Here is a 144,179-nt window from a genome sequence, read left to right as displayed (position 1 = left end):
AGGGCTTCCCATACATCTACATCTGACATGAGCAAATCTGATTGGCCAGACTCCAAATCACAAGGAGGTACTGGTACTCCCATTACAAGGGAGTCTGGGAAAGGCCATTTTTCCCTTTCAAGATTCTACAGTACAGCAAAGCACACTAGAAGGAGAATATATGGATGTGGAATTCTAATTCATTTTGTCCCTCATGCCACTCCTTCCAAAGTGGACAGATAACCTGCTAGGAAGACACGGCCTCTGTGACTCGCTAAGCCGGAAAGCCTCTTTTGTTCCTTAAGTTTAAGAGCCAAACAAGAAAGTGGGCAAATAAACCTCTCCCTGGGGCCACTGCCATTAGTATATTCCATTCTCAGACCTCTGGATCTTATGTCCACAGCAGGAAGAAACTTGCCAAGTCCAACCCCAAAGATAGAGCACCTCTCCCTGTGGCATTGAACTGAACATCTAAGCAGAAAACGTCAGCTCCTTCTTTTGTGATCCTCTTTGTACTCCAAGCGAGAGGAAGTGGAAGGAGAGAAGCTCCCATGGAGACAGACCTGCCTTTGTCCTGTGGCCTCAGCTCTGAGTGGGTTCTTCTCCAATAGCCAATTACACCCACCAAGATCCACTAGCTGCCTTACTAAGACAAGGCACTTCCCTCCCAAGAAATTCTCCATTCCCTCCTAACAGGGTTCTGCCATGTTCTTGGGCCATATCAGAGTCTTATCTCTTCATCTCTGTGTAGGGTGGCTTCTCTCTTTATCTCAGGGGTAGGGTGGCTTAGTTTCCCTTGAGAGGTGGAGCCTGCAGGCAGCAGAGGGTTGGGAGAACAAAGCAAGATGCCTGACACATGTGTGCTGAGACACAGTAAGTACCCACTGGGTGACAGCTCCATGCTTCCTTTGGTTCCCCTCATGTCCCCCAGTGCAGAAACCAGACAATGAGAGGCAAAATGACACAGACTCTGTAAATAAATCATCCCAGCCCCAAATCAAGCTTTAGTTTCTGATAATGGACAACTAATTAAGTACTTCACTTCATCTGAAAATAATGGTGGTAAATAATTACATCAACCTCCTAAGATTGGTATATTATTAATAAGCACATGTGTTCAAAATATTAGGATAGTGCTTGAACAAACTACTTAATAGGAACACAGAAAAAGACCATTTGAAGCCACTTTCTGTGGAAGAAAGAGGTGCTTATCATGTTTTGTCTCTTTAGGTACAATCTTGCCTTTAACAGACAGAGAAGGGGTGGACATTTGGCGCATCAGTGAAGATGCCAGTTGGGATGCCTGTGTCCCATATAGAGTTCCTGGGTTCAAGTCTCAGCTTGGCTTCCCATTCTAGCCTCCTTCTAATGCACACCCTGGGAGGCAGCCGGGGATAGCACAAGTACTTGAGTTCCTGCCACTCATGTGAGAGACCCAGATTCAGTTCCAGGCTCCTGTCCTCTTCCTGGCCCATACTTGGCTATTATAAGCATTCGGGAAGTGAACCAGAGCATGAAAGATTTCTATCTCTGTCTCACTGTATCTCTTTATCTCTTTCCCTTCCAAATAAAAAACATTTAAATTTTTAAAATGTTAAAAATAAATGGGACCCACTCAGTCTAGAAATTGATTGTCGAGCAATTCCTAGAAGAGTTATTTAATCCAAAACTTTCAAGATAGAAGGATGAGTTGAGAAAAAAAAAAACTAAACTCCTGCCCTGGAATGAGAACTGTATATATCTGTATGCGCAGGTTCATACAGCCGGCACCAACATTGGTCTCTACACACTTCTGTACAAGGAGTGGTCAAGGACAACAAAGTTTAAACTTCACACTACCACTGTAGAGTCACTGACCTGAGCCAACCCACACAACTACCTGGAACCTGAGTTTTCTCTTTTAAAAAGAAGTGGGTCCTAAGATACCTTCCTCACAGGTTTATATAAAGACCAAGCGAGAGAACCACTGTAAAGCACATGAAGACTGCCGAACCCATTGCTCCTTGTTTACTCCTTTTGTCCCTCCTTTGCTATGAGACTTTGCTTATGGACTTCCTCTAAATACAGATATAAGATGTTACACATTGAGCTCTTAGGAGCTTGACTACCGTCAACAGGCTGTTCTTTGTCTCTGTGGCTTTAGGCCCTGAGCCATTATTCCTTTCTGATGCTTCTTTCTCCTCACATCATCAAAGCTGCCAGTTTCAATGGGAGAGTCCTGTAAATCTCCCTTTTGGGAGAAATAGATTTTGCTTGCTTGACACCATGTAGAATCTATGGATAGTAGTCAGTGACAAACTCCTTGTGCATCATTATTGAACAAACCCTGGAAGCATTAATGAGCATTGCTACTAAATCATCGAAGACAACACCATGTGGGCTTCAGCAGCCCCACAGAAGGAAGTTACAAGGTGGCTGATCAGTTCGAAGTAGAATAACCACCTGTATTATTCAGAAATCTCGAGAAAAACACAACAGATGTTAGAGGTCGATTATAAGGGACCTGCCCACAGAATTACAGAGGTTGGAAAATCCCATAATCTTCAGGGTGAATCAGCAAGCTGGAGACCAATAGTTTCAGACGGAAGGAAATTAGGTTTAAGAACCGTGAGGAGGTGCTGTGGTGTGGAGTAGCTAGTTAAGCCACTGGTTGCTACTCTGGCATTCCATATCCGAGTGCCAGTTCAAGTCCAGCTGCTCTGATCCAGCTCCCTGGTGATCTGCCTGCAAAAGCAGCAGAGGATGGCTCTAGTATTTAGGCCCCCATGTGGGAGACCTGGATGGAGTTCTGGGCTCCTGGCTTCAGCCTGGCCCAGCCCTGACCATTGTGGCCATTTGGACAGAGGATCAAAGCAGTCAGGCCACTTGCATGGGAGATTAACACAGTCGGCAGGAAGAGTTCCCTCTTACTGGAGAGAACATTGGTCATTTTGTTCCATTCAGGCCTTCAAGTGATGGGATGAGGCCTAGCTACATTCAAGAGAGCCATCTGGTCTACTTTACCAATTCAAATATTAATCTTATCCAGGGGCAGGCGTTGTGGCGTAGTGGAGAAAGCCACCGCCTGCAGCGCCGACATCCCATATGGGTGCCGGTTCAAGTCCTGGCTGCTCTACTTCTGATCCAGCTCTCTGCTGTAGCCTGGAAAAGCAGTGGAAGATGGCCAAGTCCTAGGGCCCCTGCACCTGCATGGGAGACCTGGAAGAAGCTCCTGGGTCCATGTCCTTCCCTAGGCTGTTTTTTTCTTTAAAGATTTATTTATTTATTTGAAAGTGAGTTACACAGAGAGAGAAGGAGAGGCAGAGAGAGAGGTCTTCCATCCACTGGTTTACTCCCCAGTTGGCAGCAATGGCCAGAGCTGTGCCAATCCGAAGCCAGGAGCCAGGAGCTTTACCGACTACGCCACAGCACCAGCCCCCTTAGGCTGGTTTTATAAGCCAGTGCTTCTCTTAGTGTTTTCCCAAGCTAGTCAAAGGGGTCTGAAACTGGGAATACATAAAATCTAGATCTATATCTGATGGACTTTAGCAGAATAACATTAGCTGGAGCCTTTGAGGAAAGAAGATTGACAAAGACAATGAACGGAATGAAAAGAAAAGAGCCAAAGTCAGAATTGGAGGGATGTCCTATACTTTAAGAATATTAATTGACAGAGGATAAATTCAAATCCTGACTGCTCCACTTCCAATCCAGATCCCTGCCAATGGCCTGGAAAAGCAGTGGAAGAGAGCCCAAGTGCTTGGGCCCCTGCACCCACATGGGAGAGCCAAAAGAAGTTTCTGGCTTGTTGCTTGAGATTGGCCCAGCTCTGGCCATTGCAGCCAATTGGGTAGTGAACTGGTGGATGGAACACCTCTCTGTCTCTCCCTCTCTCTGTAACTCTGCCACTCAAGTAAATAAGTAAATCTTGAAAAAAAAAAAAATGAGCTGCAATGAACTGACACATGGAATACATTTCAAAAATCTATGCACTTCTAATGATACTTTTAAAATATCAATGGTCCCTTTGAGAATGCTAAAGAACAAGCTCATTATTCAAAAACTGGTAAATAAGAGAAAATAATTAAGCATTTAAACTGCCTCTCCTTTATGAATTGTACTTCCATGTAATCAAATGGTTGAGGAAAGAAAAAGTCTATTTGTAGAAATATTCCAATAAATTAAGAAGGGATAAAAGAGTTAGATGATCATTATTTTGTTAACCTCTGATAGAAAATTGATCCCAGACAGCAGTCATCAACAAACTCACAAAGACATTAGCTAGACACCATGCGCCTCTTGTCAGCTACTAGCTCTTACATGTTCTTGCCAAAAACTGGAAACTGGCTCCAACCACACCTCCAGATGTACACACCAACTTACAAGAAATACAGAAACAGAAGGACAGGTTTACAGGTTCTAAGTGGGAGGGGAACCAGCAAAATTCAAGATGTGAAAAACCAACAACACAAACAACCCAGTTTCTTGAACAAATGATCAGCAATAAAACAAATGAAGGAGACAGCAGTATCTGTAAATCAGGACACCAAGAGCTATGTATTAATTAAATGCTGTGTGAATGTACTTCAAAAATGTGTAGGAAAATGGGATGAAAAGCTAAGTTTATTTTGGTACAAAATAATTTTTTCATGATATATATTTTGCATTATCTTTTTGAAGACCCCTGTATAAATATCATTGGGATTCTAATCCAAACCCAGCTACTACATATTTGACAACATTAGTGAGCCATTGCCATATCTGAAGATGTGATTATGCTATATGATTATATGTCAGATAAAGAATTAGTCTTTTCAAATGATATATAAAATTATTTACAGTTGCAAACTATGCAACAGATAAAGGGTTGATAACCAGAATCTGCAGAGGGTCTGCTTCGTGGCTCATAGGTATCACGGCAGAAGAGAGCAAAGATCTCTCCTTGGCCTTTTAGCTGTGACTTCACACAGCAGAGTGCAGAGTGAGAGAAGAAGCAAGCTCTCCCAGGTGTCTTTTAGGGTCCCTCCTCTCATTCATAAAGGCCCTGGGCTCATGAGCTGATCACCTCCCCAAGGCTCCACCTGCTCATCTGATCACCTTGGGGGTCAGGGAGGACACAGATCCTGTGCCCACCCAGCTGCAGACCAGACCGATGTCCATCTTGTAGGTGGTCACAAGGGCTAAGCGAGGTGACTGCTGAGCCCCACCAAGGGTTGTTCAGGAAGCTACCTTGACGGAGAGATCAAACTAGGGCTGGATGCTTTCACCCAGCCAGGATTGGGTTTGGAGGATGCGACACGTTCAGAACTAGGAGACAGACTCAGGTTGAAAAAAAGAAGACAAAACAGTAGGAGGCTGATTATCGGGACTCTCTGGCTCTGCCAGGGCGTTGGCATGGTGGTGGACATCAGGAGGGCAGGGTCGCCTGGAGAGACTGCTCCCCGGGCGGCTGCCCTGTGCTCCCAGGCCTCAGCTGCGACCTTGCTGGGCCCAGAGAGTGACAGCAATAGAGCCCATAATTATTAACCTTGCCACTTGTTTCTGTAGTTTATTGTGACAAGACAATGCAATAAGAAGGGAGGTAATCAAAAAGCAATTTTGTAGCAGTAAGCTTAAAGTGACAAACCTTGCTTTTCCTAAATAAATCACCATTATTCCCATATGGCTCAGGACTGACAAGTTGGGTTTCCTTAGTAACCGACTACTTAGCTAAACCCGTGGCCCAGTGTGTGCGTGAGCGGAGCGCATCTGGAGAGAGGTGCTGGTTGCCAAGTGTTTCCGAGAGGCCGTGGTACCTTCCAGGTGAGTGTGGCACCATTAGCATTCCTTTACGCTCTCCCCTTGCACTGCTCTCTGGGGACCCCTGAGGTCTATGACACATAGTAATTTGTCATTTGCAGCATCATTCATTTGGTTTCTGAGAGTCATTAGCGATGCTAGTGAGTGGGCTTGGGAGCCGCAGCATCTCGATCTCAGCATGGCGCTTGAGCTTTATGAGGTAATGCTCATCAAGTAATTCCTAAAAATGTACCTAAAAGGGTTTCTCTGAGACTCATGGGCCTAAAAATGAAAGCCCAGAGCTAATGCCGGTGAGAGAAGGGAAGAAAAATCAATGGCTAGAAAAGCAATGGTTTTTACAAAGGAAAGTTTTGTGGCAACAGTAAATTATATTTAGATGCACATTTACAAATATCTGGATTGATCAGTATTTCTGAATATATTCCTTGCAAATGTTAAATATCCATGCACACTGTTTTTAAATATCAGCTCCTTCTTGGGATCACCGTTGTCCCATGGCAGGTTAAGCCACCGCCTGAGACGCTGACATCCCATATGAGCAGCAGCTCCAGCCCTGATTGTTCCACTTCTGATCCAGCTCCCTGATAATGCCCACGGAAAAGCAGCAGAAGGTGGCCCAAGTGTTGGCTTCCTGCTACCCAGGGGGGAGACCAGGGTGGAGTTCTTGGCTTCTGGCTTTGGCAGGGCCCCGCCCTGGCCATTATGGCCATTTGGGGAGTAAACCAATGGATGGAAGATTCTCTCTCTCTCTCTCTCTCTCTCTGTAGTTCCACCTTTTAAATAAGTAAATACTCTTTAAAAAAACATGAACTCCTTCCTCTCCCTTCTTCCTTCCTCCCTGCCTTCATCAGACGCATTTGCTGAGCACCGGCCGGGACTAAGCCATAGGCTGTGGCACAGAGGCTGACAGGCCGTGTCGCACATTGCAGAGACACGTGAGGACTCCGGGCTGGGAACTCAGAAGCTTTCCGAAAGCTGGCAGAGGGGGTGATGCTTAGGTAAGGTCACAGGGCTCAGCACAGCCCTGAAGGACGGGGGGATCTGACATCTGAGCATCAGGTGCGGGTGATCAGGGCTGGAGTGTAGACTCCCCGGAGGGCGGGATTTGGATCCGATGTGGAAGGGCCTGCACTCCACACTCAGAACCATGTCCTGCCAACAGCTCCTCTCCAGGCCCCCTTCCCCCTCCCTTCCTGCCCCAGGGCCTTTACCCAGAATGCTCTCTTCCACCCCATTTGTGTGGTGGCTGTTTCACTGGTATCCGACAGCCCTGGCTTTAAACCCCTGTAGTTTGGGGGAGATGGTGAAGAGCTTACCCCGACACTCCAACTAAACTTCCTGCTGCTTTGTTTAATGGCCCATAACAACATAAACACCTGAAATTTTTCCTTGACTTGTTGATTCCATTTTCTTGCAAAATCTCTGTTTCTTGAAATCAGAAAAAAGTTTGGACTACAACTATCTCCCCAGCATCTGACACAAAGCCCCTCTCACATGGCTGATCCTCCACAAATACTGGTAGAACAAATGAATGAATGAATGAATGAATTAGAATTAGAATTAGTAAAGACAGGTTAGAGGTCATCTCTTCTAGGCTGTCCCTCCAACTGCACTCTTTCCATAGATCCTGTGCTTACCTGATTGCAGCCCTTGTTTAAAACACTAAAAGGAAAATGGTGATTCTCCTGCTCTCATACCTCCCCCTTTCCCAGCCAGGAGCACCCTAAAGGTAGGGGTCATCTTAGTGTCCCCTGTCCAGTGTGTGGCAACCCCGTTTGTTGTACTGACCCTTTGCTCCAGTAATAGGAGTGCTGTGCCAGGAGGCGGAGGAGCCCAGGCACTCTCACCTGTGAGAGAGGGGCCCTGGCTGAACTGGGCTCCCTGCTCTGTGACGTGCTCACCACCCCCCTCCCCAAGCTCAATTTGTGTTGAGAGCATCAGGGAAGAGGACAGCCCCTCCCGCTGGCTGCCAGCTCGCTCCCCCAGGTCCCCTCTCTGCAAGCTGACTCATACCCGGAGGCGAATGCCTGTGCTCCCACGTGTGGATAATGAGCTTGTGGGCTGCTGAGGGGGAAAGCAGAGCTTGAGCCGCGCCCAGGGGGGCCTCCTACACCTGCCTCTTTCATTCTCACCCCAGGGGGGGCCGGGGGACTCCTGCCACCAAGGTGACGGGATTGCACATTTGGCAGGGGTTCAGGGTGGACTCCAGTCCTCCTAACAAACAGCCCTAAGAAGAAACAGGAGGGCTGGTAGGGCAGGGCAGAGGTCTGGACAGGGGAAGCCTGACAGGCTGTGACTCTTAACAGAATGGTCACGGGGAGTGTCACTGGAAACGTGACACTGGAGAAGAGATGTGAAAAAGAGAGAGTGTAGGCCACACAGGCACCTGTCGGCAGAAGGGAGTGCCAGGGCAGAAGCCCCCAGGCGAGAGCTTCCGGGGAATTTGGAGAACAGCAAGGACGCCAATGAGGTCAGAGTGGAGCAAGCATGGGCAAGAGTAGCAGGGCTGCTGCCGGAGAGGAGAACAGAGAGGAGAATGTGTGCGCAGAGGACGTGAGCCCCTGAAGGGCTTTGACTTTAATTGAGTGCACGGCCCATGCTCAGGTTTTGAGCAGACAGGTGACACAACCTGATCTGCATTTCTTTCCTTTTTTAAAAAAATGCTTATTTAATTGAAAGACTGAGTGTGGGGGGGGGAGAGAGGGAGAGAGAGAGAGATTTTCCATCTCCTGGGTCACTCTCCCAAATAGCTGCAAAAGCCAGGTTTGCACCAGACCAAAACCAGGAATCAAGAACTCCAACCTGGTCTCCTGCACGGAGACCAGCTGCATCAGCAGGGGCTGGATTGGAAGAGGAGCAGCAGGGACTCAAACCGGGCTCCTGTATGGAATGCCAGCGCTGCAATCCTCCGTGCCCCAGTGCAGGCCCCCTGACTTGCATTGCTAAAGGAGTGCTTTGCTGCTGTGTTGAATACAAGCTGTAAGAAGGCAGGGAAAGGGGCGGCGCTGTGGCGCAGTGGGTTAACGCCTTGGCCTGAGGCGCCGGCATCCCATGTGGGCGCCGGTTCTAGTCCCAGCTGCTCCTCTTCAGATCCAGCTCTCTGCTATGGCCCAGGAAGGTAGTAGACGATGGCCCAGGTCCTTTGGACCCTGAACCCACCTGGGAGACCCAGAGGAAGCTCCTGGCTCCTGATCAGCACAGTTCCCGCTGTTGCTGCCAGTTGGGGAGTGAACCACTGGATGGAAGACTCTCTCTCTCTCTCTCTCTCTCTCTCTCTGCCTCTCTTCTGTGTAACTCTGACTTTCAAATAAATAAATAAATCTTTAAAAAAAAAAAAAAAGAAGGCAGGGAAAGGCAGAGCTGGTGTGGGAGGCTATTGAACCAGTTCAAGCAAGGAGAACAAAGAGGATAGCTTTGGACTAGGGGACAGGAGTGGACATGGGGATGATTCTGGGTATAGAAAGTTGAGCCAACAGAAGTCCCTGAGGGGCTTGGACCTGGGATGGGAGAGAAAGGGGAAAACTAAGGATGGCTCCATGTGAGAACAGCAAGGTAGCATAGAGGATGAAGTTGCTGCCCACTGAGATGGAGCAGATTCAGGAGGACTGAAATCAAGGCTTCCCTTTTGACTTACTGGATTTGGGATGTCTATCAGTCTGGGACTTAGAATAGAGATCTGAGTGGGAGACACAAATGTGGGATTTATCGCTATATAGATGGCATTTAATGCCATTAGAATGCATGAGGTCATCAACATAGCGAGTGTAGGAGGAACAAAGAACCAGTGCTGAGCCTGGTGCATGCTAACATTAGGCAGTTGCTTTAGCACCAAAAGGAATTCGATGTACTTGGAAAATTAAACTTCATTCTCTGCCTGCCCCTTGCCGCCACCTCCTCCCTTCCTGAAACAGACTCTAATTTCACAGTCTCACCTTCTCCCCACTCAGCAGTCTGACTTCAGGTCCAACCACTCCCCCTGAAACTTCGTCTTGCAAAAGTCATCAGACTTTCAGGGAAGGATCCTCAGCATCATTTAATGCTGTCTCATACACACTCGCACGTTCCTGAAATTCTCATCCCGAAAACCGCAGATGACCACAAGGACCTGCATCTTTGACAGTCATACCCTGTGGATTGCATCCCATGGACCTGGCTGGTTGACTTCAGATTCAGTCCATCCAAAGGGAGATTGGTAGACTGGAGGACAGAGAAGTCGGTGTATTTTTTTTCCTCTTCTTTTCTCCTGTTTTCTTTCCCCACATCCGGCAACAGCTACATCCTCCAGGACTCCCATCCTCACTGAGCTCTGCTAGAGGTTCTTCCTCTCCTGCCTTAACCTTTCTGTCTCAGTCCCTATTCACTTGCTAACACCTCCGTTGGATGTCCCAAGATTTCCCCAAGGCATTGTGTCCACCAGTGAATCAAGCTTCTGCCTCTGTGAGGTCCCTCTTCTTCCCCAGGGTCTGTTTCCTTTGCTCTTTCTCCACTTCCTTCCGTAATTCCCTCCCGCCCAGCCCCTTTCCCATGGACTTCCCTCCTGGCTTTCCTCCCTGCTAGTCGTCTCTTAAAAAACGAAGCTGGCCCCCTTTCTATCACTGTTCTTGTGTTTTTGCTCCCTCCAGCCTTGTGTCCTGTCACTGCAGGCATAGTTTCCATTATTTATGCCTCAGGCCTAAGTCAGTTAATCTGTCCCATAATTTATAAGACAGCTAACCTTAGCATGTCTGAGTTATTGAACAAATAGCAGAGAGAATCTAGACTTGGTTACTGATGAGCACAGAACATGCAGTCCATGGTCTGGGCAGGACCACCCCAGGGAGAGCAACAGACTGCTGTGTGCTTCCCCTGGTCATTCTCCCCAGGGGAGAAGCTGGCCCAGCTCCAGCCTGGCTAGCTGAGGTCCTGACACCCTGCCCAGGGGTGAGAAGCACGCAAACTTGAGAATCTAGCTGGCCAAGATTTGAAGCCAGATCTTCATCTTGGCTGTGTGATCTCACCCAAGTCACTTCGCTTCTCTGAGCATGTAGAACACAGCTATTAGTACTCGCCCAGCCTCTGTCGTTGAGAAATGCATGGGTTACACTGAGTACCAAGAATGTGACAAGCATCATCTCTTATAATCATCGTGGGCAGCTGTACCTGGAACACAGCCACTGGAGTTTAGAGGAAGGGAGATAAGGAACCATTTTCCCTTATTCTATGGCATTCTGTACAAGTGTGAGGCAGTGGGAACCACTCCCTAAAAGCACCATCTGCATGAAGACTCCCAGCTGGAACAGATTCTGGGCACTGTGCTGTGCATCCACTGCGTCCCTTACCCCTTGCTGCCACTCACCATCTCTCACTGCACACCACAGAGAGGACTCTGGCCCCCCTCAATAATCTCCCCTTGGCAGATGAATTACACCAGAGGCAGAAATGGGAAAGACAGGCAGCTAGTAGCAGCCCTTTTCCAGTAAAGGCCATGAAGTTCAAAACAGAAGAGACACTAGGAAGAGGAAGACAGAAAGAAACAGCTAAGGATTTTGTATTCATCTGCTGAATGAGATCAAATGACACAATTGCAGTACATGGCTCTAAAAGCGCTGCTGAACGTAGACTGCTCAGACACAAAACCTCGGTGACGTGCAGCGCTCCTGCTTGGGAGACGGTGTCTCCACCCACAGCCACTCTGTCACTTCATTCCCACAGCAGCCAGTCCCCACTTCCTGTCCATCTGCCTCCTACGCATGTTCTCCCCCACCCCCACCACCTCCAGCTACATACTCCCTTGCAACCCCGTCTCCGGGCCTCCGTGTAGACTTCAGAGCTATCGTTCTAAAACACTAATGAGTTAACTTTCTTCCCTGCTCAAACCTCCCTTCTTTTCTCTATTGGCTCCAACTTCAATGTGCTAAGAGTCACCTGGAGCACTTGTTAAGGATACAGAATCTTAGGCCTCACCCCAGGGAGTCTGAATGTATAAGGCCTTTGAAGAGGCCTTAGGACCTACATTTTCAATAACTACCTGCCCTCCTGGAAACTTTGATGCATACAGTCTCAAGACTGAATTTGGGGATGGGCATTTAGCACAGCGATCAAGAGGTCAGTGTGGACATCTGCACCCTATATTAGAGTGCCTGGGTTCAAGTCCTGGTTCAGCTTCCAATTCCAGCTTCCTGCTGATGTGGACCCTGGGATGCAGCAGGTAATGACTAGTAGTTGGGTTCCTGACACCCATGTAGGAGACCTAAATTAAATTCGGGCCTCCTGGATTCAGTCTGGCCCATACCTAGCTATTGCAGACTTTTGGGGAGTGAACCAGCAGATGTAAGATCTCTCTCTGCCTTTCTCTCTCTCTATCTTTCTCCCTCTCTCTCTCTCTCTCCTTTTCAAATAAATTAAAAAAAAAAAAAATAAGCAGGGACCAGCATTGTGGTGCAGTAAGTTAAGCTGCTGCTTGCAATGCCAGCACCCTATATTGGAGTTCTAGTTCAGGTCCAGACTGCTTTACTTGCAATCCTGCTAATGTGCCTGGGAAAGCATAAGATGGCCCACGTACTTGGGCCCCTGTCACCCACTTGGGAGACCTAGAAGGAGTTCCTGGCTCCTGGCTTTGTCCAGCCCCAGCCATTCCAACCATTTAGTAAGTGAACCAGCAGATGGTTCTCTCTCTCTCTCTCTCTCTTTCTAACTCTGCCTTTCAAATACATAAATAATTCTTTTGTAAAGACTATATATTTTACGGAAAACTGTGAAAGGATGGAAAAAAAGGAAGGAAGAGGCGGGACAGGAAGACTCTGTTCAAATTCCTCATTGTGGCCTAGGCAACCCCTCACCATCAGGCACTTGCCTGTGCCATCTTCCAAGGTGTGCTTTCTGTAGAACACAGGGTCCCCTCAGCAGCCCCTGTACCCTGTACAGGGTCCTCTGTACCGTTTGCCTCCAGAGCCCATATCACCACCTGATCCTTTGTGATGATTAAGGTGATGGTTTCCTGTCTTTCCCCCATTGCAGGACAAGCTCTACTGTACCCTGGGACTGTACTTTGTATCTCTTATTACCTAGAACAGTAGCTGCTAATACTGGGACATGTCTGTATCTGTGGGGGTACAGCGTCAAAAGGACAGAAATACTGTGTCCAGCCCCTCAAACACACATCTTTGAGGTCATGTGAGTCTGGGGGCCCTACTAATGGCAGTACTCTGCCTTCTCTGCATGACCACATGACCAAGCCCAGCCAATCACAATTGCCTATCTCCTACCCTAGACAGAGACAGTTCTAGGGTGGACACATGACTGTCATAGGGCAATGGGGTCTGTTCCAAAAGTTATGGAGATGCAGATCTGGTGATGTCAGTGGACATATGCCTTCACAGGGCAGCAGCAGAGTTCAGAGATGAGGAGAAAGTTCTGGTGTGTGGAGGCCTCTGGTCTCCATCCTGAAGCCCAGGAGGCTGCAGTCAGTCTGTCCTTCCTGTCTTGATGCACACCTCCACCCTTTCTAGCTCTAGAACCACTCCATTTTTTTTTTATTTGACAGGCAGAGTTAGACAGTGAGAGAGAGAGAGACAGAGAGAGACAGAGAAAGGTCTTCCTTCCATTGACCCTCCAATGGCTGCTACGGCCAGCGCTGCACCGATCCGAAGCCAGGAGCCGGGTGCTTCCTCCTGGTCTCCCATGCGGGTGCAGGGACCCAAGCACTTGGGCCATCCTCCGCTGCCCTTCCCGGGCCACAGCAGAGAGCTGGACTGGAAGAGGGGCAACCGGGACTAGTACCCGGTGCTCCAACTGGAACTAGAACCTGGGGTGCCGGCGCCGCGGGTGGAGGATTAGCCAAGTGAGCCACGGCGCCAGCCCCACTACATTATTTTGTCTCAGCTGGTTTGAGCAGCTTTTCCTTCATTTGCAAGTGACAGAGTTGTGCCTAATTCACAGGGGTGAATTATAAACATAATTAATTAATTACAATTTGTTATGAAGTGCCAGGAAGGAAAATGCAAGCTGTATTGAAACTAGGCAATTGATGGGCTGCTGTCCTGAGGGTGCCGCTGCTTCTCTGAGGATAGTGCACCTGGCCATGGGCTGGTCTAAAGGAAGAGAGGAGTTAGCTGAGTGCCAGAGGGCAGACAGGGCTCTAAGCACTGCAGCAGGGGCGAAGGCCAGCAGATAGGAGCCTTCAGTGCACCCCACAAAGGCCAGTATCAGGCAGAGTTACCCCCAACTCCATCCCACCCCACCCCACCCCACCTCACCTCATGCCCTGGAATCCCTTCTGTTTCTGTGTGATTTGCTGCTAGCACCTGGCCCCACCCCTGCCACCTCCAGAGGCTGGGTCCTGGGCACTGGAGTGGGAGTGTCACCATGTTGGGTGTTCCCATCCTCCTCAGGTGCCTGGCAGCAGTAGCTGGCTAGAGCTACTACTTTGTGAGAGTTTGTGAGAGCAAGACTCACTCTGGGGCATTATTTTCACACCAGAGCTCCCTGTGGTTGAGCTGAGTCAGGAACTCCACCTGCTCTGCACTCTGACTTGGCTTCCTCCTCTTCCCTCTCCCTCCCTCTTCTCCACTTTCTTCTTGGAGAAGGAACCACCTGCACCCTTTTTGCTCTGAGGCAGCTTTGGGAGAAGCCAACATAGGACAGCCAGTGTGGCCATAGTAGAGTGAGGTAGAGAGGGCTATGGCATAAGGATATTAAGAGGGGATGGGGGCGAGGCCGGTGCTGTGGCATAGCGTGTTAAGCCACCGCCTGCAGTGCCAGCATCCCATGTGGGTGCTGGTTCGAATCCCGGCTGCTCCACTTCTGATCCAGCTCTCTGCCATGGCCTGGAAAAGCAGTAGAAGATGGCCCAAGTCCTTGGGCCCCTGCACCCACATGGGAGACCCAGAAGGAAGTCCTGGCTCCTGGCTTCGTACTGGCCCAGCTCCAGCCGTTGCAGCCATTTGAGGAGTGAACCAGTGAATGGAAGATCTCTCTCTCTCTCTCTCTCTCTCTCTGCCTCTGCCTCTCCCTCTCTGTAACTCCACCTTTCAAGTAAAATAAATAAATTAAAAAAAAAAAAAGAAAGAAAACATAGAGGGGATCGGTGCGCGTGGACATTGGATGCAACAGTTAAGATGCTACTCGCAATGCCCGCATCCCTTGCAGAACGCCTGGGCTGAGTCCCAGCTCCATTTCAATTCCAGTTTCCTACTAATGCAGATCCTAGGAGGCAGCAGGTGATGACTCGAGTAACTGGGTCCCTTCCACTCACCCAGGAGACCTCAGCTTTACCCTGGCCCAGCCCAGGCTGTTGCAGGCATCTGGGGAGTGAAACAGACTATGAAAGATCTCTTTCTGTCTGTCTCTCTGCCTTTCAAATAAATAGATAAATAAATACTTTCTAAAAAGAAAGGATAGGCGCCAAGGATGAGACTTTAATGGGCTATGTATTGGATTATGATATACAACAGTACCTCAGTAAGGTCTTCAGCAATTTGAAAGAAGCTTTATTTTGACATTAAAAAAATTTTAAATCCATGCATAGTTTTTTCATTAAGAAGTTCATGGAAAATGCCTATTGTGAGAAAGATGTGCATGGATTTCCAATTGTTTTGCACCAAAATGAATTTATCATTAAATTCCAGTTTTCCTTGAACTTTTTGATGTAACTTCATATATCCCAAAATGATTGGGCTAATGCTGAGGGTCTTCTAAACAGCAGAGTAACCACAGCCCACTCACCCACCTAATGCCATAGCCTCCTTAAACGTTATACCCCATATCAAATGGCCCATTCAGGACTCATGCATGTATCCACTTTGGTCCAGCGTGTGCCCTCTGCCTGGAAAGTGTTCTTCCCTTCTCTCCCTGGTTAACTCTGATATATCCCAAGAGACTCACCTCAAATACTGCTTCCTCCAGGAAGCCTTTCCTGACTTCCCACGGTCACCATTCCCACCAGGGTCGCCCTAAATGCTGCTTCTCTGTGCTCTCCAGCATCTTCTTAGTTTCATCATTCACCTCCCTTCCACAAATGAATATTTACGGGGGTAACATGCTCAAGCTCTTTATTATTATAATAATGATTTTGCTTCTTGAGAGCAAAATTGCCTTCATCCACTTTTTATTCCTTTGGGTCTGTCTTGTTCAGCGCCGAGTTAAAATCCTCATTGCCTGCTTGCTTACTTTTGTGGTAGGCTGCTGTCCCACGCCCTTAACATACTAAGTATTTGGGACAATCCTGTGAGGAGGCCAGGTGTTGGCCTCATTTTGCAAATAAGGTGACAAAGGTACAGAGAAATTAAAATATGAGCCCAAGATCACACAGCTTGTAAGTGTCGGGCAATACAGGCTCCAGAACCTGGATTCTTAGGCAACTGATTGGTGCACTTCTCGTGGCCTTTGGCCAACATTGAGTGAAGCCCCTCCAGGGACCCGAGTGTGATCAGCATCATCACTTAGCGAGAGAACCCATGCCCTCCTAGCCTCACCAGCCCACTCCTTGTCTCCTGCCTCCTTTATCTCATCCTTCTTATCAGTCCTAGAGAGCATCCCTTCTCCTGCACGCCCCCATAATGGAAGAGTGACTGTGATTAGAGTCCTGCTTATCTCTATGTGGTAACCTGGGAGATCCTTGTCTCTCTGCAGGATTGTAGAGGGGGCTAGATGCCCTGATGACATCTGGGAACCCTCAAGAGGCACACTATTCACATTTACCAACCCTTGCTGCAGCAGGAGCAGGACAGGGAAGATTTCCATGCACTTCAGCTGAAATCTGAGTGCCATGAGACCCAGCCACAGATCTACCCACTGGGCTTCACTGTCAGACATGCCCCCAGCTTGTTGGCTGCTGCCTGGGTTGTATTCTCCACGATAGGCAATGCCTAGCACTCCCCCTCCTCCACAGGGAACACCTTGTGGATGCCTTAAACCATTATAACCTTATAACTTCCTACTGTGCATGGTTTTTTTCCTACAATATTGTCAGAGTTCAACTGTCCTTCCAGGTTTTATAGCCCAGGGCCTCCTTTTCACCACTCCTCTTGTGCTTTGGGGGTCATTATTAAGTAAAGTAAGGGTAACTCAAGCACAAACATTGTGATCCCAGGATACCTGGTCTGATTGCTGAGATGGCTGTGAGCTGACCAATGGGCAGGCAGAGTCTGCAGCCTCGGATCCTTTTGCACAAAGGAACAGATGGGGCCAACTGACATGAGACCTCATCATACTTCTCAGAACAAGATGCCACTTACAATCTAAATGATTTCTGGAATTTCCCATTTCACAGTTTCAGCCCACCACTGACCATGGGTAACTGAAACCATGGACAATGACACCATGGATAAGAGGGTAACTCACTGGAAGCCTACTGTGTGCTGGGCACCTGGCTGGCAGAGCTTACAGAGATGGCTCAGGCAAGGCTGCAGGCTTCACGGAGCTGCTGCGCTAGGGAGACCACTCTAGTACACTGGGACAAGTGCTGTGACAGAGGTCATGGGACCATGACAGGAAGGACCCTCAACCCAGATGAAGAGTGTCAAGGGGACCTACCGGCTGAGGTAGAAAGAGAAGGCTTCAAAGATGGATTTGTGATTGGAGTTTGATGCCATTTCTTATTAAACCGCATGACTTGGGGGGAAATTATTGAGCCTCTCTGAGCTCAGATTATCTTATTTGTCTAATGGGAGGAATGGCATGTACAGCATGAACTTAATGAGATAATTATGAGATGAGTATTTATCAGACACATAACTAACATTGCTTGAATTCTCACTAAGAGTTAGGCATCATTTTTTGTACTTTTACCCCATTGAAGCCTAACAACTGCTCTTGGATATAGAAATTATCATTATTACCATTTTATACATGAGAGAGCTGAGGCACTGTGTTAACCAAGTAAAGGCAGATCTCGAGACAAGGACTCAGGGCAAATAGCTTAAGGAGGAGTACAAAGAGCACTGGCAGCATCGGGCAAGGGAAGGCAGCCAGTAAGTGCATTAGCAAGCCAGATCTGTGGTAGATAGCCAGTACGTAATCTTTCAGGGAACCCTAGAAAACAGTGCGAAACATGTGCCTTGTATTGTTCCTTCCAAGAGGCAAGGGGGCTGGGGCATTGGCACCCCTGTGTCTGTCAGCTGTTGGTTAAAGACTGGCCCTAGGAGATTCTGGGGCAGCTGTGCACGTGGACAAGGTGGGTTCTGGAGTCTCACGGGCAGTCCTCCAGCAAAGAGGCGCTGGCTATGAGAATCTGGGCTGGAGTAGATGCAAATACTGAGGGGATTTGAAAAGACAGGCACCAGCAATTGTGACTTTGTCTGCCACAGGCCTCAGAGATGTAGGAACTTGCCTAAGGTCACACAGCCTTAAGTAGCAGAACTGGGACTTGAACCCAGGCAGCCTAGCTCTGAGGCCATTTCAGGAACTGCGCATCTCCTACAGTGCTGGTCACATAGAACATAGCTCTCATGGCTATCATTGTCATCATGGTCACTGTTCCTGGTTCCACCTCTAGAGATGCAACCCAGGGATGAGCAGTCAGGTCATTCATTCTAGCCTGTGTCATGCTGGAAAGAATGAGCTTGGGAATTGAGACTCCTCGGGGCAGTCCTGACCTCCCTGCCTAGCCAGACTCCCCTCTCTGGCCCCAGTTCCCTCACTTGTGCAAGAAGGTGTTGGAGAGAGGATCTCGAAGGAAGTTGCTTCGCCTGTCACCCTCTGACACTCTTAGCTTGCATGGTTTCCCGCCAGCGTGCAGGGTGCCCTCCTGGTAGGTCTTGTCCGTGGGCGTTGCCGTCTTGGCCGTCGTCTCCACTCTCTCAGACAGCTGGCTCCTGATTAACCAGGACTGACGGTAATTTATGTACTTACGGAATCCTCCTTGTTGGGAACAAGAGGAAATTAAATTGCTCACCAGAGTCGGTAACAGATGGTTGGCTCCATCTTCTTTCTGACTGGGACCCCCCCAGAGAGAGTAATTGAGGGCATCCTGTCACACGGAAGGGACCGAAGGGGCGAGGGAGGCTGAAGGATGACTGGGAGGTCCCTCCTTGGCACATAAGTCATTCTGATGTCTCCCCACTTCTCAGCGAAGGAGAAAATCGAATGAAACCCAGAAGGAACTGAAGCAGTTTGTAAATAGGGCACGCTGGGGTGCCTCCAGCTTTTCTAGCCTACTTTCTTTATTTTGTTTTGATGCATGTGGGTGTGTGTACCCCCAAAGCCAAGTGGGAGGTTCCCCTAGCAGCTGGCCCAGGAAACTCAACTTGGCCAGTCTCAGGGGACCCCTGGACAGATCTGGATGCAAATGCTGGTGCCCCTCCCAAACCTCCAAAACACATTTTAACTGAGAGCTGATGTCAGATGCCTTATTATTGCTCAATGGAGGGAAGACGAGGGAGAGACTGAAACCTCTACTGCAAGCAAATGGTTTAGCACTGACAGCCTTGTTGACACACAGCCGCACACACGATATCCTCTGTGCCTCCAGAAATCATCACATCCCTGCCCAAGGTACCCCTCGGGCTCTTTAGCCAAATACTCAGCAGAACACTGGCGCTTCTCTTTGATGCCAAATTTCAAAGGGTCTTACTTTTTAAGGGAATGTCAAAGGAATCTAATTTGGGGCATAAAAGAACAATAGGGTCAGAAAATCCTCTTTTAATCCTTGCTGTGCCTTTGACAAGCTGTGTGTCCTTGGGCAAGTCACTTAGACTCTCCGAGATAACTCTTTTGATCTTCAAAGTGGGAATACAGACACCGTATTTGGAGGATTCTAGAAAGTTGCATATATAAGGCAGCCAACAGAGGACACGGCACACTATAGATGCTTAATAGATGTTTGTTCTAGGAATCACAGAAGCTCAAATTTGGGAAATGCCTTTGAAGTCCCTTCTGTACCAACCACTGTTAGATGGACCCAGAAGGCAGAATTTAAGTGCATCCAGCACCTGCCTCTTCCTGTTCCCTCCTCCATGACAACAGTGGTGACTCAGCTTCTCCATCACCTGCCTCCTCTCAACACCCACACATGCATGCTTCTTCCTCACTCCATGGGCTCAGTCAATAATTCAAGGACTTTTCTAACGCACAAGCTCATTTGAATTGGACAATGTCAGCCTCCCAGAGTCCAGGAGCCTTCCTGTCGTAACATTTCAACTGGTTAATGTCACAAGAGGGTTAAAGTTCTGAACATAGGAAAACTACCAGCTATAATTATGCTGCCCTACTATCAGCTCTCCATTCCTCTAGCAAACCAACTTCTACACCACCACCCAGGCTTCTTTCCCCTAAAATGCAGGAGCCTGCAGATTGGATCCTGGAGTAGAAAAAGGACATTAGTGGGAAACCTGGTGAAATCTGAATAAAGTCTGGAATTTAGTTAATTGTAACTTGCCTATGTTAATTTCTAGATTTTGAGGCAGACACCATGGAAACAAAGGCACAAACACGAGAGAAATATGGGGAAGGCTGTGCAGGAACTCACTGTACTCTCTGTGCAACCTGACAGTGAGTCTAGTGGTTCCAACACTGAAAGTTCATTCATGAAAAGCAATATGTAACATAGCAAGTACTGTGTGAAACACTTGTGTAAATAAATGAAAAACTGCTTACTGTCCTAAAAGAAATGAATAACCATCATTTCTCAATACTGAAGCATCGAAACTACAGTTACCATTTTCATTGATAAATGATAGTTCATTCTTAAACGTTTAATTTCTGGCTTTTCTAACTCTCCCATGACTTATTAGCTGAATAATGATTTCATTTCTGTTGCCATACAATCAGGATTAAGTGAGTTCCTGCTCAGATGTTGTTGAAGATTAAATGAGATAATTCACTAAGCGTTGACTCAGTGTTATTGTCGCTATTCCTCTGTCTTGATGCTTACTCTAATTCCAGCATCGGTCCCATGTGCCACTGAAAAAAAAAGCTGTCCAGTGTCTCTGGGTTTTTATCCCTTGTATGTTACTCAAAACCATCCTTTGTGACAGCTTTAGGACCCTTGGAATGCATAATCATACTCCACTAGAGACAACGGAAAGCAAGCGAGAGAAGCATATACTCACGTAATCTTCACAACGGCAGTATGAAGGAGGGATTCTCCCTTTTCCACAGAAAGTGTCTGAGGCTCAGAGAAGTTAAGTAACCAGCCCCGGAGTACACAGCTCCTCCTGGCAGTGCTGGACTTGAACCAGGTGATGCAGCTCTAGATTTTGTGCTGCTAATCCTGTTGCATAGAGCCATCTAGGAGCCATCAGCATCTCCAGTCTTGTGACGGATGGGGAGTGAGTGCACCATTCGCATTCAGTTCACTGCAGGTGGGGCTCACAGGTGTCTGCCCTGGAATGGTGCACATCCCCCCCCCCCCCCGCCCCCCGACACTTTACTGCTCCAAACATGGCACTGCTCACACCTGACATCCAAGGTTCTGGGCCCAGGAGCAAGAAAACTACAAATACTGGTGAGTAGCATGAACACCAAATGAGCATTGTTCATGAAAAAGGTTTTCTTAGAAGGCTAGAAGTACTAGGTTTACATAGAAAAGGAAGTGGATCTAATAATGAATATTTTTATATGTATATATATATAACATAGTATCTTATGTACATATATTTTATAATGACATATATCTATAATAATTGTTGGGCTTTTTAAAGATTTACTTATTTATCTGAAAGTCAGAGTTACAGAGAGAGAGGGAGAGACAGAGACCTTCCATCCACTGATTCACTCCTCAGATGGCCACAATGGCCAGGGTTGAGCTAGGCCAAAGCCAGGAGCCAGGAGTTTTCTCCAGATCTCCCATGTGGGTGCAGGGGCCCAAACACTTGGGTCATCTGCTGTTGCTTCTCTCAGGCCATTAGCAGGGGACTGGATTGGAAATGGAGCTGCCAGGACATGAACTGGTGCCCACATGGGATGCTAGCATCTCAGGCAGCAGCTTTACCTGCAATGTCACAATGCCAGCACCTATTTTTTAAGAGATATACTTATTTATTTGAAAGGCAGAATTACGGAGAGAGACCGAGAGAGATCTTTCACCCATTGGTTCACTCCCCAAATGGCCACAACAGCTAGGACTGGGCCAGGCCAAAGCCAGGAGCCAAGAGCTTCCTCCAGGTCTCCCACAGGGTGGCAGAGGCCCAAGCACTTGTGCCTTCCCCCACTGCCTTACTAGATGCATCAACAGGGAGCTGGATCACAAGTGGAGCTGCCAGAACAAGAACTGGTGTCCATATGGGATGCCAGCATCAAAGACAGTGGTCAACCTGCTACTCTTGGTTCTATTTTCAGTAACAATTTAGCAAATAGTTTTCTACCTCAAACATATGCCATCTCTACCACTTGCTAACTGTATGAGCTTCCAGCTTGACCCAAAATCCCAGGTTTCCAGGGACCAAGGGATTACCCAGTCTGTGGGACTTTGAGTCCTGGGAAAAAGCAGGATTCTTGGTCACCCTAGCTTGGCAAGTTTCTTAACCTCTCCAGGATCTACTTTTTACATTAGCAGGATGGAAGCTGATCATCAAATACACTTTTGTAGTGAGGATTAAATGTGCATGTAAACATGGCACAATTTCTTTTGAGTGGTAAGTTCATTAAATTCTGGCTTTATGATTACTAGTTTTAAATTCCTAATAACTAGATGGAATCAGTATCAATGCTCCCACTTTGCAGGTGAAAATATTAAAATCTCAGCTATTCATAAGACTTACACCAAGAGTACAGCCTGCTCGTTGGGGCTGCAGAGACCAGGCGCTGCCCAGGGCCCCAGCATCAGGAAGGCACCGTTGGCTGAGGCCCTTTTTCCACCTGGAGGAATTGCAGTCCCACGGCCTTGGGATGGTTGCCAGCCATGATTGACACCGCCCAAGGTGAGCTTGCACATGCGCTCCTGTGCCTGGTCTGTGGAAAAACGCCTCTTGCTGCAGGACTCAGAACCCCGGAAGGACGGCTAGAGATGCTCCCAGAAAATCGTCTGCCAGAGGAACCGGGGGCAGGCTGTCCTTCAGTGAGTGATGAGTGACAGTTCCCCAGGGGAAACAGTGAGTCCTTTGCGCTTAGGAAGCCTGGTACACCAGGCAGAGGTCTGCAGGGTGACCATCCTGCTTGTCATCCCCAACAATCTGTGAGACGGCAGAGCAGCCGCCATCTCCCCTGTCCCCCCAGATAGGGATAGTCAGGCCAAGGAGGCGACAGGGCTCCTCTCTACCATAACAAACCCTCAGATGGCACGCCAGAAGTGACTTTGTGAGAGGGTGACCAACTCGCCTGCAACTGTCCCAGTTTGAGAACTGAAAGCTGCCCACCACAGGACACCGCCGTCCTGGATAAGCCTGGATGGCTGCTCCTGAGCTTTCCTGGCTGCCCTCAAAACCCACCTCCCTATTCTGCTATTTAAATTCGTGAGTATCTTGTACTTCTCTAGTGGGTCATCATCACAGGTGTAATTAAGAGATCAACTGGGAAATTTGTTGCTTGATTTGGTCTCGTCCACTAAACTATAAATTTCACATAGGCATTGATGAGCTGTGTATCCCTGCCACTAGCTCATTACATTATACAGAGTAGCCTCTCAACAGATCTTGAATGAATGATGAGTGAATGACTTGCTCGGTAAATGTTTGTTGTACATATACGAATACCTAAGAACCATGCTTGCTCAGATCAACATTTCCAAAAATGTCTTTCTTCCGGGAGTCAACACCAGAATTTCCCTTGGTTAAATAGGCACGGGAGCACTAGGTTAAACAGTCAACCAGGTTCCTTTATTTTTCAGGGACTTTTGTATTTACTGAGCAAAGTGCAGTCAAAAGAACCGGATATGGGGTCAGGGGCAGGTAAGTGTGCTATGTTTTCCAAACAGTAGCCATAGACTTTTTTTAGCAAAGAGCATTTGGGGGATTTAGGATCTGCAAACCATGGTCTGAGAGGCACTGGGCCAGATAACTACATATGTGCTTACACTGTCAGCCTCCCTGCCTGTCTCCTTTGAGCCTTTTTTTTTTTTTTTAAGATTTTTTATTTATTTATTTGAAAGGCAGAGTTACAGAGAGGCAGAGGCAAAGAGAGAGAGAGAGATCTTCCATCCGCTGTTTCATTCCCCAGGTGGCTGCAATGGCCGGAGCTGGGCCGATCTGAAGTCAGGAGCCATGAGCTTCTTCCGGGTCTCCCATGTGAGTGCAGGGGCCCAAGGACTTGGGCCATCTTCTACTGCTTTCCCAGGCCACAGCAGAGAGCTGGATTGGAAGTGGAGCAACTGGGACTCGAACCGGTGCCCATATGGGATGCCGGCACTGCAGGCAGTGGCTTTACCTGCTATGCCCCAGTGCCGGCCCCTGAGCCTGTTCTTACCAGTGCCATTGGTGGTGCTCGCTGTTGATGGATAAGGGGACCGTGAGGATAAGCTCTGCCTCTCCCACTGTAGCTCTGACTTGGCAAACTTCCGTGCCTTCACCCACCAGGGCAAGCTCATGCCTCATAAAAATAAATAACCATTCTGTGCTGGCTAATGTCCAATACTCCTACGGGATGACAAGCTGCTCTGGATTGTTCTTCCCAAAGCCCCCATGTCACCCTCCATTCTCTAGCTGTGCAGTCTCTCCTGCATAGAGGCACGCCACCATCTGGATATCCCATTAGGATGGTGTTGGTGGCAAAACGCCCTCATGGCATTAGCTAGGAGCTGAGTGCTCAGTGGTGTGGGGACCAGATGCCTACATGGTCATTATTCACAAGGAATGACTGATGAGTCACCCAGAGCCTGCAGAGGGAGAAAAATCAAAGACGGGGCTCACTTGGCTGTTATGAATGCTAGAAGAATAGCAGCAAGGGATGCGGGCACCAGCACCTGATCCTTAGGCGAGGAACTAATCGCACGTTTCAAAGTAAATTTAAAATTGTTTTGAAATTCATCAACTCATGATTGGGTACAAAGTCATTTGACAAAATGAAAAAAAAAAAGGAGAGAGTGGATCAGCTTTTCAGTCTCAGAAAGGACACAGAGGTAAAACTCCCTGCTGTGTGCCATTTTTTTTTTCATATGCCACCTGGAGACATTTAGGTCGGGAAAAGGGACCACATATATGATAGGGAAACAACAGACTGTGCCATCCAGTCTGCATATGCAGTAGACAGGGCTTTCCAGGTTCTCTGATGTCCTCACAGCAGCCCAATTTCCTAACTCTTTCCTTAGAAGGTGCCCCCATCCTTAAAGTAACCCATGGCTGAGATTCACCTGCCAACTCATTCTTTCAACAGAATATATGGAGGATCAGCTCTGTGTTGAGCACTGTGCTAGCCACAAGGGACACAATGATCAGCAAAGCATTGGAATGTTTGCCTTTACAGAGCCTGCAGATGAGTGAGGAAGCGGAGTGTGCCTAACCAGGTAACAAGGCCGGGCAAGTGCTAGTAACGAGAAGAAGGCAAGATGGATGGAGCCAGGACAAATGAGTGACCTTGCGTGAGCAACCAGAGAATGCTTCCTTGGGGAAGTGATGTTTGGGCTGAGAAAAAGAATGTGTAGAATGCATCTCTTGCGAATCTGAGGCTGTGCATTATCATATCACACAGCAGAATGGTTTTGACTGTCATTAGTAGCAAACTCAACTCAAAAGAACTTGAACAAAAAACCTGATATCAGGGCCAGCCTTGTGGTGTAGCAGATTAAGCTGCCACCTGCAGCACCAGCATCCCATATGTGCGCCAGGTTCGAGACCCGGCTGCTCCACTTCCCATTCATCTCCCTGTTAATGACCCTGGGAAAACAGTGGAAGATGGCCCAAGTGCTTGGAACCCTGCACCCATGTGGAAGACCTGGAAAAAGCTCCTGGCTCTGGCCTCAGCCTGACCCAGCACTGGCCATTGTGGCCATTTGGGGAGTGAAGCAGCAAGTGGAAGATCTGTGTGTGTGTATGTGTGTGTGTGTGTGTGTGTGTTAGCTCCTTCCCTCTCTCTATAACTCAGCCTTTCAAATAAATAAAATTTTTTTAAAAAGAAAACTGATCTTGCAACAACAATAAGAAGACTAGAGGAGGCACACTAACAGGGTTAGCAATGTCATCCAGAACTAGGTCCGCCCTTCTTCCTGTGCTGCCCCCCTCCTGCGTGAGGAGGGCCTGCTCTTTGGGCTACACCACACAGTCTCTTGTGATGGCTCCCATGAATCTGGGCATCGCCTGCAGGGACAGCACTCTGGGGAGGGGCTTGTGTGTTTCCTTCCCTGAGGTGCCTTGGGACTTGGCTCCTCTTGCACCTGGGCATCAGTGGAGCCAGCGCACTCTCTGGCCCCTTTTCCAGAAGTGGCCACAGGGGCCGACTCTGCCACCTTCCTGCCCCTGACAGACGATGTGCAAACCTTTTCACCCTTTGAGAAAAGCCTATGTTCTTGCAAATGATGGAACAGGCAAAGGGCCCACCCCTAGGATGGATGAGAACAGGAACACTGAATATGACTTTTCTAAATTCAGGGATAGTCTTGGGGGAGCCCCTGGGCTCCACTCCAGGATCGTTTTCTTTCCCACCCCTGCCCTGAAATCCTAGGAGTGCATAGGTCAAAGAAAAGAGGCCCCACTTATCCAAACAGGCTCCCCTCCAAACACTTCCCAATCCAGTGCCTCAGTTCATTGTGCTCTGTCAAGGTGAAATGCCTGCTTACCCCACACTGACATCTCCCAGGAAGAGACAACTTTTTTTTTTTTATTTGACAGACAGTGAGAGAGAGAGAGACAGAGAGAAAGCTCTTCCTTCCGTTGGTTTACTCCCCAGATGGCCGCCGTGGCCGGAGCTACGCTGTTTCAAAGCCAGGAGCCAGGTGCTTCTTCCTGGTCTCCCATGTGGGTGCAGGAGCCCAAGTACTTGGGCCATCCTCCACTGCATTCCTGGGCCACAGCAGAGAGCTAGACTGGAAGAGAAGCAACTGGGACTAGAACGGGTGACCAAATGGGATGCTGGCACCGCGGGCAGAGGATTAACCAAGTGAGCCATGGCGCTGGCCCCGAGACAAATTCTAAGGCTGCTCTTTCAGGTCCCCTCATTAAGCTGGTGGGCCGCTTGCACAACATCCTAGCACTCATGCCACTGTATTTATATTTATCTGCTAATCCATCTGCCTTCCCTCCAGCCCAAGGATTCTTTGAGATAGCAATTATGTCTATTTCGAGTCTGTATTGTCAGTGACTAGTGTAATTGCTGATTAATAGCAATTTCTCAAATCAAGTTATGATTGACATATATATGATTTATGAGCAGAATAATGAATAAAAGAATGAGGGCTAAGTGAATGAGTGAATAGGAGTGAGTGAAGTAATTAGTGAATAGCAAACTAATAAGGGGTTTCTGGTTCTGGTCAAGACAAGATGCACCCTCCACTCTGTCATACTCCTCCTCCAAGAACGAAACACCCTGAAAAGAAGTCACAGGGTGGCTCTGTGAGTCTCTGGAAAGCAAATGGCTGCAGGCAAACTTGCCAAGGAATCAACTCTGAGTCACAGCAAAGTGATGGTGAGCTCTTATTGTTGCTCCCATGCATCCCAGCCTAGACTCAGAGGAGGCCTGAAATCAAAGACCAGGCCCTGCGTGAAAGTAGAAGATGCTGTAAGGGAAGTCTCCTAATTCTGGCCCAGGGAGTGCCTTCCCACTTTGGGAGGTGAGTTTTATTCCTCTCTTCCCTAGTGTGAAAGGACTTAGTAACTCCCTTATGAGTAACAGAATGGGAAGGAGAATAAAACAGTGACATGACAGTGGAGAAATATGGCAAGCAATACTGTAAGCAAGTGATCAAGGTCAGTGTGGGCTGTGATAAATCAGCATGCTACCTTGTACCCGTGAAGTGATCTGATGAGAAGGAAGGACATGCCACCTGTGCAGTCCCAGTCTATCACCAGAAAACATCACACAGGCCCCAACTGTGGAAGGTTTTTACAAAACATCTGACCAGTACTCATCAAAATTATCAAGGTCAGAAAAAAACAAGGAAAGCCTAAGAAAGTGTCACAAATCAGAGACACAATGACAGATGTGATGTGAAATTCTGAATTGGATCCCAGAACAGGAAGGAAAAAAAAATTACTGGAGAATCTGGTGATTCTAAATCAAGTGCGTAATTTTGTTAATAGTATTGTGCTGGTGTTCATTTCTTAGTTTCCACAAAGGTACCATCATAATGTAAGATGTTAACATCAGGGGAATCTGGGTGGGAGTATTTGGGAGTCCTCTATCTAAAATTATTCAAAAGTTAAAAGCATATTTTTTAAAACACAGTGAATTTTAAAATACCATACAAATACTGATCAGGAGAGAATTAGAGGAGCTAAATTAATATAAAAGTAGACATCAGGATAAGAAAAATTACCAGAGATAAAGAAAGAGAAGTAGTTAATGATAAACAAAAGGCAAATTAAGACCAGAATAAAATATTCGCAACTCATATGTCCAACAAAAGACTCATATTCAGAACATATAAAGACGTCTCAAATCTCAACAGTAAGAAACAAGCACCCAATTTAAAGAAATGGGCAAAAGATTTGATTAGACTCTTCACCAAAATCATTCATGTGGCAAATGTGCACATGAGAAGATGTTCAACATTATCAGCCTTTGGGAAAATGCAAATTGAAACCACAAGGAAAGCATGGGCATTTGGCACAGAGATTAAGATGTCCCTTGGGACGCCCACATCTCACATCAGAGTGCCTGTCAATTTCCACTGTTTCAAGTTCTAGCTCTTCTGCTTATTTATTTATTTACATACCGGGAACAGAGTCTACATATTTCATATATACAGTTTTAAGAACATAATAAGGGGCCAGTGCTGTGGCATAGTGGATAAAGCTGCCGCCTGCAGTGCCAGCATCCCATATGAGAACCACTTTGAGTCCTGACTGTTCCACTTCCAATCCAGCTCTTTGCTGTGGCCTGGGAAAGCAGTAGAAGATGGCCCAAGTCCTTGGCCCCCTGTATCCACATGGGAGACCTGGAAGAAGCTCCTCACTCCTGGCTTCAGATCGGCGTAGCTCAGGCCGTTGCAGCCACCTGGGGAGTGAACCAGCAGATGAAAGACCTCTCTCTCTCTGTGTCTCCTTCTCTCTCTGTGTAACTCTGCCTTTCAAGTAAATAAATAAATAAGTCTTAAAAAAAAAAAGAACATAATGACACTTTCCTCCCTCCCACCTCCTCCTTTTTTATTTTTCTTTTAATTTGTGTGATGACATGCTTTCAACTTACTTTATAATCACAGCTTAATCCTCCTCTAAATAAAGAATTCAAAAAATAGAAAGTAGAAACACTACTGTTCCTCAGGAGTACAGACAAGGGCTATAAATAATAATCAAATCTCAAGATGTTAATTTCACTCATATACATTATAATTTTTTGTACTCTATTAGTTACCACAAATCACAGAAAACCTATGATATTTGTCTTTTGGGGGACTGACTTAATTCACTAAGCATAATGGTCTCCAATTGCACGCATTTTGTTGTGAGGGACAGAATTTCATTCTTTTTATGGCTAAGTAGTCTTCCATCATCTATATGGGATATAAGTATGTATATATATGTATATATGTATATATATGTGTATATATATCACATTTCCTATACCTAATCTTCAGTTGGTGGACATGTAGTTGATTCCACATCTTAACTATTATGAGTCGAGCTGCTATAAACACGGGAGTACAGATAACTTCTTCCATGAGCTGATTTCTTTTCCTTTGAGTAAATTTCCAGGAATGGGGTGGCTGGATCATGTGGTAAATCAATTTTTGGATTTCTGAAGAATCTCCGTAATGGCTGTACTAGTTTACATTCCCACCGGCAGTGTATAAGGGTACCTTTTTCCACATTCTTGCCAGCATTTGCTATCTTTTAATTTTTGGATGAGAGCCATTCTAGCTGGGGTGAGGTGAAACCTCACTGTGGTTTTTATTTGCATTTCCCTGATGGCTAGTGATCCTGAGCATGTTCCATGTGTCTACTGGCTATTTGTATTTCATCCTTCAAAAAATCCTTGCTTATACCTTAGCCCATTTCTTAACTGGATTGTTCATTTTGTTGTTGAGTTTCTTGAGCTCCTCTGCTTCTGTCTGAGCTTTCTGCTAATGCGCACCCTAGGAGGCAGCAGGTGGGGACTCAAGTAGTTTGATCCCTGCCGCCCACGTGGGAACCCTGGATTGAGTTCTGAGCTCCTGGCTTTGGTCTGCCCCAGGCCTTGCCGTTGCAGGCATTTGGGGAGTGAACCAACAGAAGGAAGATTGCTCTCTGACTGTCTCTCTGTCTCTCTTCCTCTCTCTCTACCTTTCAAATAAAATAAAATTTATTTTAAACTTTGAAAACACAATGAAACACCACTATATCCACTCATTGAACAGCAAAAAAAGAAACACAACTAAAAGGATACACCAAGTGTTCACAATGATATGGAGGAACTAGAACTTGAAGTTATTGGTAGCAGAAATGCAAAATATCACACCACTAATCTGCAAAACAGTCTGCCAATTCACTTAAAGTTAAACCTACACTTAGCATACGAGCCAGCAGTCCCGTGTCTAGGTTCTTAATGCAGAGAAATAGAAGCTTATTGTCACATAAAAACCAGTACATAAATGGTGTGGCTGCTCTTTTCATAATGACCCAACACTGGCAACACCACGGAGCCCTTAAACAAACTGTGGCATATCCCTACAACGGGATACTGCTCGGCAGTGAAAAGCAACCAACAGCACAGATGAATCTCAACGGCTCTATGCTGAGTGAAAGACGACAGTGTCAAAAGGCTGCTGACAGTAGGATTCCATTTATGTGACACTTGGAAAAGGCAGAAGTACAGTGAGGGAGAGCAGTCAGTGGTTACCAGGGGTTAAAGGTACGAAGAGGTGTGCAGAAGGCACAGGGAGCTTGGGGGTGCGGGGCCTGCTTTGTGTTCTGATTGTGATGGTTGGTACATAAGTATACATGCTCATGCAGAGAAAGAAAGCAACTGTATGTAAACATATTATAATTGCAATTACTAACAGCAGTAATTGGAATAGCGAATGAACAGCTTCCTGCTTGCGATCTTTGCTCACACCGTCCCACACTGAAAGGATCTCTTCACTGAATCTACAGCAATCTCGGTAATTATTGGAGTTCCTCTCCCAAGGTTCCTCTCCTTTGTGTCTCCCGAGTCTAACCGAGGCTTGCTGCAAAGACTGGTGAAGAGCTGGTGCCGTGTGCCACTCTGAAGTCTGCTCCCCTAACCCACCCTTTCGACTTTCTTTTTCGGGCTGTACACGTACAGACTTACGCACCACCACCCCCCATCACCATACAGAACAGTCCACACGGCCCAACGCTTTCTAGCTGCCCTCAGCGTTCTCCCAGGGCTTCTGGGTGGCCATGGCGTAGCTCCCCTGCATTCCGCTTCCATCCAGACTCCTGATTAAACGGAAGAGAACCCCATTTGAGCTAGCTTACGTACAAGACATTGACTCTAGGGCTGCGCAGAGGTCTCATAGAACCTCTGCTAAAAAATTCTGGAGAGCCAGTCCCCATGGCAACTGAGAAGTAACCTCTGCCTCCAAGGGCTGCCAGTCCTCTTCTCTCCACGGGGCTGCTCCGTTCTCCGGCTCGCCCCCACCTGCTGCCTTCCACTTGCACATCAGCGTGTAGAAAACCCCTGGAGTTCTCAGCTCTTGGTGCACACCACCCTCCTGCTTCAGGGCCAACCACACACTAGCAGCAGCTCTTTAAGTCTCCATTTCCCAATCTGGGAGAGAGAAATCAATTGGCCCAGCCTAGTGTTTCATGTGTGCCACACAATCTGGAGCTTGGATTAGGTGTCCTCCTCTGGCCCAATCAGAAATCAGGTGAAGGCCAGGGTCAGACAAGGCCTGTGAGCTGCTCGTTCCAGGGGCAGTGGCAGAGCAGGCACTGCAAAGAAAGCCTTCCAAGCTCATTCACAGCTATGTCAGGCTCTCCATACGCAATCCCCTTTGTCACAAAGCCACGTTGACACAGGCAGCTGCAGGGGCAGCAACAGTTTGCGGGCAACCACTGAAGCCTCAGCAGCAAACACATCTCCAGCTGGGGGTGGTGGGGGTGGTGGGGGTGGTGGCAGGAGGCCTGCAGGTGCCAGAAGCCTGGAGGAGACGCTGACCCAGGCTCAAGGTTCACCTTCAGCCAGAGGCGGCCACAGCCACACAGAACAGCTTTGCAGGCAGATGAAGGGGCGGGCTGGGGCGGAGGTGGGCGGCATATTTGAAGGGCACTCCAGGAGCAGAGGAAAGGAAGCTGGCATCAGAGGCCCACACCTCCTTGCTCGCACAGTGCCAGCCTCTTCCTTCTCCCCACTCCCCACGGTTCCTCCCTCCTCACCCCAATCTGGCTTGAGAGGCTGCCGCCACCTCACTGTTCCTGACTCTTCTGGCACAACAATTGGTGCTGGCTGCTCCCAGACACAACAATTCTGCAGACCCAGTGTGTTCAGTTGACGTTTCTCTGTCTTCTGAGCCAAGGAGATGCACTGCCACACACCTGTCCTACCTCCAAATGCTTACATATGCCCCACACCTTCTCCTGGCCTGGCCTTGTGCTGCTCAGGGCACATCTCACCAGCGACTGCATTGACTGCACTGGTGTCATTCTCTCCCCAGCTCCTTCGCCACACCACAAGCTCCTTCGACATCGTGTCTTTTCCACCTGTTTCCCCGCCTACCCGGCACCCTCTGGGGATGGGCGGACTGCATTCGGGTTTCTCCGGAGCCACTCTGAAATGTGGGTTCAAGGGAAAATAGTTCAGGGGTGAGGATCAGGAGACAGCTGTAGGGAACAGGAGCACACAGGAGGGAAGCGAGGAGGGGCAGCCAGGAGAGGGTACATTAGAAAGCCAGCTCCCATTGTGGGCAATCAGTGCTCCCTCCTCCTGGAGAAACCCTGGGAGTGCAGGCTGCGTGCTGCTGAGGGCCCCACCTGAGGGCTGGGAGCCTCACAATATTAGATACCAACAGCTCTCAGTCCTGGGGCAGGAGCTGCTCCTGGGGGCCATAATGTCCTGAGATGACTGTCCCTCCCCAGACAGGCAAAGCAGGCAGAGCAAGGCCTCAGCAAAGATGTGTAGGCACCGGCTGGAGGAACCTGGAACTGACAGTGAAGTAGAGAGGAGGCCGTGAGAGGGGTGGGGCAGCAGGTTAGCACATACCTACTGAATTATGCTCCACTAACCCAACCTGGGAATCTGCAGGAATCGGCTGTTACCTCTTGTGTCTATAAAGTGATATGCAAAAGATAAAAATAAAATAAAATGGAAGATAGGCCGTGGTCTTTAGTTCTTCCTGAGTTTTTTGGGGGAGCGTGGCCTGGTTTCCTAAGTGTGCTGTTCCCTCCAAAGTGCTCTTCCTTTAGATAAACGAAAAGCCACAAAAATATCCCCTGCTGCACTGTCACTCACTGCACAGTTGATTCAGAAGCTGTCGTGGAGTAAGTGACTGGATGCTTCCTTCTGCCTCCTCTTCAAGTCACCAGCATCACTCCCAAAGATTTGAGTGTCCCCAAAGAGATGACCCTCTACACACACAGTGCAGACTGCAGAGTCAGCCCCGAGCTGGCTCTACCTCCACTCACTGCAGACTGTGGGCATGGTAAGTCAGCTTTCTGTGCTTTGCTTTCATCATCTGTAAAATGGATATGTCCACCTCGCTCAGTTTTGTGGAGATAAAATTACGTAAGGCACAGAAAGCCTGCAGCACTGCGCTCAATACTTCTAATTCCTCCATTGGCTTTCCTTCTCTGAGTGCAGCGACCACTGTCAGAGAGGGGCAAATGGGAGAGAACAGCCGATTTCACACAAAGCCTGGCATCTCCATCAGACAAGTGAAGGGACCAAAGCACAGACGTGTTGAGAAAATCGTGCAGGCCACACAGCTAGTAAGTGGCTCAGCTGGGAACAGAATCCATATTATCTAGGTTCAGAGTCTACACTCAAAATTGCAGTGTTTGACTGGTTCCTCTGAGAGGGGGGTGTGGAGTTGAATACTAGTAGCTGGAAGATGAAGGGACAGGTAAGAGTCCAAAGCAGAGCAGGTGTGGGTGAGAGGGGGATGGCAACAAAGGGGTATGAGGGCTGGGGGAGGGTGCCACAAAAATAAAGGGATTTGTATTTTGCAAGCCTGGGGCTGTTTTGTTCAGCATGCGTAAGTTAGGTCCAGAAAGCCAGGTTTAGGGGAAGATGGCGACACAAAGGATCTTAAAATATCCATTGAGCCAGCAAATACTTAAAAGCTCCTGCACTACACACACCCCACTCCCACACTCCCACACTCCCACACTCCCACACTCCCACACTCCCACTCATCAGGTCTTCAATATGATTCAGAAGCACTGGGGAAGCTTTTCATTACAATCCCAATGCTCAGACCGCATTGCAGACACACAAGTCTGTCTCTGGGAGTGAGCCATGGGCAGTGGGGTTTGTAGAAATCACTCCGGGCAACTCTAGCTCGCATCCAGGGCTGAGGTCTCGGGACTCATCTCATCTAATCCTCACAGCTTCCCTATGAGGCTCTGCCCTCACTGTCTCAGGCAGGCTGAAGGAGCAGAGTCAGGCTACAACTAGTTTATGTACCTGCACAGTCCATACTTGCACCCACAATGCATGCTTAGAGCTTAAAGGGGTCTTAACAACAGCCATGGCTGGTCCCCTCTCGCTGTGCCGGGTAGAAATGGAGGCCCCGGGATACATGGTGATTTGTCGTAGTTTACCGCCACCGATAATGTCAGAGTGCAGACTTTAACCTGCATCTTTTGGCCCCCAGCCCAGAATTCACTGCTGGTGGCCAGGCTGTATTTAGACTAGAATATTGATCCAGAGAGTCAGTTGGTGCTCCCTCACTCCACGGCTAGAAAGACAGACAGCACGCTACAGGGTGGTGGTGAGGAAGGGAGCCCGAGCCGCTCACCCTTACCCCACCGCCTCCTCATGTCGGCCCAACAGCCCCGGCTCGGTGACAGCCAGCCCCCTTATTAAGCAGCCTGTGCCATCTCGCCTCCTGCCCTTGCTGAACTTACACAGCTCATGTTGTAGGGATTAGGGGAAAAAATCCCTCCACCCCGAGGCAGAACAATAACAACATGGAAGCCGACAGTGAAGGCAGTTCATCGTGCTGGCTTGAAAAATAACGAAGGTGACATTTCAGGAGCTGCTTTGGCCTTCCTGTCACTGAGCCTCATCATTAATTTAACTGTCTCTGTTACAGACAAACTTTCTAGGCAGTCTTGGAGGAATGAGGGAGGGGCTTCCTGTCCTCTGTGGCCCATTAAAGATGTAGGGGGCTTCTTCCCTCTGTCCCCCCAGTCACCTGAAATCTAGTCTCTGTCCAATTCCTGGAGCTCAGATGACATTTCTGCAGGAGAGTATAATTGGCTCTGCTGAGTTGGTGCCGGGGAGGCCAGAAGGGTCCACGAAGCATCAGTGCTCTGCCTGGCTGATGGATGCCATTTGTTGAATGCCCATGATGGGCTACACTCATTCATACATTTATTCGTTCAAAACTTAATTACACATGTCTCCTTTGCATCTGGCCTTGGGCTAAGTGCTGAGAACACCATGGTGACCAAAACAGGAATGTTCCTTGCCTTTCCAGAGCTTACAGTCTGGAGCTGCACCTAGCTGGTGACCCCTAGTTACATGTGGCTTCTTGAAATTGAATGCATTTTAATAAATTTATTTTATTTATTTGAAAGACAGAGTTACAGAGGGAAGTAGAGACAGAGGAGAGAGAGGTCTTCCATCCACTGGTTCACTCCCTAGATGGCTGCAACAGCCGGAGCTACGCCGATCCGAAGTCAGGAGCCAGGAGCCTCCTCCAGGTCTCCCATGCGGGTATAGGGGCCCAAGCTTTCCCAGGCCATAGCAGAGGGCCGGATCGGAAGAGGAGCAACCGTGACTAGAACCGGCGCCCATATGCTGGCCAGGGTGTTAACCCACTGCACCACAGCGCTAGCCCCATTAAATGCATTTAAATACAATAAAAAAATTCAGTTCCTTGTTCATACTAGCCAAATGTCAAGTGCTCAAGAGCCATATGTGGTGAGTGTACCATCATGGGTAGACAGGGAATGTTTCCACCATCACAGAAAGTTCTATCACCCCACACTGGTCTCATTGGACAGGCAGACACTCATCTTCTTGTCCCTATCTCTCACAGAACCTTTTGAAGTGGGCATTGTAACCATGTTAGAAAGGAGGAAGCCATGATGAGCATGTCAGGATTGGAGCCCTGGTTCATCCCATGCTAAAACTGTAAGTAAGTGAAAGGTACTAGGATCAAAATGACAGATGGCAAAGTGGTTAAGAACGTACAGTTTCCATAATGATAGATAAAGGTTTTAGTATTAATGTGGGTCCTAAACCAGCATCTTTTTGCTTCTTACTTGGTAAACTTATTCAGTGAAGTATTAAGCCTTTTTACTGTAATATAAATTTAAAATATGTTATCTCCAGAACTGGAAAAAAAAAAAAAAGAGATAAGGAAGGAGGGTGGAAGGGAGATAGGGGGAGGGAGGGAGGAAGGAAGGAAATAGCATTACGTTCTTAGAACTGTATCTACAAATCACACTGAATCTGTTAAAAAAAAAACTAAAATTTTAAAATTAAAAAAATTAATGTGGGTCAGTTGTTTTAACTGCTCTGAACCTCAGTTTGCTCATCATCTGGGGTAATGGTGTTCCTATAGAGATAAGAGGTGGGACAATACAACCATACACGTGTGCTTTGTGCCTGGGATGGAGTAAGTGTCCAATATCTTCAGCTGCTGTTATTGCTGTGGATGAGAAAGCTGAGCTCTTAATGAGAGAGTAACAAAAGCTGTTTAGGACCAGAAACAGGAGAAGAACCCAGAAATCATTTGTTTGGAAAACTCAGAAAGGCAAAAATTAAAAGCAGTGTTGAAAAAGGATAGTGAGCTCAAGATTTTGAGCGCTGTATTATTTATCTATTGCTGTGCCACAAAACAACCAAGTGCTTAGTGAGTCAATGCCACAAATAGCATTTGTCTCACAGTTTCTGCGGGTCAGGAACCCAGGAGCAGGTTGACTGAATGGCTCTGGTTGAGGTCTCATTTGAGACCTAGTCAAGCTCTTGATTGGGGCTGCATTCTCTGAAGATTTTACCGAGATGAGAGAATCAGTGTGCAAGAAGATTTAGTGACAAGGCTGTGGGCAGGAGGCCCTGGTTTCTCTCACAAGACTCCCACTCCCTGAATGTACTTTTTTTTTTTTTTTGACATGCAGAGTTAGACAGTGAGAGAGACAGAGAGAAAGGTCTTCCTTCCATTGGTTCACCCCCAAAATGGCTGCTACGGCCGGCGTGCAGCGCCAATCCGAAGCCAGGAGCCAGGTGCTTCCTCCTGGTCTCCCATGCGGGTGCAGGGCCCAAGCACTTGGGCCATCCTACACTACCTTCCCAGGTCACAGCAGAGAGCTGGACTGGAAGAGGAGCAGCCGGGACTAGAACTCGGAGTGCCAGCGCCACAGACAGAAGATTATCTAGTGAGCCACAGTGCCAGCCACCCTGAATGTACTTTAGACATGGCGGTTGGCTTCTCCCAGGACAAGTGACCCAAGGGAGAAAGAAGAGAGAGAATAAGAGTGAAAGGAGAAAGAGTGAGAGCAAAAGTGAGAGAGAGCGATCCACAGTTTATTACAGAGCAATAGACAAATATTCTCACCTCATCCATGACATTCCATCACTGTTACCATATTCTTTTCTTTAGTGGCAAGTCACTAATTCCAGCATACACTGCACTCAGAGAGAAATTAAGCTCCACATCTTGAAAAGATTAGGATCAAAGAACTTGTGGACAAATGTGAAACTACCCCCAAACAAGCACTGGGCTGAATGTGCAGAGCACCCTGTGAGCACAGTGCATGGACTGATGAACCAGAGTTGAATGCATGAGGTCTTGGCACAGACCTTCCCCCGGAGTTTTGAGTCACAAAACAAAGGTAGCAAGAAGCCCAACCCTTTCAGATGAAGAAATTAGCACCAGTGGAACATAGCAGCATAATAGGTACATATATGTGAGGTGGAGCAGGGATAAGGACACATTTTCTGCATTATAATAAGATCCAAGCTCAGTGTGCACACAGCCTTCCTCCTAACTGGGGGTTGTGAAGGAAGAGAGAGGCACCAGAAATACTTCCACTCAGAAACGTTTCCAAAATCACATTGTCTTTGTTTCTGACCTGAATGTCTGCCTTGAAGTCCTCTCTCCTTTCCTTCACTTGGCATCAGGTTGAATAGTAGATAAGGGGAAGGAAGGAAGGAATGGTTACTGAACACTTACAAGGACATTTCAGTTACATCTCAAAATATACTATCAGGTATCGGAGAGTAGACCATTACACCTGCGTGGTATACTGTCTGTGGTGCTGAATCTCATTGCTGTTCTGCTGAACTCCAAATTAAAGCTGACCTACCCAGACAATATGCAATAATTCCTGGGAATTGTGGGAGAAAATGTATTGGACCCTCTGTTAATATATTGAATTTAAATAATATTAAGGTTTATTAAGATGTGTAATAGTCAGCTTTTCATTGCTACATTGGAATACCTGAGTTTACGAACTTTATTCACTGAAAAGGTTTATTTAGTTCACAGTTTTAGAAATTCAAGCATAAGATTGGGTGGTCCCATTGTTTGGCTTCCGATGAGAGCAACAGGTAGCAATGGCACAGCACATGCAAAGGAAAGATCATATGGTGAGCCAGGACACAGAGAGAGAGGCTGGGCCTAACTCAGGTTTTTATGACCAATGCTCTCATAAAGATTACTTTCTTTTTTTTTTTAAAGGGGATGAATAGCGGCTATTTTTTTAAAGATTTATTTTATTTATTTGAAAGACAGAGTTACAGAGAGAGGTAGAGACAGAGAGAGAGGTCTTCCATCTTCTGGTTCATTCCCCTGATGGCCTCAATGGCTGGAGCTGTGCCAATCTGAAGCCAGGAGCCAGGAGCTTCCTCTGGGTCTCCCACATGGGTGCAGGGGCCCAAGGACTTGGGCCACAGCAGAGAGCTTGATTGGAAGAGGAGCAGCCAGGACTAGAACCAGCACCCATATGAGATGCTGGTACTTCAGGCCAGGGCTTTAACCCACTGTGCCACAGCGCCAGCCAAGATTACTTTCTAAGGGCACACTGCCCAATGACCTAAGGACCTCCCACTAATCCTATTCTCTAAACTTTAGATTACTTTCCACCTCACAGTATCATTAATTCATGATGTTGGGGTTTCAATGTCTGCATGAGTTTGAGAGCCACATGCTACTGAAAGCATTGCAGATGTGATACACAGATGGCCATGAATGTTTTTCTCCAGGATTTGTCCCCTACTCTGTGAGAGATCGTAGGGAGAATGTAAAGTTCCCCCACACTACTCAGGAGCTGCCCATGGAAACCTCACTAAATTTCTGGCTGTCAACATTTTGTGGTTTCTTGTAATTGTTGTGTGCACATTTAAGTTTCAGTTGTACTACCTGAAATGCTAGAAGTGAGAAGAGGTGGTGAACATCATCTATACCAGAGAGAAGTTCATTGGCTGTTCCAGGGCTGGGTGCTTTGCAGAGTCACCTAAAATAAGGATGCAATAGGTAACTGGCTTTCAAAAACATGAAGACTCACAATTTCCTGACCCTTTCTGTGATGCAACTAGCTGCTGGTATTTCTGTATAGCTAAGTCAATAATTAAACTCAATCTGGCATAAATTGAACTTTGGACTAAACTTGTGAATAATTGTTTCAGAAAGCGTTAATCCAAGGTTTTCAAAAACCTAATTTTTAGTATGATCAAGCATTTTTGTCTCATTAGTAAATTATTTTTAAATTAAAACTACTGCTCCTTTTAATCTCATGGTTTTAAAAATATCCATCTTAAAGTTTTCTATTTTTGCATTTTTAAAAATATGAGTACAAAAGTAACCGTGTGATTTGTTAATAAAGAAATGTGCATATATGGATATTGCATGGTCACATTTTTCACTGCCTATAGAGGCACAAAATTTAAAAAAAAAAAAAAAAGATCAAAACCATTGCTTAGGAGCCCAGTGTTTTCTCAAGCAATGAATGAGTCTTGTGCTCATTCTTTTAAAACAATAAAAGTAAGCAGAAGAGAGCAGTGGCACCCTCAATAGACAGAAGCTTTGGAGAGCTAAAGCCACTCCATGACTGCCAAGGAGAAAGCCAGAAAGGTCTCTGTATGGTAGCTGTTGTCACATAATCACAGCAACCAAAGACAAAACTATAACCAACCTGGCCAAATGACTAAATGACTTTAAGCAGACAGGTGTACATCGGGGCTGCAGCAGCAGGAAGTGTCACCACGAACGTGGGAGTCCTGCGGGCACTCCCAGAGTGCCAGTGGAGGGACTGGACACCCTCTGTGGCTGAGTTAGTCCAGAAGTCTCCTGGTTTCTCCTCTGTTTTTATTTTCTGTCTCCGTGAAAAATGTGCTGATTCTTACCCTGTCTCAGGACAAATAGAACTTTGACATATAGTTCACAATTTACGTAACTGATTTCATATTCTTCTGCCGGCTGTATCATGCTCCTGACAATTACAGATATTCCTGTGCTCGCTGTGAGGAGCTGTGCAGCATCCGCAACCGGGCTGCTCCCTCTAATTCTACAGTCACCGGCGCGACTGCTTTGTCTGAACTGCAGGTGAACACCCCGAGGCTGCCGGGGCAGTGTTAACTTCCCCACGCACTCATCAGGGGCAAACAGCAGAGCCACAGGTGACTTCCTAATTTTCTGCTGTATCTCTAGGGTCTCCAGCCTAGATCCCCTCAATCCTCAGTCACCTCAATCAGCAGCAATTGTTTGGATCTTCTGGGTACTCCCAAGTTGTTCTCAAAACTTGAAATCAAGTCTCACTAAAATGGCACAATACAGGTTATTTCTTAATGAATGCACTACGTGTACCCCAAGGATGTAGTCAATGATGTTTACAAATCACATAGGTGGTCATCAATGGACGGAAAATGGAGAGCCATTGTTTTAGGTTTACCCACCCTGTAACCTCAAATAGCATAGTTAGCCTGACTTCTCACTAAGTGTGGCACCACCTCAGGTTTAACTTGCCCTCATGCATTTTAGTTTCCTAATCTCTAAGATAAAAATGCAGGCAAATATACTTATTGGTGTTATTCTAAGGATTTTAAAAAACTGAAACGTGCAGGGACAGGTATTGTGGTGCTGCAGATTAACCCACTGCTTGCAACTCTGACACGCTGTATCAGAGTGCTGGTTCCAGTCCCAGCTGCAAGGCTTCCAACCCAGTTCCATGCTAATGTACCTGAAGACAGCAGATGATGGCTCAAGCACTTGGGTTGTTGCCACTCTTGTGGGAGATCCAGATGGAGCTCCTGGCTTCAGCCTGGCCCAACCCTGGCTGTTGTGGCCATTTGTGGGGAGTAAGCCAGCACATGAAAGAGTCATCTCTCTCTCTCTCTCTCTCTCGCTCTCTCCTTTCTCCCTTTTTCAAACAAATAAAGAAAGAAATCATTTTTAAAAATTGAAACATGTAAGTTACTTAAAATAGTGCCTGGTCCATAGTAGGAAGTCAGCAGTAGTTGTTCTTGGCCTCAGCTTCCTTATCTGTAAGACAGGGCGAGTCCATGTACTATCTACCACAGGTCTCTGTGAGGAGCACATGAGATGGTACCACAGAGCTTCATATGCTATAACATGCTCTCGGGATGAGAATGTATGCTTAGCTTCACTCTATGACTCACATATGAAACAAGTGTGAGAACAGCATATTCCAGCTGAGAAATTAAAAACTTTGCTCCTTTGGAGTCACAGTGTGTCCCTGTACAGATCAGTGTTGCTAAAGCGAACAGAGAGAGATTTAATTACCTTGAGCCTTGGTGCCTTCCCCCACTGAGAAGAGAGTTCCTGGTGAGAGCAGTGGCTGAGTGTGGAGGTGCCAGGCCATCACAGGAGCACCTGGGGACTCACAGATCACAAGCTCCAGCCACTTCCTAGGGCCAGACAACTTGACAAAGGAAGAGCTGGCCCCAAGGAGAAGGTGTGAACCTGTGTCTTTGAAAGGCCATGAGCAGCAATGGAATCTGTGCAAGTGTGGTGCCCTGGAGGGAAGGAGGCTACAGCTGCCTTCCTGGCTTCTGCCTGGCTGCGTGTGAGTTGGCATGCCTGGGGCAGATGGTGCTGTGACTGTGTATGCTAACATCTACTTTCTAGAGGGTATGTGTACCTAACATACCAAGTCACACATACATGAGGTCACACGCACGTTTGACAGTGTACGCGTGTGCACCTGTAGGCTGGGCTCATTTTGCACACAAAACATGAACAGGAATGCACATGAAGGCTGTGTCTACCCCCACAGGCACAGGTGCATGTCATGTCTTGCCCTTGGCCCAGGGCACATGGATCTGCATGGTCAGGAGGACCTGCCTGTGCAAGCCTATGGCTTCTCAGATATGTGTGAAGTCTGTCCATGCACTTGCCCTGTGTTTCAGCCATGCCCAGAGATCTGAAGCAAGGCATGCTTAGGGGCTGCCCTCTGGAACCATCTGGGGAGCAGGGTCTCAGAGACAGCGGGTGAATACCCCAAAGCTAGGAAGGGATAGACAGGCTTGAAAAGGAGAAGCTGAGCTCATAGCCCAATCCAGTGAATCCTGCATCCAGCCAGAGGGGTAAAGGAAGTTCAGATGCTACGTGACGGGAAATGCAGAGCCTGGGCTCTGGAGGAAGGGAATTGGAGAGCCCGGAAGAGCCTCTGCAGAAATTAGACAGCAGAGTCTTCTGGCCAACAAATCCACAATTGCCCTGCAGGCACAGGCAGCCTAGCTTCTTTTGTTTGTTTTGTTTTAGCGTGTCACACCGGCCGCATGGTGTACACGCAGGAAGTACCTTTGTGAGTGCTGTCATGCATACACAGTGGTCTGTATTTGTACAGGGCTTCCCCAGAGTTTGCAGAGGATGCAATTGCATTGCAAGGACATCAGCTTTTACTCAGACAGCACTTAGACAGCACCTTCTGTGTGCATGAGGTGTTTGGGAGGGAATGAAATGACGGGGAATCATGGCTCTTGTCCCTGACGTTCTTATATTTTAAGTGGGGACAGAAAACTGGGAAACATGCAATGCAAAGAAACATTATAAGCCGCACAAGTAGATGGGTAGGAATTGTGGTGGCTGGGTTTGTGTTCAAGCCTGGACTCTACCTACCTTTCACTAGCTTTGCGGCCTTGGCAAGTTAGTTCATCTCCCTGAGTTTCTTTTCCCTTGTTTATAAGACAGTAATACCAATACCACTAGGTTGTTGTGAGGAGGAAAGCAAATCATGTATGTGATGTCACCAAATAAACATGGTAGACATGGATTTGGTCAGGGGAGCTCTGTGGGGGAGGAAGCAGGAGCCGATCAGGATTCTGGGTAATGTTAACTCTCACCCAGGGTGGGAGGATCCTGAACTGCACACGGGCAGCCCTTGTCCTCATACCTTAGCAGTGTCTGAACACTCAGCTCCCTCAAATCTTTGGATGTCAGGGCAGGAGAAGCCCTTAGAGACGCGTGAATCCAACTCCTTTATGTTACTAAAACAGAAACTGACTCAGAAGGGCTCGTCCAATGCCTTTCCAGACGTCTGTGAAAGCTCTTAGGCTCATCCAAAGCCCACTTACTCACAGAGATGCTGTTAGCCAACCACAGCACCCTTTCTCAGCTGACAGAAGTACCCTCCTCTGGCCAGGCGCAGCCCACAGAGCCCTGCCTGGCGAGCTGTCAGCAATACTGTGTGGGTGCCAAGTGGAACTCTAGTTGACCCAGCGCCCCTGAGCATACAGCTCAGTGTCCAGCCCTGGCAGATGCCCTGAGTAGCACTGGTAGAGTGGCCCCATGACTGAGCTTGACCAAGGCAAGGGCTGACCATCATGCTTGGCCCTGAAGATACAGCAGTCAACAGGACAGGGGCCTCACCTCACAGGAACTCTGGGCTTATTGGAAGGAGTGACAATGACAACAAAACAGGTACCCAGTCACTGTGAAAAGGGTAAAATGAAAGCTATAGGATCAAGGAGGACCCTATACCAAGCCTGGGGTCAGGAGAAGCTGCACAAAGAGTTGGGAAAACAATCGAGAATGCTGTGTGGTTGAAGTCAGCTTGGTCCACAGCAGAGCAGGGCTGCAGGGCTTTTGAGTCTTGCTGCGGCCCAGCCAAACTCATGTGCAGAAATGGCCCCTAGATCAAACAGGCTTCACTGAAGCCACTGAGCACTCCAGGTGTGCTTTAATCACTCCTGCAACACCATGTGAGACAGCAAGTGTTAGGACGAGACTGGGGAGTCAGATGAGCTCTCGAAGCACTTGGCTGGTACGCGCTGTGCTCCTCACCATTACCCTGCACGCACCTGCTGTGGTCAGGTGTTCTTCTCTAGCCAGATCCAGGAATAGGTGTTGGTGCCAAAGCCCAGATGTTGGGGATGAACAAATCCAGGGGAGTGTAGTGGCTTTGGGGATATTTGGGGAGTGTCACCAAACAACGGCCTCACTGCTCTGAAATCCAGCACCAACTTTGTTCCACGCTTGCTGCTGGTCACGCTTAGCCAAGGTGAAAGCTGGGCAAGAGACTTGGAAAGGGCCATCGCTGGGGACGTATGACTCCACTTCCGTACAACTTTGGCTCAGGGACACCTAGGCAGCCTTGCCAGTTTCATTAAGATAGTCTAGAACATTCCTTCCTCCCCCTCATCTTCACCGGGGGTGGGACCTGTATTTTGGACAAAGGACCTTCCAGCTTCCCCTGGCTTCCTCCTCATTTTCTGTTACAGGCATTGAGCTTCACTGATCTCTTGTATGTTGAATCTCACGTTGGCTGCCAGTTTCTCAGACAGCATGAATTAATGCAGATGGGGTGGGTGGTTCTGACAGGATGTCATATGGGTACCAGAAGAAGCCCCCAAAGCTTGGGATTCTGATCCTGGAAGGAGAGCAAAGGGAGTGGTGGAGTCCAGGGGAGATGCACAAGAGGCTGTCACTGGAAGCCCCGTCACTTTATTCTCTCATCTTTAGGCCTTGGAGAGGCCACTCTTTCTCGAAGGGACACCCTCCCTCTCCTGTCACACAGCCTCCTCTCTTTCCTTCACCTGCTCTTACTCAGGTCTCACCTGCAGGTCATTTCTCCCTGGAAGCTGCGGCACCCCACACAGGGTGAGGCGCCACATCTTTGTGCTGCCACAGCCCCTGGGCTTTCACCTGTCACAGACCTTGTCAGGCGGCACTAGCAACCCTGCTTCTACAGCTGCACCTCCTGCCAGCTGGGGTGCTCCCTCAGGGTGGATCTCTGCCTGCGCTACATATCACTGTATTCCAGGTCCTGGTGAGGTAATGTACGGGATGCAGGAGACATGGAAGAAATGAGTGCATGAATAAATGTGGAGCAGCCTCACAACAGATCAGCACTTTCCATGTGTAAAACCAACACAATACCTAGATGCGGTGCCTCCCAGTGCACAGTGAGGAGCAGAGGCTTCGGTGAGCCTGGTGTGTTTATTGGCAACTGTTCTGCCTTGCATAATGGGGTGGATGTCCCCCACAGGCCTATGTATTAGAGACTTATGCTAATGGTTAATGGATTCGCTTTAATGGATTAAGAGTGGAGACTTAATCTAATTATGACATCTGGGAAGGGTCCCAATGGGAGGTCTTTAGGTCCCTGGGGCTTGCCCTGGGCAGGTAGTTCTCATGTGAGGGTTGGTTATTTAAGCCGAGCTCAGCCCAGTGTCTCTCTGTCTCCCTCTCTCACTCTCTGCTCTCTGGTTCACCACATGCTTGTCCCTCTCCATGCATTCTACCATCTACTACACTCATCAGATGCCAGACTAAGCAGGCTACCCAATCTTGGACTGTGAACCTCCAAAAAGCATAAGCCAATATAAGCACTCTTCCCCTCAGGTCTGTCAGTTATGGTAGCGAAAATCCGACCAACACAGCAGGTGGGTAGTTCTGGCTCATCTCAAGTATGCTGAGCCTCGGTTGCCTTATCTGTAAGACTGAACATGTCCAATTTTCCAAGTCATTTCAAAAATACAAAACAGAACACAGGCAGCATATAAGAAAATGGCTGGAGGGCTCCGGGTTCTAGTCCTGGTTGCCCCTCTTCCAGTCCAGCTCTCTGCTGTAGCCCGGGAAGGCAGTGGAGGATGGCCCAAATGCTTGGGCCCTGTACCCGCATGGGAAACAAGGAAGAAGCACTTGGCTCCTGGCTTCGGATCAGTGTAGCGCTGGCCATAGCAGCCATTTGGGGGGTGAACCAATGGAAGGAAGACCTTTCTCTCTCTCTCTCACTGTCTAACTCTGCCTGCCCCTCCCAAAAAAGAAAGAAAAAAAGAAAGAAAGAAAGAAAGAAAATGGCTTGCACATTATAGGAGCTCAGGTTTGTCAGATCCTCTGAGGTTACTCACTGTAGATCTTTTGCCACAGAGAATAGCTCAAACAAAGACAGAACTCAAGCCTGTCTGGCTATGCTGAACAAATAGCTACTTATGCCCTGCCATCTGATCTACCTGCCATCTCTCTTCCCACTGCTCATCTTTGCTCATCTTTGGATTATTACAAAACATAATAAACACATATAGGTCCTCTGCTACCATCCTAGTCACTGGGGATTCAGAAATAAGGAGATGAGAGTCACTGTGTCTCTCCATTAGTTTTCTCTAAGAAGCACACCCCTATATGGGATGAGATTTACTGGAGAGGCTCCCATGGATGATAAATTAAGGGAGCAGGAATAGGCAGAGTGAGCCTTCAGAGCATGATGTAGGTCTGCCACTTATGAAAAGAGAGTGAGAAGGAAAGAGGCTGCAGTGAGAACATCTTTTAAAAACATACTTTTATTTATTTGTTTGAAAGGCAGAGTTATAGAGAGTGAGGGAGAGACAGAGACAGAGAAATCTTCTATCTACTGGCTCATTCCCCAAATGGCTGCAACAGCCAGGGCTGGGCGAGGCTGATGCCAGGAGCCTGGAACCCCATCTGGGTCTCCCACATGAGTGGCAGTCTGCTTTCCCAGACATATTGGCAGGGAGCTGGTTGGAAGTAGAGCAGCTGGGACTTGAACTGGGATACCGCTTCAGCCCCTAGGAAGATCTGCTGAGTGTAGAACTCTAAGAATGTCACAGTCAGGACAACAAAGTCCCCAAGCAAATGTCCCTGAGATGTGTTCCACGTGCAACAGGAACAGCCAGCTCCTTGCCAAATTCAGTTGCTGGGTAGGAGCAGTGCAGGTGGACTGTCGCTGTGAGTGGAAGACAGCTGGAGCATCTATGAACCACGCTCCCCATGGTCTCTTGAAGAGTGATCTGATGGTGTTTCCCCCCACAGCTGCCCACTGCATGTGGGCATAGAGGAAGCAGAAACTTACTCTGCCTGGGGAATTTCCATCCACGTATGCATCTTCTATCTGATATTTTAAAAAGAGAAAACTGAGATGCTGGGGAAGATGATCCCAGGACAGTGCCCTTCACGCTGGGTTCTAAAGGATACTCTCGGGCATCACTGCTGGGGCCAGCGATCACAGCAAGTCATTTCCATTTATTTCTTGGTATCTGTGCTGAGCTCTGCTGCCGGGGATGCACAACCAAAGCTCAAAAGACTCATAGTAAGGTTTAAAGTCACACTGACCTGCACTTCGTTCTCATCTCAGTCACGTGGCCATTGCATAGCTTGCACAAGTCGTTTCCCTGCTGTAGCGCTCACTTTTCTCATCTGCAAAAGGATGGTAACTAGACCCATCTCTTAAGTTACTCCAGGGATTAAGAGATCATGTAAGCACAGCATCGGACACACACTGAAGGTGCTTGAAAGCACTCTAGTTCCTTCCACATCCCAGTATGCCCTTGTTAGGGGTAAAGAAATCTACTCTTGGATGCAGTAATTTTTCTCAAACTGAGAAATGGTTAAAAACATAGTAAGCCTTAGTTCTGCAAACTCCAGCTATCTGTTGCAATCTGGGTAAACCAGCATGATCTCTACCAAACCTTCTTATTCACACTCATCACTCTTTCTAAAGCAGCATTTGTGATTAATCTCACTCTCGGGCTAAATCGGTCCCAAGCGCTTCCAGGGCACTTGATAAAGAAGCTCTCTGATTTATAGCAAACAGCATTATTGAGCGGTGGCAGGGAGAGGCCATTGGGGGATTTGTCTTGCTGGAAACTCAGTCTATTGGAGCCATTTCTTCTATTTTCCTAGATAAGAGCTCAGTTTATTTCAAAATAGATGGATGGGGTCCCTTTATGCTCCCTCAGTGGGGCAGGAGGGAGAGAAGACTTGGGTAATTTTATAAATAAAGGATAAAATGTAATAGTTCAAATTGGTCGTGCTTTTGTCTACTTACACAGACATCGTGACTCAGCAGAAGACTGGGCAGAGAACAGGTCTTTAACAATTGTGGAAGTAGACGATCATCACATTCAATCTTCACAGAGACTCTAGGAAGACCACAGGGCCCTTCTTCCCACTTGGCAAAGGTGGTAGCTGAGGTTCATTGATAAGCAATGGAACATTCACAACAGCACAGCCCTCAGGGGTCCAGCACAGAACCATGGGACCTACTGCTAAGCACAGGTGCCTGGAACACCATCTTAGCATCAAGCTGGAAGCCTCGTTAGCCAAGGTTGTCACCTATTCTTTGGGCCCATCAGGCCCACTCCAGAACACATTTATAGACATCTGCCTCTCACTTGCAGTCCATCTTCCTTGCTTCTGCTACTTAGAGCCTGACTCTCCTCTAATGACTCTAGTGGATGGCTGCCCCACTAGCATTCCCAGTGATGGAGAACCATCACACTCAGCAAAGCCGCCTAGGGTCAGAAGCTCTTCAGTGATTGGACCATCCTGCTATCCCTGGAACGTCATTTCCCTGCATCTGGGGCTTGGCCCCAGGAAGAGTAGCAAATCTGAGGTTCAGGCAGATCTGGTCTGAAGGCTTCCCGCTCACTAGCCCTGTGACAGAGGGAAAGTGATTTCATTTGCCTAAGTCCTGGCTTTCTCATTTATAAAATGATACTGATAATATTTTACCAGTGGAAACACTTTTCAGTGCAAGTGAGAGAATAACCAATTAATAGTGGCATAAATAATACAGACATTCAATATTTCACTTCATAGCAAGTTTCAAGGGAGGCAGTGCCAGGGTTAGCTCAGCAACTCAGAGAAGTTAGGGCTTTAGGTTGGCGTCTGCAGGGTTCTCTAGGCTATCACAGCTCAAGACAACACTTGCAAAGCAGGGATGGAAGACACCAGAAAAACCAACAGGCAGCAATGCCTTTTCCATGGCCCAGCCATTATCAGGAAGGGACTCATTTGCCAGGCCTGGAAATAATTTGCCTTTTATTTCTCTTTGGTCAAATCTGCCCTCATGCCAATCCCTAGAACAGCCACTTGCTTAGGTAATCACCACTGCCATGATTGACTTCGTTTTTGTTTTGATGGTCCATGTGATTTTCTCTTGGGCAGGGTACATTGCTATCCACGCAAAATGGAATTTTTCTGGAAAGTCAGAGAAAGGATGGCTGTTGGCTGGTCAATAACAGTATTGTGGTGGATGTACACCTGGATAACAGGTAAAGCGTTTAGTTGAGTCCCTGGCACACTTTGCGTCACATATGTTAATAATCACTATTGTCTATCATTATAACATAAACACTAATAAAAAGTAAGCCAGGGCCCTCTGGCAATCTCCTTTAACACTTAGAACTTCTGTTCACCCTTAGTGATGTTCTGTCTTCATGACTGTGCTCCTGGACAGGAAAGATAAAGCACCAGGGGTAGGGCTCCATGGGGTATCCTTCACACAACAGTCTGAGTGGATGGTACCCCTGGAGGGTGTCCAGTGTACAACTTGTGTGGCCAGTAGCCTCTGTCCTGAGTAGAAGCAAAACAGTTCTGGCTATGATGTCAATATTATCCCCTCAAACTCAGCAGGTTAGTCCCCAGAGTCTCATGTTGTTGATACTGAGGGTGGAAACTTATTCCAATTATGGTGTTCAGCGGTGATATCTTTGGGAGTGATTATATTGGATTAAGTAATGGGGGTAGTGACCTCTCAGGCTAAATACCCATTTATTATTTGTTAACTGGGGTAAGGAGCACTTACTGAGCAGTGCTTTGCATTGTGGGTAAGGAAGATAATAAAGATGATGACAGAGCTCCTGCTCTCCCAAAGTTCCCAGCCAGTAGCCAATGGCAGGCTTTCAGTTCAACATGGTGGGTGTGGGAAGCCAGCTCTCCCCTCTCCACTGCATGATGATGAGAATAAACTGAGGTTCTGACAGGCAGAGTGACTTGCTCAACCACACAGCAGGTAAGGGAGGCAGGATTTGAACCCAGACTTTTGGATCTTGAATCCAAGGTTGGTTTCTAAACTAATTTCCCTGAGAGGATGAATTAGTTCACTGTGCTTAGTTCCAGTTAAAGCTGGTGAGCTGAAGGACCTTAGATAGCCATTAGGGTCAAATATGTCTCTGATTTCAGAGGGAGATGAGGACTATGAGACAAAACAAAGCCCATAGTAGGGTAGCAAGTGCCTGGAGGGTGCAGAACTGGCAGGCTCTTTCTATACCCTGCCTGGAGACAGGAGAGCTGAGGGGATGGGGAGCCGGTGATGTAGAAATACCCCTGGGTGCAAGGGGGAAGCACTCCCTTCACTGTGTTAGAAAACAAAGTTTGGGTAAAGCCAACACCTGCGACACATGCATCACATGTGGGCACCACCTTGGGTTTCAGCTGTTCCACTTCCAATCCACCTCCCTGCTAATGTACCTGTGAAAGCAGCAGAAAATGGCCCGACTTCTTGGGCCCCTGCACCCATGTGGGAGACCTGGAAGAAGCTCCTGGCTCCTGGCTTCAGCCTGGCCCAGCCCCAGCTTTTGCAGTCATCTGGGGAGTGAACCAGAAGATAGAAGACCTTCTCTCTCTTTCTCTCTTTTTCTGTAACTCTGCCTTTCAAATAAATAAAATAAGTCTTTAAAAAAGAAAAAGAAAACAAAGTTCATGGGGCTGGCACGGTGGCATAATGGTTAAGGCTGCTGTCTGCAATGCTAGCATCCCATATGGACACTGGTTCATGTCCCAGCTGCTCTGCTTCCAATTCAGCTCCCCACTAATGGCCTGGAAAAAGCAGTGGAGGATGGCCCAAGTGTTTGGGCCTCTGCTACCCATGTGGAAGACCTGGATGAAGCTCCTGGCTCCTGGTTCTTGGCTTTGGCCTGGCTCAGCCTTGGCTTTTGGTCATCTGCAGGTGAATCAGCAGATGGAAAATCTCTCTGTGCCTCCATTTCTCCCTGAAACTCTATCAAATAAATAAATATTAAGAAAATAATTTTCACCCTAAAACTATCTCAAATGTTCATAGAACTCAAACTGTAGGCCTGCTGGCCTACACTTAGTCATTCATAATCCATTCATTTATCTGGGATCCTGGCTTTGTCCTGGTGCATACAGCTTTCCCTTGCTCTGGAGTCCCTGAAACTTTCCTTTTTCTCGTCCTTCAATACCAACTCCCTTTGCAATGAGACAATCGGCTAACTAAAAGGTATTTGTGAAAATGGTCAGCAGCCCTTGAAAATGCATACTGGGATATAGCAAGTGCTCAATGAATTCAAATCAAAAGATTGAAAGAATGAATGAATGGATGCTTTAAGGAAGTCAAACTATCAGATATTAAGTGGGCTCTGCAACTGGCAGCTTTGTGGACATATTGTCTAAAGTCCCTCGGGACTGGCACCTCTCCTGTTGATGACAGCGCAGGTGACTCTCCGTGATGCCCTTAGTGCTCATTAACAGCTCATGCACAGTAGCTCCACTCCTGGTTCAAGCCACACACTATGTCTGCAGAGCAGCCTTGCTGTTGTAACCCATTACACGTGATTTACCGGCTCTGGCCCCAGACTGACCCTAAGAGCTACCAAGAAGTGGAAGTTTTGACTTGGCAATCATAGTCCAGGCATAAAGTGAAATTTACATGCACATGACAACTCATCCAGGAGCAGGAGATGTTTATTTAACAGCTGGAACAGATTGCAGAGTAACACTCAACGGCCTCCACCAGAACAGAATCTATTGGGGGTTGAAACAGAATGGAGGGGCCGGCGCTGTGGCACAGCAGGTAAAGCTGCCACCTGTAGTGCCAGCATCCCATACGGGTGCTGGTTCAAGTCCCGGCTGCTCCACTTCTAATCCAGCTCTCTGCTGTGGCCTGGGAAAGCAGTAGAAAATGACCCAAGTCCTTGGCCCCTGCACCCATGTGGGAGACCAAGAAGAAGCTTCTGGCTCTTGGCTTAGGATAGGCACAGTTCCAGCCATTGCAGCCATTTGGGGAATGAACCAGTGGATGGAAGACCTCTCTCTCTCTCTCTCTCTCTCTCTCTCTCTCTGCCTCTGTTCTCTGTTCTCTGTATCTCTGCCTTTCAAACAAATCTTAAAAAAAGAAAACAGAATGGATCACAGGTTGGGAAGACAAACCTGGGCTGGGGAAGCCTGCACAGTAGCATTCAGACTCCCTCTGCAGATGGGCCCAAGGTCGGATTGTTGTGGACATGAGGTCACTGGGACTCAGCAAGATCAACTCACTAACCAGAGCAGGAACAGGAGTAATAATGGTGGCCACCACGCTTTACTGACACCTCTAACAAACCCAGTCCTGAAAGCACCTGGCCTGCAGCTGCTGATTTCATTCCTGTAACAATTCTCTAAGGTGGATAGGATAGTCTCAGTTATTTAAAATTTTTTTAAATGTTTACTTTCATCTGCTTGAAAAAGCAGAGCAATGGAAATGTACAGAGACAGAGAGGGGTCTTTCATCTGCTGGTTCGCTCCCCACATTTGCAACAACCAAGGCTGATCCAGGCTGAAGTCAGGAGCTAGGAACTCCATCTGGTCCTCCCCCTGTGGGTGGCAGAGCCCCAGACACTTTGGGCCATCATCTGCAGCCTCCCAGGATGTGGTAGAAGGAAGCCAGATCACAAGAAGGAGAGCAGCCAGGACTTGAGCAGGAACTCTGACATGGATGTGGGTGTTGCAAGCAGTGTCTTACTTAACCCACCGTGCCGCAACACCTGCCCCTCACTTTGCTCTTGAGTGGGAATGTCAAAGCCCAGAGCGCCCGAGTGAATCTACCCAGACCTCACAGTCAGGACCACCTCAGCCTTCCAAGCTCCTGGGCCCCGGATGTAATACCATTGAATGACACTGCCTATGATAGGCTGGCTGTTTGGCTGGCAATGCACAAAAATAGGGTGTGATGTGGGAAAAGGTCTTTTGCATCAGATAGACCTTAGAAAATGCTTGGCTTCCCCTGGCACTTCCTCCTCTCCTGACAAATATTGGGTAACACCTGTCCCACAGAGCACCTGTGAGAAGGTAGTGGGTTTATGTGTGTAAGTGCCTGGCACGTGGAAAGTGATCCCTACTTCTGCTCCTCTGCTCCTCTTGCCTTGCAGGTTTATACTTGACCCAACTCCAAAGGTGATTTACAAAGAAGAGATTGAGGCTGAAGCCTGAGAGCTGTCTCCCTTCTCGCCAGGTCTCTGCTATAAGGCAGAGAACTTCAAGAATAAACAGAAGTTTTTCAACGCAGTCTTGTTTTCTAGTCAAGGTATCACAAGTAATCATCCAATGCTGCCCACGCTGTTTTTTCTGTCCTCTGCCGGTGTGCACACGCTCTGCGCTATTTCAAACACCCAGGCAGAGCTGGGGCTCCTTACCCCCAGCCACACTGACACAGGACACACAGATAGCCCAGATGGTGCTCCCGTGGTCAGAGTCAATGGCCACAACTGGCCACTGACTCTTTCTTGAAGAGAACTGCCTCTCCTTCTTTTTAACCCAAGATGTTTGAAAGATACAGACTCAGATAAGCTCGTGAGGCTCAGCAAAAGTGCTAATGACAAAAACAAAACAAAACCCAAATTCATGTCAGAGCCAAATATGCCAAGGACAAAATGTGACCGGGTCCCTGACAAGATGATGTGGGAAAGCCAGATGGCACAGAGAACTCTATCAGGCAGCTTTTTGTTAGTGTAATGAAATACCTGAGTAGGCTACTTTTACAAAGGAAAGAGGCTGGGGCTGGCGCTGTGGCTTAGTGGGTAAAGCTACCACCTGCAGCACTGGCATCCCAGATGGGCGCTGGTGCAAGTCCATACTGTCTCACTTCCAATCCAGCTCCCTGCTGATGCACCTGGGAAAGCAGTGGAAGATGACCCAAGTATTTGGGTCTCTGAACCCATGTAGGAGACGCAGAGAAAGCTCCTGGCTCCTGGCTTTGGATCAGCTCAGCTCTAGCCATTGCAGCCATTTGGGAAATGAACCAGCAGATGGAGTCTCTCTCTCTCTCTCTCTTTCTCTCTCTCTTCTCTCTGTCTCTTCCTCTGTCTCTGTAACTCTGCCTTTCAAATAAAATAAATAAATATTTTTAAAAAATAAATAAAGGGAGTGGTTTATTTTGGTTCATGGTTCTGGAGGCACAGGCTCCTGCAAGGGTGCGCCGGCTGCATCACATTATAACAGGAGTGTGTGTGTCTGTGAATATCCCCGCATGTGTCTCTCTCCCTTTCCTTATGAAGTCACCAGGATTCCATCATGCCCTGCCAATTGCTGTCATTTCTGGGTGTGAGAGGAAGCATTTAGAAGACAGTTAAAGTATTTGGGTCTCACAGACCTAGGTGAATTCCTGGACTGTGTGACCTCAGCCAAGTTACACAGTCCTGGGGCTGCCATTGTAGCACCATGGTTAAACCCACTGCCAGTGAGGCCAGAATCCCATATGAGCACTGGTTCGAGTCCCAGCTGCTCTGCTTGTTATCCAGCTCCCTACTAATGCACTTGGAAAGTCAGCAGAAAACGGTCTATGTATTTGTACCCCTGCCACCCACATAGGCATGTGGATGGATTTCTAGGCTCCCAGCTTCGGCCTGGCCCATTCTTGCCTGTTGTGGCCATTTAGGGAGTGAACAGTGGACAGAAGATCTCTCTCCTTCCCTCTCTCTGTAACTCTGCCTTCCAAATAAACAAATGAATAGATATTTAATTTTAAAAAGTTAACAATTCTGTGACCTCTCACTTTCCTATCTTTAAACTGGGGGAATAACCACAGCTTGCACAGCTACTGTGAGGAGTCAAAGGAAAAAGGTTGTGCAATTTTCTCTCAGCAGCACTCGACATACATAGTTCCCATCCTCCCTGCCCATCTTCTGGAGAATGGAACAGTGCTTCCAGGAAAAGGCTGGCCGTATTTCTCTAGATGTAAGCATCAGGATGTGGAAATGGATGGAAATCAGGAACACTCTCCAGACCAAGGCCATAACAGGATTACTGAACAATTAGGCTAATTAAACACCCACACCAGGATGCATGCAGTCATAAACCAGACCAAAACAAAACCTGTTTCAAGTAGAAGTTTCCCTTGTTTCCCACCCTTGAGTGAGGGCAGGTCATCAGCAGATCAGTCAAATGGCCAACACTACAGAAATGACTTCTCTTAACTCATAATCTTAGAGCCCAGACTAAGGCAATGCTGGAAGAACCGGCATGGGTACAGCATTTCAGATGTTGTACAAAGCACTCACACTTTACTATGTCTAAAATCTAATAGTCCTGGAGATAGACAAGGCAAAAATTAGGACCAGTCATGGTGCCCTTGATTCTCTCAAGCCTACAATAATAGCAAAGGGAGATAATTATGAAAAAAATTCAACTTGTTTGTTTCTGAGCAAAAACAACGGCCCTTTTAACAAATAGATCCTTAACTATGGAACAGGATCCTGAAGCAGACCAGGCATCAACTCTAACCTCTAAACTATGGTGATTCGTTGACCTATTGGTCAAAATTAATCCATGCTAATTTTACTTTTTTATATTCTGAAGGGGAAAGGCAGCACGTGTGATGTTAGACCAATGCCACCCAGGATGAGGCCCCAGATCCCTTGTGGAATGGTGAAGATGGCAGTGGGACTCTGCCAGCTATGCTTAATATATGCAAGGCCTAACTAAAAATGTTATATTTCCTCTCACATAACCGGGCCACACAAACGAATTAAAACCACACATTTTCTTTCTTTTGGTTAGAATGTTGGTAAGACCAGAGATCACATGATGAGCAGAGGCCTGGTTGGTTTTCAACAGTATCACAGACATCCTAAGACTGGAAACAGGACCACCCTGTGACTCCTGTACCCAGCCAGCCAGTGCAGAAGCGACCCTGGGCATGAGAAACCCCAACCCTTCAAGACCCAGAACTTGGTGGTGTGAAACTCCTCATACACACAGTCAGCCCATGTAGACGGGGTCCTTGATGAGTCTAAGGATGGGAGCCGCTGGCCTCACTCTTCTGGTAGATAGAAGGCAGGGGGCCCAGGGTGGACAGGTAGAACACTGAGTGGGTTTTCTCCCCAGGGATGAAGTCAGAGATGATTTTCCCCACAGCTGGGAAGATCTCTGTAGGCACTAATAATAATGAGAGGATGAGCTGGAATTTCATTTTTCACATCAAAGACTGCTTGCAGCACGTGTTCGGCAGTCACAGAGGGTTAAAACAGTGCTTTTCAGTAAGGCAGAAAAGGCGTTGGCCCTGCTGTCCACACCTGAGGGGGAAGGGAACCATGCTTCTGTTATGAAGCAGCAGCAAGTGGATGAAGAGCACAGACTGAGGTCAGAAGGTGAGAGTCTGAATCTCATTTCTGCCATTAAGAGCTGAGCGGTATTGGATCCACATGCTTAACATCTCTTTGCTGCAGTCCCTGGATATAAAATAGAGGTAGCACCCACTCCCCAAAGAATGTGGTATTGCAGAGAGTGCACAGGATTACCCATCAGTGAGTTCTTAGTCCTCCCCCCAGGTCAGCCATTTACTTCAAGTGCATACCTGGGTAACTTGCCTAATTCCTACAAGCTTCAGTTTCCTCCCCTAAGAATAAACAATACCATTCGTCCTTCCAATCTCATAGACTGATTTTGAGGTTATAAAATAATACAGGTAAAAAAACACAACATAACAAAATGAAAAACTTGGTAAATGGCTAAGCAGATATGCTAATGCAATCTCAATATCATAACACTGCAAAACTTAGGTTACATTATTTTGCAGAAATTAAACATTATCTCAGACCAGATATGCAAGAAAGCATTTTTTTTTTTGAAAGACAGAGTTACAGAGAGAGAGGGAGAGACAGAGACAGAGAGAGAGGGATCTTCATCCACTGAATTACTCCCTAAATGGTCTCAAAGGTTGGAGCTGGGCTGATCCTAAGTCAGGAGCCAGGAGCTTTCTCCGGGTCTCCTACGTAGGTGCAGGGGCCCAATCACTTATGCCATTTTCCACTGCTTTCCCAGGTGCATTAGTGGACAGCTGGATCAGGAGCAGCCAGGATTTGAATTAGCTCCTATATGTGATGGCAGCGCCACAGATGGTGGCTTTATCAGCTACACCACAGTACCGGCCCCCATTTTGCTTCTTTGCCTGCTCAAAGGAAATAAAGGAAATAAATGTAACTGGATTTGATTCTGGTTCAGTCACTTACTTAATAGATCCATGGCTGTACCCATCCACCATGCAGTAGCCATTCTGTTTGGGAGGCGCTCACTGTACCTATGCTCCACTCCAATTGCTTCAAGGGTGCAGTTAGCATTGAAGGCTGTGTTTCAGTAGTTGCAAAATAAGTCATTCTTAGATGTGAATGACACACAGGAGCAGCTTTCAGCCATCTTGATATCATCATAGAAGAGTGAATTCAGAGCAGAGAAAAATCACAAAGAAACAGAGCCATTCCTCTGATGACATCATGATCCTCTGGATTCAGCTGTACCCGAAGCTACCATACTTCTGGGATTTTCTCTTGAATGAGGCCATATAGTTTTCTTGATTGAGTCTATGTTGGCTTTTCTGTTCTTGCAAGTAAAACAATTTTAAGAAACACAGGGGCCAGTCTTGTGGCACAGCAGGTTAAGCCATGGCCTGCAGTGCTGGTACCCCATATGGGCGCCAGTTCAAGTTCCAGTTTCTCCACTTTCCATTCAGCTTCCTGCTAATGTGCCTGGGAAAGCAGGGGGAAATGACCCAAGTCCTTGGGCCCCTGCGCCCACATGGGAGACTCAGAATGAGTTCCTGGCTCCTGGCTTCAGCCTGGTCCAGCCCCAGTTGTTGTGGTGATTTTGGGGAGTGAACTAGCAGATGGAAACCTCTCTCTTGTCTCTCGCTCTCTTTTTCTCTGTAACTCTGTCTTTCAAATAAATAAATAAATCTTTAAAAAGAAAGGAAGAAACACAGCAGGTAATCTTGAGCAAATGTCATTATCTCTCTAAACTTGTTTCCTAATCTCCAAAAGGGGACAGCATTAATAATACCTAGAATACAGAGGGTTGCTTGAAAAATGCTTATCCCAGAACTTAATACAAAGTAAACATTCAATAAAGAGTGATTTTTTTATCACATTTGGAGATTTAGATTTGGTACTAAATGCTCTAAGCACATCATTTCACTGAATCATCATGTCAACAAAGGAGGCTTTATTGTCCCTGTTGCATAAATGAAGAAATATGGACTAGAGTCTAAGTGACTCGTCCAAGGTCCCAGATATAAGGAGATTTCACAAAGGTTATTGTTTCTCCCTTTTTAAAAAATCCTTTGATAGTTGCTGTTTGTTGTACAATATTGATAAAACACCAGCTGAATGTCTATAAGGCACCCAGAACTATTCAAGCGGGAAATACATATACTCTTAGTTTTAGAGGATAGTCTCAAAACTATCTTCATTCTAAGATTAGATGGAGTTTGTGTCTTGGATTTATTGGCTTACAAAACTGAACTAACCAACTAACATCTAAATTCTATAGGCATAAGAGAAGCACAAGATGGTAACAAAAAATAGGTTCTTCAACTAAATGCAGAAACACAGAGAAATCGTTTCCACAGAAAACTTTATAATAGGCATCTTGCCCTCCAATTACCATTTAATTTCTCCTTAAACTGTGAGCTGAAACATAATCATTCTTTTATATTTGATTCAATGGGTTAAAAAATCTTTTGCATCTGCACTGTAAAGATATTATCTCAATGGCTCTGACATCACGTTAACCTGTCCGCGTTTTCTTGGAAGTCTGAACAACACAATTAGACATGAGAATGGGCTGGGAAAAAGGACAAGGGTCTCTACCACACCATTTTCTTGAGAAATCTGTAGGGAAATCAAATGGTGTGTTTTACTGTTTACCTCCGGGTGACAGAGTCCAAACGTCTTTACATGCTATGGCGGCTCTTACACCACTGCGGTCCCAGGAGAGTAAGGAACAGCTACTACATGGAGAGCAGTTAATGGTTCTCTCCCTTGCAAGTGTTCCTTGTGTACAGATCAACGAATACCTCACAAGCAATCTATCTGAGCCCTGGAAAACAGAAATGGCTTCTGCACTTGCCTTCTCAACAAATAGGCAAATACCCTGTTGAAGAAAATTGAATGGCATCTGGACACATCCCAAGTGAGATTCACAGGCTTCCACGGGCACCAGGGGAGGTCCCCGCTCCTACTCTGGCCCCGCCATGGCTTTTCATGTAATTGTGAGAGGAGGATCTAGACAATCACTCTGCTGACAACATAAGTGGTCTCTGATTTTCTAATTGTGTGATTTCTAGCTGTATGGAAGCCCTACATGAAGAAGCTAATGACTGAGAATACTTTGCTCCTTGTCTTTTCATAGCTCAGTCTTGGATACTCAAGAATTGTGCAAAATGGACAGATTTGTAGTTAGATCTAGCTTTCCTCTTCACAGGTGAGAGACACTGGGCATGTTATTTAACCTCTCCATGCCTGTCTCACGCGGCTAAACAAGAATAAAATCTACTTCATCGGGTTGTGGGATGAATGAGATAAATACAGTGCTCAGTTCATAGTGGATCCTCAGTAAAGAATAGTGCTGTGCATAAATAGGAGTGTCAACTATTAAATCAACAACAGGAGTCACTGTGCACTTGCTCCCCATGTAGGATCTCTGTCCTTAATGTGTTGTACTATGAGAATTAACAGTAAAACTGGTCTTCAAACAGTACTTAGTGTGTCTGTGTGGGTGCAAACTGTTGAAATCTTTACTTAGTATAGAATTGATCTTCTGTATATAATTAAAAATGAATCTTAATGAAGAATGGGATGGGAGAGGGAGTAGGAGGTGGGATGGTTTGGGGGTGGGAGGGGGGAATGGGGAGAAGAACCACTATAGTCCAAAAATTATATTTATTAAATTTATATTTATCAAATAAAAGCTTTCTATGTAAAAAAAATAGTGCTGTGGCACAGTAGGTAAAGCTGCTTCTGTGACACCAGCATCCCATATGAGCACTGGTTCATGTCTTGGCTACTCCATTTCTGATCCAGCTCCCTGCTAACGGCCTGAGAAAGGCAACAGAAGATGGCCCAAGTGTTTGAACCCCTGTCACCACATGGGAGACCTGGAAGAAACTCCTGGCTTTGGCCTGCCCCAGCCCTGGCCGTTGCAGCCATCTGGGGAGTGAACCAGCAGATGGAAGATCTCTCTTTTTTTCTGCAACTCTTTCAAATAAGTAAATAAATATTTTTTTAAAAAAGTATTTAATGTGTGTTTCAAAACTAATGTCTTGGGGCCGGCGCTGTGGTGTAGCAGGTGCAGCCTCCGCCTGCAGTGCTGGCATCCCATATGAGTGCCAGTTTGTGTCCCGGCTGCTCCACTTCCAATCCAGCTCTCTGCTGTAGCCTGGGAAAGCAGTAGATGATGGCCCAAGTCCTTGGGCCCCTGCACACGTGGGAGACTTGGAAGAATCTCCTGGCTCCTGGCTTCGGATTGGCTCAGCTCCGGTTGTTGCAGCCAATTGGGGAGTGAACCAACAGCTGGAAGACCTCTCTCTCTGCCTCTCCTCTCTCTGTGTAACTCTGACTTTCAAATAAATAAATAAATCTTAAGGAAAAAAAAAAAAAGACTAATGTCTCTCCTAGAAATGGTACCTAGGCATCATTAGCCTTCACTAGCTTTGGAGTACAAATAATATTATGTAAATAACTCATATTTTAAACACTTGTTTCAGTGGCCAGTGTTGTGGCACAACGGGTTAAGCTGCTGCCTGTGATGCTGACATCCCATATGGATGCTGTTTCAAGTTCCAATTCAGCTCCCTGCTAATGAGCCTGGGAAAGCAGTGGAAAACGGCCCAAGTGCCTGGATCCCTGAATCCCATGTGGGAGGCCTGGATGGAGTTCTTCACTCCCTGCTTTGGCCTGGCCCAGCTCTGACTGTTGTGGCCATTTGGGAAATGAACCAGTGATGGAAGATATCTCTGTCTCTCTCTATCTCTGTAACTCTGCCTTTCAAATAAATATTTTGGTGTTTTTTAAAAAACCACTTATTTCCATGTTACTGTATTATGTAAATACAGTAACTTCCAATTATTCCTGGAGATATGTCTTGGGCTTCTCGTGACTTCTTCCTGCGGTTCCCTTGGTGACTGCTACTCAGGAAGACCAACTTGGAGGAAGCACCTTGTCCCTGCCTCTCCGGATGGCACCCAAGGAGAACAGAGTGGTGTCTTCTCTGAGAAGCCCAGAGACTCCCAAATTATAACACCACTAAGGAGCCAAAATCACCTGAAGATCAATGCATCAGACACACACACAATGTCTGCAGGGAAATGACCCAGCCCTGCTGCCGTTTCCTGTTTCGTCATGCACAGTACTTCTCAGGCCTCGCTGTGGAGACTTCTGCCTGCAGTCTTTCCCCTCTGCAGCTACCCACAGGTGAGCAGCAGGAGATTCTTGATCCCAAGGACGTCTTTCCACCGGGGCAAGCATTTCCTGTCACTACGCCATCCAGACTCTGAAATCCACTCTGATTTCTAATTTCTCAGCCACTAGCAGTTTGTCTTCCAAATCAAAAGCAGGACTGAGAGTAAAATGTATAATATAAATTTATTCTGACATTTTCCTCATTGAAGGTATTTTAAAATAGATGAGAATATACAAATATTTCATGAAAAATAAACACCTAGAAGAATTTAGATGATATCTACAATATACATGATGATCTGACCCTGAACATTCATTCGTTTTCCATTTCAAACATCATTTTTAAAAGGTAACATAAAAACGATATGGATTGCTGCCTTCTTCATATTTCCTTTGTTTCATAAATTTTAATTCAACTACTAGTTCTCTTCTCAACTATGTAGGTTAATGGTATTTGCTCCTGTTTTTGAATGGGAAGAGGGTCCGTTTTCTGTTTCTTGGCAGTAGTAGTATTTCTGTCTTCTTTCTCTGATTCTTCAAGAAAATGCTTCATGCTGAGTTTGAATAGTAACCGAGGGTCTGGTCCAGAAAGTGGTGGGCAATTACACTTTTCTCTAATTTTGAGAGCCTATAAAGAAAGAATGCAATATAATTCCTAACGTGTTTGATGGAAAACAATCAAATATGAGAACATATTCTGAATATCTGGATAACAGGTATCTTCATTCTGACACATAAAAGAGAACCAGATTAAAATTCATGGCAAATAGTTACTTTTGATGATATGGTCAAATGGCATTTTTAAAACAACAGCAACAATTTTATTTAAAACACCTGTTCAGATGGACAGTCTCAGAGACATTCTGCTATCTCAGTCAAGCAGGCCCTGAGAATGTCCATTCAGATGAAAAAGCATCTGAAAAATCTATGAGAAATTTTTTACAAGAAAAGGAAAACACTGAATTACAGACGGCCAAACCAACGGAAAAAGATGCACCCAACTGGGACAGTCAGGACTGTAACTGATGCTAACAATCTAAAAAATTAAATAAAAATCACAACATTTTTCAACTCCAGGGGAAAAGCAAAACAAAACAAAATACTAAAGAGGAGGAAAAATAAAATCAGCACATCACATGGCTCAGCTGCACTAGTGTTTGCAGTTTAAAATGCCAAAGCTTGACATAACCAAAATCTCAGTTTAATCATATTGAGAGGGAGATAGCAGGATATGTATGTGCTTGCACAGGGTGTGCTCTTAAGTCGCACGCTCTACAGTGGAAAGTAAACAAGGGGAGACCTATGGGAAATCAAGAGTCATGCCATGGCACTGGAAATAGTTACCAGCAAAATTCAGGGCAGGGGGGCACTGCTGCTTTAAGTAACTAAACTTAGAGAACTATTTAACTATTTAAAGAGGGTACATGGACAACTTACAGACATAAAAACTGTTTTGAAGAAAAAAAGGTCTCAATATTTAGAGTTTTTATAAGAGACTTTTAGGTTCCCATTTAGTTTTGTAGGACATGGATGGATGGTGATGTTTCTCAAGGACAGTAAGGGTTTGCAGGAGTGAGACTGTTTTAGAAAGACTAGTCAGGCAGGGTGTCGCTGAGAAGGTGAAGACATTGAGGGTTAAAAACAGATACTGGGGCTCAAAAAGACCTGAAGGAAAGAGACCACGTGGAAACCCAGGGGAAGGGCACTCGACAAGGGAGCAGCAAGTGCAGCCCGGGGTGCTGTGGATGGATGGTGAGACGCTGGTGCCGCGGAGCACAGGGGAGCGGCAGGGGAAGACTGCGTGGATCCACAGGTCACAGGCTTTACTCTGAATGGGCCTGTCCCCAAGACTACTGGGGCCCGTGGCAGGAATGCCAGCGGAGGTCCAGACACTATGTGTCTGAACACCTGGAAGCTATAAATCAAGCTACCTTAAAAAACACGTTCTAGTCTCCTACTTTGAGGAACATACACTGAAAATTGTTAAGCCCAGGCACAAAAGTGGAATTCCTGGATTTCAGAACACGTACAGTTGGGAATAGCCTACTAGCTAGCTCCTGCTCTTCCCATCCCTGGCTAGTCCAGCACTGTGAGGGGCCATGTATGCATGTGTCCACGCGAAGAGGTCCACAGGCCCTGGGAATGGGCTCAAACATGCGTGGGCAAGGAATTCCATTACCGCAGACACCCCGAGTGGCTCTTGGGAACCTTCCTTTTTCTCACAGGAACAGGGCACAGAGCGACAGCTGAGTCGGACAGGACTCAGTCCCGTAAGTGGATGGGCCAGGCCTGGGGCAGGAGCTTGGGTCCAGGAACACTTTATACTTTTTAAGAATTTCAATTAGAAAGTGTTAACAAAAACCTGAAACTTGGACATATTGAGGGGATACTTTGTGAGGTTTCAGCACATGTATACACTGCGTAATGTCCAGTGAGGATAACTGTATTTACCTCTTCAAACACTTCACAGTTCTTTATAGAGAGAACATCCGAAATCCTCACCTAGTTTGTCTTGTGCATAGTGAAACATATAGGACATAAACAGTGCCAGTCACCCTACTGTGCAACAGAACTTCCAAAACTTCTTACTTTTTAAAAAATAATTTTTATTTTTAATTTTTTTTTACTTTTTAACAGATTCAACACAGTTCACAGATACAATTCTAAAAATATAATGACTTTCCCTTTCTCGCTCCTTCTCCCTCTCTGCCCCTCCCTCTCCCTCCCTCTCCTTTTTTCCTTCCTCCTTCCCTTCCCTTCTTTTCTTTTTTAGTTTTTTCATAGAGTCAAGGGCTTAATTCTCCACCAAAATTCAACAGGTAAAAAGCAAGAAGATCCTAGTTTAGTAGGAATATAGCAAGAACTGTAAACAACAGTGAAGTGCAAAGATGATCATTTCACCCATATAAATTTTAAAGTAATCACATATCATTAAAACTATAATAATCTAACATATGTAATATTAGTTTGACAAGATATAAAGCACAGTTTGTATCAATACAGATACACATAGGCATTGTTTGGGTTTGTTTTGTGATTTTCCTTTTATAATTTTAGCTCCCACATATAAGGGAGAACATGTGTATGTGTCCTTCTGTGTCCAGCTTTTTTTCACTCAACATGATATCCTCCAGTTGAATCATTTAATTAAATGATAGAATTTCATTTTTATAGCTGAATAATATTCCATTGTGCATATTTTCTTTGTATATTCATCTGTTGTTAGACACCCTCATTGATTCCATATTCTAGTTATCTTAAACAGTGCTGGTATACACATGGTGGTACAGGTAGGTATCTCTTTGATACAATGTGTTCATGTCTTTTGGCATATACCCAGTATTGGGATTGCTGGATCCTATGGCAAGTCTATTTCTAGGTTTTGTTTTAGGGTATGTGTCGATGAGATTTCACAAATAAGACCAGTGTAAGCAAATAATGGAGGATAGAATTAAAAGGGAGAGAATGGTCCTGCGGGGGAAACAGGACATACAGCAGACTCATAGAATGGCAGCACTCCTGCCTCAGAATCAACCCTTGGGACATTCGGATCTGGCTAAAAGGTCCATGAGAGTCTCACAGGCATGGAAAGCTATGACACGGTGGCAAAAAACAATCTAAATGAAAGATCCTGGTGAACAAGACCCCAGCAGAAGGAACAGGCCATCAAGGAGAGAGGCGCCTTTCTCTGAAGGGAGGAAGGAACCTCCACTGTGATATGACATTGACTAAACAAGTTCAGAGTTGGTGAACTCAAGGGGCTTCCATAGCCTAGACAGCTCATAGCAAGAGTCTCGGGTGATTGCTGACATCATAAATAAGAGTGCCAATTGTTAAATCAACGGGAGTCACTGGGTACATGCTCCCCACGTAGGATCTCTGTCCTTAATGTGTTCTACTATGAAACTTAAAAAACAACACTACTAGTTGAACAATACCCTATACCTTGTGCGGTTGTGTGAGTGCAGCCTGTTGAAATCCTTGCTTAGTATATACTAAGTTGATCTTCAGTATATGAAGGTAATTGAAAATGAAACTCGATGAAGGCCGGGATGGAAGAGGGAGTGGGAGAGGGGAGGGCCACGGGAGGGAGGGAGGTTGGGGGGGGGGGAGCCATAACAATACAAAAGTTGCACTTTGTAAATTCACATTTATTAAATAAAAAAATAACTATATAACAAACAAAAAAAAAGAAAAAAAAGAACTTAATACTCTACCCTTTTAGTATTTTTTATGTTCTACTTAAAACTATTGGTTGAACTCTGTAATTAATACACAATTACTCTTAGGTGTTTAATTAATGCTATAACTAGTACTCAAATAGTATTTTACACTTTGTGTTTCTGTGTGGGTGCAAACTGTTGAAATCTTTACTTAATATATGCTAAATTGATCTTCTGTATATAAAGATCATTGAAAATTAATCTTGATGTGAATGGAAGGGGAGAAGTGGGAGAGGGGAGTGTTGTGGGTGGGAGGGAAGTTATTGGGGGGGGGAGCTACTGTAATCCATAAGCTGTACTTTGGAAATTTATGTTCATTAAATAAAATAAAATATATTAAAAAAAAGATTTATTTAATTTTTTGAAAGAGTTACACAGAGAGGCAGAGAGAGAGAGGTCTTCCAGCCGCTGGTTCATTTCCCAGATGGCCACAACGGCCGCAGCTGTGTGGATCTGAAGCCAGGAGCCAGGAGCTTCCTCCAGGTCTCCCACATGGTTGTAGGGGCCCAAGGACTTGGGCTATCTTGTACTGCTTTCCCAGGCCATAGCAGAGAGCTGGATCGGAAGTGGAGCAGCTGGGACTTGAAACAGTGGCCATATGGAATACCGGCACTGCAGGCGGTGGCTTTACCCACTGTGCCACAGTGCCGGCCCCTAATTTTTTTTTTTTTCCAACAAATGCCCCTACTGTTTTCCACGGTGGCTGCACTAATTTACATTACAGGGTTTAAGTATTCCCCTTTCCAAAAACACTTCTGATTTTGACAAGCCTATTAGTTAACAAAGTCAACTAAAGAGAAAAGAGAATTACCTAAGGCGAAGCTCTGTAGAGGCTGGGGACTTGTGTAATTGTTCTTTGTATCTTACTTACGGTACTATAGATTTCAGATGTTCCTTACCTTTACTGAACATTAAATGCATGTAAAAATCAACTGAATTGAGCTGGTGAGAAAAATTCTCCCAACAACAGCACGGAAGTAAACAGAAAGCCAGACCATGCTAAATGGTGCTTTACTGGCCCAACTGGGATACCTCTGAGTGAAGGAGAGGTCATTGTATTTACTGAGACAGCAGGCATAAGCCAAGACAGTCTTGGCAAATTGAGACATAGTCACTCTTGCTTTACTCCCTTACAACTATGTTGATTTCCTTTTCCAAATGAGATTACTTCTGTCATGGCTGCTCCATTACATGTCTAAGCCCTCACTGGTATCAGGAAAAGGGGCAAGTATGGAGTCTAACAGGTCGCAGCTGCCCTAGCTGGGGTCAGCAATGAGACCAAGAGCAGCAAACCAAGAACGGAATGCCACCCCCTAGAAACTTCATAACCAGGACAAGCTCTTCCCTTTCCCTTCAACTTGCTTTACATGCAACAAATATTTAGAACACCACACTGATAGAGTACTAGAGACATACTGGACAGAATGAAGAATCCTGGGCCCAGCCCTCATGTAATTTACTCTGCATTTCTTTTTCACTGGGCATCTGGATTGTCCTCATAGTTCTGTTCTGTTGTTTAGTTTTTATAAATTATGCTGCTATAACATCCTTTGTTTTTAAAAAATTCTTGTAACCTCCATTTGGGTTTATTTGAACTATAACACCCAAAATAGAATGACAGAATAGAAAAAGTAAGAACATAGTCTAATTTTCGTTATGTAAGTTGGCTTTCTACCTGAAAGGTTTTATCAATTTTAAAGGTCATCAGCAATACTGAGCTACTCACGATGAGAATCACATATGACTTCATGGTTTTTATCTAGGTAACTATATAATTTCATCCTTAAAATCCCTAGGAATCATCAGCTAAGTTTTGTAGGTGAAGAAATTGAGGCCTTCAAGAAATGAAATACTGGCAAAGAACAAAAAGCTGTCTTATAACAGCTTTATCTGTCAAAATGTGGAAGTAACTAATATGTCCTTTAGCAGGTGAGTGAATAAATATACTAGCACATCCAGACAATAGAACATTATTCAGATCTAAAAAGAAATATGCTATTAAGTAATGAAAAAACATGGAGAAACCTTAAATGCATATTACTAAGTAAAAAAAAAAAAAAAAAGCCAATCTGAAAAGGCACCAGGATTCCACTATATGGCATCCTGGACAAAGCGAAACCACTGAGACAGGAAAAGGATCAGTGGTTGCCAGGGATTGGAGAAAGGGAGGGATGAGAAGGCACAAAGTATTTTTATTTATTTATTTGAAAGGCATAGAAACAAAGAGAGAGATGGACAGTGAGAAGGAAAGTCAGGTGGAGTGGGGGATGGAGAAGGAGGGAGAAGAGGAGGAGAGGGATTGTCTAACACCATGCGTGATCCCTAAACTACTGGGGAATAGAGAGAGAGAGAAAGCGGGAGGGGAAGGGAGAAGAGGAAGAAGTCTGTCTGCTTGTTCACCCCTCCCCTTCTCCCTGCCAAAGGCCTGAAATGGCCAGGATTGGCTCATGGTTGGTGCCAAGAGCAAAGACTAAGCAATCCAGGCCTCCCATGTGAATGGCAGGAATCCAATCACCTGCGCCATCACCACTGTCTCCCTGCGTCAACACTGGTGGGAAGCCAGAGCTGGGAATCAAACCCAGGTACTCTGATGTGGGACATGGAGTTCTTTATCTTAACTGCTAGACTAAATGCCTTCTCCCAGAATATTGTTTTAGGGCAGTGAAACTAATCTGTATGATACTATAACAGTACATACATGTCACTGTACATTTGTCAGAACTCGTAAACTGTGTAACACCATGAATGAGCCCTAAACTATGGATCTGGAGGATAATGATGGGTCAATGCAAGTTCATCAACTGTAATAAATGTATTACAGTGGCAAACAATATTGAAATGTGGGGCTATGCATGCCGGGAGAGGGGCAGCAGACAGTATATGGGAAATCTCTGTACTTTCCTTTCAATTTTGTTATGAACTTAAAACTGCTCTAAAAATAGTCTATTATTGGGACCCATGCTGTGGCACAGTGGGTTAATGCCCTGGACTGAAGCGCTGGCATCCCATAAGGGCACTGGTTCGACACTCGGCTGCTCCACTTCCGACAGAAGATGGCTCAAGTCCTTGAGCCCCTCCCTGCACCCGTGTGGGAGACCCGAAAGAAGCTCCTGGCTTCAGATTGGTGCAACTCCGGCAAATTGGGGAATGAACCATTGGAGGGAAGACCTCTCTCTCTCTCTCTGCCTCTCCTTTCTCTGTGTAACTCTGACTTTCAAATAAATAAATAAATCTTAAAAAAAATGTTTACCTTAAAAAATAGTCTATTTTTTTTAAAAAGTTGGTTTAGAAGTAAAAAGCCTGGGATTAGAAACCATTTTGTTTTTAACACTTTTGCCTACATGCTTTTTAAAAAAAAAAAAAAACAAAACAAAACAAAAACAAAACAAAAAAAAAAAACAGGCAGAGTTAGACAGTGAGAGAGAGAGAGACAGAGACAAAGGTCTTCCTTCTGTTGGTTAACCCCCAAAATGGCCGCTATGGCTGGCATGCTGCGCCAATCCAAAGCCAGGAGCCAGGTGCTTCCTCCTGGTCTCCCATGTGGGTGCAGGGCCCAAGCACTTGGGCCATCCTCCACTGCCTTCCCGGGCCACAGCAGAGAGCTGGACTGGAAGAGGAGCAACCAGGACAGAATCCGGCGCCCCACTCAGGACTAGAACCCGGGGTGCCAGCGCTGCAGGCGGAGGATTAGCCAAGTGAGCCACAGCGCTGGCCGCCTACATGCTTTTAAACATTATTTATTTCATTTGAAAGAGAAACAGAAAGAGAAATAGAGACCTTCCATCTACTTGTTCACTCCCCAAATGCCCACAGCAGTCAGGGCAAAAGTGAGGAGCCTGGGACTCAATCCAGGTCTCCCTTGTGAGTGGCAAGGATCCCAGTACTTGAGTCATTCCCTGCTGCCTCTCAGAGTATACATTAGCAGAAAGCTGGACAGGAGGCAGAGGAGCTGGGACTTTAACAAGGCATTCTGACATGGGTGCAGGCCTCCCAAGCAGCATCGTAACCACATGCACCAAATGCCCAGCCCTCTACATGCTTTTTTGACTACATGTTTCTTGAGTAAAATTTTTTACTGGATTTATGTAACTTTGAAGATATATGAGTTACTTTTCTTTAACTGCTATAAAATATATCTACAAGGGATCTTCAAAAAGTTCACAGAAAATGTGCATAACAAAAAAACTATGCATGGATCTCAAAAACTTTTTACATCAAAATAAACTTCTAATTCCATTTTCTATGAACTTTTTGAAGTATCTTTTATTCTTTATAGTAACTTAAGGTTATGATTAGGCAATTCTTTGTGTATAAACTGTTTTTCTCCTTCAACTATCTATCAAACAGAATTATATCATACACATACATATTTCTATCTAATCTGCATCGATCTTGCACAGTAAGATTTTCCCAAATAACCTGGAAAAATATTTCAGGTTTTTTTTGTTTGCTTTTCTTTCCATATGTATTATATTACATTCCAGGGTGCCAACATCTTTTTATTTTTAAGGATTCAAATCTATCATATTATATATACCCTCATCTCTTCAAAAGGAGAACCACTGTCTCAACGTACAGCTAGAATATGCCTTTCCCTTCATTTTCTGACTCCACATTCTGTACATAACAGGCACTTACTATATGCTGAATTTTAAACAAACAGTTGCAGAACACTAGCTATGAATCAATCATCATGCTAAATGTCATAGGGAAAACTGTTAAGGAGATACAGTCAAATAGCAAAAATATACAGTTCTGAGAATCCTCAGGAAGACATGAGGCTAAATATGGAAGTAGCCATCCTAAAAAATCCAAGTAGAAGAAAACCAACTAACATGAACTGTTCACTTTCTATGTGCCTTGCACTGTGCCAACTACTTTACATATGTTTTCTACTGCTATCCCAGGCCGTAGCAGAGAGCTGGAATGGAAGAGGAGCAGCCAGGACTAGAACCGGTGTCCATACGGGATGCTGGCACTTCAGGCTACGACTTTAACCCTCTGCACCACAGCACTGGCCATATATTTTCTAAATTGATGTCATGGTGTTAACCACTTTTGAAAGCATAGGTCTGATGTAGAATACTTAATCATCAAAGCATCTTAGAGAGAGGCAGGAGGGAATGAAGGCAGCAGGACCTTGTCCAAACAAATGCACAAATACATACAGCAAACACCTAGGAGATACTGGTGTCTCAATCTTACACACAAAGAAAACTGAAGGTGAGATTAGGTGACTTTCTCAAAGTGGCTAGATCATAAGTAAATGCCAAGAGTCGTAAGACCACTGCTATTTTTGCAATATCCTATGAGTGTCTTTTTCCCAGTATCACCTATTAATTTCTTACATGCTAATTTTCTATAAGGGAGTAGAAGTGCTATTCAATTTTATTGCTCTTTTTTTCTATTTTTAATCCACTATTACTTATCTTTCCGAACATTACATATCATGCAATCATTTAACAAATATTCATTATGTATCTCAGAGACTATAACAGGCACTAGGGATATGGCAGGGAATCAGGGCCTTAACATTCTAGGGTGTAAGAAACTTAATAGTGAACTATGTTAGAGAATGACTGCTTGGAAGACAGACTATTTAAAAACTGGGGAGAAAATGTATAAAGATCAGCCAGTAGAGTTGTAAGATGTCAAATGCCTGGAGCCCAGGACTTCCTGAGGACAGAGACAGGTGATAGAGGTAGAGAGGTAGGTACTGGCCAAATTATGTGATTTCAAAGCTAAAGAATCTATATTTTTACTCTGAATAAGATGAGAAGTCATTGGATGATTTTAAGCAAGGAAATTACATTAAAAGGATTATTCATATTGAAAATAGGTCCTTAAGGATTTAAGTGAAAAACAGAAAAGGGAGATTAAAATAGGGGATAACTGCAGTTACGAGGGGAGAGAAAAATGGCCACTTCTGCTAGAGCAGAGTGGTGAGGAAGACAAGAGCAGATTCCTAACGCACCATAGAGCAAGTGCACAAGATTTGCTCATGGACAAGATGCAGAGGTGCTGTTTTTATCAAGTTGTTAAAACAAAATCATTTAACCTCATCAAACGAACTCAGACACCTAATAACTTCCTTTTCTATATTTTGAAGCTAGAAGTAATTAGTCGCTGGATAACTGTTCTTTGAACTTCTGAAAAAATTCTCCAAAGTAAATCCCTAACAGGGTGATGCTCTTTTACTTGCTAATTTGTTACAACTCGGTGGGTTTCTTTTTGGCTTTAAAATTTATTTATATTTTAACTCTTTCCAAAATTAATTTGAATATGTTCATTCTACTTCTAATTTCTCCTTCTAGCTGCACACACCTGGCGATTCACACATGTGCATGTATGTATTCTTGTATGTATGCACACTCACATACAGTTTAATTATCTGATTTTGACCTGAATTATCACCATCATCTAAAAACATTCTCCACAATAGTTTTATTTTCTTGTATCTTACTTTACCTCTATTCCTGATTCTATTAGCCCTTTATCCTTTGTCTAACTGATAAGTGATTATCACATCGACTAAATTTCCCAAAAAATCAATTATTGCATATTTCTGATTAATTGTATTAACTTTATTTTTCCTGTTTGAGATATTCATTCTATTTCTGTATTTCCTTTCTCTGTTCTTCCTACCATATTTAAATTGATAAAATTTTTTTAAATAAACATTTGTCAGCAACCCATGAAAATATAACTACATCATTATAAAATGTACTGATTTTAAGACATTCTCTTATTCTTTATGGATCTCTCTTGCCTTACATGCATTGCATTTTAATTTTTATGTGGCCATCCATCTTTTAATTTTATTATATTAATTTTATGGTACTATGTTCTAACAATTTGAACCATAACATTTTTATATTACATGCACATGTTTCTGTTCATATGATCAACATTTTAATGAAAGATACATGATGTGCATTTAAAAGGAAAGTACACTCTGTTTTCTTAGCATTTAGTTTATGTCAACTAAATCTTATATTTTGTACCATTCAACTGAATTCTTTATTAATTTCTAATGTGATACAGCTTTCTAAGAATGGCAGCTGTAGGCTACATAACAAACAAGTATAAATAAGCTAACTACATATTTCATCCATTTCCAGATAGTCAGTAGGTTCTAGAAAGAGCACTGCTACTACTGAGTAGTTCACCGTTCCATGTGTTTCATTTTCTATCTTAAAAGAAGAGTTGCTTTTGTGAGATCCTATAACAGTGCATTATTTCCACTATTTTCTATTTTGCTTCTTTCTCTCTAAACTCTTAACTGCTTCAAAGTCTGAAAGCAAGGTCCATAATCATTCTTGAGTTTGTGTGCCTTTCAATTTTCTTTTTTCTTTAATCTAGGCAACTTGTAAAAGTCAATCGTCAGCCGGCGCCGTGGCTCAATAGGCTAATCCTCCACCTTGCGGCGCCGGCACACCGGGTTCTAGTCCCGGTTGGGGCGCCGGATTCTGTCCCGGTTGCCCCTCTTCCAGGCCAGCTCTCTGCTATGGCCAGGGAGTGCAGTGGAGGATGGCCCAGGTGCTTGGGCCCTGCACCCCATGGGAGACCAGGAAAAGCACCTGGCTCCTGGCTCCTGCCAGGATCAGCGCGGTGCGCCGGCTGCAGCGGCGGCCATTGGAGGGTGAACCAGCGGCAAAAGGAAGACCTTTCTCTCTCTGTCTCTCTCTCTCACTGTCCACTCTGCCTGTCAAAAAAAAAAAAAAAAAAAAAAAAAAAAATTTAAAAAAAAAAAAAAAAAAAAAAAGTCAATCGTCGTGGTGAAGATTAAACTATGTATAAATGTAAATATCTAAGCATGGCCTTTCAGGCCTTCCAGTAATCTTCCGACTCTAGTACTCTTCTAAATATCCATCTTGAGAAATGATATCTATGCCAAAAAAAAGGTGATATAGAAAAACAAACCAGTCAAAGACAAAGGCCACCAGTGAACAGATGAAGGTACTGGTTTTCCCTTGATGATCGCAGCTTGATTTCTCGTCATCTTGTCAGCATTCTTTCATTTTTAGATGCTTTCTGGCTCTGGGTGTTCTATTCGGTGCTGTGCTCCCCACCTTCCGCATCAGCGAGTCTTTCCTCTGGGGCATCATTTCTGCTCTTCACAGCCTCCACCGAAAGTGTCGCAGCTTCTCTGCTGCATTTACAAGTTCGGATATTCTCTGATATGGATGCATCTTACATATGGGAGGTCATTCTTCTTCTGTCACTTGCAATGCAGTTCCATCAGGCTTACCCTGCCAGCTTCAGCTGGCACTACTTCTGCAAGATTTGCTACCATTCTCTGTCTCTTCTCTCTCTCTCTCTCTAACTCTGCCTTTTAAATAAATAAAATAAAATAAATCTTAAAAAAAAAAAATGTTCCTACCACCTAGACTGTCCTTTTCAATGGAATGAAATTTTAAATTAAACCTGAAAGTTGATATTTGTTGTTGTTGTTTTCTTTCACTCCTTTTTTTTTTTTTTTTTTTTTTTTTTTTTTTTTTGACAGGCAGAGTGGACAGTGAGAGAGAGAGACAGAGAGAAAGGTCTTCCTTTTGCCGTTGGTTCACCCTCCAATGGCCGCCGCGGCCTGCGTGCTGCGGCCGGCGCACCGCGCTGATCCGATGGCAGGAGCCAGGTGCTTCTCCTGGTCTCCCATGGGGTGCAGGGCCCAAGCACTTGGGCCATCCTCCACTGCACTCCCTGGCTACAGCAGAGAGCTGGCCTGGAAGAGGAGCAACCAGGACAGAATCCGGCGTCCCGACTGGGACTAGAACCCGGTGTGCCGGCGCTGCAAGGTGGAGGATTAGCCTAGTGAGCTGCGGCGCCAGCCTTTTTTTCACTCTTTAAAGCTTATCTTGCCAGGAAACCAACAGCACTCCAGAGGCTTTTTGTTGCTGTTATTATTAGTGGATTTAGTTTAATGAGGATACTTGTGGTGTTATTAGTTAAGAACACTCAATTATTCAATAAGCCTTTTTAATAAAGTTACCTTCATTTTTCCTTCCTTTTCAACTTTTTCCAACTCTTTTACACTTATCATCACTGTGATTTTTTTAAAAGTTTCTCTTACCTACCCTTAACCTACCCTTGAATAGAAGATAAAGGTGGCTGTGGCTGGCGCTGTGGCATAGCAGGTAAAGACACTGCTTGCAGTGCAGACATCCCATATGGGCACTGGTTCTAGTCCGGCTGCTCCACTTCTGATCCAGCTCTTCTGTTATGGCCTGGGAAAGCAGTAGAGGATGGCCCAAGTCCTCGGGCCCTTGCACCCCCATGGGACACCAGGAAGAAGCTCCTGGTTCCTGGCTTCAGATCGGCACAGCTCTGGCTGTTGCGGCCAATTGGGGAGTGAACCAGTGGATGGAAGACCTCTCTCTCTGCCTCTCCTTCTCTCTCTGTGTAACTCTTTCAAATAAGCAAATAAATCTTTAAAAAAAAAAAAAAAAAGAAGAAGAAAAAGGTGGCTGTAACCTCTTTTATTCCATTGGGGTTGAAGTGGCTGTTCTGAGTCCCTTCTTGGTTGCTCTATGCAGTATCCTCCTGAAGACACACTCTTTGGTTAGCCTTCCAAAACACAGGAGGAAGGCAGTTCCTCAATCTAAAAAAAAAATCCTTTGGTTGTCTGAGCACTTGATATTTGCAGGATGCTAAGTTATCACCCCACAATCACTTGTTGGTCATAAGGAAGTGAGTCCTCTTTATAAAAGAGGAATAAGCTGTCACCAACCAAACCCACTAATGGACTTTGGCATCACTGAATGTAGGGCAGCCAGATATTAAGAGATTCCTGATGTGAAGCAACATGGGGGCAGGCCATGGAGTAGTAGTGGAGTAGCAGGCAAAGCCAATATGGGCACCAGTTTGTGTCCCTGCTGCTCCACTTCTGATCCAGCTCCCTGCCAATGGCCTAGGAAAAGTAGTGGAAGACGGCCCAAATGTTTGGGAGATCCAGATGAAGCTCCTGGCCACTGTGGATGAATGGGAAGTCATTCTGCAGATGGAAGATTTCTCTCTCTCTCTCGCCCTCCCTCCCTCTCTCTGTCTGTAACCCTTACAAGATAAATAAATAAATCTTAGGGAAAAAAAAGGCAATATGGAGCCAAGCTACATCACCTATTGTCGCTCCCCCTCTTCGCGGAGGAACGACACAGGACCCTGCGCTGTTCTTTTGTCTGCTCGGCCCTCCCCGGGTTTGCTGCTGGTTCTTCCCGGGTTGGCTACTGTCCCTTCCACCTCCGTGGAAGGGCGGTTCCCCCTGCCACATTCCCCACTTCCGCAGGGGAGCGGCACACCGCCGGCCGGCTCTCTCGGGGGCTGCACAGATGTTCCCCTTAGATGTTCCTGGTGCATGCCGTCTCTCTCCTCCTTTATAGTCCTCCTCCGCCAATCCCAACTCGGCTGCCCACACGCCGAGTACGCTGCTCTCCTCCAATCAGGAGCAAGTCCTACAGTTTATTGGCTGAACTGGAGGCAGCTGTGCAGAAGCTGTTTTCTTCTCTCCCAGCGCCATATTGTGGGAGAGCAGATGCATAGAATAAGTCTTAATTCCAGTAACAGTATAGTCCGAGTTGCTCCCCACAACCTATAAGATGTTCTTGCCAAAACTTGACTTCTATTTACAGGTATACAGAGAAATAGGTTAAGACAATATCATGAAGCAGCAGCAAGAAGATAAATCTAGAGTCTAAAACCTGAGACTGGATTTATTCAACAGGTCAATAACATGTTTAGAAACAAAAGGGAAGGGACACTGTTCTAAAGTCAGGGAGGCTTAAAGGACATAAGGATCAAATGCCATGTGCGGACTACAGTGGACCTTAATTTGAACAAACTAACTGTAAAACTACATTTTGAGGCAGAGAAATGTAAATATAGGCAGGATATTTAATTTTAAGGAATCATGATGAATTCCCTCAGGCATGACAATGGTTTGATTATTGAAGAAAATGATACCACATTCTGAAATGCATATGGAAGTTGATACTGAAGGAGTTCAGGAAGTCCCGTCCCAAAATACGACACTGTGTTATGGTGATGACTTTGAAGTGGGGACACCAGGAGAACAGCTGATAGAAGCAGAGGCTTTCTGTGAGTGCCTCTTATCTACCTGTAGACCAAACTACTCTCTATTTTTACATGTTGCTTTTAAAATTTTATAATAAGAAAACTAAATTTAAAAAAAAATGCCTGGGCCCAGCGCTATGGCACAGCAGGTAGAGTCGCCACCTGCAGTGCCGGCATCCCATATGGGTGCCAGTTTGAGACCCAGCTGCTCCACTTCTGATCCAGTTCTCTGCTGTGTCCTGGGAAAGCACTACAAGATGGCCCAAGTCCTTGGGCCCCTGCACCCACGTGGGAGACCTGAAAGAAGCTCCTGGCTCCTGGTGTCGGATTGGTGCAGCTCTGGCCATTGTGGCCATCTGGGGAGTGAACCAGCCAATGGAAGATCTCTTTCTCTCTCTCTGACTCTGCATCTCTGTAACTGCCTTTCAAATAATAAATATATTTTTTCAAAAATGCCTTTCCCTTCTCTGTCGTTGCTGCTTTTCTGTCACTTTTGTCCTTCTGCAACTTCATCCTTGATTTTACATCTGTGTTTTTAGTTGTAACTGGCTTATGAGAGATTTAATTGTCTTCCTAGAAAATGAAACCAGTCTGTTTACCACCACCTCTATTTCCAACTCTGACCCTATATTTCTTATCTTTTTTTTTTTAACTTATTTGACAGATAGAGTTAGACAGTGAGAGAGAGAGAGACAGAGAGAAAGCTCTTCCTTCCATTGGTTCACCCCCCAAATGACTGCTATGGCCGGAGCTACACCGATCCGAAGCCAGGAGCCAGGTGTTTCCTCCTGGTCTCCCATGAGGGTGCTGGGGCCCAAGTAGTTGGACCATCTTCCACTGCTTTCCTGGGCCACAGCAGAGAGCTGGACTGGAAGAGGAGCAACCAGGACTAGAACCTGGTGCCCATATGGGATGCCGGCACCACAGGCATCAAGTGAGCCAGGGTGCCGGCCCCGATCCTAAATTTCTGAAAAAACTCATGCTTCTCAAAAAGTCTAAGGAATTCAGCACTAATCACTTCAATACAAAGATTCAGCCATAGATTTAACAGAAATGAATGAGAATAATGTGTTCATACTCTAAGAGAAAGATGCAGGGACCGCATACCTACTTAATGGCAACAAGAATTTCTGTTTACATACTGTAGGGCTAGGGGACCCCTAGGTAGGAATTTATAGGGGGACCCAGTGGCGAACTTCCCCTTTTTTCTTCCTTATTTCAGGGACATAGCCTATTCACATGCCAATTAGATTCCCTTCCAAGTTCCTGGACATGGACACCTGAGCTTCTCTAACCCCAAACCCCTTCACTTCTTGTGCTCCTGTGCAGTCCCTCAGACCAGTCCTCGCAAGCTCATACGCCAGGCTCATACTCCCACCCCAAAATGAAGAACCAAAAGGGAAAGTTAAAACCCCATTTAAGATCAGGGGCCTTCTTCCTCAGATGGACACCCAGCTCTGGGCCCCTACCGGTGTCTAGTGAGTCAGAGAGCTTTTGCCCAACCAAGTACTTTGGCTTTGCAGTTCAGACTCTATTTCTGTGCTCTAAGAAGCCAAGAACGAGGTAATGCTCTCAGGACACAGTATTTAACACAGCAGTATCAGTCTGATAGCATGCATTCATTGGTTATCTTTTGCTTGAGAGGGAAACAGATGACAATAGGTACCTTTCTCTGAAGGGCAGAGAGAACTTCCACTTTGACTATGACCTTGTTGGAATAAGATCGAAGTCAGTGAACTCAAAAGGCTTCCATAGCCTTGGCAACTCTTGACTAGAGCCTAGGGAGATTACTGACGCCATAAACAAGAGTGTCAAATTGTTAAGTCAACAACAGGAGTCACTGTGTACTTACTCCTCATGTGGGATCTGTCCTTAATGTGTTGTCCAATGTGAAGTAATGCTATAACTAGTACTGAAACAGTATTTTACACTTTATGTTCTGTGTAGGTGCAAACTGATGAAATCTTTACTTAATATACACTAAATCGATCTTCTGTATATAAAGATAATTGAAAATGAATCTTGATGTGAATGGAATGGGAGAGGGAGTGGGAGATGGGAGGGGTGCGAGTGGGAGGGAAGTTATGGGGGGGAAGCCATTGTAATCCATAAACTGTACTTTGGAAATTTATATTTACTAAATAAAAGTTAAAAAAAAAGAAAATAAAAACAGAGCTGTGAAAGACTGAAATAGGCACAAAAGATCACTAGGTGACCTACCAAGTGTATCCTGGGTTACCTCCACCTTTCTCAGGGTCTTCGTACTATTTTATCACTCTGTATACTGTAGAAAATTAGTAATACTGAAACTTATGGCTATCTATAGAAATGGAAATAAACTAGGTCTGATTACTGCCTGTGAATGCAGGAGTTTTACATTAATTTGTGGTCTTATTTGCCTATATATATCTATTTTTCGATTCACCTTTGAGTCAGTGGCAACAGATTATGTTTCCCTCACTCATTAATGAATTAAATAAAATCTCAGATCTGTTCATTTTATATTTATATGAGTCATGATTTCAACTTCTTAAAAATTTATCATCTAACTCATTTCCTTTCCTTTCACAAACCACAATAGAAATTGGAGTCTGGATAGTTTTTGAAGTAGTCTAAAATTAACATGCATAGATATCTGAAAATGTAAAGTAAGAAAAATATTTAAAAATTCAAAATTAAGCTCACCTTGCCATACATCAGTTGTCTTCTGAAATGCTAAGAAGGCTTTCAAACAAAAACATTGTATGATTAACCATTTCTAACATATGAGAATAATGAACTTCTGTCAGGGGCGACAATAGCGATGAATTTAAAGAACATTATGCCAGATGAAATAAGCCAGCCACGGAAAGGAAAACTCTGTATGACCTTGCTTGCATGTGGACTCTAAAGAAGTTCAACTCACAGAATTTGAGAATTGTGGAACGGTGGTTATCAGGGGCTGCAGGGGCAGTTGTGATGGGGAGACACTGGTCAAGGGGCATAACAGTTCAGTTAGCAGGAATAAGTTCTGGAGATCTATTTATGGTATGGCGACTACTGCTAAAAATATTGCACTACTTGACATATGTTAACTGAAGACTATAAATGTTCTCACAACAACAACAAAATGTTTGTGAGGTGATGCCTATGTTAGTTTGATTTGACAATTCTACAATGTATTCAAGTATCAAAACACCAGTTTCATCTTATAAATAGAAACAATGACAAGTTAAAATAAATATATTTAAGAACAAACACATGGAACCAGCATAGTGACATAACAGGTTAAACCATCACCTGCATGCCAACAACCCAATATCAAAGCTGGTTCAAATCCTGGCTGCTCCATTTCTGATCTAGCTTCCTGCTAATGCACTTGGGAAAGCAACAGAAGACGGTTCAAGTACTTGGTCCCCTGCCACCAACATGGGAGATCCAGAAGCAGCTCCTGTCCCTAGCTTCAACCTGGCCTAGTCTTGACCTTTGTGGCCATTTGAGGAGTGAACCAGTGGATGAAAGACCTCTTTCTCAGTCTCTCTGTAACTCTGCCTTTCAAATAAATAAATCTTTAAAGAAACAAAAAAAGAACATACGTGTATTTAAGAAAAGACGACGACAATGAACTGGCTGCATTTATTTCCAGCAGTGACTAAAATGTTTATGAAACAACTGCTGGTACACGTCAGGTTTTTCTAGACATTACACATTAAGTAAAACAGCAATTATTTATTCATAAAAATAAATGGTAATAATTAAGTTTTTTAAAAAAGTAATACCAGAGAGGCTTCATGATTGGACTAAAAGCTTCTTTAGAAAACAGAAAGCAAGAAATTTCTAGGGGGGAAAAAATCATCTCTTTTTTTTCTAAACGTGTTTTTCTAAAAATATCATTACTTTTCTCCCCTTTTCCCCAGAAGTAATTTTTTCTAATAGCCCATTCATTTTAGCTTCAAGTAGATACACATCACATGCACCATAATGTTTTTCTTAAGGTTTTAGACAATGTTGCTGTCAGGTTGCCTGGCTTTATATGATTCAGAGGCCAATTCAATTACAGCAGCTGCTATGATATTTGCCTTTTCCACAACACTCTCCATGTCAGACAAAATGAAATTCTGTAAGGTGAACAGGGTGTGTCTGGGTACACTGGCCAACACAACATTTCACTTCAGTGGTAAACACTCCCATATTTCTACTCACGAGATCTGTAACACTAATGATTTATTCATTTACTTCATCCCAATTATAAACGCATAAGAACAATTTACATGTAAGTTCAAACCCCAAGCTTCTTGAAAGTTTAAAGGATTCAAAATAAAATGAGATTAAAATGAATGTATTTACAGCCTGTCTGCCACTGAGTGAGTCTAATACCTAGATACTGAATGTAGTAAATCTGAACACCAAGATTGAAAATGGCTTACAAATAAAACTGTCATTGAAAGCTCTAAAAACATTAAGAAATAAATCCTATTCAAATTAGGAGTATAAAAACATAATCCTAAACAACTAATACTCCAAATGTTTTTCCTGTTTTTTCTATCATTCTCCAGCCCCTTTACCTCCCAAAAAGGGGATGGCAGAGAGGAAGGGGGAGGGGGAAGGGGATGGGGAAAAGGGAGGGCTAGATGGGAGATGGGGACAGGAAGATAAGGGGAGAGGGGGAGAGGTGTTGAGGGAAGAGAATAAAAACTTCTGTTTAAATGCTTTTGGTTTTAAAAATAAATCTTTCAAGCTAATCTCCCTTACTCACATCTATTCATACCTTATAAAAATCCTTGCAAAAAAAAAGTTTTAACAACTATCTCTTTCAAGGACAAATTATGGTACGCATAAACTTAAAGCCTGAACAGCGTAACTATAATTTTAAAACTGTCACAGTATTATACATCAACAGGTTGATTCAACATCTGCTCTTCAATTTTTCACCCAAGTTGTTATGGAAACCAAAATACGTGGGATCTGTTTCCTAAATTTAACTGATTATTTCAAGTAAATAAAATTATAACACATCAGCTTATTAACTATAAATAATATAATTACTATAAACCTATATTTATCCTTTTTAAATGCTAGTGGATCACAGGATTATATTTCATGAGGCATCTACAGACATTTTATCTCAGAATTCACATTAAAATAAAAGAGCAAAGGTATTCTTATTTCTAGTTTGGGTGCATTATCTTGATTTAGGAACAAAACAAGAAGGGAACTGGTGCTGATGTATTCCAAAATTATACCACTGTCCTCCTCTGAGGAGCTGTGGAGCTCGTCAGACCCTGTCACCTCTCCAGTCCTCAAAATCCTCCAGCAACGCCCTACTCTAAGCAAAAGCCAAAGTCCTTACGGGGCCACAAAGACAGGGCGCCCCCTTCCCTTGACTACCCCACCCCAGGCTGTCTGGTCTCCTTGCCATTCCTCCTATCTCAGGGCCTTGCCCCCACTCTTCCATCCACAGGGAAGGCTCCCACCCACAGCCTAACTCGTTCATTTACTTTAAGTCTGCGTTCAATTATCAGCTTCTCAGGGAAAGCATCTCTGACCAATCCTATTTTAAATTGCTGTATCAGCAACTCTCTCATCTCTGCTCACACATCACTCATCTGCTAAGGACTGAACTTTTTCCCCATAAAATTCATGTCTGGAAAACCTAACTCCCAATGTGTATTTGGAGGTTGGGCCTATAAGGAGATGATAATTAAGGTTAAATGAGGTCATAAGGTAGGACCCTGAATTCTGAATGGGATTTGTATCTCTATAAAATAAAGACACCAGAGAGCCCACCTCCCCCAGCCCCAACTTATTGTCTGTCTCCCCTTATTGCCGTGTGCTTAATGAAGGAGGAGATTTTGTTTAGTTCATATCACTTACAACATGTGAATAGTAAACATCTGTTGAATACATAAATTTAAAACATCTTAAATGCTAATATACTGGGCTGGCACCGCAGCTCAATAGGCTAATCCTCCGCCTTGAGGCGCCAGCACACCAGGTTCTAGTCCCGGTCGGGGCGCCGGATTCTGTCCCGGTTGCCCCTCTTCCAGGCCAGCTCTCTGCTGTGGCCAGGGAGTGCAGTGGAATCCTGCACCCCATGGGAGGTGCTTGGGTCCTGCACCCCATGGGAGACCAGGATAAGTACCTGGCTCCTGCCTGCGGATCAGCGCGGTGCACCGGCCACGGTGGCCATTGGAGGGTGAACCAATGGCAAAGGAAGACCTTTCTGTCACTCTCTCTCTCACTGTCCACTCTGCCTGTCCAAAAAAAAAAAAAAAAAAAAAAAGCTAATATACTATGATAAGAAATCATATTTTTGTAATGATCCTCCATGAATACAATAAATTTTAAAAATCAAATTATAAAAATTTGCATTGTCATCATGCAGCCATAGAATCTTGCTTTCTTGGTTCTCTTCCTATGAATCTGGTCTACAATAGGCTCTGTCTTCCTCCCACCAATTAAATATGGGAAATACCTAATATTATAAATCTGCACTGGATCTTCTCTACTCACTATGCAGGTGAATGCTTCCACTTTTATTGGTTCAATTATCAGCCCTTTGGGGGTGACTCTGAAATCATCACCTTTTGCCCAGGCCGGTCAGTGCTGTACTCCCAACCACCGTTGAAATGCGTATCACTTAAACCACAATGTACGAAAAATCAAAGGACAGGAGCCTCAGGTAGAATATAATAACACACTTACTTGTGCAGAAAAGAATCCTAAATAAAACATATTAATTTTAAAATGTAATCTATGTAGTATACAGACTCACATAACTCTACACACTGCCTGAGGATTTGCTTTCTTTCATTACAGAAATTAGACCTATGAAAGTACGGAATTCCAATCTCTGAATTATGACTGTGTATTCTAATTAACAATATACCCTTGCACTAACTATCAGTTTCACTTCAACCACTGAATTAGTCCCAATATTGTAGTAGAGTTTTATTACTTTCAAATTGAATTTAATCACTTGGGGTGGGAAATATAAGAAATTTATATGAGGCTTTCAAATTAAGTTTCTGAAATAGGATACTTTATTTTTGGAAGAAAACATTTCTCATCTTTTTCTTCATCATTGGTTCCCAAATAACATTTGTTTCTCCAGCCATTTTTCTTCATATTCACCAATCAATTCATTATTACTGACTTCTCCAAAGCATATTTTTGATTTCTCTGAAGATCCTCAGTGATTTGAAAAAATGACAACTCGGAATTTAGGAAAGGCTTCAGATGAAAGTTGGATGGAATTCATTCAGTTTAAATAAACATTATTTTTAGAATTGTACTGGGTTAAAAGAAAAAGAGCAAAAATTCTGAGAGAAAGTCATACAGTTAGGACAGCTGCAGAGACAGGTGAAGGCGTAACAAGTGTGCTATGAGGTCTCTGGGCCTGGGGTAACATGGAGGCGGCTCTCAGAGTCAGAGGACCTTAGCAGAAACCAGTTACTGATGAAACACATCTGTCCCAGGCTCATACTGCTTCATCAAGGGGAATGATTATTATATATTATATCAGGTCAAGTTCACTGCTGTTCCCTTTATATTGTTTCTTCAAGTTAAAAGTATAAATGAAATCTAGCTAGAATGGGTATTACCTTAAACTTTATATCTGTATCCTCCTCAAAATTCTTATGCTGAAATCCTAACCCTCAGGGTGATGAAGCTAGAGGGCAGGGCCTTCGGAAGCGACTAGATCATCAGAGTAGAGCCTCATTACTGGACGTGGTACCCTTATCAAAGAGGCTCCAGAGAACCATCCTGCCCCTTCCACTATGTGAGGTTACAAGGAGAAGAGAGCTGCCTACGCACTGGGAAGTGAGTGTTCACCAGATCCAGTCTTCCAGCACTTTGATCTAAGACCTCCCAGCCTGCAGAACTGTTAGAAATAAAGCTCTGTTGGGTCTAGGCCACCCGGACTACATGGTATTCTACTACAGGCGCCCAAAGATATGTGTTAGGAAACCTTGCCTGGCTATCCCCAATGCTCATAAACGGCAAACACAGTATGCCTAGATTATCAAATCTTGTCATCACTCTTTTCAAACATATCCAGAATCTCATGTTTTTCTCCCCTTTCTTCTGCTACAAGATATCTTGGTATAAGCCACCAAAATCTCTTACCAAGAATACTGTAAGAGCTTCCTAAAGTAGCTCCTTATTCCATCCTTGCTCCACTATAGTCTACTCCACAAAGCAACCCACTGATCACTACAAGACATGAATCAGACCAACCTACCCATGCTCAAAATGCTCCACTGGCTTCTCATGTCGCTTGAAGTAAAGTCCTTACAATAGCTTAGAAGATCTTTCATGGTCTTCGACCTATATCCTTCTCTGCCCTCTATCTACTCCATTCCTGGTGCCTTCTTTGCTATTCCTTGAACACACCAAACATACTTTTTCTTCTGGTCCTCTGCATCAGCTACTTTCTTAGCTGGAAAAATTCTGCTCAGTAGCCAAAGACTTGCTCCCTGCATCCCCCCAGATTCTGTTCAAGGAAGCCTTCCTTGACTTGATTTTTCCCCAATACGCTTCTCAGTGATCAGCATACTGTATGTTTTTTGGTTTGTTATTTGTATTACCTAACTAGAATGGTAGGTCCAGCAAAATAGAGAGTGGTTTTTTTTTTGTGGTTGTTGTTGTTGTTCACTTCCCAGCAACAGAACACAGAACTGTAGATTATCAATAAATACTGATCAAATGAATGAATGAATCTTGTATTCATTTATTACTCCAAACTAGATGTGGATTTTTTTCCTTTATATATTTCTACTTTTTCATAAGTCATATTCTCTGTACTCATCATCATGAAAATCATGCAAATACCAACAACTATGGCTTATTCCCTACATCTAGCATTTCATTCTTTCAATACTCATAGATAAGCAATATTAGCTGAGCTGCATTTGATATCATACAGAAAGATGCTTCCATACTAGCACTGGATCTATTGTGTTTTTTAGCAAATAGTACAATACCAGATATTAAATTCCTAAAGAGTGTTCTGCTTTCGAAAACAACCAGCAAATATAATGCAAGTAAGACAGAAGTGAGCCTATAACCTGGCTTAGAGATCCTTGACATCTACTTTGTGCCAGCATGAAAGCCACAGAAACATTATGAGTGATATTAACAAATCAAGATCTTCAGAGGATAGTAAAAACTACCTAAGAGAAAGCTGCCTCTTTTATTAGAAAAACAAAAACAGAACCCAGACTATATATGCCTCACTCTATGAAGAAATAACCAGGAAGCAAACTAACATGAACAGATCTTTTTCTAAGAAAACAACTGGAATTAATATCTAGTTAACCCAAAAGTTTCGCACAATTCATTACCTTGTAGTTTTCACAAAATGTTTCAATCACCAAGGAAAGATTAAATTATGGTCAATATGTTGAAAAGGAAAATCATATGCTTTATGTTTAAACTTCCATCAAATCAGTTAAAATTAATACCAAAGATATAATATCTTCACCATGGAGATAAGTCAACTGTACATAGTAATTTACTTCTCAAGACTTGTGGACAAACAGGATTTTACTTTTTAATCAAATCCTGTGAGAACTGATAATGCATAATTATAGTAAGCAAAACAGTTCATAGGCTAAAACTCTAAGCAAAAGAAGAAATAGCATTACAAATAAACAATATAGCTTAAGCAAAAGAAGTAATAGCATTAAAAATAAATTATATAGTTTTTTAAAATGTCCTTCCTTACACATTGCTAGCTCACCTGAGGGATTAGCCTATCCAGGTGCTCAGCTCTGTTTCCATGAGACGGGTGCGTAGATAACCATTCTGGCAACTTGGGATGGCCATGGAGGCTATCTGCAAATTCCATCTGCTGCCAAAACACCGAACTGGCTCTGACGTCCACACAAGCCTAAAACCATATTAGTAACAGCACACTTAGCTAATGAGGACATTTTCTAAAATTTACCTGTATGCTACCACATGTTTTAAAACAGTTTCTATCAATATTTTGAAAAACTATTTTGCAAAAAGTAAAAATACACTCATTGCTGAAAAAAAAAAAACTCAAATGATGTGGTATTATAGAAATAAAAGAACTTGGGGCTGGTGCTGTGGTATAGCAGGCATAGCATGGCACTGCCTGCAGTGCCAGCATCCCATGTGGGTGCTGGTTTGTGTCCCGGCTGCACCACTTCTGATCCAGCTCTCTGCTATGGCCTGGGAAAGCAGAAGATGGTCCACATCCTTGGGCCCCTGCACCCACATGGCAGACCTGGAAGAAGTTCCAGGCTCCTGGTTTCGGATCTGCCCAGCTCCAGTCATTGCAGCCATTTGGGGAGTGAACCAGCAGATGGAAGACCCTCTCTCTGCCTCTACTTCTATAATTCTGCCTTTCAAATAAATAAATAAATCTTTAAAAAAATTAGGAAAGTAAGAAAAGAAATATTTCACCTCCCCAACATTCGCAATAATCCCACTCTTGCAAAATAACTTGCTATTTTCAGTATGATGAGTATTAAAGAATGTGTCAAGAGTAAAATCTTCCTCACAAATTAAAAATTTCTGTTCTCATAAAAATAAGGTTGTAAAATACAATGATATTAAACTGTACCAAAGAAATTTTACTTCTAATCTCTATCACTAGAGTAATTAGAGACAGCACAAAAACATACAGAAAAGACAGCTGCATTTTTAATAAATATATTTTTCCTCAATGTCAAAGAATATATTTAATCCCTTTAAAATATCTTATGAAAATATTATGGTTTTTTTCTAAAAAAAAACCACCAAAACAGGGTATATATGTATATAGTGTACCTGTGTGCACCATTCCATACACAGCCATATACATATTCTTTCATATGCACAGAACGTTCCTAAAAGGCTATTTAGGAACTGAACAGTAGCTGCCCTGAGAGCACACTGAAGTAGTTGATGGTAAAGAGGGAGCAGGACTTTTAATTTTGAAGTTTAATACAGTAACATTTTAAACTGTCAATAAGGTGACTTAATGAATAGTTTTATAAGTCTATTCTACTCATTCTTCTTGCCTTACTCTTTCTCTAGAAGTAACTAGAAAACAAGTGATTATATTTCTTAAAAGATTTTGTGATTAAAGCCAAAAATTACATTGTATTTTATGCTATCAAAAAGCCTTAAAATAGCAACTGTGATACCTAAAAACACAAATATAGAATATCATATGGTGATATAGCTAGTCAACATCCATGCCAAATAATTTTTTTTTTTTTTGTAAAGATTTATTTATTAGTTTGAAAGTTAGTTACAGACAGAGAGGGACAGGCTAACAGACAGAGATCTTCCATTCCCAAGATGGCCATACTGACTGGGGCCAGGCCAGGCCAAACCCAGGAGTTTCTTCCAGGTCTCCCACATAGGTGCAGGGGCCCAAACACTTGAGCCATCCTCCACTGCTTTCCCAGGCCATCAGCAGGGAGATGGACAGGAAGCGGAGCAGCCTGGACTTGAACCAGCGCGCATACAGGATGCCAGTATTGCAGGCAGCAGCTTTACCCCTACACCACAATGCCAGCATTGCTAAATCATTTCTTAACAAACAACATTAAAACATTTTTTAATGTGGGAAAAATGCAGAGAAAAAATAAGTTGAAATTCAAGTAAATTTTATTTAATATTTCAAGCAATGTAATTCTTTAAGATCTTTGAGTACTCCGAGTTGAAAAGAACCAAATGGGGAGACGGTATTGTGGTGCAGCAGGTAAAGTCGCCGCCTGCAGTGCCAACATCCCATATGGACAATGGTTCAAGTCCTAGCTGCTCCACTTCTGATCCAGCTCCCTGCTAATGGCCTGGGAAAAGCGGCAGAAGATGGCCCAAGTGTTTGGGTTCCCACCACCCATTTGGGAAACCTGCAGGAGGTTCCTGTTTTCTGGCTTTGGCCCAGCCCAGTCCCAGCCATTGTGGCCACTGGGGAGTGAACCAGTAGATGGAAGATCTCTCTCTCTATCTCTACCTCTCTCTCTGTGACTTTGACTTTCAAATAAACAAATATTTAAAGAAAAGAAAACAACTAAGAACCCAAGGTACTTTACTTTAATACAAAGATATATATATATATATATACACAAATGCATATATAAACAGGAATACATAACATAAATATATACAACATACATATAAATATGATCTATATTTATATATACACATTTATATGTTATAAGATATGTTTGTGCTTATGTATAAAGTATGTGTAATATCTATATCCATGCAGAAATTGTGAATAAATTCTACACACCCACAGGAATGAGCTCCCCAATGAAAAGTTCATAGCCGATGTACTCGACAGGGAAAAATTTAAAGCCACTCCTCTAATATCTGAAACAAGACAAGGATGTCCACTCTCAACTTCTATTCAGCATAGTTTTAGAAGTCCATGCCAGGGCAATCAGGCAGGAAAAATAAATAAAAGGCATTGCAATGGAAAAGGGAGAAATGAAATTATCACTACTTGCTGATGATGTAAAAACCCTGTAGACTCTACCAAAAAAAAGTTTTAGAACTAATGAATTTAGTAAAGAGCAGGATAAAAAAATCAATACATAAGAATCAGTAGTGTTTCTGCACATTATCAGTCAACTATCCAAAAAAAAATAAAATAAAATAAAATAAGGGAACAATCTAATTTACAAGAGCTAAAAAAAATAAAAACACAAAATGCTTAGAAGTAAATTTAACCAAGGTAATAAAAGACCTAGACACTGAAAACTATAAAAGATAGATGATGACAAAAATAAGTGGAAAGATATTCCAGGTTTTAAAATGTCCACATTAACTGTTACGATTTAAATATGCTTTATCCCTCTGAACTTACACAGAAGTTTAATCCTCATGAAAGGATAGTCTCTTCAACAAATAATGCTGGGAAATCTGAACATGCAAATGCAAAAGCAACTGGACCTTTACTTACACCATATGCAAAAATCAACTCAAAATGGCTAAAGACTTAAACATAAAAATCTAAAACCATGAAACTCCTAGAAGAAAATAAGGAAAAATTTCATGACATTGGTTTTGGCATTTCTTTCTTAGATATGATACCAGAAACGCAGGCAGCAAAAGTAACAGAGGGACCATGGCAAGCTAAAAAGTTTCTATACAGCAAAGGAAATAACAGTATTAAAATGCAACCTATGAAATAGAAGAAAATGTCTGCATACACTAGATCTGATAAGAGGTCAATACCCAAAACATACAAAGAACATCTACAACTCAATAGCAAAAAAGTAATAATAGCATAATTTAAAATGGCCAAAGGACTTGAACAGACATTTCTCAAAAAGAGGCATATAAATGGACAAAAGGTATAGGAAAAAAGATATTCGACATCACAAATCATCAGGGAAATAAAAGCGAATGTAATCAAAAACCACAGTGAGAGCTCACTCCCACCTGTTAGGATGGCTATTATTAACAAAATAAAAAGTGTCAGAAGGATAAAAAGAAGCTGGAGCCCTGGGACACTGTCTGTAGGAATATAACATGGTACAACCACCACAAGAAACAGTGTGGAGGTCATTCAACAAATTAAAAATGGAATTCCCATATGATTCAGCAATCCCACTCTGGATATTTACCCAAAAGAGAGTCGAAATCAGGAACTCAAAGAGACATATGCACGCCCCCTCTCACTATAGCATTATTCACAATATCCAAGAGGTAGAAACAACCTAAATGCTTACAGACAGGTGAATGGATTGAGAAAATGTGGTACAAAGTGAATATAAAACAAAATTTTTTGAAAGACTTATTTATTTCTATGAAAGTCAAAGTTACAGAGAGGGACAGAGAGAGAGAGAGAAATCTACTACCTGCTGATTCACTCCCCAAGTGGCCCGAATGCCCAGGGCTAAACCAGGATGAAGCCATGAGCTTCATCCAGGTCTCCTACATGGGTGACAAGGGCCCAAGTACTTTGGCCATCTTCCACTGCTTTCCCAGGCCATTAGTAGAAAGCTGGATATGAAGTAGAGCAGCTGAGACACGAACCAGTGCCCGTATGGGATGTCGGCTGTGGTTTTACCAGCTTTACCACAACACTTACCTAAAACAAAATATTTTTAAGACCTTGAAAGTAAGGAAACACTGCCATTAATGACAATGAGGACATTAAGCTAAGTGAAATAAACTAGCCATATAAAGACAAATACCATATGATTTCACTTACATGAGGTGTCTACAAAAGTTAAACTCATAGCTCTGGACATAGAATAATGGTTGCTAGGGGCTGGAGTAGGAAGAAATGGGAGCTGCTACTGAACGGATACAAAGACTTAGTTACACAAAATGAGTAAGTTCCAGAGGTCTGCTACACAGCATTGTGTGGTTTTTAACAATACTATACTGTACACTTAAAATTTCACAGGGTAGATCTCATGCTAAATGTTCTTTTTTATTTATTTTTATTTATTTGACAGGTAGAGTTATAGACAGTGAGAGAGAGAGACAGAGAGAAAGGTCTTCCTTCCGTTGGTTCACCCCTAAATGGCTGGTGTGGCCAGCGCTGCGCCGATCGGAAGCCAGGAGCCAGGTGCTTCCTCTTGGTCTCCCATGTGGGTGCAGGGCCCAAGCACTTGGGCCATCCTCCACTGCCTTCCTGGGCCACAGCACAGAGCTGGACTGGAAGAGGAGCAACCGGGACTAGAACCAGCACCTATATGGAATACCAGTGCCACAGGCAGAGGATTAACCAAGTGAGCCACGGCGCTGGCCCCTCATGCTAAATGTTCTTACCATAAAAAGAAAGAAAAAAAAAAAACTGACAGAGACCAACAGGAAATATTTGTAAAATAAATACTCAGCTCATCAAAAGCCTAACTCATTTACCTCAATAAAAATGGCAAAGTAAGGAAGCTGTGTGTTCAAGCCTCTGGAAGCGCATAAAGAACGAGTCTCTTTCAAAGCAACCTTTCCTTTTTTTTTTTTTTTTTTTTTTTTTGACAGGCAGAGTGGACAGTGAGAGAGACAGAGAGAAAGGTCCTCCTTTGCCGTTAGTTCACCCTCCAATGGCTGCCGCGGCCGGCGCGCTGTGGCCAGTGCATCACACTGATCCGAAGCCGGGAGCCAGGTGCTTCTCCTGGTCTCCCATGCGAGTGAGTGCAGGGCCCAAGCACTTGGGCCATCCTCCACTGCACTCCTGGGCCATAGCATAGAGCTGGCCTGGAAGAGGGGCAACCGGGACAGAATTCGGCACCCCGACCAGGACTAGAACCCAGTGTGCCGGCGCCACTAGGTGGAGGATTAGCCTATTGAGCTGCGGCGCCGGCCAGCAACCTTTCCTTCTTAAAACAGAACTAATAATGGCCACAGCTGGCCAGAAAAATGTAAGAAAATGTGTGTCAGTAAAGCGCACGGGTCCTGGAACATGTGGTAGAACCAGAAATATCTAGGTTCAAAATACCAGTTATTTGTTACACTTAATGAACAATCACATATATGCCAGGTACTCTTCTAAGTGTATTACAAACAGCAACTTACTAAATGAACTTACTTGATCCTCATAACAACTTCATGAGGTTACATTCTATTACCCTCATTTTGCAGATCACATGAGGAACCAAGGCCCACAGTGGCTACATAATTTGCCATAGGTCACAAGGCTAGTGGGAGTGATAGAGCCAAGATAATTTGGACCCAAGTAGTCTGATGCCAGAGTTCACACCCGTGGACCAATAATTCAGTCTCCATGAATCTTAGATTCACTTGTAAAAGTGAAATTATAGCAGTGGATCATCAGGATATCATGTGATAACTCTTGCAAATAGGCTGTCCAGAACTCAGAACACAACAGACACTATTCCTTCCCACCCTGGTCTGCAAGTAGTTGCCTGGGGTCATTGCAAGGTGCTATGTTGGGTCATAAGTGACAAAGTCATGAATTTGCAAGTAAAGAAGGAGCCAGCTTAATCCAGACCATAATACCAATATTATTATCATGCATGAAAGGACATATTAATTGACAAAGAATTTGCTACTACTTAATTAGAAACTCAGTGGGATATGATATTCATGAAAAGGATGGTAGTTTGGCCGGTGCCGCGGCTCACTAGGCCAATCCTCCGCGTTGCAGCTCCGGCACACCAGGTTCTAGTCCCGGTCGGGGTGCCGGATTCTGTCCCGGTTGCCCCTCTTCCAGGCCAGCTCTCTGCTATGGCCAGGGAGTGCAGTGGAGGATGGCCCAAGTCCTTGGGCCCTGCACCCCATGGGAGACCAGGATAAGTACCTGGCTCCTGCCATCGGATCAGCGCGGTGCGCTGGCTGCAGCGCACCAGCGGTGACAGCCATTGGAGGGTGAACTAATGGCAAAGGAAGACCTTTCTCTCTGTCTCTCTCTCTCACTGTCCACTCTGCCTGTCAAAAAAAAATAATAATAATAAAATAAAATAAAGAAAAAAAAGAAAGAAAGAAAAACAAAGAAAAGGAAAGGATGGTAGTTTAAAAACTATTGATGGCCGGCGCTGCGGCTCAATAGGCTAATCCTCCGCCTTGCGGCGCCAGCACACCGGGTTCTAGTCCTGGTCAGGGCGCCAGATTCTGTCCTGGTTGCCCCTCTTCCAGGCCAGCTCTCTGCTATGGCCCGCGAGTGCAGTGGACGATGGCCCAAGTACTTGGGCCCTGCACCCCATGGGAGACCAGGAGAAGCACCTGGCTCCTGGCTTCGGATCAGCGCAGTGCGCTGGCCACAGCAGCCATTGGAGGGTGAACCAACGGCAAAAGGAAGACCTTTCTCTCTGTCTCTCTCTCTCACTGTCCACCCTGCCTGTTAAAAAAAAAAAAAAAAAAAACACAACTATTGATATAATTTAGGCATTTCTCAATGCCAAAGTAATACCAGAGAAAAATATATGAATAGAACTAGACCAAGTTGAAAGCTACGGTAGCCAAAAATCTTCATTAAAAATACAAAGACATGGGCCTGGTGCTGTGGCTCAGCAGGTTAACACCCTGGCCTGAAGTGCTGGCATCCCAAATGGACACCGGTTCTATAGCCGGCCGCTCCACTTCCGATCCAGCTTTCTGCTATGGCCTGGGAAAGCAGTAAAAGATGGCCCAAGTCCTTGGGCCCCTACACCCACATGGGAGACCCGGAGGAAGCTCCTGGCTCCTGGCTTGGGATTGGCACAGCTCTGGCCATTGCGGCCATCTGGGAAGTGAACCAGCCAATGGAAGACGCCCCCGCCCCCCACTGTGCCTCTCCTCTCTCTGCCTCTCCTCTCTCTGTGTAACTCTGACTTTAAAATAAATAAATAAATCTTGTTAAAAAAAAATACAAAGACAAAAAGTATCTTTATATTTTGCTACTTCTATTTAGTAGATAGACTCCAAACAAAATCGCTGCCAGTCATCTACCACATCCAGGAGGTACATCCTGACATTAGCAGGTCTGGATCTTTTTAGAATGCCAGTAACACCCTATACTTGTCCCACGTGGTGGGTAAAATGATCACCTGAAGCAATACTACAAGGGTGTGGGAGAAGAACAGTAGGACTCCTACAGCTAGAAAAACATGCTGAGGTTCTTACAAGATGAGAGTTAGAGAAGCCAAAATAGATATCAAAATGGGCATTATTTTAGGGGCAACACTGCAGAAAATAAAATTGTTTCTAATGGGTTAAAACCAGATAGAAAGTTTCACTTCCAATATGAATATAGCTCTATCTTGGAGAGGAAAAACCTTACTATCTGTGAGATCTTTGACAAGTTACTTAACCTGTCTAACCTTTGGTTTTATCTGTAAGATGAGGATAAGTACCTATATCTCAGGGGGTTGTTAGGAAGATTTAACAATTACAAGAATTAACACTAGAGGCTGGCGCTGTGGTGTAACGGGTAAAGCTGCCTGCAGTGCCGGCATCACATATGGTCATTGGTTTGAGTCCCGGCTGCTCTACTTTTGATCCAGCTCTCTGCTGTGGCCTTAGAAAGCAGCAGATGTCCCAAGTTCTTGGGTTCCTGCACCCATCTGAGAGACCCAGAAGAAGCTCCTGGCTCCTGGCTTTGGATTGGCCTGGCTCTGGCCACTGCAGCCATTGGGGAGTGAAGTAGTGGATAGAATACCTCTCTCTCTCTCTCTTTCTCTTTGTGTAACTCTGTCTTTCAAATGAATACATAAATCTTAAAGGGGCCGGTGCTGTGGCACAGCAGGTTAACACCCTGGCCTGAAGCACCGGCATCCCATATGGGTGCTGGTTCCATATCCGGCTGCTCCACTTCCCATTCAGCTCTCTGCTATGGCCTGGGATAGCAGTGGAAGATGGTCCAAGTCCTTGGGCCCCTGCATCCATGTGGGAGACCTGGAAGAAGCTCCTGGCTCCTGGCTTCAGATCGGAGCAGTTCCAGATGTTGCAGCCAACTGGGGAGTGAACCATCAGATGGAAGACCTCTCTCCCTCTCTCTGCCTTTCCTCTCCTTGTGTAACTCTGACTTCCAAGTAAAATAAATAAATCTTTATTGGATGGAAGACCTCTCTCCCTCTCTCTGCCTCTCCTCTCTTTATGTAACTCTGACTTTCAAGTAAAATAAAAAAAACTTTAAAAAAAAATCTTAAAAAAAATTAACACTGACACCCAGAACAGTGTCCTCACCCATGAAAAAACATTATTGTTATGACCATTGTCAATATCACCATCAGTGTTATCAGCACCAACATCATTATCAGCCCCTACTAGGACACTAGTTCATTTCAGTCTCAATCACATTCACAGGTTCATAACCTTCTAGTACTGCTGACAGGATCACTTGTTAAAGCTCACTTTAGTTTGCAACCCACTTCTCTAAACATTTTCCAGTCAATAATTTAAAACTGCTTTTTTCCAACTGAATGTGACAGTCTTGAGATAGCTTCAGCTAAACCACTCAGTGGTTTGCCAATCCCTCTCACTCAAAAGGAAAACAATTTAACAAAAATACGTTATGTACTCCAAAAGAGAGGAAAAATGAGACTCATGGTATTACATGGTTCATGTAAAATCTTTTGCATCTTTTGATTGCCAGCATGTCAATTAATCAATATAATATATTCTGTTTCAAATAAACTTTCGTGTGTGTGTGTGTGGGTGTGTGTGTGTGTTTCTCTATCTTAGGTAAAGTTTTATCATTAGATTCAACACTCAGAACGTAAATTACAGTAACTAAAATTTAAATGCATATACAAAATACCATCTCATTCCTCTGGGTAAAAAAAATAAGATGCTCATCATAATGTACACATTATGAAAGTTACTTTACCACACACCCATTAAATGAGATGCCCTTCAGATTTACTGTTTTTTCCTTCTTAAATAAGTTACAAAGCAAAGAACCTAAAACAGTAACCCAAATAAAACCTGAAGATAGTCAATTTGCTATGATGTACACTCAAACTACTAACCTGGAAAACAAGAGCCAGGGATCCTGCTACTATAACTAGATATATGTTATTAAAGAAAACACTTCACCTCTCTGGTCTCTGGTTTTCTTATCTGTGAAAGGAGAAGGTGGATTAAATTAGCTCCAATTTTCCATCCTCCTCTAAAAGTCTATGATAATACAATATACTACTTTATATTAAGTTTAGAATTTTAAATTTTCTTTTATTTCTGCAAGGAAAGGAGATCCATTACCTAATTCCCTCACTAGATGGAGCTATTGACATAGTTATTTCAGGTTACTTGGAGAACCCAGCAGGTAGTTTCCCAAAAGGGACACTTACAGCATTTAGAACAGACAAATTCTTCCCTGCGAAGGCTTTCCAAAACAGTATAGGATATTTATCACCCCTGACCCTTACCCATCAAGCACCAGTAGTCTCCCTACACCTTACCAATCACTGTGACAATCAAAAGCCATATGGGGAGCAGGCATGTAGCTTAGCAGCTTAGCAGTTAGACACCTGCATTGCACATGGGAGGATTCAATTCCAGATTCCAGCTCAGGAATCCTGCTTCCTGCTAATGCAGACCCTGGAAGGGGGGTGGCAGCTCAGGTAACTGGGTTCTTCTCACCCATGTAGGAGACCTGGATTGTGTTCCCGGCTACCAGCATCAGCTCCAGACCAGTTCCAGTCATTACAGCCATTTAGGGAATGAACCAGCAGATGGAAGTGCATTCTGTCTCAAATAAATTAAAAGAAACTTTAAAAAAAAAAACTTTAAAAAAATCATATGCCAGTGCCCTAGGAGGATCCATTAGATTGTCGGGGTTTTTTTGTTTGTTTGTTTTTTGTTTTTTTGTTTTTTTTTTTTTTTTTTTTTTTTTGAGACAGAGGCAGACAGACAGATCCCATCTGCTGGCTTACTCCCCAAATTCTCAGGAGCCAGGAACTCAATCCAGGTCTCCCTTGTAGGAGGCAGGAACCCAATTACTTGAGCTATCATCTGCTGCCTCCTAGGGTGCCGATTAACAGGAAACTAGAGTCAGAAGTGGCACTGATACTGAAACCCAGGCACTCCAATATGGGATGCAGGTGTCCCAGCCAGAGTCTTTTTTTTTTTTTTTTTTTTTTTTTTGACAGGCAGAGTTAGACAGTGAGAGAGACAGACAGACAGAAAGGTCTTGCATTTTCCGTTGGTTCACCCCCAAGTGGCTGCTACGGCCAGCACTGTGCTGATCCGAAGCCAGAAGCCAGGTGCTTCCTCCTGTTCTCCCATGCAGATACAGGGGCCCAAGCACTTGGGCCATCCTCCACTGCCTTCCTGGGCTACAGCAGAGAGCTGGACTGGAAGAGAAGCAACCAGGACTAGAACCCGGCACCCATATGGAATGCCGGCATCACAGATGGAGGATTAACCAAGTGAGACACAGCGCTAGCCCCCAACCAGAGTCTTAACTGCTACCCCAAACAGCAACCCCTAAATCACTTCCTTTTTGTTTTTTAAAATACACTTGAAAGGCAGAGAGAGAATATTCTATCTCCCATCTGCTGGTCTACTCCCCAGTGCCTACAATGGTTGGGACTGGGCCAGGCCAAAGCTAGGAACTCAGTCCAAGTCTCCCACATGAGTGGCAGGAACCATTATCTGCTCTCTCCCAGCATTCACATTAGCAGGAAGCTGGAATCAGGAGTGGAGCTGGGACTCAAACCAAGGCACTCTGCTATGAAATGCAGGTGTCCCAAGTAGCATCTTCACTACTATGCCAAACACCTACCCCTGCTCCCAGTTTAGAACCACTAAAAAAAACGAGTTTTCTTTTCTAAACTTGAAAAGCAGACTCAAAAATTAAAATGGATGATTTAGTTGTAAATGACTGTAAAGTGTCAAAATATCTACAGTGACAAATGAACACACATACCCAACAAAATCAAATACTTAACATCTTGTCAGCTGATAACTGAACAGCTAGTTACTCCATGTTTAACTCACACCTTAGTCCTAATTGTCATTAACTATATTAATCATTCAGATGATTTATATAACTTCAAATGACAAATTAGAAGAATTCCTAGGCCGGCGCCGCGGCTCAATAGGCTAATCCTCCGCCTTGCGGCGCCGGCACACGGGGTTCTAGTCCTGGTCGGGGCGCTGGATTCTGTCCCGGTTGCCCCTCTTCCAGGCCAGCTCTCTGCTGTGGCCCGGGAGTGCAGTGGAGGATGGCCCAAGTGGTTGGGCCCTGCACTCGCATGGGAGACCAGGAGAAGCACCTGGCTCCTGGCTTCGGATCAGCGCGGTGCGCCAGCCGTAGCGCGCTGGCCGCGGTGGCCATTGGAGGGTGAACCAACGGCAAAAAGGAAGAACTTTCTCTCTGTCTCTCTCTCTCACTGTCCACTCTGCCTGTCCACAAAAAAAAAAAAAAAAAAAAGAAGAAGAAGAAGAAGAAGAAGAAGAAGAATTCCTATAAAATGTAAATATACAAAATCAACTCACAATCAATAAGCAGAGCAGAAGTAGAGACAAGCTTTGGCAAAGTGAGCTGCCTACTCTGAAAGGAGCTCACGAGTAACTCATTTTAGTGAATTTTCTATAACCTGTTGGGTCCTTGGCCTTGAAAGCTCATAAATCCAGTGGGAAAGTACATAACAAATAGATCTCTCTCTCTGGAACAGATCCCATTACCCAAACTCACAAGACTGACATAAAATCAGAACGCCAGCTTGCTAATTTCCAGAGATAACCATAGCTGCAAAAACTACCAAAGGCACAGGGCTTTTGTGTCCTCAGGTCAGCACATTCTCTCCCTTTTAGGCTAGCTACACAGGAAGCCAGACTATCATCCGAAGGTTGCCTACGAAGGAGAGAATTCAGGAAAGGAGAATTACTTTGTCATATGAATACTAAGTGGCAAGAAGCTAAGGGAGTGTGATGTATCAATGGCTCCCAAAAGAACATAAGCAACAGGAAAGAAATCAGTTCCAGGACAACCAAAAATAAGTCTTTGAGGTATCATTATTCTATTTTTCGGACTAGAAAATAGACTTGAGGTTACGTGATTTGCCTGAGGTCCTATGGAGGACACCAAAGTTCAAACAGAACATGAAGCCCACACTAACCCCTCTACTAAGTGTAAAGTCCTTAATACCACCCACAAAGACGGCCCTGCCTACCTTTCAGGTGCATCTGGCATTGGCGCTCTGGAACTCTGTCCACACTTTAGTCACAGTAAATTCTTAATTCTTGGATGATGCTACTGCTTCTCTTGCTTTTGAGCATGCTAAACTCCCCCACTAACATCTTCACCAGGATAATTACTGTTTATCTTTCCAATCCCCACTTTAAATAATCCTTTTGCATTCTAATCCCATTAGACAAAGTTAATCTCTGAGATAATTTTCCATGAGATGAATGTCCCCTGTATGTCTCTAACATAATCAAACTTTCTTAAAACAATTTATTAAATGTCTCTGTATCTTCAATTTCTGACACGCATGAAGATATTAGGTATCCCTACAACCTGGCAGATAGTAGGCTAGCAGTAAATATATGATGTTCAATTAGTAAGTGAAATCAACAGAACAGATCAGAGAAGAGCCAGGAACCAAGTCTTTAAGATCTGTCTACTGGTTCTATTAACACAGAAACCGAGAGTCTGGAGGCCACTGCTGGCCAATGTCCGCTTAATCTTACCTTGAGAAAGTGACTCTCGCAGGCTATCAGAACTGCTTCTTATTTGTGGCAGGGTGGAAAATGTAATGGAGGAGCATTTGACTAGAATCAACAGAAGTCATAATGAGGCTGGCACAGCTCAAAGATGCTAGTGGAAGAGAAGGAAACATACTGAGATATATTTTATGGACAGAACTGCCAGGACTTGGTGTAAAGGATAAAGAAGAAAGAAGAACTAAGGAAGACTCTAGGTTTTTGCCAGAAGTAACAAAAAGAAGGTGGTAGATTTATTGAGAAAAGAAGAGCTAAGGGCCAACATTATGGTACAGTTGGTTAACTACCGCCTGAAATGCCAGCATTCCACATCAGCACTAGTTCAAACCCTGGTTGCTCCACTCCCAATCCAGCTCCCAGCTAATGCTCCTGGGAAGGCAGCAGAGGATGGCCCAAATGCTTGGGCCCCTGCTACCCACATGGAAGACCTGGGTGGAGTTCTGGCCTCCTGGCATTGGCTTGGCCTAGCTCTGGTCATTTGGGAAATGAACCAGCAGTTCAAAGATTGATCTCTTTTTCCCCTCACTATAACTCTGCTTTTCAAATGAAAAAAAAAAATCTTTTCAAAAAAAGAAGAGGGCTGGCACTGTGACATAATGAGTAAAGCCACCATCTGCAGTGCTTGCATTCCATATGGGTGCCAGTTCAAAACCTAGCTGCTCCACTTCTGATCCAGCTCCCTGCCTATGTGCCTGAGAAAAGCAGTGGAAGATGGCCCAAGTGCTTGGGCCCCTGCACCCATGTAGGAGATTCAGATGAAGTTCCTGGCTCTGGCCTGGCCCAGTCCTGGCTATTGCGGCCATTTGGGGAATGAACTGGCATATGGAAGCTATCTCTCTCTTTCTCTCTCTCGGCTTCTCCCTTCAGATAAATAAATAAATCTTAAAAAAAAAAAAAAGGCCTGGGGGAAATAAAAGAATTAATATTGAATACATTAAGTTTGAGATATTTGTAAACTAAGGAAGAGGAAATAACAGGCAGATATTTGAATACAGAAAATTAAAAGACTAGAGCTGTAAGGACTTTAATTACATCGACTTCAGGAGATAAGTGCAATTACTGTCCCTATCCTACAGATGAGAAAAGCTGGGGCACAAAAAGGATAAATAGCTTGCTCAAGTTCACAACTAATAGTCTCTCTGGCACTGCAGAGTCTCAAATTTGCAGCTCACACATTATCACTACACTTTATTGCTTCTTTGGCAATTGGTTGGCATTTCCATACCTCAGAAAGGTTAAATATTTGTTATACAGGAAAGAAGGGTTGAGGAATGAGGTTTATAATAGAGATTTAATAATAAAAGTTCCTTCCCAAGCCCCAAATAATGACAACCAGTTTTAAAGGATCTATCTGCATAGACACTTGAATGGCCACAGAGAAAATGAATATATATTCCATGTGAAGGTTCCGCAAGGAGCAATCCAGCTCAATATCCTATAATCTTATAGCTAAACTCCCAACCTATGCAGAGAGCGCTCCTGATAAATTTGTTAGTTTCTGCTTATAAAATATGAATAGACAAAATCGTGAATCACAAATTTGGGAACTTAACCTCTAGCCATAAAAGAGTAATGGGTAGCAAACTTGTCCTCCCACCATAAATAACTACACATAAAGTTGGACAAAATACACAAAGCAAATGTTTTCAGGCAATGGACAACAGGCAGGACAAGTCTGTGATCCTCAGAAAAGAGAAACACTGAAGATGATCCTGAGATTTGGCCCTGCCTTTGCTTGGGCAGTTTCCTAACCAGACCACAGGGTGACAGGGTGACAGAACCCAAACAGGGCATGGCAAGTGTCACCGAAGTGAGAGCTGGAAGGCAGGGTTCAAGGCTGAAAATTTGCAAAAGAGACTGAAATTTGTAAAGTAAGGTCCCAGAAAGAAGCAGGGCCTTAGAAATTGGCATGGAAACTCCTTGAAATGGACTTTATTGAAACAAAAAGTGATTTGTCAGCAAAAAAAAAAAAAAAAAAAAAAAAAAAAAACACAAAATAACAAGCTGTTAAGAGAACACAGATGGAGAAAACTATGCAAATGACATATTCAACATATGACTGTATCCATAGTATGTAAAGAACACTCGAAAGTCAGAAGGAAGAAAACAACAATCCAGTGATAACATGACCAAAGACTTGGACATGCAGTTAACCAAAGAAGAACACAGGTGACAAATAAGCACACAAAAATCATTTATAAGATTATAAAAGACTAACTCTCCCACAATGAGAAATCAGTAGATAACAACTAAGCCTAATGTATCAATAAATTATAAAATAAACATATTACTTGGAAATATAGAGGTAAATAGCTATAAGAATTTAAGGTGATTGCCTCCAGAGTGTAAGGCAGGGCACTGTCTTCTTCAATTACAAGCCAATAATGCTATATGACTTTCTACTCCATAACAAAATGCTCAGCTACACACACACAATATAAATATTCCTTATAGGAAGTATAGCTAATAGTGTCAAATGCTTCTAAGATATAGAACAAGGTAAAGATAGGAAAGTAAGCCTGGGATGTGACAGCACGGAGGCAGACAAGTTGATCCAGAAAAATGTAACTGTACTAGAGGGATGGACAGAAACCAAACTGCACATGGCCTTTGAAATCATACACATTCAGGTTTGAATCCCAACTTTACCATCTGTACCTGCGAACAAGAAAATAACTCAACTTATCTGGGCTTCACTCCTTATGTGTAAAATTGAGATAATCATCATCATAACTACTTCATGGAATTACTATAAGACAGATTAGGCAATATATATATATAAATATATATATATATGATAAGCACAATACAGGCTTATCATAAGTATTAAATGATAGATAATGGTGTTAATTATCCAAAAAGGTGGTTTCACAGAATAAATGGCTGCATAAATATAGTATTTGAGGCTTTTATAGTGTTTTTTTCTAGACACACATAAATTCTTGTGTTTCATAGATGACATTTCTCTATCCTAAGTGTCCTACAACACAGATACTACCTGTATCACTATTTACCTATGACTTAAAATCTACTGCAATATCTCTTTCTTTTTTGAACTAAATAAACCATATTACCACAATCAGCAAAACATCACCTAGTACACAACACAGCAATATAATATAATATGCTTTAAAAAATGGAACCTTAGTTTTATCTATCCAGATACACACCTATTTAAAAAAAAGTCTATGTTATGAATATCAAAGGAATATAAATATATTTATATTGTAATTTTATTCCACTTTTTTAAATACAAAAAACTGAACTTACCAAGTCCCTCAAAAACACAAAATAAGAATTTGATTATTTAAATCTGCCTGGATATCAGAGTCAATTGGAAGCTCCTAAACACTTTCAGATTAGAGCTTCATCATTTATCCACCAAATCAGAATTTCCACACATGGAACCCAGATATGTATTTTTAAAAAATCTACGCAGTTGGGGCTGCCACTGTGGCACAGCAAGTTACACTGCTACCTGTAAAGCTGGCACCCCACATGGGCTTTGGTTCAAGTCCAAGTTGTTCCACTTCCTATCCAGTTCCTTGTAAATGTGACCTGGGAAGGCAACAGAAGATGGCCCAGTTGCTTGGGTCTCTGCTACTTTCATGAGGGATCCAGATGAAGGTCCTGGATTTGGCCTGGTCTAGCCCCGACAGTTGCAGCCATTTGGGGACTGAACTAGGGGATGGGAGATCGCTCTCTCTCTCTCTCTCTCTCTCTCTCGGTCTCTCCTTACCTAACTCTGCTTTCAAATAAGTAAACCTTAAAAAAAAAATCTACCCAGCAAAACATAATAAAAGGCTATCTGCAAAAGAGAAAATAAAACAGCTAATAACAATGAGACAATATGTTCAACTTCATTTTGAGGTAAAAATGCAAATTTCAAAAACCAAGGAAGTAGTATTTTTTGTTCAAATTGACAAAAAAGATTGAAATGCTGATGTGGACATAAAGAATGATCATTCTTTAAAAAAAAAGCAAAAACATTTAGGCGGCAGCATTTTAGCATAGCAGGTTAAAGCCACACAGCCTGCAGTGCGTGCATCCCACATGGACACCAGTTTGAGTACCGGCTGCTCCACCTCCCATCCAGTTCCTGGCTAATGCTCCAGGAAAAGTGGCCAAGGATGGCCAAGTTCTTGGGTCCCTGAACCCACATGGAAGACCCAGAAGAAGCTCCTGACTCCTGGCTTCAGCCTGGCCCAGACCCAGACACTGCAGTCATTTGGGGAATAAACCAGTGGATGGAAGATCTCTGTCTCTCCTTCTTTCTCTGTAATTAAAAAACATTATATATATATATATATATACACACACACACACACACACACACACACATACATACACATACATTTATTTATTTGATAGGCAAAGTGACAAAGAGAGAAAGACACAATGAGAGAAATCTCCTATCTGTTGGTTCACTCCCCAGATCAGTCCACAATATCCAGGGCTGGGTGAGGCTGAAGCCAGGAGCCAGGAACTCCATGTGGTTCTCTCACGCAGGTGGCAAGACCCCAAGTACTTGGGCCATCTTGTCCTGCCTCCCAGGCTCCTTAGCAGGAGCTGGACCAGTAACAGAGGACCCAGTACTCCCATATGGGATGCAGGCGTCTCAGGCAGCAACCAAACCTGCTGGACCACAATGCCTACCTTTTGTATGTCTTCTTTTGAGAAATGTGTATTCAAAGCTTTTAATTTTAAGTCTGTTTGGCTTGTTTTCTTGCTATTGAGTTGTTTGAGCTGCTTGTATAATTTCAATAGTAATCTTTTATTGGAGTATGGCTTAACTGGCTATGCCTCAACACCAGCCCACCCAAAGAGGGCATTCTTATATGGTGTTGGTAAGACCTGCTATTAACATTTTGAAATAATTTTAAAAATAAAAATGAAAATCCCAGCAATCCCATTTATTATCTATCCTATAATTATAAAATCTTGAGGAGCATAGGGATATAAATAAAAAGATGCCATTTTCAGAATTATTTACAACATCAAAAAATGCAGAAATAATCCAAATGTTCTTTAATAGGTAAATAATAAAATGAATTATTCCTATTATAGGATGTTAGGTAGCTATTAATAAGACTAAGCTAGGGACTTCTTATTCTAACAGCAACAGAATGCCTTGTAACAAACCAAAGTTTTGGCCAAAGGGAAATTAGAAAAGGTGGATATAATAAAGACTATCTATTCAAAGGTTCTGTGAGTTACTAAGTCAGCAACTACTGGACAAGCCAAAAGTCCCAGCAAGAAAAGGAAAATTCAGGTGAAGCTGACCTGTGTGTTGCTCTTCCCATCAAGTAATTTTCTGAACTTTAAGCAATGAGGAGCAAGAGACTGAAAATACATAATACTTGGGGCCAGCATTGTTGTGTAGCAAGTGAAGCCACCACTTACGATGCTGACATCCCATGTGGGAGTGCTAATTCAAGTCTCAGCTGCTGTATTTTTTTTTTAAAGATGCATGTATTTATTTGAAAGGCAGAGTTACAGAGAGGCAGAGACAGAAAGAGAGAGAGGTCTTCCATTGGCTGGTTCACTCCCCAAGTAGCTGCAACAGCTGGAGCTGCACCAATCTGAAGCCAGGAGTCAGGAGCTTCTTCAGGTCTCCCATGGGGTGCAGGGGCCCAAGAACGTGGGCCATCTTCTACTGCTTCCCCAGGCCATAGCAGAGGGCTGGATCAGAAGTGGAGCAGCCACTGGCACTGTAAGCAGCAGCTTTACCCACTAACGCCACAGCCCTGGCCCCTCAGCCACTCCATTTCTGACGTGGCTTCCTGCTAATACATCTGAGAGGGAAAAGGATCAAAAAGCAAGAACCTGGTATATACTGTCTACAACAAGAGGTGTAAATACAAATTTCAAATAGCTTGAAAAAAAATGGGAACAAAAAGATATACCAAGTCAACAGCAAGAAAGCTGGAATGGCTATCTTAATGCAACACCAAACAAAAAAGACACAAAAGTACTACTAGTCACAAAGAGGACTACTTCCCTCAATTTACCAACTGTGATAAGTGAATTCAGTAAGAGGATAAAAGAAATCCCAAATTTGTATGCAACTAACACAAAGCTTTAAAATATACGAAGCAAAAACTAACAGAACTGACAGGAAAATCACACAAATTGACAATTACAGTTAGAGATTTCAAAACTCCTGTCTTACTAACAGACAAATAGAAAAAGATTTGAAGGCTGTAGATCGGCATAACACTATAACCAGCTGAACCTAATCAGTACTTAAGGAAACACACTTAACAACTATGGAATACCTGTTTTTCTCAAGCGATGGGACATTCACTAAGACAGAAAAAATGCTGTTCTTGCAATCCAGCTCTGGGCTTATGCACTTTGGAAAGCAGTGGAAGATGACCCAAGTACTTGGGCCCCTGCCACTCTTGTGGGAGACCTCATTAGAGTTCCAGGCTCCTGGCTTTGGCCAAGCCCAGCCCCAGCTGTTTCAGCCACTTGGAGAGTAAACCAGCAGATAGAAGATCTCTTTCTGTCTCTCTCTGTCTCTCCCTTCCTCTGCCACTGTCTTTCAAATAAGTAAAACAAATCTTAAAAAAAAAAAAAAGGCAAACAATTAAATTTAAAAATGTGCATGTATCTAAACAATTCACAAAAGGAAGATAGATGATTGGGCAAACTCACACATAAAAATATGCTCCGCCGGCACCACGGCTCACTAGGCTAATCTTACTCTGCCTTGCGGCGCCGGCACATGGGTTCTAGTCCCGATCAGGGCGCCGGATTCTGTCCCGGCTGCCCCTCTTCCAGGCCAGCTCTCTGCTGTGGCCAGGGAGTGCAGTGGAAGATGGCCCAAGTGCTTGGGCCCTGCACCCCATGGGAGACCAGGATGAGTACCTGGCTCCTGCCTTCGGATCAGCACGGTGCACCGGCCGCGGTGGCCATTGGAGGGTGAACCAACGGCAAAAGGAAGACCTTTCTCTCTGTCTCTCTCTCACTGTCCACTCTGCCTGTCAAAAAAAAAAAAAAAAAGAGAGAGAGACCAATGAAGACTCAAAGTTTGAAAATAAGAAGTTGGAAAATCTGAACCATGAAAACAACAACCAAAAAAAAGCTGGGATAATAATACTGATTAAAGAGAAAGTGGACATTAGGCAAGAAGCATTACTACACACAAAGAAGGATTTTATATTGATAACAAAATCCATCTACCAGGAAGATCTCACAGTCCTGGATATATAGCTAAAAAGTTTTAAGATACACAAAGCAAAAATTGCTAAAACTAAAAGGAGAAATTGAGAAATTCACAATCATAATGAAAAAGTGACACACTTCTCTCAATAACTAGAAAAAGGTGGGAAAATTCAACAAGGATAACAGAAGACCTGAAACAATAAAATTAACAAACTTGACAAAACTGACATAGGTAGAACACTGCACTCACAATGACAGAATCCACTTTCAAGGGCATACCATTTTAACAAATGACCACAAGCTCAGTCATAAAGCAAGGTCTAACAATTTTCAAATAATTTTAACCACTCTGTATATTTTCCAATCAGAGTATCATCCAGTGTTCAAAAAATTCAAGCAATACACTTGCTCAATATCAATTTTTGTACTGAAGTTCCTGGCTATTGAAATATGGGGGGGGGGGGGTGGTTTCTGTGTATAGACTGGAAAGGAAGAAACAAAGGTTCTGGATATAAAGTTAGTCATAAAAATCCTACTGCCATATATATAAGCAATTAATTTTTAAAATGACACCATATCACAAAAAAAAAAAAAAACAAAAATATCACTCAACGATAAATTCAACAAAAGGTATGTAAGTGCTATATACAAAAAAAAACTTCAAGGCCGGCGCCACGGTTCACTAGGCTAATCCTCTGCCTGCGGTGCAGGCACCCCGGGTTCTAGTCCCAGTTTGGGTGCTGGTTCTGTCCCTGTTGCTCCTCTTCCAGGCCAGCTCTCTGCTGTGGCCCAGGAAGGCAGTGGAGGATGGCCCAAGTGCTTGGGTCCTGCACCCGCATGGGAGACCAGGAGGAAGCACCTGGCTCCTGGCTTCGGGTCAGTGCTGCCGTAGAAGCCATTTGGGGGGGTGAACCAACGGAAGGAAGACCTTTCTCTCTGTCTCTCTCTCTCACTGTCTAACTCTGCCTGTCAGGAAAAAAAAAAAAAACTTCAAAAATATTATTGAGAAAAATTAAAGGATCACTAAATAAATAGACAAACACATCACATTCGTAGATGGAAAGATAGTATATTATACACCAGTAAACTGTCCCTAAATCAATGTATAAATGCAATGTAGTCCACTCAAAACCCCAGGCATATTTTTGAATAGGTGTGTAATTTAATAAGCTGATCTTAAAATTTATATAGAAATGTAAAGATTCAGAAACAGCCAAGTCAGTCTTTCAGAGCAGCAGCACAGGAGGATAGATGCTGTCAGACATCGACACTCACTACAGAGCTACAGAGACACGCGGCATTGGCTAAGGCAACACTGGAAGAAAACAGTGAATACAGAAATGGACTGTGCTACACACTCCGGCCTTCACGGCAAAGAGATACTGAGAGGTGGTACAGAAAAGACCGTTCTTTTCAATACATGATACTGTACTTATTCACAATCTATCCACATGCAAAATACATTATCTGGACTGCTACTGCATACTACATATAAAAAAGTAAAACACTACAGTTTCTTGGAAATATAGCAGGAAAATTTCACCAAAACACAGAAAACCTGACAGACTGTAATACATTACAATTGGGAAATTCTTCACACAGCTAAGCTATGGTCCCTCATCTGAGAGCCTTTTAATGTATGCAGTCTGATAATTCACTTAATTCTACTAATTTAACATGCAAGGAACCACTTTTGCTTTTGTGGCTGAGTAATGTCTTGATTTATGAAATTAAATCCATAAAATTTACAATGAGAAATTCAAATAATACTGATTTTTAATAATTAATAACTGCTAGAAACTCAACAAAGAATCAAATAAGATTTGGATTTAATAGTGAAGTGGCACTGTTTATATTCATTTTTTTTAAATGTAGTTCCATTTCCAATGTTAAACCCTACTAATAATACTCAGTTGTCACACAAGATTAGAAACAGCAGCCAGGTGTGAAGTGCCTAGTTAAACCCACCTGAATGACTATGCTTCTATCATTTCTTTAAACTCAGTTGTTTAGTCTTTGTCACAATAGAATCAACCTCTCTCCAGGGAGAGAGAACAGCTACACATCATCTTACTTAATCAGAGACACAAGGGAGAGGAACAAAATAAAAACAGCACAGCCTTTCCTGAGGACAAAAGTGGATGGGGAGGCCATCACATATTCATACTTTTTTTAATTTCAATATAATATTTCATGATTATACATATGATATATCACTATATATCTCAAAAAATTCTTTCCAATGAAATATTAGGACTTTTAATATAACCTGATAATTACAGTCCTATAATCTTATGTATTCCAAGGCATAACACAGCCTCATATATAAAAAGAAGCTGAATGAGCATCTTTAATTATGCATCTGTCAATGTCCAGAATTTTCAAATTTCTATAGATTAATGAAAATTTTCTAAAAGGTTTATACAGTCCAACTCTCATTCTCTGCCCATGCCAAACATCATTAGTACAACATATATTGACCTGCACCTTGTCAAGGCTGCTATGTATTCTCAACTACTAAACACTTTACCTTTGCAGCAAGTTGTAGTCCAATTTTGTCAGCTTCAGCCTCCAGTGTTCTACTGTATGGTCTATCAAATATATACTAAGGAGAAACAAGATAGAAAAAACTACATTAATGCATTTATTTTATGATAAAAAGGAGTTCAGAAAATTTAATTTTTAAAAATTACTTTCATGGACTATGTAGGATACAATTTTTATACTGTTGATGATTAACATGTAAAGAACAATGAAGAAACACATCTTTCATTTCCTTAACTAGAGATTAATATTTTAAAAACAAGGAAAGAATCAAAAAAGTCCTGTCTAAAAACTTCTGGACAGTCTGTAGTATCATAAGTAGTTCACTTTTTTTTTATATATATATTGATTTAGTTACTTGAAAGTCAGAGTTAGAGAGAGGAAGAGACAAAGAGATCTTCCATCTACTGGTTCACTCCTCAGAGGCCTATAACAGCCAGAGCTGGGCCAGGCCAAACCAGGAATCAGGAGCTTCATACACGTCTCCCAAGTGGGTGGCAGGGGCCCAAAGACTTGGGCCATCTCTTCTGCTGCTTTTTCTGGGCCATCAGCAGGGAGCTGGATTTGAAGTAGAGCAGCTGGGACAGGAACTGGCACCATTATGGAATGCTGGTGCCACCACTGGTGGCTTTACCTACCATGCCACAATCCTGGCCCCCGATCACTTCTATTTTTCCAATTTAATCTCCAACTACTGAGTAAGGAATCTGTAAGAATGCTTACTGATGCAGGCTCTTAATCTGGCTGAGGAACACTTTGATCTCGCAGGTATTTAAAAAAAACATTTATTTTATTTATTTGAAAGACAGAGCTATAGAGCGAGGCAGAGACAGAGAGAGAGGTCCTCCATCTGCCGGTTCACTCCCCAGATGGCCCCAAAAGCCAGAACTGAGCCAATCCGAAGTCAGGAGGAGCCTCTTCCAGGTCTCCCACGCGGGTACAGTGGCCCAAAGACTTGGGCCATCCTCCACTGCTTTCTGAGGCCACAGCAGAGAGCTCGATCAGAAAAGGAGCAGCCAGGACTAGAATTGGCGCCCACATGAGATGCCAGTGCTTCAGGGCAGGGATTTAACTCGCTGTGCCACAGAGCCAGCCCTGATCTTGCAGTTTTAAAACAAAATTGAAAAAACACAGGTATATAATAGCCAGTGACACTACTAAAGGATCTATTTCGGTAAATTAACCACATAGCAGAATGTATTTTCTTTGAAAAATTATCATAATTTCTCTTTCCTTTTCTAAGTATTGATTAGCTAGGAAAATGAAATTTTCTTCTGACTTCAATACAAAGTAATACAAATAGATATCATAACTCCAACTTTCCTAATTACTTGTATTTATGTGAATGCTTTCCAGTTAAATTTTAATTTTCGGTAAGTACTAAAACTTTGTAGAAGATGGATCAATAGGTGGGATGTTTGAGAAAAGGGATACTAATTAAGGATCGAATTTTTCAAAGGTAGCTAAGGTCTATGATGAGTATCTCACACTCTGATCCACAATACATGACCATGAGATATGATGACTTTCTTCCTTCTCAATCATGCTTGTTCTAGGTTGATGAACTCCATCACACAGTGTCTTCATTTTCCAAGAGCAGTCTGCCTATGCCCCATCAATTCTACTGATAATACACGGACTGACAACATTGACTTTTAAACTTGAGTTCAAGTCCAAATGCTGGCACTTATTCATTGTTAACTCTGGAGTATTTAACCCCTCTAAAATGGAGCTAGTGATAGTGTCATCTTCCTAGAGTTGCAAAGAGGAATAAGTGGAAAAAAAGAAAAAGAAAAAGAGGGGCCAGTCTTGTGGTATGGCAGGTTAAGCCGCTGCTTTGCACCCCAGCATCCAATACTGAGTGTCAGTTCAAGTCTCAGCTTCTCTGCTTCCAGTCCAGCTCCTTGCTGATGTACCAGGGAAGGAATGGAAAGACAGTGCAAGCACCTGTGCTCTTGCCACTTGTGAGGGAAACCAGCAGTTTCTGGCTCTTGGTTTCAGCCTGGTCCAGATCTGTATTTTGAGGCCATTTGAGGGAGTGAACCAGTGGGTGGAAGATCTCTCTCTTTCAAATACATAAATAAAAGAAAGAATGAAAGAAAGAAGAAGGGGGGGGGGATGGGAAGGAAGAAGGAGAGGGGAAAGGGGAAGGAGAGAGGAAGAATGAGAAGAGGAGGAGGAACTCATATTTACTGAGTTCTTTGTGCCAGGTACTGTGCTCAATGCTTTAAATCAGTGGTTCTCAACCCAATGTGATGGTCTCTCCCGGGAATATTTGTAAATATTTAGAGGGTTTTTTTTTAAGATTTATTTATGTATGTATGCATGTATTTGAAAGGCAGAGCACGGGGAGGAATGGGGCAGAGAAGGGGTCTTCCACCTGATGGTTCACTTTCCAATTAGCCACAACAGCCAGAGTTGGGCCAGGCCAAAACCAGGAGCCCCAAACTCCATCTGGGGTTGGAAATACTTTGGATTGTGGCGACTCTGATGGAAGAAGGCGGAGGAGCCATTGGCATCCAGGTAGTAAAGATAATATATTCCACTGAACATCCTTCAGTGCACAAGACCCCCCACAGCAAAGAAGTATCCAGTCCTAAACATCAAGAGTGCTGAAATTGGGGTGGTGCTGTGGCATAGCGGGTAAAGCCACTGCCTGTAGTGCCAGCATCCCATATGGGCACTGGTTTGAGTCTTGGCTGCTCCACTTTTTTTTTTTTTTTTTTGACAGGCAGAGTGGACAGTGAGAGAGAGAGACAGAGGGAAAGGTCTTCCTTTTGCCATTGGTTCACCCTCCAATGGCCGCTACAGCTGGCACACTGTGGCCGGTGCATCGCGCCGACCTGAAGCCAGGAGCCAGGTCTCCCATGCAGGTGCAGGGCCCAAGGACCTGGGCCATCCTCCACCGCACCCCCGGGCCACAGCAGAGGGCTGGCCTGGAAGAGGGGCAACCGGGACAGAATCTGGCACCCCGACCGGGACTAGAACCCGGTGTGCCAGCGCCGCAAGGCGAAGGATTAGTCTATTGAGCCGCAGGGCCAGCCAGCTGCTCCACTTTTGATACAGCTCCTTGCTATGGCTTGGGAAAGCAGTAGAAGATGGCCCAAATCCTTGGGCCCCTGCACTCATGTGTGAGATCTGGAAGAAGCTCCAGCAGTTGCGGTCATTTGGGGTGTGAACCAGCAGATGGAAGAAGTCTCTCACTCTTTCTCTCTGCCTCTCTGTAACTGTCTTTCAAATAAATAAATAAATCTTAAAAAAAAAAAAAGAATGTTGAGATTGAGAAACTCTGCCTTAAATTTGTCATTTGGTCCTTAAATAAGTGAATGAATAACGACTGAATGTCAGCATTTCCCACTCCCCAGTGACTTCCCTATCAACACAATCACAGTAACCAGGCTTTCCAGAGAGAAAAGCATCTCCTTGTCACCACAATTATTCAGGGGCCTTGAGTTAGAGGAAAAGAATTCAAACAGAAGTCACCCCAATTTGATTTTCAATTTAGTTAAGTTGAAGAATTAACACTGAAGTGGTAGGATTCATCAAGTATTTCAAAGGAGAAACAGCTGAAAGTTATCTTTATTATGTCCAAATCTTCTGATTTCTTTACAGATAGGAGAGGAAAAATGGCATTACCTCCTCTGCCTTTCCAGCAAGTCGGTGACAGAAACAAAATTCAAAATAGGAAGCCCTATATAACCACCTTCTTTTCCTCTTTAAGAATCTTACTTCAATTCAAATGAAGTCAAATGATATGGTAACACTGAATAAAAGACTCAATTACCCAACTTCAAGAGCAATTTGTTTCAAAGAATTTTACACATTAGATGTAAACAGCACCCAGATGGCACTCTGATGGGTGTTCCACAAATCATTAAATAAACAAATAACAGATTGTTCCTAAATAACCAAACCTCCCAGGACAAAAGGAAGTATTTGAAAAACAATGTAAAATAATTATTCCTGGTTAACAAAACAGTTATGTATAATCCAAGACCCACTTTCAGTAGTATAGCATTTTGAACAAAATGAAGGACTTAGCACATTTTTTAGACGATTATCATTATGCATAAACATTAAAACCGAAAGTGAAAAACCACTGATTAGAACTGTCCTTTCAGTATTTACAAGCAAGGTTAGTTTAACTGAGTGAGGAGGAGGAGGAGATGATGAAGTGGCAGGTTGGTGGTGATGCTGCCAGGCTGTAAGAGTTCCCTATCAAATGCAAACACTCAGGAGGGGAAGAGTCATTCAGTCAGTACAGCACAGTCACAAAGGGGGTAAAGGGAGATCGATAACTGGGTTTTCTCTACATATAGCCAGTAACTATGGGGGGAAAATATTAGCCAAAAGTTGCCAAGTACTTCTAACCCATACAAATTCATTTTTAGAAAGACACAGTATTCCTTACTTAAGTGCTCATATATAAGAATATCCTCTAAAAATGGAAAACAAATATACTAAAACTTAGTATATTTCATGATAAAATGTACAAACATCTCTGTTATTTGTTGCTTTATAGTAATATTTCAAATATCCTCATCAAAGACAATTATGAATTCAAGATATTGTCTCAGACTTACCTCCTGCAATTTAGACTGGATCCACTGGCCCAAAAGTGCCAAACTATCTCGAGGACAAATGGCCCAAATCATTGTGAGAAAAATCATACCTAGGAAATCCAATAAATGAACCAAGCTAGCCTTTTCTGCCTGAGAATAATCAAAACAATGAAAGTTGCATTTAATAACTCATAGTACTCACACCTGCTTACATTTTCTAATTCACCACATATAATCACATTAATCACACCTATTTAACTATCTTCCCCAGCTAAGACCCAAAGTTTTTATTCTTTCCCGCTTGGACCTTTCCGTTACCTACTTATACATCATTTATGTATTCAATTGACATTTACTGAGTCACTTACTATTAGACACAATCACAGGCTAACATATTTCTTATACCAACGAGCACAACAATTTTGTAAAATAGGTACAAATTATCACTATTTTATAGAGAATGAAACTGAGATAGAGAAAGGTTAAAAGGGTTGCCCAAGTTCACACAGCTGTTAGTAAAAGGACCAGGAATCAAATTCATGCAGTTTTAGCTCCTAAGAGTCACTGTATCGTTAACAACCAAATAGAGATGTTTAGTATACTTATATTTTTGGATAAAGACTCAACACTCCCTAATATATTAAGCAGTTAAAACAAGGAGCAATTCAGAAAAAGATTAGAAATTTATTTTAAGTAAAATATTTTGATCTTTATGACCTACTATGTGAACTATGATTTATTTGCATAAATCTATAATTTATAAGTCTGGTACTTGTCACCAAGGAATCTTTGGATTTGTTTATACTCATAATCAAAAAAGGTTAAACATGAAATTGCTGTTTTGAGTAGTAATATCAAAATATAAGTTAAACATGCTGTATTGTTCACTGTTTGCCATTAAAGCTGATTAGTTAATGTTGATGTAATGTTGGTTAGAGTACATCCCTCAACAATATCCTCAACCCTTATGGAACACACTGTGTTCCACATTTTAAGAACTGTGTGTTTATAGAATTAAAATTGAAGAGTTCCATTCAAATTGATAAAGTCACCCTAAAAAAGAAAGTCCTTGTTAATGATTATTAAATAATATAATCACAGTATAAAGTCCTAGAAACCTAAAAATAAACAAAACTGTGCAGTTGTGAAATAAAATAACACAAAAGGCTAAATTAAATCAAAATTGAGACTCCCAAAAGAAAAAATATTGTATTGATAATAAAGACCTCTGCCAAAGAAATATAAAAGTATATTTTCTATTAAGGGTGCTATTTATTTTCTATGTCTCATCTAATTATTGTTCTTGCACTGATAGAGATAACAACGAATATGATACAATGAATATGAGGCTCTGAACTAGATGCCTGAAACAAATGTACTGAATATTAACATCCTTCAAATGCCCTGTCATTCTAGACTTTTCCAAAGATGCTCCAAGCAAGCCCATAAGAATGACTGAAAAGAGGAAAACTGATTTACCCACTTAAATAGTAATATCACTTTCCTACAATTAATTTTCTGACTAGATTACAAGTATGTTAATAATTATAGAAAGTTAACTTAATTTGAAATAATAATTAGAGGTTGAAAATACTTACTTTATAGAAAAGAAGCAGGCAATAAAAATGGTATTTTTGAGAAATGCTAATTGTTCAGTTTTTTTAAACTTTTATTTAATGAATATAAATTTCTGAAGTACATAATTGTTCAGTTTCAAATACTACAGACCATAAAAATTCTCAAAACTAGCCAATCACATTTTTTCAAGTTACAGAATAAGGCAATTATTAAAAACTAAAATTCTATCATTAAAAAAAAAAAGGATTCAGTTCTTTGAAAGATTATCTTGCTAACTTCAAAGCAAATTTCACAATGGAACAAGCATTCAGTTCAGGTACTTACAGCATGCCCGAGGACTGCATGTGCTATTTCATGGCCCAGAAGGAAGGAGAGCTGATGAATATCAGTTACACTATTTAAAAGCCCAGTGAAAATAAACACTTGTCCATTCTGCACCATAAAGAAGATAATGTAAGCAATTAGAACAGCATTAAAAAAAAATAGGGTCATTAAATTTAACAATAAAAATGTTTTTGAGAACATTCACTTACTGGAAGCACAAAGGCATTTATATCTGGGGAATCAACCACATGAATAATCCAATTGATCTCAGAGATCCCTGGGATGTCTTTATTGCATTCAATTAGATGATAAACCACTTCTTTAACAGTCAGGTACCGGGCATCCTTCTCAGGCAGCATATCATTTTTAAACTCTTCCATCCACTGAAAGATTAGAAAGTATTCATTATCTTAAATGAGTTTTACCCTGAGAAAATGTTTATACTGCTTCATGGAGAGTTATATGGCTACTTAGTGTTGAATATTTTAATTTTTAATTATGTAAAAATCTGCATATATTAAACACTCAAATTTCTCAAATTTGAATTATTCATGCAAAGTCATGAGGTTTCTCACACAGGAATAAATTCTAACACTAAGATTTTTCATATAAATGTGTTGAAATAAAAGTTTCATTACTCTGTTCTATTAACCAAGAAATGAGTAAAATACTTAAAGATTATTTCTATTGCCCTTAGTATTTTAAAAAATAAAACACTACCTAGAGAACAAAAATTTCACATAAGAAAGTAAAATACAAAAGACAATTACTTTCATAACTCACCAAATAGAAAACCACTCTACATTTAATAAGGAAGTTAAATTTCTACTCAAAAAAGACAATATCTCATTAATTTAATGTGTTTTATTCACTCAGATTGAAAGGAAATTACTGAAATATTGGAGCTAACGGGCATATCATCTTCTCTACGTGATGCTGATTAAAACTAGCCACCATTTGAAGACATTTTTTCTGAAGCTATATTCATGAGAGTTCCTTTCAAGTGTACTGAGAAAAGTAAAGGTGTTCTGAAAACATCAATTTCCATAAAATGCATAAATTCTTTCACACGTGAATCAACAAGTTGGTAACCTTCTTCCTTGAAAGCATTAAATACATGACCTTATAAAATACAAATTAAATTTCTACCAATTCAGATTTTTTAAAGCATATCTCACCAATGAAAATGCCTGAAACCAACAAAAATCCTTCTGAAGTAGATGAAACAAAAATATATATAATACTAGAACTTTATAATATCTTGATGTGTTTGAATTTTTCTATCAAGCAGGTATTACATATTAGCTCAATAAAAAAACTGTACCTATGTGAATATTTACATGTATTTGCATACATATGTACATATATTTTACAAATTTTTTTAGCAATATGAATGGTAGAAAATGCACTAATTTAATACTAGGCCTGCCTCAATCATTCTGCAACATTTTCCACAAACTTGTCTCTGGCCAGACAACATTCTAAGAAACAGATAAAATTTTCTGCATATACTGTAATGTAAGAAAAAATTTTATACTGAAAAATCATTATTATTTTTTATTAATGGTAACCTTCCATTGATAAACTCAGAAGTTCATTTAGAATAAAAAGAAAGATTTAATCACGCCAAACCTGTCAAGTAAGGCTGAGAGGCATCAATTCAAAACTACAATGTGTACTATGCACTGGAGACAAAGGATGACCTGGGGCCTCAAGGAACTCACGACACAAAATATTTAACTGGAATTACTGTACATTCCAAGGAATTAAGACTATTGAATTCCAACTTTATTTTGCATTCAAAAAATATAATAGGGGCAGGCTATTTAACCTTGTGGTTAAGAGGCCCACATCGCATATCAGAGTAGCTAGGTTTCATGCACAGCTTCAGCTCCTGATTCGTTTCCTATAATGCAGATCCTGGCAATGATGGCTCAGGTAATTGGGTTCCTGCCACTCATGTGGGAGACCTGGATTATGTTCCTGGCTCTTGCCTTTGGACCCAGCCCATTCCCAGCCATTTTAGGGCCCATAGATGAGCTAGCTAGCTCACTCACTTGCTCCCTCGCTGTTTTTTCTGCATCTGAAATAAATAAGAAATTTAAAACAAAAGACAGATAATAAATTGCCAAAATTGATGTTTGGAAAAAAGATGTCTAATTCTGACTTTCCTGATATAAAATTGGCTACAGATCTATCTATTCAATAAACATACACTAAGCACTACTTTGCACATTTCACTAGTACTTAAAAATTAAAAAAAAAAAAAAAAAATCCCTGGCCCCATGGAACTTGGCCTAAAAAGAAAGACCAGCAAATTGAGAATATGAAAATAATTATTGTGTACCTTCATGTAAGCATCTTTTTTTTTTTTTTTTTGGACAGGCAGAGTGGACAGTGAGAGAGAGAGAGAGAGAGAGAGAAAGGTCTTCCTTTTCCGTTGGTTCACCCCTCAATTGCCGCTGCGGCCAGCGCACAGTGCTGATCCAAAGCCAGGAGCCAGGTGCTTCTCCTGGTCTCCCATGCAGGTGCAGGGCCCAAGGACTTGGGCCATCCTCCACTGCACTCCCGGCCACAGCAGAGAGCTGGACAGGAAGAGGAGCGACCGGGACAGAATCCGGCGCAGGCAGAGGATTAGCCTATTGAGCTGTGGCACCAGCCCACGTAAGCATCTTGAAGGAAAAGTACAGTATATGGAAATAAAAAACTAAGAGACCTAAGCCTAATACTGTCAAGCACTAGGCCCAACTACAAATGAGTCTGAATGAAGACTACTCCCAGCACGTAATCTAGTCACCCCATCTAACCCATTCTGGAGAATCATAAAGGCTTCCCTGAGAAAGTAACATTTAAGATGACATGTGCTATGGGGCCGGCGCAGTGGCGCAGCGGGTTAAATCCCTGGCCTGAAGCACCAGCATCCCATATGGGAGCCGGTTCTAGTCCTGGTTGCTCCTCTTCCGATCCAGCTCTCTGCTATGGCCTGGGAAGGCAGAAGAAGATGGCCCACATGGTTGGGCCCCTGCACCCACGTGGAAGATCTGGAAGAAACTCCTGGCTTCGGATCGACGCAGCTCCGGCCTTCGCAGCCATCTGGGGAGTGAACCAGCAGATGGAAGACCTCTCTCTCTGTCTCTACCTCTCTCTGTAACTCTTTCAAATAAATAAAATAAATCTTTAAAAAAAAAGAGAGAGAGAGAGATGACACGTACTGAGCAGGAGTTAGCTGCATGAATGAGAGGAAAAGCAATGTAGGCAGTGGGAATACTAGGTGTGAAAGCTTTGAGGTCTTCTGGGGGAAAAAATGCTAATTTCATTACAAAAACTAAAACTGAAAAGCAGTGCATCTTTCGTATTTAAGAAACTGCCATTTTGAGTGTTACAATAAGCAATCTGATTTAAAACAATTCTTTTAACTTACTGCTTCATATTCCAGTTCTGACAAAAGTCTGAAATGCTCTTTCCCCAATAACAGTAGCTTGCTCCTTCCTGTGACTGGACTCACTTCCAGGTGAGTAAAATAAAACACTATGAATAGCAATCCAAAACCACTCAAACCAAGGAATAAATTCCATTTATTCTTCCTTACACTTTCTTTAAATACTTCCTTCTTGTTAGGAGGAAGTGCCTGCCACCATTTCCTTATACCCCTAGAGCAAAAAGAAAAAAAAAATGAAACTCTGATAAGCATGTCCACACGTATTAAACTTATATGCATATGCTAGAATTTCATGTTATCAAACACTTGAATTTTTATGATGCTTACAAAATTAGCTAAATTATGAAAGAGTAATCAATTATACCATTATAATAAAAAATTCTAATGTTCATTTGGATTTTCTTCTTTATCTATTTTAAAGATAAATGCTAAATAACAAATTTTACTACAACTGCCACTAATTAACATTTATTGAGAACAAAACATTTATTGACTATTTGCCACATGCAAAGTACTCTTTTAACTATAACATTTTTATTTCTTAAAGATCCCCTAGCACATGACTAAGGAAAAGGCAGTAAGATCTTAAGCACTGAAAGTCAGCAAACAAAAGATTTTATAGCTAACATCTGAGGAGGTCCAATTTCACCACGTAACAACATTCTACGCTTAGCAACCTTCAAACATTTTAACAAACAATGTTTTCAATACTGGGGCAAAATTTTTCCATGTGAGTTCATCTATAAATCCACAACAAAAAAATAGCATACATTCATCATTCTCCTGACAAAAGTGCTTTTACAAAATAACATTCTGGGGTGGACATTTTGTGCAGCAGGTAAGTTGCCACCTGGGATGCCTGCATCCTGTGTTTGAGTCCCAGTTCTTCTGCTTCTGGTCCAGATTCCTGATAGTGCACACCCTGGGAGGCAGCAGATGATGGCTAAAGTACTTGGGTCCCTGCCACCCACATCAGACACCCAGACTGAGTTTCAGCCTCCGGCTGCAGCCTGGCCCAGCCATGAGTGTTGCAGGCATTTGGGGAGTGAACCAGCAGATGGAAGATCTCTCTCAATCTCCCTTTCTCTTTCTGTGTGTGTGTGTGTGTGTCTCCCCTTATGCCTTTCAAATAAAAACAATTAAATAAAAATTAAAAAATAAATAACTCCCTGAAGTTATTGTAATTCTGTTAAAATACTTTTGTTAGGTAACATACCTTAAATGCTTTTGACAGTGTTTGAACCAGAAGGAAAATAAGCCAAAGTATGAAGTATAGTTCTTCCCTATTTAAAACTTGTTTAAAATATAGGCAAAACACACACTAAAAGGAAACTTTAGGTGACTGAAATAGTAACCAAGAGTTAAAAATAAGTTAATTTGGAGCCAGTGCTGTGGTGTAGTAAGTTAAATATCCACCTGCAGAGTTGGCATCCCATATGGGCACCAGTTAGAGTCCCGGCTGCTCCATTTCTGTTCCTGCTCCCTGCTAATGCACTCAGGAAAGCAGCAGAAGATAGCCCAAGTGCATGGGCCCCTGAATCCATGTAGGAGACTGGGAATAAGCTCCTGGCTCCTGGTTTTGGATCAGCCCAGTTCCTGCCATTGCGGCCATTTGGAGTTAATCAGTGAATGGAAGCCCTCTCTCTCTCTGCCTCTCCCTCTGTAACTCTGCCTCTCAAATAAATCTTGGCTGGCGCCATGGCTCACTAGGCTAATCCTCCACCTGCAGCACCAGTACTCCAGGTTCTAGTCCCAGTTGGGGCGCCGGTTCTGTCCTGGTTGCTCCTCTTCCAGTCCAGCTCTCTGCTGTGGCCCAGGAAGGCAGTGGAGGATGGCCCAAGTGCTTGGGCCCTGCACCTGCATGGGAGACCAAGAGGAAGCACTTGGCTCCTGGTTTCAGTTTGGTGCAGCACGCCGGCCATGGAGGCCATTTGGGGGATGAACCAACGGAAGGAAGACTTTTCTCTCTGTCTCTCTCACTGTCTAACTCTGTCAAAAAATAAATAAGTAAATCTTTTTAAAAAAAGAACATTAAAAAAATAAATTGAAAGGATGAGAACACTTTAGAAACAGAAAGAGCCAGTAGCCCAAGAACGTAGGATCAGTTTGTACTTAATATGACAGCCACAGTAGCTGTAATGCTTTCTCAGTGCCAACACCAGATAATAAAGAACACAGTAAATTTCAGAATAGAAGTTCTCAGGCCAGCGCTGTGGCTCACTTGGCTAATACTCCGCCTGTGGTGCCGGCATCCCATATAGATGCCAGATTCTGTCCCGGTTGCCCCTCTTCCAGTCCAGCTCTCTGCTGTGACCCGGGAGTGCAGTGGAGGATGGCCCAAGTGCTTGGGCCCTGCACCCCACGGGAGACCAGGAGGAAGCACCTCACTCCTGGCTTCGGATCGGTGCAGTGCCGGCCGTAGCAGCCATCTGGGGAGTGAACCAGCGGAAGGAAGACCTTTCTCTCTGTCACTCTCTCTCTCACTGTCTAGAACTCTACTTGTCAAATAATTAAAAAAAAAAAATAGAAGTTCTCAATTTTGATACCATGTAAATTGGACTGGTTGGTATAGAAGTAAGAAGACTGAGAGGAATTCCATAGTACCCAAACTTTAAGCTACATTAAAGGAACACCTTGACAGTAGGGACTTCATTTTAAAGCACCTGAGACTCCACCTTGAGAAAGCACACCCCATTGTGCGATTATGATCTGAAACTAACTATGGTCTAAAACTCAGACAGTAACAGTACGCTGCATCCTACTTGGCAGAGCACAGAAACTCTCTAGCATGATCACGTATGCTTAAAACAAATAGGCTGCACCTGGACTAATGTTAAGATTGTAATTTGTCTATGTCCCACATGATTTAGGTCAATACCTAATGTCAAAATTGTAATTGGTACTGTCAAGATTGAAGTAATATTAGTTTCACATAGGCCTTAGCTCAGCTTCACCCTAGTACCATATATTCTTCCTCCCCTCCTTGTGGTTTTCTGCCCTTATGAACCCTGTTGCTTTGAGCTTCAGGGTCGAGAATTCTTTAGGGCATGAGCCCACTCTCCACCACCAGAAACAATGGACAGTACAATTTTATCAATGTGTGGTGCTCCTATGTTGTGCTCAGGCACGTCATGAAGACAAAATGATTAGCTTTCTGCAATCTTCATGAAACAAGTCATGGGGAAAATGAAAACACTATTTAGTTGTAAAGATGTGAATTATTATACAGAAATAATAAGAGAAAAATAACAAGATTTGTTAGAAATTGAACAAAAATTGATAAATATTAATGGTTTGAGAGTTCACTTGACTAAGATCAAACCCAGTCTTACAAAAGCAAAGTTTCTCAGGTTAATGATTTGCTACCTTAGATTCCACAAATTAAAAAGGAGTAACACCTGATTTTCCTTGCGATCATAAATATAAGACCTTTTAAAAAATGTTCATGTAATATGTAAGAGAAAATTTTAAAAGACCACATTTTTAAATCATAAATTAACACACAGCAAATTGTTTCAAGATTATAAATCATACACAACAAAACTAGGCAAGGTCCACCATTTAGAAACTTAATTGTGAACTAAATATGGCAGAAGAGGGCCTAGCAAAGTTTCTTCAAAACTGCAGTTTTGGGGCCGGCGCTGTGGCACAGTGGGTTAAAGACCTGGCCTGAAGTGCCGGCATCCCATATGGGCACCAGTTCTAGTCCCAGCTGCTCCTCTTCCGATCCAGCTCTCTGCTATGGCCTGGGAAAGCAGTAGAAGATGGCCCAAGTTCTTGGGCCCCTGCACCCACATGGGAGACCCAGAAGAAGCTCCTGGCTTCTGGCTTAGGATCAGCGCAGCTCTGGCTGTTGCTGCCATCTGAGGAATGAACCAGTGGATGGAAGACCTCTCTCTCTTTCTCTACCTCTCTCTGTAACTCTTTCAAATAAATTTTAAAAAGTCTTTAAAAAAACCCTGCAGTTTTACAAATAGAAAAGTTTAATTTTTAAAAGTCAATACAATTTAGGCCGGCGCCGCGGCTCACTAGGCTAATCCTCCACCTAGCAGCACCGGCACACCGGGTTCTAGTCCCGGTCGGGGCGCCGGATTCTGTCCTGGTTGCCCCTCTTCCAGGCCAGCTCTCTGCTGTGGTCCGGGAGTGCAGTGGAGGATGGCCCAGGTGCTTGGGCCCTGCACCCCATGGGAGACCAGGAGAAGCACCTGGCTCCTGCCTTCGGATCAGCGCGGTGTGCCGGCCGCAGCGTGCCAGCCATGGTGGCCATTGGAGGGTGAACCAACGGCAAAAGGAAGACCTTTCTCTCTGTCTCTCTCTCTCTCTCTCTCTCTCTCACTATCCACTCTGCCTGTCCAAAAAAAAAAAAAAAAAAAAGTCAACACAATTTAATTCAAAATGTTCATATAAAAGCTAATAAAAGTTAATTGCTTTTTAGTTTTTTTAAGTATTTTACCTGCCTACAATGATTGCGAGGAGCTTCTGCACTGGCTTAAGAATGACCAACAAGAGGGGAACCGGAGCAGCCTGGAGCCGTGCAGAAGTGTGGAAAGTCCTGACAGCTCTTAGTGGGAAACAGCTGAGAGCATGTGATTCCAAAAGGGCAGGAACTGCTGTAACTTCTTTCATCAGTACCCGTCTTGAAAGGGACTCATTCCACGCAGTACATTTGTGGGCAACCATCCAAATTTCCTTATTTTTGGTACTAGAGAGGCATCTTGTTCTTGTGTTATTTAAAGTACTAAGAAAAGATAAGTTTCCAGGCACAAAAGTCAACTTATCACATTGATTTACTGATGCAAGTCTCTGATATTTATTTACTATGTGGTGAATCTGAACTTGATGACAGCCTGGTAAGGTTACTGCTAGTGAGTTACATTTTCTCCAGTTGGCCAGTGAATTAAATTGGAAGAAAATACAGTTTCTAGTAGCAGACTGTAGTCCATGGAAGAAGCTCATCTTTGTTTTGCTTGATTATCTGCAACACAAAAATAAAATGTGAGTATCTATGGAAAGTATTTACTTACCAAACTGAAAATGTAGTATTTAAGTAAAGGTGTTGGCTCTTCTTTCTTTAACACATCTCATAGTAAATAATCTTGGGTTTCTACCCATGGCTATATCAATGCCTTTTGGCAATGCAACTCAAATGAGTATATTTAACACTACATTTACTGTACAGTGTGTACTTTAGAAACTTAAATTTTTTTCTTTTTTCTTTTTAGTTGGACAGGAGTCTATTTTTTTTACTTTAACAGCAAATTATTTGGGGGATAATAAATGGATCATATCAAAAATAACAGTAAAATTTATTACTGTTGGCAGAAGTAGAGGGGAAGAAGGCTGTAATAAAATATTAAAATCTAGCTTATAAAATATATTTTACTGCAAATTTATTTCTCTCAAATATAAGCCTGTGACTTTTGATTGGAGTCAAGATGGAGTTAGAGGAACCAGATTTACTTTCCCAACTAAAACAACTTAAAAAAATTGGCCAGCACTGCAGCTCAATAGGCTAATCCTCCGCCTGTGGCGCCGGCACACCAGGTTCTAGTCCTGGTCAGGGCGCCGGATTCTGTCCCGGTTGCTCCTCTTCCAGTCCAGCTCTCTGCTGTGGCCCGGGAGTGCAGTGGAGGATGGCCCTGCACCCCATGGGAGACCAGGAGAAGCACCTGGCTCCTAGCTTCAGATCAGCACAGTGCACCGGCCACAGTGTGCCAGCCGCAGCAGCCATTGGAGGGTGAACCAACGGCAAAAGGAAGACCTTTCTCTCTGTCTCTCTCTCACTGTCCACTCTGCCTGTCAATAAATAAATAAATAAATATATATATATATAAAACAATGGTTTCAATGCATTGGACAAGGCAATGCAAAGACTAACTAGGTGATGGGAACTGTACCTGTTTACAATCTGGAGTGCCCAGGTCACAGTGCAGACCTCACTGGTCCCTGGAATTGAAAAGATGATGCTGAGAGTGCCAGCAGACCAAGAGAGCTAGAGCTCTCAAGACAGAGACAAGAAAAATCAGAGAGGGCCAGCGCTGTAGCATAGTAGGCTAAGCCTCCACCTGCGGTGCTGGCCAGCATCCCATATGGGCGCTGGTACGTGTCCCAGCTGTTCCTCTTCTGAGCCTGCTCTCTGCTGTGGCCTGGGAAAGCAATGGAAGATGGCTCAAATGCTTGGGCCCCTGCACCCACGTGGGAGACCAGAGGAAGCTCTTGGCTGCTGGTTTTGGATCAGCCCAGCTCGGGCCATTGCGGCCATTTGGGGAGTGGACCAGTGAATGGAGGACCTTTCTCTCTGTTTCTCCCCCTCTCTGACTGTAGATCTACCTATCAAATAAATAAATAAGAAGAGAAATCAGAGCTGTGGAGACAGCCCCCTCTTCAAGTTCAGCTGAGTCCCATCAGGGACTATGTGTAAGAAAACCCCAGATCTGGGGAAGAACGATCTGTAAAGATTGTGGGGCTCAAGAAGGGCAAGATGTAGTGCCTGTTCCCATTCATCAAGATGGAAAAACTTTTAATTTATGGCACGGGGTAGGGGACTCAGGAGAGTTTGCCCTTAGTGTTGAGAAAACTGAATGCTGCTCTGGCCACAACCCATAAAGATTAAGAGCAATTCATAAAAATATCAAACTATTTCTAAGTCACAACCTCATCCCAGAAAAACAAAAGTTCAAGACCTTTCTTTTCTAAGAGGGGTTATAAGAACACAAAAATACCCAGCACCTAACGAGGTACAGTTTACAATTTAAAAATCACCAAGCATGCAAGAAGTAGGATGTGTGATCTGTAATTGGGAGAGATACCAATCTATGTAAACTAATGCCTAAATAACACAAATGACAGCATTAATAGACAAAGATGTAAAGTAGTCATTATAACTATATTCTAAAGGAAAATGTGATCGTGTTATGTAAAGACATGGAATACATTTCCTTAAAAGGACCTACATTTAACTTTCAAAACAATAAAATTATGTCTGAGACTTAAAAATGCAGTGGATGAAACAAATACAAGATCAGATATTGTGGAAATATATACTTCAGAACTTTAAGGCTTATCAATAGAACAATCTAAAATGAAATACTGAAAGGAAACAGACTGGAAAAATGCACAGAGTATTATTAAGTGCAGGAGAACTTCAAGTAGCTTTAATGTCCTTATAACTAAAGTTCCCTAAAAGGGGGAGAAGTGGTAGCAGAAAAAAACATTTGAAGAAAGAATGGCTCAAATGTTTCCAAACCTGATAAAAATCATAAAACCTGGGGCCAGCGCTGTGGCTCACTTGGTTAATCCTCTGCCTGTGGCGCCGGCATCCCATATGGCTGCCGGGTTCTAGTCCCGGTTGCTCCTCTTCCAGGCCAGCTTTCTGCTGTGGTCAGGGAGGGCAGTGGAGGATGGCCCAAGTGTTTGGGCCCCTGCACCCACGTGGGAGACCAGGAAGAAGCACCTGGCTCCTGGCTTCGGATCAGCACAGCGCCAACCGTAGCAGCCATTTGGGGAGTGAACCAATGGAAGGAAGACCTTTCTCTCTGTCTCCCTCACTACCTATAACTCTACCTGTCAAATAAAAAAAAATAAATAAAATAAAAGCACAAATCCAAAAAGTTTAATGAAGCCCATATACAAGAAATACAAAGGAAACAGGTCCAAAGCACATCACAATTTCTTAAAACCAGCAAGAGAAAAATCTCAGACTTGATATCTTTTTTTAAGTTTCATGTATGTATGTATGTATGTATGCATTTGAGAGGGAGAGAGAGAGAGAGAAAGACCTTCCATTTGCTGGTTCATTCTGCAAATGGCCACAATAGCCAGGACACAGTCAAACCGAAATCAAGAACCAGGGACTTCATCCTGGTCTCCCACGAGGGTGACAGGGTCCCAAATACTTGGGCTATCTTCCACTGCCTTCCTATGTGCCTGAGCAGGAAGATGGATCAGACAAATAGCCACGATGTGAACCAGTACCCCGATATGCAATGCCAGAGGAGACCCAAGTGATAGCTTAACCCACTGAACCACAGATTCAACTTCTTAGATGAAACAATTCCTTGAAACACAAACTACTATAGCTCACTCAAGAAATAATCCGAAGAGTCCTATAACAATTTTTAATTGAAGTTGTAGATTATAAAAAAAAAAAAAAAAAAAAAAACTCCAAAAACAAAGATTTAGGCCCAAATAGCTTCCCTGGTGAATTCTACTAAACATTTAAAGAGGGAATAATAGGCCGGCGCTGCGGCTCACTAGGCTAATCCTCCGCCTAGCGGCGCCGGCACACCGGGTTCTAGTCCCGGTTGGGGCGCCGGATTCTGTCCCGGTTGCCCCTCTTCCAGGCCAGCTCTCTACTGTGGCCAGGGAGTGCAGTGGAGGATGGTCCAGGTGCTTGGGCCCTGCACCCCATGGGAGACCAGGAAAAGCACCTGGCTCCTGGCTCCTGCCATCAGATCAGCGCGGTGCGCCGGCCGCAGCGTGCCGGCCGCAGCGGCCATTGGAGGGTGAACCAACGGCAAAGGAAGACCTTTCTCTCTGTCTCTCTCTCTCACTGTCCACTCTGCCTGTCAAAAAAAAAAAAAAAAAGAGGGAATAATAATAATTCTATGTTTAAGAAACTCTTTCAGAGATCTCCGCAAGTGAGATCCCAGTGGAAAGAACAGGTCATCAAAGAAGGAGGTACCTTTCTCTGAAGGGAGGAGAGAACTTCCACTTTGACTACGACCTTGTCTAAATATGATCAGAGTCGGTGAACTCAAAAGGCTTCCATAGCCTTGGCAACTCATGACAAGAGCCTGGGGTGATTACTCATGCCATAAACAAGAGTGTCAATTTGTTAAGTCAACAACAGAAGTCACTTACTCCTCATGTAGGATCTCTGTCCTTAATGTGCTATAACTAGTACTCAAACAGTATTTTTCACTTTGTGTTTCTATGTGGGTGCAAACTGTTGAAATCTTTACTTAATGTATGCTAAACTGATCTTCTGTATATAAAGAGAATTGAAAATGAATCTTGATATGAATGGAAGGGGAGAGGGAGCGGGAAAGGGGAGGGTTGCGGGTGGGAGGGAAGTTATGGGGGGGGGGAAGACATTGTAATCCATAAGTTGTACTTTGGAAATTTATATTCATTAAATAAAGTTAAAAAAAAAAAGAAACTCAGGAAATTAAACAGGACAGAATAGTTTGCAGCTCATTCAGTAAGACTAGCATTGCCCTAATACTGAACAGAAAATTACAAGAAAACTATAATGTAATATCCCTCATGAACCTATCTACAAAAATTATTTTTTTATTTTGACAGATAGAGTTAGACAGTGAGAGAGAGAGAGACAGAGAGAAAGGTCTTCCTTCCATTGGTTCAGCCCCTAAATGGCTGCTATGGCCGCCACTGCACTGATCTGAAGCCAGGAGCCAGGTGGAAGATTAGCCAAGTGAGCCACGGCACCGGCCCCTACAAAAATTCTTAACAAATTCTTAGAAAATCTAGCTCAAAATATAAAATGGATAATACCTCATCACCAAGTGAGGCTCATCCCAGGAATGCAAGATTTTTTCAACACTTGTAAGTCAAAAGAATTCACCTTATTAACAGACTGTAAAAGAAATAGTATATGATCATCCCAATAGACACAAAAAACATATTTGATAAAACTAAATATTCACCACTGATTAAAAAACAAAACAGGGGCCAGTGCTGTAGTGTAGCAAGTAAAGCCACCTCCTGCAGTGCTGGCATCCCATATGGGTGCCAGTTCAAGTCCTGGCCGCTCCACTTCTGATCCGGCTCTCTGCTATGTCCTGGGAAAGCAGTAGAAGATGGCTCAAGTCCTTGGGCCCCTGCACCCTTGTGGGAGACCCAGAAGAAGCTCTTAGCTCCTGGCTTCAGATCAGCACAGCTCTGGCCATTGCAGCCAACTGGGAAGCCAAGCAGCAGATGGAAGACCCCTCTCTGTCTCTCTCTGCCTCTGCTTCTCTGTAACTCTGCCTGTCAAATACACAAATAAATATTAAAAAAAAAAAAAAACTCCTAGTAAACTAGGAATAGAAGAAAACTTCTTCAACCTCATAAAAGACATTTACAGAAAAGTATAGCCAACAGCTGTATTTACTGGTGAAAGACTGTAGCTCCCTCCTCAAGTCAGGAATAAGCCATGACTGCTCTAACCACTACTGCTCTATCAACAAGCACTGGAATTTCCAGACAGAAGAAAGGGGCAAGGGAAGAGAAGAGGAAAAAATGGTATCCAGACTAGAAATAAACTAGTAAAATGATCTTTACTCCTGGAGCCAGTGTTGTTATGCAGTGGGTTAAGCCACCATCTGCAATGCCAGCATCCCCTATAAGCATCGGTTCCTACTGCTCCATTTCCAGTCCAGTTTCCTACTAATGCATCTGAGAAAGCAGTGGAGGATGGCCCATGTAACTAGGCCTTTGCACCCACAAGGGAGACCAGATTGAGTTTCAGGCTCCTGTCTTCTGCCTGGCTCAGTCCTTGCTGTTGTGGACATTTTGGGAGTATGAAATAGTGGATGGAAGATCTCTCTCTCTCTGGGGCTGGTGCTGTGGTGTAGCAGGTGAGAGGTAGCATCCCATATGGGCACCAGTTCAAATTAAAGCTTCTCCACTTGCCATCCAGCTCCTTGCTAATGCACCTGGGGAAGCAGCAGATGGCCCTGGGTCCCTGCACCCACGTGGGAGACCCAGAAGAAGCCAGACCTGGCTTTGGCCTGGCCCAGCCCTGATCATTGGGCCATTTGAGGAGTGAACCAGCAGATGAAAAATCTCTCTCTGTGTCTCCCTCTCTCTGTAACTCTGCCTTTCAAATAAATAAACATATGAATTTTTAAATAGTCCTTATTTCTAGATAACATGATCATTTATCTACATAGAAAATCCAAAGATGGCTGAATAGGGTGCATCCACACTAATTTCAGTGGCTCTGGAAATGAAAAGAACAAAGAGAGGACTAAGTTTCCAGGGGCCTGACTGGAGGAAATTTCCAGCAAAAAACTGAAAAACCCAAGATGACTCCGTGGGATAAGAGGAGAGAAGACAGAGACACCGCTGCAGCCGCCATCACACCACAAGGCAGGAAGAAATCACCATGCGCCCTACCACTGGCAGTTTTGGCTGGGAGGAAATCCCAGTCGCCCACGTTTACTTTAGCCTGGGGAGCTGGCTGGGGTCTGAGCAACTGCCAGACTTAAGGCAGGGAAGCCGACCTGCTTCTTCCCTCCTCCACTCCTGCAGCATGCCATACCTGGTAGCAAAAAGAGGGCTGTGCTCCTGTGTTCCACTCCTACCTGATTCAGAATGAGCAGCAGGAGCAGATGCCATCTTCTTAAAGAGATGAGAGGAGACTGCAGCAGCCAGTGTTGCTGGTGATACTGCCCGAGGGAGAACCTTGCGGGCCACACAGACTTTGACTCCAGCCTGGAGCACTAGTGGGGGGCAGGGTACCCACCTAAACCCAGGAAGCATGAGCACGTTGCCTGCTCCCCACCCCCCAACAAGGGCTCCTGAAGAACAGCAGAGAAGCAGCAGCACCTTAAAAGGCAGGTAGAGCCTGCCGTGGCTCACATGCGTGTGACTAGGGGATTTCATCCAAGGGATAAATCCACGGTTCCCACTTCGAGTCTCGCTGGGAGGGTTGGCAAGGGGCAGGGCACCTACGTATGCCTGTGAGGCTCTCTCTTCCCCTCTATATCACTGGTGCCTGTACTCAAACTGCCAAGGCAGAACACCAACAGATGCCTGGCTCAGGGAACACCTCGGCTCTCGCTGTGGACAGAGCAGCCTTGCAGGTCTGAGAATGGATCCCCTGCTCCCTGTGACTGTGAAGCCCTGTGTGCTATGACTACAGGAATTCTGTGACTGCACGACAGGGTGTGGGCTATAGCTGGGTATCTGGGCAGCCACTATGATTGGTTTCAGTGGCTCAGAGTTCCCGAAGTGCCTGGGATGGACCTCTGCAGTGGGTTCTGTGCTCCCACTGAGGATCACACAGATCCTATGTCCTATGTGTGCTTCTTGCAAATGTGGGGGTGGGGTGTGTAGACACTGGGCTCAGCCTGGGCACTGATCACCTTGGCAGAGAGAAGGTGAGGCAGCAATCACACCAGCTGACGTGATCATACCCTCCCCCTGCTGACAATACTGGCGATCTACCACACCCAGCGTTGACGACAGCCTGGACTCTTGTACCATATCCAAGCAATGACCAGAGCTCCCTGGCCCCACCCAGCACACACCTCTGAATATTCACTGAAGGAACAGACGCTAAACTAAGCCACAGAGGCATATTTCAAAGATAAAAGCCATCAGAGGAGAAAACCAACAAGTGATTCCACAAATGTCTAAAAATAAACATAGAAACAAGAGAAACATGAACAAGGAAGACTATATGACTCCCCCAAAGAAACACAACATTTCAATTTTGAATGTGAAAACAGAGACTGATGTAATGCCTGACTTATCAATAATAACCTTGAACGTAAATGGCCCAACTCTCCACTTAAAAGATACAGACTATCTGAAATGGATTTAAAAATGAGACACATCTATTTGCTGCCTGCAAGAAATACACCTCACCAACAAACATACACACAGACTGAAAGTTAAATGATAGAAAAAGACATTCATACTATGGAAAGCAAAAAAGAGCAGGAACAGCCATCCTGATATCAGACGAAATAGACTTTAACACAAAAACTTAAAAGAGACAAAAGGAGGGGGGCATTATGTAGTGATTTAAGGGATCAATTCATCAAGAAGATGTGACTATAATAAATGTAAATGCCCAATGCCAGGGTACCTGGCTATTTAAAATAAATGTTAATAGATCTAAAGAGAGACACAGACTCCAATAAAACAGAATGGGAGGACTTTAACACTCCACATACATCAATGGACCGATAAATTACACAAAAAATCAACAAAGAAACAACAAAAGTAATCTACACTATGGACATACTGATATCTACAGAACATTTCATCCCACACATTATTATCAGCAGTGCATGAAACTCTCTCTAGGACAGACCATATGCTAGGCCATAAAGCAAGTCTCAAAAAATTTAAAACAACTGAAATCATACCACGTATCTTTTCTGAACCACAACAGAATGAAGCTAGAAATTAACAACTTAAGAATCACTAGAAAATATGCAAACACATGGATACTGAACAACAGGCTCCTGAATGAGCACTGGGCTATAGAAGAAATCAAAAGGGAAATTAAAAAATTCCTAGAAATGAATGAAGATGACAACACAACATATCAAAACCTATGAGATACAGCAAAAGCAGTGTTAAAAGGAAGTTTATAGCATTAGTGCCTACATCGAGAAATTGGAAAGGCACCTCAAGGACCTAGAAAAACAACAAACAGAACCCAAAATTAATAGAAAGAAAGAACTAAAATTAGAAAAGAAATAAAACTGAGATTTAAAAAAAGATAAAAGATTAGAGAAATGAAGAGCTGGTTTTTTGAAAAAATAAACAAAATTGATAGCCATTCCCTCAACTAACCCAAAAGGCGGAGTGAAAGACCCAAATTAATAAAATCAAGAGATGAAAAGGGAGATGTAACAACAGAATCCACAGAAATAAAAAGAATCATCAGGAATTACTACAAATAGCTATATGCCAACAAGTTGCAAAGTCAAGAAGAAATGGGGGGCCAGCGTTATGGCATAGCTGGTAAAGCCGTTGCCTGCAGTGCCAGCATTCCATATGGGTGCTGGTTTGAGTCCCAGCTGTTCTACTTCTGATCCAGCTCTTTGCTAAGTCCTGGGAAAGCAGTACAAGATGGCCTAAGTCTTTGGGCCCTTGCACCTGTTTGGGAAACCCAAAAGAAGCTCCTGGCTCCTGGCTTTGGATCTGCCTGGCTCCAGCTGTGGCAGCCATTTGGGAAGTGAACCTGTGGATGGAAGACTTCTTTCCTTCCCTCTGCCTCTCTGTAATTCTGCCTTTCAAATAAATAAATAAAGGAGGAAGAGGAGAAACAGATAGATTTCTGGACAAATATAATCTACCAAAATTGAGTTGTGAAGACATAGAAAACCTAAATAGAACAATAACCAAGACAGAGACTGAATCAGTAATAAAGACTCTCCCAACAAAGAAAAGCCCAGGACCAGTTGGCATCACTATTGAACTCTACCAAATGTTTAAAGAACTAATTCCAATTCCTCTCATACTACTCAAAGTAATTGAAAGGCTGGGAGTCCTCCTAAGCTCCTTCTATGGGGCCAGCATCATCTTAATTCCAAAACCAGAGAAAGATACAACAACGAAAGAAAACAACAGACCAATATCACATAGATGCAAAAATCCTCAACAAAATGCTAGCTAATCAAGTCCAATAACACAGCAGAAATATTATTCACCTGGATCAAGTGAGATTTATCCCAGGCAAGCAGGGATGGTTCAACATTCACAAATCAATCAGTGTGATACATCACATTAACAAACTGAAGAATAAAAACCATATGATCATCTCAAAAGATGCAGAGAAAGCATTTAATAAAATACAAGATCCTTTAATGATAAAAACCTGAAGCAAATTGGGTATAGAAGGAACATTCCTTACCACAACCAAGTTAACATGACAAACCCACAGTAAGCATCATATGAAATGGGAGAAAGCTGGAACCATTTCCATAAGATTCAGAATCAGACAAAGATGTCCACTATCACCACTGCTATTCAACACAGTCCTGGAAGTTTTAGCCAGAGACACAGACAAGAAACAAAAATCAAAGGGATACAATCTGTAAAAGGAAGAAGTCAAATTATCCCTGTTTGCAGATGACAAGACCCTATAAAGACTCCACTAACAGACTACTGGAACTCATAAGAGAGTTTTGTTGTATATACAGACAAAAGACTCCACTAACGGGCTATTGGAACTCATAAGAGAGTTTTGATGTATACACAGACAATGCCATGGCTGAGAAAGAACTTGTAAGATAAGTACCATTCACAATATCTACAAAAAAAATTAAAATACCTTGGAATAAATTTAGATCTCTATAAATAAGATCTCTACAATTAACACTACAAAACATTAAAGGAAGAAATAGAAAAAGATAGAAAAAAATGGAAGAATCCTCCCTGTCATGGATTAGAAGAATTAAAATCATCAAAATGTAAATAGCCATTTACAGATTCAATTCATTCCCAAACAAAATAGCAATGACATTCTCAGATCTAGAAGAAACAATGCTAAAATTCATATGGCAATACAAGAAACTCCAAATAGCTAAAGCAATCTTAACCAAAACAAAGCCAGAGGTATCACAATATCAGATTTCAAGACATACTACAGGGCAGTTAAAATCAAAACAGCCTGCTACTGGCACAAAAATAAACATGTAGACCAATGGAAAAGAACAGAAACCCAAGAAGCCAATCCACACACCTACAACCAACTAATCTTTGACAAAAGAGCTAAAATCAATCCCTGGAAAAAGGACAGTCTCTTCAACAAATGATGCTAGAAAACTGGATCTCTGCATACATTAAGTATGAAAAAAAGACCCCTATCTTCCACAAAAATCAACTCAAAAATGGACCAAGCACCTACATCTATAACCTGATACCAACAAATTACTGGAGGAGAACAATGGAGAAACCCTGTAAGACACTGGCATAGGCAAAGAGTTCTTGGAAAAGACCCCAGAAGCACAGGCAATAAAAGCAAAAATAGACAAGTGGGATTACATCAATCTAGGAAGTTTCTGCACCAAAAGAAACGCTTGACAAAGTAAAAAGAGGCAATTGACAGAATAGCAGAAAATATTTGCAAACTATGCAACTAATAAAGGATTAACATCCAGAATCTATAAAGAGCTCAAGAAACTCAACAAGAACAAAACAAACAATCCAGTTAAGAAATGGGCAAACAACTTGAACAGATATTTTTCAAAGGATGAAATTCAAATGGCCAACAGACACATTAAAAAAATGCTCAAGATCACTAGCCATCAAGGAAATGCAAATAATAACCACAATAGTTTCACCTCACTCCAGCTAGAATGGCTATCATACAGAAAACAAAAAACAATAAATGCTGCAGAGGATGTAAGGAAAAACATACCCTAATACACTGTTGGTGGGAATGTAAACTAGTGCAGCCATTGTGGAAGACAGTATGGAGATTCCTCAGAAAGCAGAAAATACATCTACCATATGACCCAGCCATCCCACTCCTGGGAATTTACACAAACAAAATGAAATCAGCATATGAAAGAGTTATTTATACCCCCATGTTTACTGCAGCTCAATTCACTATAGCTAAGATATGGAATCAACCCAGATGTCCAATAACTGATGGCTGGATAAAGAAAATGTATTATATATATGCTATGGAATATTACTCAGCCATAAAAAAGAATAAAATCCTGTCTTTTGCAACAAAATGAATATAACTGAAAACCATTACACTTAGTGAAATAAACCAGTCCCAAAAAGACAAATTCCATGTTTTCCCTGATCTGTGGTAATAAAGTACAAAAAAGTGTAACGTATATGAGCAAAACTAACATTTTGAGATTTTTGTTTACAGCCTTGTCTTCAGTACAGTGCTGTTTTCTTCTTAATAATTGCTGAATTCTTTATTTAGTTGAGGGTTAAGCTTATGATTATAAAATAAACTGAAAGTACACCATTGTTAAAAAGAAAAAAACAAGAAAGTAAGGAAGAGGGAGGGGATAATGTGGATGGGAGAGAGGGTAGAGGATGCAAAGTATCATCATGCTCCTAAATCTTTATATATGAAATATAGGAAATTTGCTCACTTTATATAAACAAAAAATTTAAAAAAAGAAAACCCAAAGGAATATACCCAAGAAAGCTAATAAAATAACTGAGTTTAGTAAGATAGCAAGATATAAGATCAACATACTAAAACAATTGTGTTTCTATATGCTAGCAAGTGATAGAAGCCAGAGTCCACTCCCAAAGCCAGTATGCACAGTATTCTGATTCTAGCTCTATGAAATGACTGCTGAAAATCTCAACTAATCTACAGTGAAAGGTCAGTGATTACCTGCTAATGGGTAAGTAAAAAGGGGCAGAGGGAGGCATCACCATGTTGGAAGTAATAAATATTTCGCCATTTTGATTGTGATGTTGGTTTCACAGATGTACAGATATTTCAAAACTCACATTCTAAAGTTCAAATATATACTATCTGTTGCATGCCAAGTAGACATCAAACTATTTTTTAAAGGATAATTAAAAAAAAAAAAAACACCCAAATGCAATATGCGAATGAACTTTCAATCCTAATTTGGAAGTAAAAAAAAGCAGCTTTAGAAGACAAATGAACTGAAATTATCTGAATCTGAATGTAGATTTGCTTTTAAGTTATTTTAAGTAATTATTATTTATTCTCTCAGGTGACAAATGATAACATGGTTATACAGGCAACTGTCCATTCCTGAGATACTTGCTCCAGTACCTATGACAAATGAAAGTTTCAAATTGTAACACACATGTACACACAGATACAAAGGACAAAAAGCCAATACTATAAAATATTTTTTTTTGACAGGCAGAGTGGACAGTGAGAGAGAGAGACAGAGAGAAAGGTCTTCCTTTGCCGTTGGTTCACCCCTCAATGGCCGCTGCGGCCGGCGCACCACGCTGATCTGAAGCCAGGAGTCAAGTGCTTCCTCCTGGTCTCCCATGTGAGTACAGGGACCCAAGCACTTGGGCCATCCTCCACTGCACTCCCAGGCCACAGCAGAGAGCTGGCCTGGAAGAGGAGCAACCGGGACAGAATCCAGCGCCCTGACCGGGACTAGAACCTGGTGTGCCAGTGCGGCAGGCGGAGGATTAGCCTAGTGAGCCGTGGCACCAGCCCAATACTATAAAATATTAACAACTGTTGTACCTAAGTGATGGTTATACAAGGACAATTCAAAAAATTCATGGAGGCCGGCGCCGCAGCTCACTAGGCTAATCCTCCACCTGTGGCACCGGCACTCCGGTTCTAGTCCCGGTTGGGGCACCGGTTCTGTCCTGGTTGCTCTTGTTCCAGTCCAGCTCTCTGCTGTGGCCCAGGAAGGCAGTGGAGGATGACCTCTCAAAAAAAAAAAAAAAAAAAAAAACATGATTGGGCAAGTCTAAGGTTGGCCAGAGCTGCACCAATCCCAAGCCAGGAGCCACGAGCTTCCTCCGGGTCTCCCACATGGGTTCAGGGTCCCAAGGACTTGGGCCATCTTCAGTGCTTTCCCAGGCCATAACAGAGAGCTGGATCAGATGTGGAACAGCTGGGATTTGAACTGGCACCCATATGGGATGCTGGCACTGCAGGCGGCGGCTTTAACTACTACACCACAGCGCACAGCGCTGGCCCCTCCCAATTTTCAATACTGAGTCAGTTCCAGAAAATACAGGATTATCTCTACAGTGACTATTTAAAAAAAAAAAAAGATTTTTATTTATTTTATTTAAAAGGCAGAGTTGGGGGGGCGGAGACAAAGAGAGATCTTCCATCTGCTAGTTTACACCCCAAATGGCTGCACCAGCCAGGACTGTGCCAGGCCAAAGCAAGGAGCCAGGAGCTTCTTCTCGGTCTTGCATTTAGGTACCTGAACCCAGGGCCATCTTTGGCTGCTTTCTCAGGTGCACTGGCAAGGAGCTGGACTGGAAGTAGAGCAGCCAGGAACTGAACCAACACTCATGTGGGACGTCCACATTACAGGTGGTGGCTTAACCTGCTACACCACAGCACTGGCCCTTGCAGTGACTTTAATATCCAAAAAAATCTCAACCCACATTAAACAGTCATGTTAGTTCTACCTCCTTAATATCTCAATACATCCCTTCCTGGGTCTGTGGCCTAAGGTCTTGACTATCATATACCCTCTAATCTCTGTCTTATTTCATCACCAGCCCCTGACCCTCCACTTATCCCTCAAACTAGAGGTAAAAAAATCTCTCAAAATGGAAATCAGACAACCAAATCTACCCCCACAATTCACACAAAGTCCTACACTGCAAGATGTTACACATCATCTAAAAATGGAGACCTATGTCATGACAAAGAGACACGAAAAATTTTAAAATAGTAACAATAAATGCTACAGAGCAGGGGAGGCAAACCCAACTGTGGAAAGCGGCCCTGTGTAACAGAACTTTTGCAAAGTGGAATGTTCTCTATCTGGGCTGTCCAACAGTCGCCCTACACATGTGGGTGGCTACTGAGCACTGGAAATGTGGCAGGTGCCTCTGAAGAATAGATTTTTAAATGAAGTTAAATGGCCATACTGCATGAGACTAGTGGCACCCATATTATACGGCAGACTTAAGGTGTAGGCAGCAGGATCAGCAAAGCCACACTAATGTGAGTGCAGATTCATGCTTATCTAAAGGGGGGTACAAGCTAATGGAATTTGAGCTTAGTGTTGCCAGTGTTTCAAAACTTTGAAGGAAAGACAAAAGTTCAGACTTTACATGAAATATTTTAAAATGTTGGCAACCAACTTAAATTATCTTTAGCTGCTCTGACCAAACTTCCCAGGCCTTATTCAGTGTCTTACCTGGAAATTGTTATGCATTCAGTGCACATTTAATAAGTGCTTGCTGGGGCCAGAGCTGTGGCACAGCGGGTAAAGCCTCTGCCTACAGTGCTGGTATCCCATGTCGGCACCGGTTCAAGGCCCGGCTGCTCCACTTCCAATCTAGCTGTCTGCTGTGGCCTGGGAAAACAGTAGAAGGCCCCTGCAGCCGTGTGGGAGACCTGGAAGAAGCTCCTGGCTTCAGACTGGCTCATCTCTGGTCGTTGTGGCCATCCTGGGAGTGAACTAGCAGTTGGAAGACCTTTCTGTCTCTCTCTGCCTTTCAAATAAATAAATACATCTTTAAATAATAATAATAATAATAATAATAATAGTAATAATAATGAAGTGCCTGCTACATGCCAGACACCATTTTGAGTGCTAGGGATAGTGCCAAGAACAAGACAGAAACCTCTGCCCAACTTGTAAAATAATAATACCACATGCTAGAATACACAAAAGTAAATAAATCTTAACAGAGAGGCACCAACTATTCACAATGATGATTGTGGGTAGCAAGATGGTGATTACGCAGGATTCAGTATTTCCATCTTACAGAAGCCCAAAAACAGGTAACTGCTTTTGTAATTTCCACTGGTTTTCCATGAAAGTGCTAGACCAGGCCCTTCAAAATGCAGCCCTACCCCTCTCTACACACACACTACTTCCCCACACACCTTCCCCAACTCTCCTTCTTCCGCTCCTGAATTCCAGACCTCCTTACTTACACCCTTCAGGAAATGTTCACATCTGAGCCCTTGCACATCTGTTCACTGTGCTTAGTTCTGCTCATATAACAAGCAAACTCCCGCTCACCTCTCATGACATGTGTGACTTTAAGCATTTTACTGACATGAAGGTAGAAGCAAAAGCCCCAAACACCATACATAAATAATTCAAAAAGTGTTATCACTTATATCATTGACAATCAAGCGTCATTTAGAATGGAAATATGCTCTAAGCCTGGTACTTTGTAGTCCTCGGTTTTCCTATAAGGAAGTGTAAAGAATGGAGAAAGATAAGGCTGGTGCTGTGGAGCAGTAGGTTAAAATCCCAGCCTGCAGCGCCAGCATCCCATATGGGTGTCAGTTCAAGTCCCAGCTGCTCCTTTTTTGATCCAGCGCTCTTCTATGGCCTGGGAAAGCAGTAGAAGGTGGCTCAAGTCCTTGGGCCCTTGCACCCTTGTGGGAGACGGGGAAGAAGTTCCTGGCTCCTGACTTTGGATCAGCTCAGCTATGGCGACGGTCATTCAGGGAGTGAACCAATGGAAAGGAAGACCTCTCTCTCTGTCTCTCTGTCTCTAACTCTCTCTGAAACTCTTTTAAATAAATAAAATAAATCTTTAAAAAAAATGGAGAAAGAAATCCATGTATTCATTTTCAAACTGCTAGAGTACGGAGAGCAGAAGAGTAAGGGCTGACACATCCTCTTTAAGAACTGTGGCAGGTCAACAAACATAGCTGGCACTCTCCCAGCATTACTAAATGAACGGTGTGGAAGAATTAAACAATCTGGACTGTTAGCCTCTCAGAACATTTCAGAGCCTCAATTCCTTAAGTACCATCTCAGAATGAGCGAGGACAGCGCTCACTGGCACTCCCGGCTGAAGCCTGGACGACAGTGCTAATAACTCTTGCTGAAAATGACTATTTCTTCTCCGGTTTCTATGGAAACGGCTGTCAGATTGGCAAAAATAGTACGCGTACTTTAAACCAATCATTCAAGCAGAGTACACGCATGACGGGAGGCTTTTTAAAGAACCGGAAGGCCCCAGCAACACACGGAGCCCCTTCGCCCGGCAGAGGACAGCCAGCAACCCATGCCTCGCTCCCAGCCACTGGGGTGGGTCAGCCCCTGAATTCCACATGAGGTTCTTGTCGGCTAAATGCACTTAAAACACCGTGTTGGGGATTGCACGGCGCAGGACTGCTGCTGCGTTTTACATCGCCAGCTGACGTGGAAACAGTACGAACAGCGATTCTGTAGGCAAGTTTGCGAATCGTTTCCCGGCTGAGGTTGGGCAGGAGGACTTTTTCTTTTCTCTCCGAGAGGGAGGAGACTGGACGCTCAGCCACTGACTCAGACGCCCGAGGCGGGGGGCGGCATCTGGGGCTGGACTCAGTCCTCCGAGAGGAGGCGAACCCGGGCTTCCGGCAGCCCCCGCCGCGCACTCCCGGTCTGCGCACCCGCCCGGCCCCACACGCCCGCCGGGGGCTGCTTCATCCCACCCCCGGCTCCGCTCCCCCAGCTCCCCGCTCCCCCTCAAAGTCCTGCCCACTCCGGCCCTCACACTCCGCCCCTCCCCGCTACCCGGCAGAACTCGGAGAAGCAGGGCGATGGCGTCACCACGAGTACATACTCTAGCAGAGCCGAGAGCGAGGAATCCTCCGACCCGACATGTGCGCACGCGCACACTCCCTCCCAGAAGCCCCGCCCCCGCACTTCCTGCCCCCTGCTCTGGCCTGGGCGCCTTTTTGCTCCGCCCACACCGGGCAGTGGATACGCTCGCCCAGAGCCGTTCTCTACGTGGGTCCTGGGCCTTGGCGCGCGCGGTAGCGCCCTGGCGCCCCCGTGCGGCCGGAGGAGGGCCATGGCCCTGGGCTGACTCGCCTGGGAACAACTCTACCTAGTCATGGTCTTGGTATTTGGCTTAGTTGAATTGGATCCTTGGAAGAATGAGTGAGGGAAGGGTGCGCCCGCTGTAAAGTCTAAGGCAGTACTGGCCGAAAGGACTCGAGGTCTTGGCTCTGAGGCTGCGCTGAAGGAAGTAGTCTTAGGAATATGGGTAGGTTCTACTTTCACCTGACTCCTGGCATGACTATGTTGAGAGGAAATGTGACCTGAAGTGGCTGGAAGTTACCTGAAAATAACCGGCTACGAAACAGTGTGCATAGTATACTTCCCTCGTTCCAGCAAAAAGGAGTATTTTTTGAGCATCAGCAGCTACATTCTTGGTGCCAACAATACAGCAATGGACAAGGCAAAGACTTGACTTTCATGGACTTTGTCTCAAAAGTAAGTAAGCAAGATATCCCATAGTGATGAGTAGTATGTCCCATAATGGTTTATTATATTTATACTCTCTGCACAACAAGAAATATCTCAAAGGACGTGAATGCAATGAATAATTTTAGGTATTTCTCTTACAATTTTTAAAATCTTGCTTATGTGTGTTTTATAACTTGCCTTTGACTTTTAAGAGGATATACTGGCAGACTCCCTGACCAACAGACTTCTTAAAAGTAGCAGGTCCCTCAGTTTTCTTAGGGTTGTTTTCCCAACCTCTAGTGTGCGTGTGTCTTACCAAGGTTTCCAACGTGTTAGCCACTGCAGGCTCGCCCTGTCTGGTTAACAGGATGTCATTGGAGTAGTAGGTGGGTGTGATGTCACATGGTCTAGGTGCTTTTGGACTGCATAATGCCAGCACAATGGCCATGACTGGGACTACTATTTAGTTAAGTCTGTAGTAATCTTCCATCACTCTCACAGATCCACCTCATTTCTGAAGGGGTCATACTGACGAGTTAATTGGAGAAATAACAGGGATGGCCACCTCTGTACTTCTTAAGTCTTTAATGATGGCCTTCATCTCCACCATGATGCACCCTCATCGGCTCAAATGACATCTTAGCTTTGGCTATTATTTGATTGGCCTGGGGAGAGGAGCAGCTTCAGAGACTTCCACTTAGCCTTCTCCATCACAACTCAAGACCAAGGACCTAATATGGAGATTGATCCAGATGCCAAACATAAACTCCCACTTACTCACTCAAGGACTGGGGAAACATCCACTGGATGTGTCCATGGAGCCGTGGGCCCACTGTAAGCTTGAGGTTATCCAGGACACTGCTTACTACCTGACCTCTACCAGTCCTCATACTTACAGAGGGAGACTATTTTGGGTAACAAGACCCTTTCAGACTCTGCGAACTATCTGGATATTCCTCTTTTTTTAACATATGGTCAGCCAAGAAGATGGCCATGTGCCTAAGGCCAAAAGATGGTCATTACAGTAAGCACCTGTTGTAATGTTGGAAGGTTCTTCTCTAGAGACCCTGCAGCCTCTTCAGTGAGTGAGTTCTATGGTCTGAGAATGAAGATTGTCTTAGGTCTGAGAACCCAGTGTGGAGCCTAACGTTTTATTATTGATTGACTTCCTGCTCTTCCATTCTTGCCTTCTTCTGCATGTGACTATTAAGCAGCACCCTTGTTGGCTGCCCATCTATTTTCCTCTAGAGACACGATGTGCAATTAAATGTCTCCACAACTCGTTGTGAATCAAATTTCCTTGAGTGCTCCTCTGTCCCTACATCTGTTAGCACTACAAGCCTGTCTAGCGGTTAAAGCTACCACCTGGCTTCTATTACTTTGGGATCCCCAAGAATAATATGAAGCCCAGCCTTCTAATCATCTCTCTTACCATCATCCACAGCCTACAGAGGACAGCCCCTCTGAACTTTGTGGTGATGCTGGTACAACTCCCACCTGTGTATTCCCATCACTTCTGTATTTGGTGTTGTCCCTTGGGCTTTCAGTAGAATATAACCCTCTGGCGGGTCTTCTGGCCCCAAATAATTAATTCATGTTGGCAAGCCCCCTTCTACCAGCTCCTTCTTTCCTTTCCCTAAGTTTCTTCCAGGGCAGTTCAACCATTACCACTTCACTGTGCATGGGGTGTGCATGGGCTGTGGCTTTTTCCTGGCTTCTGAGAGTCACCTAGCTGTGAATTTATCCCATCTCCTAGGATCGTGTCAAGGTCCCACCTCCAAGAAAGTTTCCCCAAATTAATGAATTTTTATTTAGCCAGGCTTATATTCCAGCCCAGCTTGATCAAACACCCTTAGGTCCTGCCAACTGTTCTTGCAGCTCCTTTATTTTGCAAATCTCTTTCCTCCCTTGACTGGTGCAATACTTTTCCATACTTTGTCCTGGAAGATAACCATAAAGAGATGGGGACAGCTCCTACAAGGAGCACCTGTTGCCTTGTGGTAGAGTCCCTACGAGATCCAAGATCTGCTGTTAAGCATTTAAATCTCTCCAGGGTCAGGCAGCAATTGGAGGTCTACCTGCTTATCCCAGTCAGCATTACTCTTGGGATGCTGGAGTT

The 144,179-nt window shown here is 43.7% G+C and overlaps 1 protein-coding gene across 5 annotated transcripts; it reads right to left on the bottom strand.

Annotated features, from left to right (window-relative positions):
* Nucleotides 1-61,679: 61,679 nt before the first annotated feature.
* OMA1 (OMA1 zinc metallopeptidase) lies at nt 61,680-141,511 on the bottom strand. Of its 5 annotated transcripts, XM_008265180.4 has the most exons (10): nt 141,432-141,504; nt 125,393-125,441; nt 123,949-124,470; nt 119,478-119,706; nt 116,266-116,439; nt 116,057-116,164; nt 114,176-114,304; nt 109,579-109,653; nt 86,527-86,676; nt 61,680-62,143 (listed from the first exon to the last, which is right to left on the bottom strand). In XM_008265180.4, exons 3-10 carry the CDS (start codon nt 124,449-124,451, stop codon nt 61,928-61,930), a joined length of 1,584 nt encoding a protein of 527 aa, XP_008263402.1. In that variant the 5' UTR covers nt 124,452-124,470; nt 125,393-125,441; nt 141,432-141,504; the 3' UTR covers nt 61,680-61,927. The 5 variants fall into 5 exon arrangements, with proteins under 5 accessions (XP_008263402.1, XP_008263401.1, XP_051713700.1 ...); XM_008265179.4 differs by lacking the exon at nt 125,393-125,441 and having other exon boundaries at nt 141,432-141,511; XM_051857740.2 differs by lacking the exons at nt 86,527-86,676; nt 125,393-125,441.
* Between the last annotated feature and the right edge of the window lie 2,668 nt (nt 141,512-144,179).

This window comes from Oryctolagus cuniculus, chromosome 7, assembly GCF_964237555.1.
Source record: "Oryctolagus cuniculus chromosome 7, mOryCun1.1, whole genome shotgun sequence".
Lineage (NCBI taxonomy): Eukaryota > Metazoa > Chordata > Mammalia > Lagomorpha > Leporidae > Oryctolagus > Oryctolagus cuniculus.
Note: the sequence above shows the minus strand (reverse complement) of the source record. Positions and strands in the feature narration are given on the sequence as shown.

Coding starts and splice junctions, on each gene's coding strand:
- OMA1 (XM_008265179.4), bottom strand. CDS start 124,451: ATGAGCTTCTTCCATGGACTACAGTCTGCTACTAGAAACTGTATTTTC. Junction 119,707..123,948: donor CTCGCAATCATTGTAGGCAG/GTAAAATACTTA, acceptor TTTTTGCTCTAG/GGGTATAAGGAAATGGTGGC. Junction 62,144..86,526: donor TGGATAGGCTAATCCCTCAG/GTGAGCTAGCAA, acceptor CTTTCTTTATAG/GCTCTCAAAATTAGAGAAAA.